The sequence below is a fragment of the Eublepharis macularius genome, chromosome 5, assembly GCF_028583425.1.
Source record: "Eublepharis macularius isolate TG4126 chromosome 5, MPM_Emac_v1.0, whole genome shotgun sequence".
NCBI lineage: Eukaryota > Metazoa > Chordata > Lepidosauria > Squamata > Eublepharidae > Eublepharis > Eublepharis macularius.
The window spans coordinates 49,613,659-49,747,798 of record NC_072794.1 but is presented as its reverse complement, the minus strand read 5'-3'; the positions used below and the strand labels follow the sequence as shown (position 1 = coordinate 49,747,798).

General features: G+C 41.4%; 1 protein-coding gene and 1 long non-coding RNA gene across 2 annotated transcripts; both read left to right on the top strand.

Moving 5' to 3' along the window:
- The first annotated feature begins 40,318 nt into the window (after window positions 1–40,318).
- Window positions 40,319–119,059, top strand: LOC129330325 (hornerin-like). Its single transcript, XM_054980355.1, has 58 exons — window positions 40,319–40,402; window positions 50,380–50,575; window positions 52,434–52,570; window positions 55,007–55,095; window positions 57,264–57,411; window positions 58,556–58,591; window positions 59,647–59,682; window positions 60,011–60,052; window positions 61,377–61,424; window positions 62,496–62,537; window positions 64,030–64,068; window positions 65,608–65,637; window positions 67,502–67,540; window positions 67,731–67,748; window positions 69,338–69,370; window positions 71,274–71,306; window positions 72,227–72,265; window positions 74,602–74,631; window positions 75,806–75,841; window positions 76,326–76,397; window positions 80,029–80,211; window positions 81,920–81,952; window positions 82,734–82,772; window positions 82,877–82,918; window positions 83,029–83,067; window positions 83,991–84,032; window positions 84,458–84,502; window positions 84,657–84,692; window positions 85,669–85,704; window positions 88,741–88,791; window positions 90,349–90,381; window positions 91,951–91,992; window positions 92,125–92,160; window positions 93,837–93,878; window positions 94,478–94,519; window positions 94,635–94,670; window positions 101,069–101,107; window positions 103,945–103,977; window positions 105,259–105,285; window positions 105,982–106,017; window positions 109,768–109,803; window positions 110,052–110,096; window positions 111,952–111,999; window positions 112,116–112,154; window positions 112,279–112,326; window positions 112,451–112,498; window positions 112,624–112,671; window positions 112,798–112,845; window positions 112,964–113,011; window positions 113,147–113,194; window positions 113,344–113,391; window positions 113,511–113,558; window positions 117,726–117,770; window positions 118,186–118,227; window positions 118,331–118,375; window positions 118,650–118,688; window positions 118,802–118,837; window positions 118,958–119,059. Exons 2-58 carry the CDS (start codon window positions 50,380–50,382, stop codon window positions 119,057–119,059), a joined length of 2,916 nt encoding a protein of 971 aa, XP_054836330.1. The 5' UTR covers window positions 40,319–40,402.
- Window positions 119,060–122,691: 3,632 nt separating this feature from the next.
- Window positions 122,692–129,463, top strand: LOC129331075 (uncharacterized). The gene is made up of 4 exons (XR_008597098.1): window positions 122,692–122,862; window positions 123,815–123,853; window positions 126,417–126,446; window positions 129,446–129,463. It is a non-coding gene; the product is annotated as an uncharacterized LOC129331075 (long non-coding RNA).
- The last annotated feature ends 4,677 nt before the right edge of the window (window positions 129,464–134,140 follow it).

Genomic DNA, 134,140 nt, shown 5'->3' with positions numbered 1-134,140 from the left:
AATCAATTAATTAAGTTACAGAAATCTGAAAACAAGCAGAAATCTGAAACAGAGCTGAAACAAAGCACAAGCCTTAACACAAAACATTAGACAATGCAGAAATTATATTGTAGGGTCATTTTATTTATTTATTTATTTATTTATTTATTTATTTATTTATTTATTTATTTATTTATTTATTTATTTATTTATTTATTTATTTATGTCATTTATAGTCTGCCTTTCTCACTGAGACTCAAGGTGGATTACATAGTGTGAGATTATTACAATTAGTATCAAGGACATTTCCATACAATGTAAAGGACATTTTCATAAACAATGCCATAAGATAAATAAATACAAGTTTACAAAGACATAGCATTAGCAATGATTCAATGCAGAGTTGAAGAAATGCTGAAACAAAACACAATCAGTTCTAGGACTGACATTAGACAACATGAAGCACAGGCAATACACAGGAGTACATATTTAAAGCAGCAGATAATATGTAAGGGAACAGAGTAGTGAAATCTATGGTCCCTACCTCATAAGTGAAGCATCTGAGACTCCCTCCCTACAATACAGCCCTCCTATCTGAGTAAAAAGCAACAAACAGCACATACAATGCACAGTAGAATAGTCCGCAGTCTCTATCCCTTTACCAAAGCATCTTTCTAAATTATTTTTTTACAGTACAGTCCTATTATGAGCAAAAGCCCTGTGGCGCAGAGTGGTAAGCTGCACTACTGCAGCCCAAGCTCTGCTCACAACTTAAGTTCGATCCTGGTGGAAGCCGGGTTCAAGTAGCCAGCTCAAGGTTGACTCAGCCTTCCATCCTTCCGAGGTTGGTAAAATGAGTACCCAGTTTCCTGGGGGTAAAGTATAGATGACTGGGGAAGGCAATGGCAAACCACCCCGTAACAAAAAGTCTGCCAAGAAAATGTCATGATGCGATGTCCCCCCCATAGGTTAATAATGACTCGGTGCTTGCACAGGGGACTACCTTTACCTTTACATTTACAGCCCTATTACCTGTGTATAGGTCCTCATGATTAATTCAATTTTGTATAGTTTTTGGAATGCTAGGAAAGTGAGATCCTTCCTGACCTTAACTGGCAGGTTGGAACAACAACAGAGAATACATGTGTACAAGCAGTTGTTAATTTTGCCTATTTGTAAGATGGCACCTGAAGAACCCCCTACTCAAATGAACAATGCTGTTGTGGTGGTGCATAGGATAGGGTCCCCACTGGTGGAGACAGAGGATCCCCTGCTCCCAGCCTCTGCCCCCCACATTTTCCCTGGCCAGTGTGGGAATAGGTCTGGGAGCCCAAAAGCACACTCCCGTGCGCTCCAGAGCACTTCCTCATCGCGCCGTGAATGTCATTCCTGGCACAATGAGGAAATGCTCCTGAGTGTGTGCTGCACACACATGCAGTCACCCCCCCCCCCAGACCCACTGTCTCTTGGTTTTAAGGCCAGGGGACCTGGCAACCCTAGCATAGGGAGAGAGATGGTCCAACAGATATGTGGAACCAAGTCCATGGAAAGTGTAGTATGTAAACTGTCGCCACTTTCATTTGTGGCACAGAATATATGGAATGGGGAGGAGAACAGAGAAATGGGGCATCTGAGGTAACTGCCCTCCGGACTTCTGGCTGTCCAAATCCCACACTCTGGCTTCTTCATGTATTTGTTTAAACCTCCCACCTACACACAATAAAAAGGGGGACACAAGCTTTATTTAACTAGCCAGTACCAAGTAAACTGTCATAGATCTAGAGGAGTTAGCCGTGTTAGTCTGCAGTGGCAAAATAGCAAAGAGTCCAGTAACACCTTTAAGACTAACCAACTTTATTGTAGCATAAGCTTTCAAGAGCTTCGTCAGATGCATGAAAGTAAACTGTGTATTCTCTGAAGGGTTCTTATTTTTAACACATTGAGCCAAGCTACAAGTGATGCCTTACACAGGTTGGACACTTGTCAGCTTCCCTCAAGTTTTGATGGGAAATGTAGGCATCCTGGTTTTACAGCTTGGCTCTCCATTACAGCTGCAAGACCAGGATGCCTACATTTCCCATCAAAACTTGAGGGAAGCTGACAAGTGTCCAACCTGTGTCAGGCGTCACTTGTAGCTTGGCTCTTAAAGAATAATTATAACCCTTTTCACAGCTATTTTGACTTGACAGACAATACATAGATGGAACTGAACAGCATTTATTTACAGGAAATAAAGTGTATAACACAATAAAGGTTTCAATATGGAATAATCAGTATGGAATGTACAACTGCTCACAACTTCACTCCCCAGAGATTACAAGCTTTTCCCACTGGGGGTTAACACATTTAAACTGTACCTTAATCACCAAACACAAACACTGAGAGGAGGCATGGGGGTTAGGATTGCACCCTGTGGAACCCCACAAGACAGGGCCCCAATGGCAACCCTTTGAGTTGCCCAATGGCAACCCTTTGAGTCTGGGCCATGATAAATGGTTTGAACCAGTGCAACACACATCCCCGCTGATATCTACTTCTGTCTCCACGTGCCTCAACAAGATGGAATTGTCCGCTGTATCAAAGGCTGCAGATAATTCCAGTAGGAGCAATGAAGAGGCATGACCTTTATCCACATTCAGATGGACATTGTCAACTAAAGCCAACAGGGCTGTCCTCATCACATAGCCCACCCTGAAGCCAGACTGAAAAAGGGCCAGAACAGATGTGTTATCCAAGAAGACCTGGAACTGGTCTGCTACTGCTTTCGCAATCACTTTACCTAGAAAGGTCTATAAATAGACCTGGCAAAGTGTTAGGCATTTCTTCTGACCAACCTATATTGCAACCAACATCTATATCAGAGCATCTTTACAATATTGTCTCAAGAACAAACAATGGTGATACTTTTGCAGTTTTTTGCAGATACAATATTGTTGTATTATAAGGCATTGTTTTAGGAGTCAGCAGATGCCAAGCTGCCTTGAACAACAGGGATGGTTGTGAATAAAGTAATGCAATGGTAACAAGGAAGTAAAATTTTCGCTACTGTAACTACCATTTCATAGGTCTTACAATGCATGATCTGTTAGATTCAGTTCTCTACCAGAGTCATTGCAGATGGTTTTTTGGCCATCTTCAGGTTGCCCAGTTCTGTGGCAAAATAGGGGGGCTGAAGAGCGGGAGAGGTCAACAAAGAATAACCTTGTTGACAGTTTCAAGGAGCTTCATATTCCAAACTCCGGCCTCAGCATCCACTGAGCATGTATTTGGAATGCTAAAATCCCCCAGAGTGTTCTGGGTTCCAGGAGGATTTATGAGTCTTGGTAGACAGATCATTTTAAGCAGGCCCTCTTGTTACCCAAAGGCAGCCTCCTTGTGAGTTGCGGGGAATTAGCAACAAGGAGAAGCTTGCAAAAGGAGGGGTAACTTAGGGATCTTTTAGTTTATGTATACAGGGGATTGTCCCAACTAGAGAACTCCTTGCAATAAACAGGTATTTCAAACAAACAGGGAATCTTTACTAAAAATAACAAAAATCAGTAACACACAACACATTCACACAACACACATTTTATTGATTGATAAGGATGTATTGTCATTGTTATAGTCTCTGACCACAAATAAATTTATTCAATTTATTCACTACACACAGCACACATTCAAGGCTAGCTAGGGAATAGAGTAAAAGGCATGCGATAGTCACCATCTATATGTCTGAGAGAGAGGAGGAGTGATGAGAGATGAGTTGCCGGCCTTTCAAGGCTGAAGGGCTTGAACAGAGTTCAAGGGGGGAATGCTGGATCCAAGCAGGCACACAATTTGGGGCTGAGGGGCAGCCTACTTTATACCATGGATCCTGCATTGGGGCAGGATTGCATCTTCTACCACAAAAGAGAAGGCTTGCGTGGTTGGGCAAACTGTTCCCAAGGTGGGACAATAAGGCAGTAAATGGTCTCTGGGGTGTTACAAAGAATTAGAAAGGTTTGATTAAATCTTCCTGGGTGGAATGAAACTATGATTGACAACCCATGAGGTAGATGGGTGCAGTTATCATCTCTCTGAGCTGCTTAAGAATAGGAAAGTGGTTAAGGTGAGATCACTGGGGTGGGATGTGTTGATTGATTCAGGAACTCCAGGAAGGCCCTATTGTAACAGGTCCTTAGCGTGCCTCTGGGGCGAGGGAGGGGGTCGAGCTGGCCTCACCTGTTTCTCCCCATGTTTGCACGTTCCAGCTCCCAAGTGGGATCTGGCTCGCCTGCTTGGGGAGCGGCTTCCATTTTGTCTGCCTGCTTTGGTAGCAGCTTCCATATTTTCTGCTGGCTTGGGCAGTAGTTTTAATGCTGAAAACATATTTAGAGAAGGGGGTTTATGGCTCATCCATAACCACATGCCTTCTAATGTTATGGAGGTGGTTATGGCCGCTTACACTCTTTTCAGTGGGATGTTGGAGCCACATTCCTCTTGCCTTGAATAGATGGTGGTTCAGGCCAAATCTCCAACCCTGAAACCAGACCTTCCCTCAAAGGCTCAGTGCAAAAGATAAAGTCCAAGGTATGGTCTGATCTCTTGAATGTGTTGGACCTGTCATGATTTGAGATAGGCCTGAGGCAGTCAAAAAAGCTATAAAATCTTGGGCTGGTCCCATCGAGGTATCCTTGGCATGAATGTTGAAGTCCCCAGAACAATCAATCTGGATATGTCTAGCACCACACCCAAGAGCACCTTTGCCAACTCAGACAGGGTGCCTACTGTGGAACTAGGCAGCTAGGTCACCAATAAATGTTTCCCTCTGGTCCCTATCTGGATCCTTTTACATGGTGCTCTCCACCCCACCCTTTCTAACACAATGATACCAACATAATTTGGAGTCAACACAGGGAGAGGTGTTTGTGGTAAAGTGCATTGTGATGACACATCTAGGGCTGGTATTGTTGTGGCTACATCCTGACCCTTCAAACACCAGTGGAAGAAAATGTCACGCTGGCAAACACAGTGAATCCAGTCTTTGCATAGCTACAACTAGGGGTTCCCTTAGGCTGTCAGGGAGGTTCTTTCTTCTGGGCCACTCTAGAATTTAATCAAGATTCTCTATAGATTATTCTCATGTCTCTTTCATTGTTATCTTACAAACATTCTTCACTTTCACAAACTTTCTTACATGATGCAGTACACAGGTTGGGTCTGGGGTCTACAATCCAGGGTCTCCACCTTGGGTAACAGTTGGGTTCTCCTCAATCTCTGTATGTGAATTCCCAAGTTGAATCTGGGGCTGTGACACATATGGAGATGCAGAGGAGTTAGCCGTGTTAATCTGTGGTAGCAAAATCAAAAAGAGTCCAGTAGCACCTTTAAGACTAACCAATTTTATTGTAGCATAAGCTTTCATGAATCAAGTTCTCTTCGTCAGATGCATGGTACAGAAACTTGTCAAATATAGAAGAGGAGGGGGGGAGGGGAGTTGAGTTTCCCCCTGTACCATTTTCCCAATCTGAAACAGTCCTGGGTGGTGCTACTTGGCCCATTGGGAAAATCCACACATTCCTTGGAATACACAAGGGTTTTCCAAATGGGCCAAGTAGCAGCTTCCTGGAACCATTTCAGGGCAGGAAATTGACATGAGAGGAAGGCTGAAGCCCCTTTTCCATATGTCGCACATCCTCTCAGTTTGAATCAGGGAATGCCAGTGAAGAGATCTAGAAGAACCCACAATGCATGTATATCTGTTTTACAGGATGTGTGAAATGAAGTGAATTAGATTTCTGTGATTCATATAGTGGCACACCCTGACAGTGGATGTTGTGGGAGAACCACAAACAGAGACTGAGGCTGCACTCCTAAAGACGCTTTCCCGGGAGGAAGTCTCCTTGAACAACATGGGACTTACTTGCTTAGAAATATGTCCCATGATATTCAAGGAGACTTACTCCTGAGCAGACCTGCTTAGGATTGCTCCGTGAAAGTGAGGAGAGATGCCAGAAGTGATTAAAGTGATTTGGACACACATTTGTTGTACTCTGAAGAGATAGTTATTTAAGCAGCTAGTCAGTATATCATTCTTCTGTTGCTTGAGATACTTCAAGTGCATAGCAATAAAAAAATGGCCACAGGAAAGCACTAAATTATTCAAAGGCCTTCTAGAATAAGAATGACTATAGTTAGTTCTGGAAGAAATGGCATTAATCACTCTTAGGGAGGGAGTTCCACAGCTTGGAGGTGGCAGATGAGAAGGCCAAGTGTCCCTGCCAATCTACTCTCAGATCGTTCAGCTTTCCACAGGAAGGCCTCACCCATGTCCAGGGCGGCACTATTCATATGGTGTAACAAGTCAGGAGGCTGCAATGGGATGGAGTAGCAGCAGGCATAATAGTTCTATTCATGGGAGAAGGCAGTGATTTCTCCCTCCTCATTGCAGCCTTCTGGCCCATCATCAATATATCTAATTCTCAACATTTCCCCTTGTGCAGATACTTAAACTGGAAGATTGGGACCATGAAGAGAGAAAACAGACTTTTCTACAAACATGGGAGTTCCAAGCATTGTAGAAAAATCCGAAAAGTTTTTTTAAAAAAGGTGGAGGTTGAAATTCTCCCCAGATAGAACACATTGTCTACGCAAGCATACACAATGTAAGCTTGCCACCAGCAGGGGGGAGGAGGAACCTGAGTGCTCTGAGGCAGGCCCCTCCACCTCACCTCTGGAGGCTGACGAGTGGGAAGGAGGAGTGGAAACTATCCACACCTTCTGGCTCCACTGCAGGCAGACAAGCAGGAGCAGGGGTTGCTGCTGCTGTTGTCTCCCTTTTCAGCCAGCTTGGCGGCAGGCAGAACTCATTCCACAGCCAAAAATTTATTTATTTATTTATTTATTTATTCAATTTATATACCGTCCATCCCAGGGGCTCTGGGCGGTGAACAGTTAAAATTGATAAAAACAAAACTAAAATCAATATACAAATAATAAAACAAATTAACAAGGTGCAGTGGTGGGGAGAACCTTCCCCACCCCAAAGGTGGGAGGCCGACATGGCACCGCCCCCTTCAATCACCAAACGCCTGGCGGAACAGCTCTGTCTTACAGGCCCGGCGGAACGATAATATGTCCCGCTGGGCCCGGGTTTCCATTGACAGAGCGTTCCACCAGGCTGGGGCCAGGACTGAAAAAGCCCTGGCCCTGGTTGAAGCGAGGCGGGCTTCCTTAGGGCCGGGGACCACAAGTAAATATTTATTCGCTGATCGGAGCGATCTCCGGGGAACGTACAGGGAGAGGCGGTCCCGAAGATATGCCGGTCCCAACCCACTCAGGGCTTTAAAGGTAAGAACCAACACTTTGAACCTGATTCGGAATTCAACTGGAAGCCAGTGCAGCTGGCGCAGGACAGGTGTGATGTGTGACTGGTAAGGTATACCAGTCAGGACCCGTGCCGCCGCATTCTGGACCAGTTGTAGTTTCCGGATCAGGCCCAGGGGTAGCCCAGCGTAGAGTGAGTTACAGTAATCTAGCCTGGAGGTGACCGTTGCATGGATCACTGTAGCCAGGTCCTGGGGCGTCAGGTAGGGGGCAAGTTGCCTGATCTGACGAAGATGGAAAAATGCAGACTTGGCAACCGCCGTGACCTGGGCCTCCATCGATAGGGAGGCATCCAGGAGCACACCCAGACTCTTTACCACTGGCAAAGTTGCCAGTGGTGTCCCATCCAGGGCAGGGAGCTGGATCCCAACATCTGGCAGCCCCCGTCCCAGCTGCAGGACCTCCGTCTTCACTGGGTTCAATTTCAGCCTGCTCTGTTTCAACCATGCCGTCACAGCCTCCAAAGCTCTGGCCAGATTGTCTGGGGCCGTGTCTGGCCGGCCGTCCATCAACAGAAAAAGTTGGGTGTCATCCGCGTATTGATGACAACCCAGCCCAAACCTCCGCACCAACTGGGCGAGGGGGCGCATATAGATGTTAAACTTACACCTGCTCCTGTATGCAAGTACAACATCACCTTGAATTCCCCTCAAACCCACATAGTTACTATCCAAGTTAAATCTGTGTAAATAGCACACCTCTTATGATCCCCACCAACACATTCTCTTATGCAGTGTATGACTGTATATGTTACAGCCGGCATTCCCCTTTTAATTCTGTTATCCATTTAATGTTCTGATTCCCGAAAGAGCCACCCATTTCTTTCTTAAGAGAAATAACTCTTCTCCCATTAAGGCAAGAGACATTTAGAGGTAGTTCGCTACTGCCTACATCTGTGTAGAGGCCCTGGCCTGCCTGGTGATCTCCCATCCAAACACAGGTATCCATCAGTTGGGTGTCTGGTGTAATGAATCTGATGAGAGACAATAATTATCTATAGTGAAGTGTTTTCAAACTGCAAATGAATGTGCATAACCATTTCAGTCTACATTTAATCTGGTATTATTTATACATTCAGAATTGGTTATATTTGTAATTAAAGCATATCCATGGATTATCATACTTTGTTGCCAAATATTTTTGTCTTTCTTTCCTCCTACATACTTAACATTCAGAGATCCCCATGGCACAGAGTGGTAAGCGGCAGTACTGCAGCCCAAGCTCTGCTCACAACCTGAGTTTGATCCTGGTGGAAGCCGGGTTCAGGTCACCGGCTCAAGGTTGACTCAGCCTTCCATCCTTCCGAGGTCGGTAAAATGAGTACCCAGTTCCCAGGGGGTAAAGTGTAGATGACTGGGGAAGGCAATGGCAAACTACCCCGTAAAAAGTCTGCCAAGAAAACGTCGTGATGCGACGTCTCCCCATGGGTCAGTAATGACTTGGTGCTTGCACTACCTTTACCTTTACTTAACATTACTCCATCCCTTTTCTTATCTCCATGGCTTTTTCTCAGGAACTTGACTCCATTTCTGCCATGTTACATTGCTGGAAATGGTCCAACCGCGCACGTGTGTGTGTAGTAGGAGGGAGGGACAATAATCCAAGAGAAGAGGCCAAAAACACGGGGCAGGAGGACAAATGAAGATGAGAAGTTATATTGGGGTTGGTGGTGGCAGAGGCAGAGAGGAAATGCCTGGAGTGAAAAATGGTGCCCTGCTGTTCCCCCTACCAACTTGCTCCCTGCCTAGGAAACTTCTCTAGTATTTTGTCTAATATGAGACTATGTGCCACACACAAGGATAATTATATAAGAAGACGTAATAGGTAGAATAATGAACTTCTATAGCTAAATTTTCCGAATGGAAGGAGAAAAGCTATGTCCCATATCAGCCTACTCAATAAGGATTGGAAAGCTTCAGTTCGGCTTGCTATTTCTAGTAATTCCTTTTCAAAGGCAGAGATAGCACATTTCAAACATGTCTGGAAGTTATCCATGGAAGCTACTCCTGATGCCCTGTGAGCTTTACTTCTCATTCCAGAAATGTGTGGGCTGATGAGCAGAGTATACAAGTAAAACCTGGGGGGGGGGGGCTTTCATGTACTTTCCATGAGCACACAACTTTGCAGCATGTGAAATGGTATATTGCTCATTAAGTATTTTTTGTAAAACAAGAAGAAGAAAGGTACATAAAACGCCATCATCAGCTTTTACTTAATACCCTTTTTGGAAAGATGCTGTGCATAGATTATAGACTTAAGTATAAAAGTGGTGGAACATATTAATTTTCCTGCAGCTGATGTTCTTTACATCACAACTGGGTTGCTGGACTACAAAAAACCACTCAACACCAATATCCTTTTTTAACACATGGCTTTCACTGGGTCCCGTTGAAAATGTTTAAGATATAACTGGGCTTTCCCCCCTTTATTTAAACTATTTATACCCACCTGTTACCCAGAAGGCTCTTGAGGAGGTTTACAAACAGTTTTAAAAATCCAATATTAATAAAAATAATAGCAATTAAAATTTTTAAAAAATGCTCTCCGATGTTGTTGGTTTAATGTTGTTTGTTGTGCTATGTGTAGGTACAGGAAAGATAGGACTGTTAACAAGTTAATAATATTTAGTTGACTGATAATTCATTGATATTTTTAAAAAATTACATATTGCTAAAACCTCAGTGGAGGCACTTTTTACCATTTGAAGGAAGTGTATGGTAACTTGAATTTAGTAACAAAACTTATCTTATTTAGATGTTTTTCAAAAACAAAAAGTTATACTCCATTATAACCCCACACTAGGATCAAAGCTATCTCAAAAAATAAATAGGTGTGCTTAGGGCCTCCAGGATCCCCGGTGGGGTGGGGGATCCCTTGTTGACTGCCTCTGTCCTCTGCCACCACTCACCTGGCTGGCAGGGGGGAAAGGCCCAGGGAACAGCAAAAAACCTCCCGGACCAGCAAGCAGCAGGTGCACTCCCGCCAGTTGTGCTGACATCACTTCCTCAACTGACATCATCATGCCCAGCGCTGATCATGCTCCCGCGCTTCACAGGGACCTAAAGGCTTGAAATGTGGTACCCTTTGGCTGGGAGAGTCAGGGGACCTGGCAACCCTAGATGTGCTCTTGATTTGCAACCTTGCAAATCAAAGTTTGCTCCAAATCAGTAAAATTAGCCCTGTTTATAAAGCTTTAGTTTACTAACAGTGCCCCCTTATGCAAGGTCCAGTGAAGTGTGAACATTACATGGCAGTATTATTGGTGGATTTCTATGGTCCCTTTTGTTACCATTGTGTTTATGTTGCAAAACATCAAATTCAGTGGTTTTCAAACTTCTTTTTCTTTAGGATCCTTGTCCTATATTGACCTACTTGGCAAATAGTCCGTACATGCTAATGAGCATTTGAGGACAATATCAATTAATATAGAGCATGGGTCATGGCTGACTGCGCCTCTCTGTTGACCATTGTAGACTGAGACCACACCCCTACATCCCTAGTAGCAATACTTCAGGTTGGTAGTAGAAGCATTCACTACGGATTCTCAGTGATGAACCCCTGCATAGCTTCTGAGAGGCCCCAAGGTTGTAACTCTTAAAAAACACTGATGTAGTTCTTATCTTTGATGCTTTGTTTTGCTTTGGGGAAGATGCCATTTAGTAGCAGTAAACAAAGATGAGACTCATGTAAGCTGTGAGTTGTCTGATAATTGAAATGCATGTTGCCTTTGCTGATAATTAGCCAATGGCCAGAACCACAGCCCTCAATGTTTATGTAGCCAGCTACAAGGTAGCAAGTTGCAATTTGTGTGTAAAAGTGAATTGTTATGCCATGTCTGGAAACAATGAAAGATCATGTACTGTGGGGGCAGAATTAACAAAGTATTTATTGTATATGAATATGTAGGTATGAAATATGCAAAGGTACTGTATTACTGTGCTAGCTCTGCATTAGATGTCTAATAGGCATAGCTGCTGATGATTTACACCATATAAGGATTTCCTCTATAGGGGGAAAACCAGAAAGATCAGCAAAGAGAGGTTCCTAGTTATACACCAGATTATTTATGTGTTAGTCATATTAAAATCTCATAAACAGCCACTCAAGTATACTATCCATATCCACCATCAAATATACACAAATACAACTTGAGACATATGAAGTTGTCTTGTCTTGTGCTGTGTCAGATCATTGATCTGTACTGTCTACTCTGGCAGCAGGTTTCTATGCTGTCAGGCAGGGAAAGGTTTTTCTAAATATCTGTTAACCTTTAAATAGAGCAGGCGTCTTCAACAGATAGCTCATGAACTACGAGTAGCTTACTAGCTGCAGAGGAGAAGCTAACGCAATCCCTACAAAATCCAGGAAAAGATTGTAAGACTCACATACCTGGAAGCTCTGACAACTGATGTGCCATGTCTCTATGGTGTTTTCCGCACAGTCAGTCTATGGTGATTCAGATTCCATTTTGCTTCTCTTGATCTCCAGAGTTCCAGATGTGAAGAGGAGGCATGAAATGCAGGATGGATCTTTCCCCAGCTTTCTGCCACTCTTAAGTTGCTGTTGATGCATCTTACATGTCCAACGAATTCTTAGGCATGTACTGTTGTCTCCCTTCCCTTTCCCTGGGTGCTGATTGATTAGCCACCTGGTGGCCATCCTCCCTTCCCAGCTTTCTACAGTCTCCCTCTCTTTTTTTAAACAAGGGAAGGGAAGGGAGCTACCTTTCTGATCCCAGAACTCGGCCAAGTGATGTGAGGAGGTCAATGAGAATGCTGTTTGGTTTGGGCAGCAACATTTGAACATTTTGCTCTGGCAGAGATGTGTCATTTTGCACCAAGCAGACAATTCAGACCACACTAGAGCTATCAAAGAACTGCAATGGCTGCAATCTGCTAGTGGAACAAGTGCAAAAAGTGCTTCGTAGCCCCTCCCTCCAAACATTGCTGCCAATTATATCTCCAGAATTCTAAAAAAAAAATGGTATGCATGAAACTGTTCAATCAGCGAATACCAGGACAGGAAGAGGGAGGGGAATGATGGGCACAATGGGTTTCAACTTTGCAATGTTAACGACACATTCACTAAAATTTAATGAAGTGATGTTGGCTGCAGCCTCCACAAAAGGTGGCTCCAAGTTGACACATCTCAACACATCTGGAATAAAAACGCAGGACACCAAATCTCTTCAGCATCATGCAGTGCAGAATGAGGGGAGCCCAGGCAGGATTCAGCGCTGATTTACATGTATACTCAGAAGAGCCAGCTTAAAGTGTGCCATGAAGAAAGGGCCTATGTCTGAAGGGAAGTGGAACCAGTCCTGTCTTTAAGTGGGTGGAGAGGGAAAGCAAATTTAATATATTATCATGGAATATATATAAATGGCATAGCAGCTCAGGATAATTTTCATTACACAAACGTTATTCTCATAGACTGAGTTCCCTTCGGAAGCAAGAACACTGACATCTTATGGCTTTTTAATAATGTTAGCTTTATTTAGAAATGTACAGGCACAAAATAGGGGGAGACAAAGAGGCACTTCTTCAGTGCACCGCATCTGTACCCCATATCAGATCCCCATAGCGAGAGAGAGAGAGAGAGAGAGATCTTTGCACCTCAAGGTACTTAAGCCAACTCACAGTCAACTTCAACTTCTCAGTCAATCTACAAATTTCTTCAGATACACCTTTCCTTCCCCTGGTCACTTCCTCCAAGCACTGATGGGTTCTTGACAGAGCTTTCATGGGACAACCTCCTAATAATTAGTGTTCATTGAGGAATATTAACATTCTTTTGTCATAGGCTCTGGTTCCCTTCAGATGTGCCACTTTAGGCCAAGTACATAGTTATAGATCCATTCACAGTAATCAGACAGCAAACTCACAAAAATATAGTACATGCAGTCTCTGGAATGCTGTCAAGTATAGTCTGTAAATCCTTTTTTAAAACAGATAATAATATGATTTCATTTTGAAGATGTTGCTTGGCCCCCTTGTAACTTAATTATTTCCTTAACAGGTACATGGACTTGTGCTTCCATTCCAACTATGTAGTCTTAATTGTGAAATTATGCTGTACACCATTAAAAGTTGTTCAGCAAGATACCTAGGTCAATATTAAATCAGAGGATAAAACATACATTCTTTATTGAATCAGCCATGCTATCCATACTGTGCTGTTCTTACCATTGTGGATGATAAAATATACTTCTAGATATTAATAGATTCAATACAAATATGTTACAGTGATTCATTCTGAGGCACATCTTCACAGTGGTGCATAAAAAAAATCAGTGGAACTACATATATAGCAGGACTATTTTATACTAATTGAAAACATTTTATTGATAAGACTCCAGTGTATGGATGGCCAACTTCTGTAATTCAGAGGGCTACTCTAAGAAGTGGCCTTGTGAGAAATGTATTTTGACACATAATACAATCTATTTATGGAAGTCTAAAGTCTAGACCACACCCAAGTGGGGACCCACAAGACTTGTAGGGGAGGGAAATTCCATCTGCTTCCCACAGCCTCCCCTTCCTCTACTTTCTCTGTGTTTTCTGTTCCTTATTGAGTCTTTCTCTCTGTTTTCCTACCTTCCTACTGCTTTCTTTTCTTTTTCTGCACCCCATCATCCTTTTCTTTCACTTTCTACTGCCCCACTGCTTTAACTTCCAATTTGCCCTTTATCTCCTCAGCCCTGCCACGTTCTCTCCTATTTTGGCACCCATTTCCTTTTTGCCAGTTTTGCCATTTTATCTACTTCTTCCATCAGTGCATTCCTTGAACTCTGTGTTGAGGTTGCTAGGAAACCCCAGAATGCTATCTGTGACTAATGAAGTTTCATGAAATCTCAGCATAATTTTCTGGAGGATGTGGAACTGAACAAATTTGGAAGCTGCATCTGGTCCAGGATGTAGCAGTCTGATTTCTGTCTGGATCAAAACACAGAGGACATATTATACCAGCTCCCTCTGATCACCACTGGTTACCATTCTGTTTCCAAGCCGCATTAAAATGCTGTTTTTGACCTTTAAAATTGTCAAAGAGATGCCATTGGGCTGCAAGGTGAGTGGATCTGAGACTGCATGCCCACCATCTGATTCCCCTCCCCTTAATTTACAAGGCTGCCCTACATGGATTGACCTTTCAGAGGAAATAAAAGAAAGTGCTCAAGGGAAGACAATAAAAATCTTATTAACAAACTGGTGAAGGAAATAGCAATAGATTATATCCTCCCACTGAATTTCTGTGCTCAACTGCTTTTTAAAGGATGGATAGTTTAAAAATTCCTTTCAGTGCTAATTGGCTGCATTTACCCGCTGTGGTGATTATGATGTCATCATAACTCTGTAACAACTCTCATGACCAAAATAACAAACTGACTGTGAATCATCATCAAAAAGCCTTCGACAATACATCATCAAAAAGCTAATGAGGCGTCCCCAACAGCCTTATGAAATACTTAAGTTTATGTTCTCCTCAATTTACATGAGAAGAAACCGAGATATGGAAACTTTACATAAACTCTCAAAAGTGACACAGGAAGCACGTTCTGTATTTAAAAGTTTTAGAGTTTGTTTGGTAAAAGCACCTTGCATCTGATTGCAACCATCACGTTTTGAAAGAATGGCCAATCCTAAACTCTTTATCTGTTAGTAAAACATATTTTAAGTCATTTTAACCCTTCTTCTGTAACAGATAAAAGGCAGCTTCTTAATATATCTAATGGCCAGAATGAAACTTGTTCAGTAATCCTGTGAGATTGTGAATTCTTGAATAACAAAGGCACTGTTCATCTCATACTATGTGTTGAATAGAGCGCTGGGCTGTGATTGAGGGACTGAAGCTCAAATTAGTGGTATAGAAACTCTAATTTCCTCAATATGAAAAGGTGGCCTTTTTTGCACTGGCATTTTTTGCCCCATTTGGCTCCACCCCTCTTTGGGTTTTCTTCGGAATTCCAAACGATTAACTCCCCCTTCAGATTTCAATGTGGTGTTTCAAGGGTTCTGTGCAGGGAGAAAACTTGGAAGAAAATCCTTGAAAAGCCACATTGAAATCTGAAGAGGGTGTTAATCTTCCAGAATTCAGATGAAAACCCAAGGAGGTATGAAGCCAAATGCAGTAAAAATCACCTGTACAAAAAAGGCTGGTGTTATGAGTGGATTCTTTAGTACTATGGTATGGAACAACTGTTAAACAGACTGGCCGTGACTGAGGTTATAATGAATATTTAGTTCTATTGAATTTCTAGGCCCTGTTTTCTTCTTTTTTGGTGTCTTTATAGTCCTTCAATTTTTGTTTCTTTTGTGACTTGGAAATGAGGTTCCTTACTACATGTGTTTTTTCATGGTCTCATATCAAGTATCCCATTGTGATGTTCAATATTTGTTATTTATTTAAAACATTTATATCCTAGCTTTCCCACGAAGAACCTAAGGCAGATTGCAAAAAGTTGCGACTCCATCAAGAACAAAAATGTAAATGATTCTCATTAAAAACATTAACCAATTAATAATAAAAACCTAACCAGCCCAAATAATCAGATTAATCATCTTTACCAATTTCATAATGCCAGGGTAATATCCTCTCAAACAAAAGCCCTTTACATTTCCCTCCTTAAAGACTGCTAAACAAGATGTCTTCCCAACCTCCTCAGGTCAGCTGTCCGCAACTTTGGGGCAATAACTGATAAGGCCCAAGCTCTGGCCAGAGAAAATAGTATTTCTGTATTTCTGTGAATGCTGGGAGACCATTCCTTTGTTAAATTACTGTCTCAGAATGGCTAGTGTTCCTCAATGGGTGCTAATTGTTCAGAGAGAGTCCCCTGAAAGTATTAATAGGAATGTAAAGGAGGTAACTGCTCCCAAGAGTGAAGGTATGTGTCTCTGTATGTGAAGAACCTGCTGTAACTGCTGAATATAATGGAATTAATCAGTTTGTGTTGATAAATTTAAAAACATTAGTGCTTCAAAAGAAATGAATTTCCTTTCCAAAAAGAGAAAAAGAGAAGAATGGCATGGAAACATTCATCCTAAGGAGCAGACAAGATCTTGTTTGTAATAATATCCACTGGAAGGTAGGCCAGAGGAGAGACTGGATTATTTTAAACAATTGAGTTCCAAAAAGAGAGATTAACATTCCTTCTAGTTTGTCCTAGTATATAGAAAAACAAAACAATACAGGATAATTTTAGCCCATTCTCAACCTCTGGGAAGTAGTAAAGGATTTTTAATACTTCTTATAGATGAACGCTTTTTAACGAATTAAAAAATAGGTGCCTTACACCAGATAGTTTTTTAAAAAACGAGAGTAAAACAAACATAATACTAGCATAAAATAATTGTTCATATGGGATATGGGGGGAGGGGGAGAACTCAGGTAGGGATGCATCAGAGATGCTAAAACGTTAAAGAAGCCCCAAATAAGTACAGGCTCAAGCATTCCTAGTCCATGGTTGTTGTGGATTTTCCAGGCTGTATAGCCGTGGTCTTGGCATTGTAGTCCCTGATGTTTCTCCAGCAGCTGTGACTGGCATCTTCAGAGGTGTAGCACCAAAAGACAGAGATCTCTCAGTGTCACAGTGTCACACTGTGACACACACTGTGACACTGAGAGATCTCTGTCTTTTGGTGCTACACCTCTGAAGATGCCAGTCACAGCTGCTGGCGAAACGTCAGGGACTACAATGCCAAGACCATGGCTATACAGCCTGGAAAATCCACAACAACCATCGTTCTCCGGCCGTGAAAACCTTTGACAATACATTCCTAGTCCAGATCCCTACTCCCACATGGAAGCTTACTCGCTTATCCTGGGCACGTCATCTTCTCTATCATCAGGGACAAAATTAAGATGTGTTTATTATTACTCAGTTTTTCTTTCAGTATAAGAATTTGAGAGAGGATAAAAATACATTTATATCATGTCACAATATAGCAGGATGCTCAGAGTTAAATTCATAGTATTTTCACCTCTGAGAGTCTGAATTTTGAGTTATATTTCCATTGGAAGTAATGATTATTACCTAAAACAGAGGCAAGTCATTTTATTTTCATAGCAGGACATTCTAATTGTATTTGTTCAACTACCTCAACATTATAACCCATTTTCTAACCATCACCTTGATTCTTCTTTAATTGCTAATTTTTAAAAATCTGTATCACAATCTTAGAGCTTATTGTCAAGAAACTGTTTTCTCTATCCTGCTAGATGGATCCAGTTCTTTATTGCAAACTGGTGCCATATTGGCCTCAATCACAGACTGAGATACAAAAATACATGTGCACAAAAAGAAATATAATAGACTTAGTGGTTTCCCCCATATTGACAACAATCCCAGCCACCTATCTGCAGATTTTAACCCATACATTTGTATACAGATAAATAATTGGAGATGGTTAACCAATGAAATAATTGTAATTGAGTAATCCTCTAAATTTTAATCAAATTAACAATTTGTGTGTTTCCTCATTATAGTGGCCCTTTTGTGTTAGTAAATGGGTAGGATATAACTTAAAGTTTAATCAACTAACGTTACCATCAGATAGGTAAATCCATGCAGCCACAACTACCATTTAGGGTTCCTCAAAGCATCAGGAACCTTTGTGTGTGTAGAAAAATCAGGGTTTTTTTAAACGTTAATATGAGGATAACCTTCTCAAAGTTAATACTGATATCTGTGCATGCAGATATGCTGCCCCAAAAGAAAGCCAGATCAGGGCCGTTTCCACACAGCTTACCTTTGCTTGGAACGACCCAGAACATCACACAAAAATGCGGAAGATCGCATTTTGTTGCGCGAGATTTGCACGATGTCACATGACATTGCGCAAATCTCGCGCGAGAAAACGCAATCTTCTGCGTTTTTTGCGCGATGTTCTGGGTCGTTCCGAGCAAAGGTAAGCCATGTGGAAATGGCCCGGATTCAAGCAGCATTTTATAGCAGGAGGAAATGGGGGGAGGAGTAAGCTGAACCCCGTAGGGAGCCAGATATAGCAGAAGTGAGGCAGTGGAGTGATGTAGCCATTTTATTATATTTCTCTTTCTTTGTAACATTTCTTTGTTCTGCAAAATGTTGACGCATATGACTCCAGAGCAATTTCATGTTCAAGAGACTTACAGAGGTGGTTTGCCACTACCTGCCTCTACATAGCAACCCTGGTCTTTCTTGGTGGCCTTCCATCCAATAACTAACCAAAGTCAACCCTGCTTAGCTTCTGAGAACTGTCAAGATTGGGCTATCCAGGGCTATCCATGTCAGGGCGGGTAACTATTACAGTTTGTTTACTTTTAGGCTTATTTATTTGTTTGTTTGTTTGTTTGTTTGTTTAGGTTCTGACAAAATCAGTCTCCCAAGGTGACACAGAGAAATGAAAATTCAATACAGAGTGTTTGTTGGAAGGTACTGTAAATAAATGAACACAAGAGACAGGGACTATCCTCAGGATTATACAATAAAAGGATCAGAAACTCAAGGGGAATTGTGAGGAATACATGGCTATAACAAAATGAAAAAAGCACCAGACTTGCACTTTGATAGAGCAGTGAACAGCAATGAACATAAAAAAATGACACTTGGGGGGCTGGTTGGGGAACCATTTTGTGCCCTCTTCATGTTATGTTCCTTCTTTGCATTAAAAACATTTGCTAGAGATTATTTGGCTCTGCCCTACTTAAGTGCTCGTTGTTAGGTTCATTCACAACGCAAATGTTTCCATCAGTTTAGGCAGATAACTTTTAAAACAGGAAGTCTTTTGCACATCAAAGAAGTCAACTGGCAATACATCAAGGAAGTAATAAATGGGAGTTGGAGACAAAATATATAAGATATTTGTTGGAAATAATAGCTGTTAGAAATGTTTAGACTTTTGAAGTCATATGCTCTCTCCTTCAAACTTACATGTTCAATTAAAAATACAGAATACCACTGGGTACACAGGCAGAGAGAAGTAATAAAACTGATCTCACTGCTCTGATAAATGTGTTGTTTTATATTGATTACTGTGACCATGGCAGGTGCTACGGAACGGTCTGCCTGATTACAACCATTTTGAAGGTGAGCATATCTGGGTCTGACTGATACTTGGATGGAACATTTTCAGTGCAATCCTATGCATGCTAGAGTAGCTCTCCATCAGATTGCATTGTCAAGTGGAGGTGAAGAAGTCTGTTTTAAAATAAAGAAAGAAAAGAGGGGTGAACTGGGTGAAATATTACCCCACCCATGCTTTCCTTTAGTGACTTCTGGTGCCTGAAGCATCTCCCTCCAGAATGTTTCACTCCCCTCACCTACATCTCTTTGTGTTTAATAATAGATCTCTCACTCCCACTTTAGACACAAATGGGTAGATTTACAGGTAAATTCGCAAGGATCCAACTATTATTTTACATATTATTTGTGACCACATTTTGCTTTCTTGCAAAAATTTTAATTGCCTATAAAACAGGGATGTTTTCTCATATCTATCTGAAATTTAGCAGAGAAGACCCTTTGGGTAAGAGCACAATCCTTACAAATCACATACCAACTAGATAGAGGGAAAAGGTTATATACATGTGTTCAAGTGTAAGCATGTTGAAACTGATGTGCATAAAAGAGGAGTAGGCAGAAGAAGCACATTATCCTCCCCGCTGACATGTAATTGCCAGCTCATGATCACAGAGTTGTACACATCCAATGCATGTAACTCCCATTCACAAGGATGGAGCCTGTGGATACACATCTCCTACATGTGTAGACTCTGCATACTCTGGGGTGGGCAGGGCCAACACACTCGATTTCTATGTGCATCATATTATGTATCATATTAAAAAGGCGGCTTTTTCAACCTCTTCCCCCAAATAGGAACTTTTTGGTGTGGGGATAGTTCTCTGTCTTCCAGCGAGGTGAGATGATGATAACAACAAACAACAACAGCATTAGATTTATGTACTGCCCTTCAGGACAACTTAATGCCCACTCAGAGCGGTTTACAAAGTATGTCATTATTATCCCCACAACAAAACACCCTGTGAGGTGGGTGGGGCTGAGAGACCTCTGGAAGACCTGTGACTGACCCAAGGTCACTCAGCTGGCTTCAAGTGGAGGAGCGGGGAATCAAACCTGGCTCTCCAGATTAGAGTCCCGCACTCTACAATACAAAAGTTCTTCTGGAAAAATACAGAGAACAGGAAGCACAAATTAAGTTTCCTTGCAATTCCAAAGCTACTGTGCCTTTTTGCCATGACTGAAAGGATAAGGAATCCTACTGGCAAGGTGCTGGCCTTGAAATGGAAGACTCATCTTTTCTAATCATGATGCATCAAAATATTCCTCTATATGAGACTTTAGCAACAAACTTAATAACTTTTGTCCTTTTGTTTCCACACTTGTAAAATGGAACTAATGGCTGCTTTCCGGTTTCACAAGTGTGTTATGAGAGATGGAGATTAAAGCACCAGTGTCTGTTTGAAGATCTTTGGAAATACAAAACAGTTTACCATTGAAAAAGAATAATGCCTCACCTGTTGTGTGCTGGTATTTGTCTCATTAATTGGATATTACCTAGTGGTGATCAGAAGCTCTTTGAAGCTTCTAAATCCGGCATATCCTTTCTGGCTCAACTGTTACCTTCAGGGCTTTTTAGTCATGGGACAGCCGTCTGTGAATCAGAGGTGTTTTCCTTGTCAATGAGCGATGCTCATTTTTCCTGTCTTCCCATTGCATGTGCATTTTGCCAAGCCTTTTGTATCAACCAATACTCTGAAGACTAATTTCAGGGCAAGAAGTCTCTTGAGCTAGAGGAGCACGGACACATGCAACTTAGGTTGTTCTGCACAAAATGCTTCTTTTGTATTTTCTCTGTTGCCACGCCACTTCCAGCCAAAGTGCTCTCACAAGGCCACTTCCTGACAGGTTGCTTTCCTCTACTTTTTCTCAGCTTTTTCTTAGCTGGTGAGTGGAGCTTTCCCTTGTCTTTGACATGGTGAAGGATTGTAGGAATGATATGTAGAAAAGAGCAGGGTTTAACAGCTAATAAAAGAAAGGAAAGGAAACAAAAAGTCTAATTTCTAATCTCCCATGAGCATTTTTAAATAGTACCTGAAGCATCCCTTGCAGGGATGAGTGTTCATCACTGGGGGGGGGGGGGGGATAGGGGATACAGGCAAGCCCACCTCTAGTGCCTTCCTTTTTCTGTCCTGATGAACCACAACGCAAAAGGCCCCAGAACCTTTTTAAATCCTCTCTCCCCAGAGGGGTAGAAGATTTCCCTGCCTCCTAAGGAGTTAAAACCAGTCTCTCCCAAACTCCATGACCCAACTGGGCCCCCGTCACATTGGCACATGTAGGCCATGAAGCTGGTTTTATGATGGCACCCAAAAGCTAAAACAACATCCATTTATTCCTCTCAGGATGTCAGTTTACAACAAGCATCCCAAGGAGAGACGTCAGTTAGAGCAAATGGTGTACTGCCCTGCTGGGTTTATTACCCTCTCTGATTTCCCAGGGCTGAATTTGAAAGGTGAATCACAGGCCAGTTTGATATCTAAAAGACCTGCACATATATGTCCTTATTATGCCAGATACAGCAGGATAACATGAGGTGGTGTTCCCAGGGCAGTAGAGAACTCCACTGTTTCTAGATCTGACACTACATTTTTGAACACTTTGGACCCCCCTCAAAAACACAAGCAAACCTGTGCATGCTTACTGGGACCTCTATTAAAGCAGGAGCAGGGACAGGAACCCAGCTCCATGCTTCTGTCTCTCTTTCACTCCCACACAAACACCACACTCTCCTTCCCATCTTGCTTTCCATGTCTTTAATCCCTAGCAATGGGATACCCTCTCCAACCTCTTGGGTTGAAATTCAGTGTTCCAGTAGTTGGCCCACAACCACCAGGGATCCTGCCTTATTCCCTTCTCCCGCTTTCCAGTCCGGTCCCACAGAAAATCAGGAACCATGTTTGCTTGTGTGTGAGTGACTGCTTGGTAACTCACTAATCCCCCATGGTCTGATCAGCTCAGAGTTCAGTGCTGTCTGTTAGCAGTTGGCACATAAAAGGGAAGAAAGGAACTTTAGAAGTTAAGCATTTCACTCTATTATAAGAAGACCCTCTCCTGCAAAAGAACAGTTTATGGTCCTCTGCCACAGCAGTGTATTGACATGGTTGCAAGGTTTGTTAAAAAAAAAAAGTTAGTACTTCCAGCCTTTGGCAGTGGCTCAGGGGAAAAAAGGAGATGGCTAGGGAGGATGGCAGGACCTTTAACAGTGCAGTAAGCTACAGATTCCATACACACAACAAAGCTTCAGGTGCATTCCTTCCAGACACAGAGCGGGACCACAAGTGACGCCTGACACAGGTCGGACACTTGCCAGCTTCCCTCAAGTTTTGATGGGAAATGTAGGCAGCTTGGTGGAATGTTGGACAAGTGACAGTTGAAAAGTCCATTGGACAGCAGTCAGAGAGTCAAGCTGCAAGACCAGGATGCCTACATTTCCCATCAAAACTTGAGGGAAGCTGACTAGTGTCCAACCTGTGTCAGGCGTCACTTGTGGTCCCACTCACAGTGGCATAAAGGTGGTCAACTCTTGGCAAATGCTACTGTGTGTAAAGTTGGGGAAAGCCAATGTAATTAAGAAGCCAAGCCAGAGCACAAACTCTGTGCAGTAAAGACCTCAGCTACAGCATGTGATCTGAGTGTTCAGCTGAAACAGTCCAAAAAGAGAAAAAGATGGCATTAATTCAGTCTCTCTATGCATACAAGCCCATTCACAACTTATTATGTGTCCTATGCCCTAAGAATTCACTCCCTGTAAAATTTATTTACAGCCTGTTGTTTTTAAATACTAGGCAAAGACCTTTTTATTCTCTTTTCTCTTTTCTCTTTTGTTGACTCCTCAGCAGTATCTATGCTCATGTGGAGCTATGTTTTGTTCTAGGCTTTGTTTTGCTTTGTTCTGGTTCACTTTTTTTTTGTTATTGAATATTCCTTGAGGTTCATTTGTTAATTTTAGTTATTTGTTAATTTGTTCTTTATACTAGTTAGAAAATTACATTTATTGTTCCATTTTCTATTCTGTAATTTAATTATTTTCAAGAAACTTTGAGCAAATCCTCTGAGGAAAGTGGTAAATAAATAAATAAGCCTGTGTAGACCTGGCTACAGGTAGCTCACGTGCATAGACCAATGTTTTCTGAAATCTGCTTGTGTTAATGTTTGTCCTCCGCTCTGCCTGTGAAAGGATAAGGATAATGGGGGAAACAGCTAACATGTAAAGGCTTCCAGAGAACAAATGGGTTGTGTGAGCAACAGCCAGTGAATGGTAATATTGAGAAGCCAAATAAAAGGAACTTGCTGTGTCTGTGTGCATTCTAGCATAGTGTATCTGTTCAACCTGTGAGACTCTGCCCTGGATTTAGTGGAAATAGCCTCTATCTGATATCTGCCTGAATAATCTTGCAGGCTAATCATCCAGTTCTCTAATGGGATACCTAAATCCAAAAGAGGAGTTGTGGTAACTATTGTTTGTACTCTGTATTGCTATGATGCATAGATTGCATCATAGATTGTTCTTTGAATATATGGGACAAGATATAAAGGGAACTTATAAACTCCTCATTCTAAGGAAGATTAGATGAGCACATTTCAGAAATGGCTAAACTTCAAGCATCACTCAGATACTTCTGTGATACTTTAGCCATTTCGGATGCAATTTAGTGTGATCTTAAGCAGTGTTACACCCTTCTAAACCCAATCTACTCAGTGTGATTCATCCAGATTAAATGATCTCTGATGAGTCATTCCAGATTCAGTTCTATGGTTCTGTACATAACTGTCTTAGCACCAACATAGTTTTCATGCTACCTCAAGGTATAGTCCTGATTCCATGGCTGCATTCTGTAGAGCCACTTACACATGGAAGGTTTGCCCCAAATTGGATGCTACTGGAAATTCCCCCCCTCACTTCCCCAGGGGTTTGACTTCTTTCCTGCAATCTTTCTCAAATCTGCTTTGGTATTACGTTTTGGGAAAGATATTTTGGGCACTTATGTAGATGGAAAAGTCCACCTCTTCTAGATCGTGCCCACATCATTCCTGCCCACATTGATGTCATTTTCACAGCCCCAGTACCCTGCGACAGCCACTCCCCTCCACCACTGGAAGGATATTTTTAATGATCAGCAAGTAACATTATAATGTTATAACATTATAACATTAGGTTCTCTGAATTCCCAGCTTTCATTTTTAAATTAAGTAAGTAAGACGCTCTTTCCTTTGCAGAAGTATGCCTTTCCCATTTTATTTCCAAAAGGAAAGGGCTACTTACTTTTTGGAAAACAATGAAAGTTGGTGATTCAGAGAACCTGATGGAGAGTTTTTTAAAATAACATTATAACTCTATAACAATATGTCAACTGCAGTTGCTCTGGTGATGGGGATTGGCCTCTGCAGGAGACTGGAACAGGGAAAATGCAGGGAAACCTGCCATATGGAAGTCCCTGAGCTGTATCAGCAGCTTCAGCAGCAACATGAAACCACAGAAGCCCATCCCCACGTGGAAAGCACCTATGAGCCAAACTACACGAGACAAATTACACGTGTACAACACGTGAACACACACGTGTTTCCCCATTGCTTTCCTGTTCACTTGCACACCGTGGTCACACTGCAATTGCTCTGCACTCGATCCTGTGGTCAGACTGGCATGTGATTCTTCCCTATTCCTCCCAGATGAGAGATGGTATCCTATGATGCACCTTTTCTTTGTGCATGCTCAAATCTTCCTCTGTAGCTTTTCTGAGAGGGAGACTTGTTTACTCAATTGGACATATCAGGGGGGGAAATAGCTGGGTTTCCTGGGGGAGCTAAAAATGGGGATTCCATACATGTGCTGAGATATTGCAGCCCAGCCTGCCAGGAAGGGGGGGCATCTATGCAAAAGGATGTGGGCCATCCCCACTTGGGGAACTGCAGCAGCTTTTCTTGCTGTCAGCCAGAATCAACTCTTTCTTGCCTGTTTGTCCCCATCTACCTCCAATCTCCATTATTCCCTATGGGGAAAACTGTGGGGCCTATACAGGGGGATGGGGGTGGTATTTTGCAAAATAAATCTACAAAATTTTCAGGGGACCTACTACTAACTGTCCTTTAAAGACTACTCATTTTATGCCCCCCAAGAAGGTGCCCCCAGCCACCCCATTTGTTCTTGTTTGCAGAGAAAAAAGTGACAACAACTGCAGAAACACATAGATCATGCCTTCCCGAGGGTCCAATTTCCCTGAAACTTGGGGACTTTTTAGAGGACAGTTAGGAGTAAGTCTCATGAAAATTCTGTGGATTTGCTTGCAAAATGCCACCCCAGCACACTAGATAGCTCCCCTAGTTTTCCCCATAGGAAATCATGAAGATTGGAGGTGGCTGGGGGCACCTTCTTTGGGGGCTCATAAAATGGTCCCCAGAATTCCAATTTTCATGAAACTTGGGGGGGTCTTGGTCCACAGCAAATATGGTAAAATTCGGTCCTAAAATGCACCCCAGACCCCGGGAAAGCCCCAAATCACATTTCCCATTGGAAACAATGGCCAAATTTTACCCAATTTACTCTGTATTGTCGAGCAGAACTCAAGAATGAATACCCCTCACCCCTTCCTTTTCAGGTTCATGTATCAGGCATGTTTCAGAACTTTTGCTCAGATGCTTAATAATTAATCATGTTGCCCCAATCTTTCTTCCCACCTCCGCCTTATCCCAACCGAAGATGCTGCATGGAGAGGAGGAGGAGGAAGTTAAGGCGGAAGGAGTGTGCAGGAAGGAGGAGGAGTGAGGCGGTGGCATCAACTAGAAAATGGGAGAAGGAAGTGGAAGCCACCCCAAATTCACACTCTGCAATGGCAACTTGGTGATTATGTCCATGGACACTTGCAACCGTGACTACACCAGTTACCTGACATGTTTATTGACTAGGGCTGCAGGACACGTGTTCACCCAGGATAAAATGGACACAAGCAGGTAGGAACAGACACGATTCTAGACACTTGCATAGCCTCGTGTAATTTGTCTCATCTAGTTTGGCCCTATGTTCTTGGCCTGTAGAAACAGCAGTCTGCTGTAGCTATATATTGTAAATTGCGTATTAATAAAGGGCAATATCCTACCTTAGGCTAAAGGAAGTTCCTCTAGCCTGAGAACGCTTCCTATAGCATAATTGATTCCTCTGTTGGTGGAAGAGCCACTTAACTTGGAGGAAGGCTCCTTAGGTTGAAGGAAGGCTTCAAACTTTGCTCAGTGGTGTGGGAGGATGCAAGCAAGTATCTCATTGCTTTGTTTTGCTGGTGTAATACAGATCACAGTTTAGGAGTTGCAGCCAAAAGTTGCCCCAGCATGCCAGATGTGACATGGCAGAATAAAAACACAGACATGAGTATCTGGGGTCAACTAGTTGTTTACTTATTCTTTTATTTAATTATTTTAAAAGGCTGATCTATGTCATTGCTTATTTAAATACAAGTCAACTATTTTGAGGGCAGGCTGCACTATGCAATTTCCTTGGGTGCCCACCAGGTGAGTCCTCCGTGGCTCTGAACTCAGTCAACCTTGTTTGTTCGAGCCTACACAGCCATTCTGTACAGAGAGATGTCCAGCATCCTCCTCCTCCTCTGATGAGCTGCAAGGCACCAACCAGGTTTGAGAGATGATGCTCAGCACCAAGGGTGCTCCTTCATAGTGACACTCAGCAGCATGGCCTGTGATGGCTTGTTCTGGACACACACACACCCCATCGCTGTGATGCCTCCAGGTGTTTGCCAATTAACCCTACCTATCTTGTGCAATCTGCTCTATTCCTGCCAACTAATTGGGGCCTAACCAGGAACAGGTGAAAAAAGAATCGCACCAATGCCAATTAGGTGAAACCCATGACATTCTTGCTTGGCCCCAACTTGCAACCAGCTATTCACATGCTGCCCATTGGGAAGGAGAATGGGTAAACTGCAGCAGCAAAGTGCCTGCCATGGCAAGGTCACAGAGATTTAAGGAGCCTCCTGCCACCTTCCTCTGATTAGCTGACCCTGCTAGCTACCCCACCAATGATGCCTCGGGCCACATATGGGTTAAGGTGGGCTGAGGCAAACTGGCTGATGGCCCAGGGCCATGAACCCCACTTTGACTGAAAAGTACATGGGGTACAATCATAGGTAAGTACTGAATTTTGCAACTCACAAGAGCAGAAAGAATATGAATCTCTGCTGACCTCATGCTACTCATGTCTGTTGCCCCTGCCAGGGAGATCATAAATATGCATTAGCAATTAGTCACAACAAAGTTTTCTGAAAGATGACGGTACACAGCCTACTTCCTTATTAGTACAACTTTCATATATTAAATGGTGGTTAACAATTGTCAGATTCAATTTTTAAAAATGAACGTGGAGCTGAAATTATTCTAGCAATTAGTTTATTACTGACAAGTACAAACATAACTATTATAATTATTTTTAGTGGCTAGAAAGAGTTGCCTTGGTATGTAATAAAGCTGAGTTTCTCAGCTCAGCCTGCAATTTCTTGTTATCCTAGGCTAGTCACTTATATCTTTGGATACCAATGTTCCAACCAATACATTGTGACTATGTTTTTTCCCCCACATTCCCAGTATCTTATTGACTAAATAAAGCAAAATCTGAGAATATTCTAGGCTGGATGGTCTTAAGTGTATTCCCTAGTGGCCCTGATCTGAGGATACTTAAATCCAGAGACTGGAGCTATGAACGGACAAGACAGATTTTCCCACACACCTGAAAAATGCCCCACATTTGCAGACAAATCTGAAACCGAAAAAATACATTTTTTTAAAAAAACAAACCTAATATGATAAAGGAGCCCCTGTCACTTTAACCAGATGCCAGTGACTGTTGCTAGGCAACCATAACAGTTTAGCCAGTATTCCATAATTGGCTGCTTTCGGTAAAAGATAGGGAGAGGGGACAGGGCCCATTCCAGGGCTGTTTTGGCTTTTGAGGGAGGACTCATTCAGGCTAGGCCCAGAAGCAACCACCAGGTGATTTGATATCACATGACTTGCATTACACATCCAGCCCTGGCTGCTTACTACTGTTCAACAGCAGCCCCTCACCCCCACCCCAGCCACTCACAAAAGCCAGTGTAGTATAATGTTTAGAGTTTCAAAGTAGGATCTGGGAGACTCAGGATTGAATCATCACTCTGCTGTGGAAGCTCAAAGGGTGACTTTAATCCAGTCACACACTGTCAGCTTAACCTATCTCTCAAGGTTATTGAGAGGATAATATGGAGGCAAGAAGAATGATTTAAGCTGCTTTGGGTCCCTGTTGTGAAAAAAGGCACTATATAAATGAAATAAATTCAAAAACATAGTTACTCTTTAAAGTCAAACGACACTGCTTCAGGTGCCTGAAAAGTACTAGCATCATTAGTACAACCATCACTACCACCATCAGCAAGATATTTTATATATTCTTTGCAGCAACATTCATGCCTCTCACCTTTTTCCTGTTTCAGCCATGTACTTTTAGGCAAATTTCTGACTTGCAATGTATCTCTCTCTAGTTCTCCACTATGATGATGAAAATGCCAGCAAGAACCTGTTCCAGTTGTCCTTATCTGTGTTCAGATGGTTTAATCTGTTCTATTAATCCACAAGCATTCCTTCCATGATTTAGTATATTAGTTGTACTTCATGTTAGCTTAACTCCTGCACTGAATATTTTGTACATATTTGCAGCTGCTACATTCAGTTGGGAAATTTTTCTCTGTACTGCCAAAGACAGCCAAAGGGGAGAAAGGTCTGTGGAAGAATGGAGGAAACCTTAGAAGCTGAACTACTTCTTGCAAGTGGCTCACCACACAGAGAGACCGGACACATAATACAATCAAACTATAGCCCTCTGCAGACGTTATGTTGGGATTCTGTTCATAGCTGTGTGTTTGGGGAGGGCAGGTTTGAGTATTTATCTTGGTATATCGACTGAAGTCAATAAGTTAATTATGTTTGTAATAATACAATCAATGCTGCTGAAGAGCGAGCATTTGGACTGAAGCATGCACTTATGCCTAAGGGCCTCAGAAGGATTATGCAACACATCAACTTGGGTTGGACAGGGCCACAACGTTATTGAAAAAGTTGCTGTATAGCTCAAACTCCTGGCTCATTACAGAACTGGTGGGTAATGGGTAGAGATGGGCACGAACAGCAATACGAACAAAAAAAAGCCACGAACAGCCCAATCTGCTGTTTACGAACAAGCTGTTCATGAGGCCCCATTCTAAACGAACAGGTGGTCATTGCAAGCCTCGTGCATTGCTGTTCATTAAGCCAGACAGTCTGGCACCTGCAATCAATTCCCTTGGCAATTTAGGCAGGGATTGTCTGAACTCTGTCTGAACTCCTGCTGTTGCCCTGGAAACCCCAATCTAAGCCCAATTTAGCTTGATAGGCAGGTCTTCCTTTCAAGTGTGGAGCTCCAAGGGAACAAAGACCAGGGGGGAGGGGGGCTCCCAGCTCTGACTTTGCAGACAGTGGAGAGACAGTTGCTGCTGGCATTTTGATAGAGAGAGTGCATTGGAGCTTGAATTTTCTTTGTGTGTGGTGGGATAGGGATCTACCCCTTCAAGTTCCAGGGCTGCTGCCAGGCTCTGGGCCAAGCTATTATTTATTATTGGTACCTTTCCTGCTGCCTGCTCAGGTAAGGTTCCTGGGAGTGGTGCGGTAGGGATCTACCTCTTCAAGTTCCAGGGCTGGTGCCAGGCTCTGGGGCCAAGCTATAATTTATTATTGGTACCTTTCCTGGTGCCTGCTCAGGTCACGTTTCTGAGAGTGGTGCAGTAGGGATCTTGATTTGGATGACAGCTGGCGCCCATGGACATGTTCATCAACAGGGCCATGTTCATGGTTGTTTGTGAGTCCCTGTTCGTGGATGGCAACGAACAATGAACATCATGTTCGGGTTTTTTTCTGTTCGTGCCCATCTCTAGTAATGGGGAAGGAATGACCACCTCCTAGACTGTCAGGACAAAAAGTTCCTAATAGTGTTGCATTCATGTAGTTAAGAGTGTACCTGCTCAGGCAAAGGGGCCCAAATGCTGTATAGTGCTTCACACTGGCCCACCATTCTGCTTAATGAAAGATGGAACTGGTAAGGTGCAACCAAAAGATAGCAACTGCATTCAAATATATTAACAGGTTGGGTGTAGGGTGGCAAGATTGTCTGCTATAGCAGGAAAGCACCTGCCCCCTTTGCCTTGGTCCCTTGCTGCTTCTTTTTTTTTTTTTTGAAAAATTTTTTATTGGGTTAGAACATTTTTATTTTTACATTACAATCAATTTTCCCCTAATTTTTCGTTTCTAACCCCCTCCCTTTCCCCCCCTTTTGTTGACTTCCAACAGCTTTCCCACCCTCTGTCCCTTTTCCCTTACTTCTATTAAATTCCTCTGTCTAAAACAGATATACATTCTCCATTATATTAAGCAGTGCATCATTAACTCCTTTAATTATTATACACCCAAACTATACGTCTTTAGATAAACAATTTATCCCATTTTCCAGTTTTGAATAATTCTATATAAACCTATAAAAATATATAAACCATAAAAATTTCCCACATTTAAATCAAACAATTTGATTTATTCTCTATATATTACTCATTTCAACTTTTTATGGTAATTCTATATAACTCCTCAGATACTCAATCAATTTAACTCTTCTATACATTCAGTTTGGTGCATATAAATCTTGTCAAAGAAAGAAAATATTGTTAGTTAGTCAATCCTCATGTTTAAACCTTATCATTAATTATTCTCTATCAGTTGACCTATACATATCTATATATATCTCAATCAATTAATCTAACTGCTTATAAATTCACATTTCTCTTCCTCCCCCGGTAAAGTCACCCCTCTCTTTTATACTTTTATTATATTTCAGTAGTTCTCAAACTGCCACAGTTTTCCTCCCACCTCCCATTTCTTCTCCAGGTATTGTTTCAGCTTCTCCCAGTCTGTGTTGAACTGCCCTGAGTCCAGATCTCTCAGTTTTCTTGTCATCTTGTCCATTTCAGCCATATACAGCAATTTGTAGATCCAATCTTCAATAGTTGGTACTTCTTGTACTTTCCATTTCTGCGCATACAAAAGTCTAGCTGCTGCAGTCATATAAAAAATCAACGTCCTATGATGGGCTGGAATTCCCTCCATTCCCAAGTTTAGCAGCAGGAGTTCTGGGTTCTTATTTATTTGAAACTGTAAAATTTCACTCATTTCTCTTATTATTTCCCCCCAGAACTGCCTAGCTACCTCACACGACCACCACATATGATAGAGGGAGCCCTCATGTTTCTTACATTTCCAGCATTTATTAGAAGTATTCAAATTCCCTAGCGCAATCTTCTTTGGTGTCATGTACCAACGATAGATCATTTTGAAAATGTTCTCTTTAATATTGATACATGTCGTTGTCTTCATTGTAGTTTTCCACAAGTATTCCCATGCCTCCATTGTTATTTCTTTATTGAAATTTATAGCCCATTTCACCATCTGTGTTTTAACTATCTCATCCTCAGTATACCATTTCAGCAATACTTGGTATACCTTGGATATTCTTTTCTTGTCTTCTTTAAGAAGGGTCTGCTCTAGTTCCGAGTTCTCTGTTCGTATGCCCCCTTTTGCAAAGTCTGAGTTGTATAAATCTCTAATCTGTCTATACTGAAACCAATCATAGTTAGGTGATAGTTCCTCTTGCGTCTTTATTCTAAGTTTAGATACTTCAATCTTAGTTATTTCTTTGTACGTTAAACATTGTTGTTCATTATCCACAGCTCTCGGATCTATCACCTCATATGGAACCACCCACAAGGGGGTTCCTTCTTGTAGGTAAGTTCTATACTTCTTCCAGATTGTAAATAGACTTCTCCTTACAAAATGATGCAGGAACATCGAGTTGACCTTTACTTTGTCATGCCATAGGTATGCGTGCCATCCAAAAATTTTTTTATATCCCTCTAGGGCTAATAGTTTCTTATTCTTTAATGTCATCCACTCTTTTAGCCAAACTAGGCAGATTGCATCATGGTAAAGTCTCAGATTGGGCAGTTGCATTCCGCCTCTCTCCTTTGCATCTTGTAAAACTTTTACTTTCACTCGAGGCTTCTTGCCTGCCCAAACAAAATCTGATATTTTCCTCTGCCATTTTTCAAATTGTTTAGAGTCTCTGATGATTGGTATTGTCTGTAACAAAAACATTACTCTTGGTAACACATTCATCTTAACTGCTGCAATCCTGCCCAACCATGACAGGTTCAATCTATTCCATTTGATCAAGTCTCTCTCTATCTGAGTCCATAATTTTTCATAATTATTCTTGAACAAATCTATATTTTTTGCAGTCAGCTCAACTCCCAAGTATTTCACCTTACTAGTTACTTCACAATCCGTTGTTTCCATTAACAATTGTTGTTTCTGCTTAGTCATGTTTTTGCATAATATCTTTGACTTCTTTTTGTTAATGAAGAAACCTGCCAAATCTCCAAACTCCTTGATCTTGTCTATCACTTTTGGCATGTTCTCCAGTGGGTCTTCTACAATTAACATTATGTCGTCTGCAAATGCTCTGACCTTATATGAATAGTCCTTTATTTTTATTCCTCGTATTTCCTCATCTTGTCGAATTTGTATCATCAGAATCTCCAATACTAAAATGAACAACAATGGAGATAACGGGCAACCTTGTCTTGTTCCTTTACTAATCGTCAATTTTTTGGTCAATTCATCATTCACTACAATTGCTGCAGTCTGGTCTCTATAGATTTCCTTGATTGCTCTGACGAATCTTTCTCCCAGTTGTAGCTTTTCCATAGTGGCAAACATAAAGTCCCAGTTTAAATTGTCAAACGCTTTTTCAGCGTCTACAAAGAAGAAACCAACCTCTTTGTCACAACGCTTGTCGTAGTATTCAATAGCATTGATCACTGTCCTTAAGTTGTCTCTTATTTGTCTGTCTGGCAAAAAGCCTGCTTGTTCCTCCTCTATGACTTCCGAGAGCCACCCCTTCAATCTCTCCGCCAATATCTTCGCAAAAATTTTATAGTCATTATTGAGTAGTGATATAGGCCTATAATTTTTCACGCTAGTCAGATCTTGGCCCTCTTTTGGGATCAATGATATATTCGCTTCGCTCCAAGTGTCTGGAATTCTTTGATCCCTAAAAACTCCGTTCATCACCTCTTTTAGGAATGGTGCCAGTTCATTGGCCATTGTCTTATAAAATTTAGCCGTAAGTCCATCTGGCCCTGGCGCCTTTCCTAGATTTGCGGATTGTATTGCCATATTTATTTCCTCATCAGTTACTTCACTGTTCAGCTTATTTCTCCAAGCTTCCGAGATCTCTGGAAGTTTGGTTTTCTCCAAATATGATGCTATTGATTCTTTGTTTACTTCTTTTTTATTATACAGCTTAGCGTAAAATTTATAAAAGGCTCTGCTAATGGTAGTCTGCTCCAAATACGTTTTGTTTTCTTCACAAATTTTATTTATTATTTTCTTTTCCCTTTTCTTCTTTAATTGCCATGCCAAATATTTCCCAGGTTTATTAGCACCCTCAAAAGCTTTTTGATTCAGTCTTTTAAGGTTCCACTCCAATTCTTTGTTACTCATTGCTGTTAACTGTTCTTGAAGAATTTTGATTTCCTGATGTATTTTCTTTTTCCCTGGTCTCTTTTTTAACTGTACTTCTTTGGCCTTTATTTTCTCCTCAATCTCTTGTCTTTTCTCCTCTTTCTTTTTCCTTGCTCTACCATTTAAGTCCATTAGTATGCCCCTTACAACCGCCTTGTACGCGTCCCAAACTTTACTGGTTGGTACTTCTTTATTCACGTTGTATTGTATAAAAAACTTAGTCTCTCTTCTCAGTGTTTCCATATTCTCACTTTCCTGTAACAGGTCCTCATTTATTCTCCAGGCTTTCCTTTTTCTCCTTTTTCCAAATTTCCACATAATTGGGTTGTGATCTGAGCCTACCATCGGCATTATTTCTACCTCCTTAGTCCATAGCGCTAAGTCCTTTGAGGCCCAGATCATATCAATTCTTGATAATGTAAGATGCCTTGCAGAATAAAAAGTAAACTGTTTGGTTTTAGGATATTCTCTCCTCCATACGTCTTCGAGAGTCTCTTGTTGAATCAACTCAAAAAAAAGCTTTGGCAATAGTCCTCTTTTCTTTTGTGCTTTTGTAGTCTTTTTGTCTAATTCCAAATCTGTCACTCCATTGAAATCTCCAGCAAGAATTATCTGGTCATATACAAGATCGTCTAGGTGCTTCCTTAAGTCCTCAAAGAAGCTTTCCTTTGCACCGTTAGGTGCATAAAGTCCGACTACCAACACTCTCTTTAAGTTCCAATTACATTCCACTGCTACAAATCTAGCTTCCACATCTCTCATAACAAATTTTGGCTGCAGCTCCTCTTTTATATACAACACCACTCCTCTTTTTTTCTTGTTGGAAGCCGCTACAAATTCTTTGCCCAATTTTCCAGATTTTAAATATTTTACATCCTGTTTTCTAATGTGGGTCTCCTGCAAACAAACAATATCACATTTTTGTTTTAGTAGCCAATGAAAAATATTTTTTCTCTTATTCGGTGAGTTTAGTCCATTTACATTCCAAGATAATACTTTACACTCCATATTCATGGTTTTGTTGGTAAGTCTTTTTCATTGTCCTTGATAAATCTCTCCATCTCCCGCTCAGATCTGATGCGTTTTTTTGCCCCTCCAAACTCAAAGGACACTCCTTCCGGTAACTCCCATCTGTATCTGATATTCATGACCTTCAAAGTCTGAATTAGCACTCTATATTTTTTCCTGTCCAATAACACTGATCTGGGCAGTTCCTTCATTATAATAATCGTCTTGCCATCAATCTCCAATGGATCTTGAAATTGTTTGGTCACAATCCTCTCTTTCATATTTCTAGTTGTAAACTGCACAATCACATCCCTTGGTAGTTTCCTCTGGGTTGCAATTCTCGAGTTCACACGATACGCCACATCTAGGATAGCCACAATTTCCTCCTCCTCCTTCCCCAGGTAATCAGCCAACACCTCAGTCATCTGTTCTTGCGCTGACTTCCCTTCCACTTCTGGCAGACCGCGAAAACGAAGCTGCTTCTCCATGTGTTTAGTTTCTGCAACTGACATCCTCCCCTTCACCAGCCTCATCTCTGTTTGTTGCGTGTCTATTAAATTCTCCATCGCGTCTTCTACTGTTTTAACTCTCTGCTGCGTTCCTTGTAATTCACTGCTAATCGTTTCCACACCTTTTTTCACTTCTGACAGCTCCGACTTTACTGTCTGTGTAACTTCCTTGACCTCTTTAATAAGCTCCAATTTCGTGTCCTTAAGTTCTTTCATCATGTCTATAAGTTTTTTGTCCAAGTTTTCTATTGCCGATTGCCACTCTTTTTTCGACATCGTGGGGCTTGCTTTAGCTCGCTCCCACGAATCTGCTCTCTTCCTCAGCTCCGTGGCGTATAATTAAACGTTTTCCTTTTTTTTAAATGTCCCAATCTTTGCCAAAATTAATTTTTTATATCCAAAATGTCGGGCGTCTTTTCTCTATGGTTTCTCTATGTTATTATAATCCAAGATGGCCTACTTCCTCTTCCGCTGAAGCCACGACCCTTCCACTTTCAAAGATGGCGATTCCCCACTTCCTGTCCTTTGGCAAGGGCCGCTTCCCTCCAGCCACTCTATTGTTGTTACGCACTTCCTGTCTCCCGTCTTCCCACAGCAGGTCTCGCGATGGTGTCTTTTTCCCACAGCTCCAAAACCACAGGTATTCAAAACAATAGTCCGATTTTTGTAATAACTTCTTTAAACTTAGTCTCTTTTAAAATACAACTCCTGCCGAGTCTTCACCTCCTTTTCGCTAGTCTGTTGCAGTTTAAAAGTCTACTTTCTTTCCTCTCTGTTTTTGTCAATCTGTCCCGTTTCAAGAGATAGCGATCTTTACCTTCTCTCCAGCTTTCTCGGGTTGTAATCGCTGTTTCGATCTTAAATTCTCCTCTCGACTTCCCTCCCCGATCGAAGCTTGGGTATGTAGGTCTTATGCCAGCCGAATTGGCCCCAAAATTGCCGCAGAGATTATAGCCGACCCGTCGCAAGGTGGGACCTCAAGGATCGGGGGGGAGACTCCTTGTGTAGAGCCCCCCCTCGTCCGAGATCTAACTCACCCTAGGGTCTTGAGCGTTCTTTGCCTGCTCCCCGCCTGAGAGCAGTCGGCCGCGGGTTATTTTCACCCCTCCGGCCGGTTAAAACGGCAATCCGGTCAGCTCCACAAATGGAGCTGCGTTAGACCTCCATGAATCCCAAACCGGAAGTCCGGTCCCTTGCTGCTTCTTGATAAGACAGCAAGGAGGAAATGGAGAAAATACTAGAGTGTCCCACAATGAATTGACATCACTTGTGGATACAAAGCCATCATTGCATGATGCCATTTTGGTTCATTTCTACCCCACTCAGAATCCTGGGGCTTGCCAAACAAGGGCTGGAGGCAAGCCTAGTTGGGTTGGAACAATACTGCAAATGCAGCCCCCCTCCAATGGCACAAATAATGCCTCCGGGGACCATCTTGAGGTGGGAAAATAGCATATAAGAAAGACTTGAAGTCCATGCCCCCCATGTGCCATGTTTCTGGTCTGAATCAGACTCCAGTGGTGTTGGAATGAGAGTTGGGTCAGGGGAACCTCAACTTAACTTGTTAAAAATGTCACATCTACTTCGAGCTTCGAATCTGCAGCATGCCATTAATCTCCAGGGTTCTAGGGAAGTGTATTCCACACCATGTTGACCCTAAGGAGCAAGCTCCAACCTGCTCTTGTTCTTACAATATATCCTTAAGCAGCCATTTTGCCTGACCTGCTGTTATTAGGTTCCTGCCTCCCATCTTTGAGTTCTGCTATCTACAAATGCTGACAGCCATTGGGACAGACTGGGACAAGGGGACATGAATATTTATTTTCAGGGCTTTTTTTCTGGGAAAAGAGGTGGTGGAACTCAGTGGTGGAACTCAAGACCGCACAATGACATCACTTTGGGTCAGCTAGAACAAGGGGCGAGTTTTTTTAAAGTTTAAATTGTCCTTGGTGAAAATGGTCACATGGCCATTTTTAAGAGGTGCTGGAACTCCATTCCACTGTGTTCCCACTGAAAAAAAGCCCTGATTATTTTGGAAGGGAAAGCCTCAACTCTATATAGAGCCACTATCTTCTTGATGGTTGCATGAAAGATTTTTAGGAATACTTGAGGACTACTGACCCACACTTCCCCAATACACAATAAGCACCATGTACACAGAAGCCAGAGAAATATTTATATATTGGCCTGTGAGTGCTTAGCACTCAATGATGATAGTATTCCTGAGTTACCCTGTACCCTGCCTTGGTAAATACCAAGGAGGAGAACAAAGATTTAACACAACAGGAAATGTTTATTTTTCTTGAAAGGGAAGTTATGAATATTCACAAACAACTATACATAACTCTAACTTATTGAGAGTCTTATATATGGAAATACAGTTTCCTCAAATGTTTCAGTGTGGAAAGTTAGCCACGAACTGGCCCAGAATACTTTCTAAATGACAGTTTGTCAATTTTCCCTCAGGTTTCAATTCCTAATCAATTTTAAACTACTCTTGAGCTTTTGAACCTACATACCTCAGATTGTCCTGTAGTTTTTCCCTCAGAAAGACTATATCTGTGAGCTTTAAACCCATGAATGCCACTCCAGGTCACCAAAAAACTTCCACCTGAAGGGGCTGTGAGTTACAGTCAATTTTTTTGCATGTCTAAAGGGCTTTTTGACCCTATCTGTACAAGTGACAAATTCTTTTTTTCTTTTCATCCACTTTTCTTCCCCTCTTCCTTAAAGGTTCCAAAGGTCTGATTGGTTATTTCTGTCTCACTTTACTGTACTAGTATGGTAGAAGGGGGACAGGTAGACAGTGTAAAGGGAAGTAGACTTGTTCTGTTCATCACCATTCAAAAAGGCTGCCTAAACTAATTTCCTATACAAGACCAATTAGGGTCCTGCATGGAAGACAATGCAGAGTGAGTGAGATATTGACAATTTCTGGTTCATCTGATTATAGAAGGTGGATAGGAAATGGCTCATGGGAAGCAAATTCCCATTTGCCCCGTAAGTGACCAGCTAACACCCACGTTGGCTGATCAAGGGAGAGATGGGTGAATAAATTCGATGACAGTCTGAGGTGTGAGATGCACCAAGTTCTAAAACCCTCTCAGGTGTTCCTCTACCTACACTGCATGAGGACACACACCAAGGAACACTGCAGTTTAAATACCAAACTGGACATTACATGTTGCCATGTGCCAGTCCTAAGGGCTGGGACAAATGCCTCCCCTGAGAGGTGGGGAAGAGAATTTTTTCTATTTAAATAAATAGGGCTTCATATATTTCAATAAATTTCAGTGAAGAATAATCTGTAGAGCACTGTCATGCAACTAACAGAATCAGAATGCAAGAAAAGGTCCATGCTCAAACAGAAATAAAACATTACTGTGGTAACTCTGCAGGGCAGAAACTGGCTAATTGTTTTCGGTTTGTTCAATAGCTGGTGCAAAAGGATTTGAGCCTTAGTTACTCCTGCAATAAAATGCTTAATAGCAGTTAATAATAAGTTCCTCTGAGCCAAATGAAGGGGAAGACGGAGGTGATGTGATTGAAGCATTCAGGTTGCAGGTGCTGACAGAGCCACAAAACTTCACTGCTCAAAGCCTCACCCAACTGCTTCACCAATATCACAGCAAACAGGAATGCACTAGCAGCCTCTTGACACTTTCTTATAACATTTCCTAGGATGGCAACATCACCAGCATTGATTGATTGACTGACTTAATTTATAGCCTACCTATAAGAGGAAAAGAAGAGAAAAATGGGGGGGGGGGGGGATTAAAATATATGCAATATTGACTTTGTTATCAAGCCTAAACTTAAGTTACTACAATAAGAAAAACACATGATTTATAACTTACTTGGCATATAAAATTGTGCTACATGTACAACTGTACATATTTATGTTATGTAAAAGTATAAATGCCCTAGCTTTGTACAAGCAAAATTGGAAATATATCCAAACTAAAAAGATCTAGAGAACTGCAAACGGCTGCACCCTGTGCTGCCTTAGGACGTCTTTTATTTCTGCCATCTGAGTGTGAGGAAAAAAATAAAACAGTGAAAAACTAGAAAACAATACTTTTGTTTTCTGCCTATTTGTTGTAAACAAAAATTTTGTTTTCTACCTATTTTAGGTTCATTGGTTGTTGTGAACCTCTTTGAGCTTCATTGTATGTATTGATAAATGAATATAATTTGAAACTGCTGAGAAATAGGTCCTTTTGAATCTTGAAATTACAGCTATGCCCCCCTAGTGATTATCCTTTCCCCACACCTTCAGTTACTCCTATATATACTTTTACAAACTTTAGAATCCCTACGGATTTATTTATGAAATAGATATACAACATACTTCCTTCCCAACCGAAGTCCTGAACTGGTTCTTAAAGGGCGTACATATTTTTTTTAGTAAAAAGCTAGAAAACAGGCATGTATTCCCAACTGCACTATAATTCTAATTGTCCCTTTTACTTCACAGGAACAGTCTCAGGTGCTTTGTTTTAACAGGATCCCAGCTGGAAATGTTGGCTCAAATAAATCTCTCTTCCAGCCTCCATGTCCAATCTCTCCATTTCAATTCAGGTAGTTTGAAGGTCAGGGAATACATACATGACTCATGAACAGTGTGAGTGGATATTGCCACATTTTGATGGAGGATTCCACTTCTGATGCTCTAATTTTTGAGGAGGCGATGCCAGTGCCGCTGATTGGCTAATTTTCCTCCCCCACCCTGCTTATGACTGGAAGATCCTCCCACCTCTGCTTTGTTTTCTCTGTCATTTTTTGCTTGTCCTCTTGCACTCCAGGGCGGTACTTGCTGCACACTGGCCACAAGCTTACTCCTGGTTGCAAGACTCAAGACGAGACAAAGGTGTGTTGGCTGGAATTTGTGGGATGAGAGGGAGAGGCAATGCAATTTCACCTGTTGGCTTTCCTTTCCCATACTACTGGTTTGCTTAATGGATATTCTACAAGGATTTAATTATGAAAGGGGAAGGTTGTTTTGTGCTGGGAAACAAACTGGGCACTGCTTTGCGAGCCCTGAAAGATTTAGGAAAATATTGGCAGTCAAAAGAAACTTGGACTGGATTGAATGCAAAGAATGGGGTTTTTTTCTCTTGTGCACAAATATGATTTCATTGAGGTTTTCCCTATGGAGTGAATTTTTTCTCTTTTAGATGGTATTATGCGGTATTTACAACTGAAATGGTGCTATTTAAGCTTATATATTATAATAAAGCCATGCAAACTCACAGGTGGGGCGGCTGTTTGAGGTGGCTGTTCTGCTAAGGCCGTGGTTGAGGGCAAGGCTCCTGAGATGTGATCTAACTGTAGTATGCATCTTGCACTTACAGAGTTTGTTGTTTTCAGGTTCCATATCTAAAGAACAAAAAGACAGTACCTGAAAACATCCTTTAGTAATATTTGGAATTGTACTTTGTGCTTTTCTACAAAATTATTATTTTTACAGCTGTAGAAGAAAGTGATTGCGTGACTTCCCCCATCCAACTCTGTTAAGATCTTGCTCATGTCATGTGACTAGCAGATGAGCTGGTAACACTGAAACCCTAAGCAGATTTACACCTTTCTAAGCCCATTGACTTCAGTGGACTTAGGAGGGTGTAACTCTGCTTGGGATGACATTGTAAGTCCATCAGTGGGCTATACCATTTTCAACTGCATATGAAGGCAATGCAGAATGCTACTATAAGGAGAAAGAAATTCCATATACACACGGAACTAGTTTTAGAGAAAAGGATAAGCTAGGGCATTCCTCTCCAAAATCTAACTTTGTGCACACGATAGGGTTACCAGTCCTCTGGTGGTATGGGGGATGTCCCACTTTCACTCTCTGCACCTTGCCACCACTCACCTGGCTGGCAAGGGGAAAGACATGGGAACAGACCTCTCAGGCATGCTCCCAGGGCAGTGCGACAATGTCACTTCCTGGGAATGACATTATTGCATCTCCCGGAGAGCACTCCCTTGCTTCACAGCAGATCAATTTGGGCCCCAAATGCACCAGGTAAGCCTAGTGCACAGTGAGGTTTTTAAAAGATATGAGGGAGGTTTTAATCATATGATTCCTTACCCTCACTATACACAGACCTTGCAATAGCAAATGGTAGAATAGTTTTAGCCATCTCATTTACTATTTTTGTGTTTAACTATTACTGAACAAATGAAAATTCTCATGCAAATACCTAAGAACAAAAGTCCACCAAATGTGATGCCTTCTGTTGCACTGGGCAAATGTATAGGAACTGAAGTTTCTTTAATGCAGCATTAATTTTGCAAGCATGGTATCTCAGAAATGTTAGTGCAACAAGCTCTCTCAAACAAGCGTATGAGAGTCTAACTAGACAAGACTTTGGGAGGTTTGTGATCACGTTTTCCCAGGGATTATTAGATTGGATACATGTGAGAAGGTTTATCTTTTTCACCCCTGCGTGGTTTTGCCATTCAAGATGAGCCCCGGGGGGGTGGGGGTGGAGGTGAGTAGTGGTGGTGGTAATGGACTCCTATGTGCTTGCAATTTCTATTGTAATATCATTCTGCTAGATAGATTAGGGCGCCACTCAGAGTGGTGAACAATGTCAGTGCTATTATTTTGTCAGTGTTATTATTGTGGCTGGGTAGCTGGGACTAAGGAGTGGCTTACCTGAGGTTACCTACAGAGCTCATGGTAATAGTGGAATTTGAACCAGCAGAGTGCCAATTTGCAACCCAACTACTTAACCACTACGCTACAGCAGCTCTCTTATAAAAATGCTGGGAGGATTCTTCCTTCCTTCCTTATATTTATAGTTCACCTTTCTCACTGAGTGTCAAAGTAGATTACACAGTAATCAGTATGAAGAGACATCAAATAAACATTGTAAATCAATACAATCAGAATGAAGGGACATCTAATAAGCAGTGTACTGGAACTAGAATTACAGGGTTAGCATATTAGGCATAATACAGAGTGTAGACGTAATGAAGAAAAATGATATCACAGGAGCTCCCAGCTGGTTGTACCCTGGAAGGGAGAATTCTCCACTTTACTGCTATTGTTGCCCTTATAGGAGTGGTGTGATATACAGAGAATAGTTCTGGTCTCATGTGTTGCTCAGCGAGGCCTTTTGAAGATGCCTTTCTGCTAATGAATATGATCAGTGGCTGTCCATACAGGAGCATTCTCTGTGGCGGCCTCCACATGGTGGAACAACCAACCTGATGAAGTCAGGAAGGTTCCTCCTTTTTTAAATCCTTCTACAGAATGTGCAGAATGATGGCTTTTTACTTTTACTGTTGCATTTTTAATGATGTACAGTGTAATTTTGTAAATGGCTTTTATGGTAGTTATGAATGATTTTAAATTTTTGCAATTCACCGTAAGTCTTTATGAAAAAGATGGACTAGAAATGAATTAATATGCCATCCTTCTCCTCTATAATAGCTCCTATAGCAGTGGATAGGAGGGAGTTTACTTTCTTCCCAGTTCCTTCTCAGGTGTTACTTATGACTTCGGATGGCATTACTGCTGGAGGAAGAGTATGAATAGAAAAAAGTGGGAATTTTGCAAAAAAAAACCCACCAAAACCTACATTCTCAGCAGATTTAGGAAGATGAAGAGAAAAGGGGTATGCTACATCCTTTTAAATTAAATCAAGTGTTTGATGCAAATGACCTGATTGGAGTGAGAAATAAAGTTGCAAAGGAAGGGGGCAGCCATGTTGCTCCAGGTGTTTCACCCTAGGTGAAATGTCTAAGGGTGCTTCTTTAAGAAAAAGAGGATAGGGCAGGTTCTGAACAATCCGATTTTGGGATTATGTGATAACGATTTGGATTAGGATTCCAAATGGACAACCTGACACTGGTATGGAGTAGGTGAAGGTCTGTTGTAGCAAAAATGAACAAGATTCCAGTGGTACCTTAAGTTCTGGAAGTTCTTATTATGTAATGTGGCCCTTCAAAACATCATTCTGGAGGCTATTTTATGTCCCTGAAAGCAGAAAGCAAAAAATTCCAGGTTAGGCTTCCTTATATATAGCCAAAGAGCCACAGCAGAATTATTTTAAGATCACATTTCCCAAACCTGTGTAATTTAAATGCTGCACAGAGCAGGTGAGTCAGAGAGAAAACAACACAGAGAGTAGATCACATGAAATCACTGTTTATCACGCCGCTTAATAGAGCAGCACCCACATGATGTACTTATATTTTAATTAGAGGTGGGGTAGGTCAATAGACTCACAGGAAAAGTGTGCAACCACACCTGTCTCACTGATACTGAAGCAAGACATCAATGGAGGAATCCCATGTGAATGTCACTCATTGTGCCAGCACAGGGAGAGACCGCCCCTCTCGCTCTCTTTCCTTTGGTTTTCTTCAAAGAGCCTCTACAAGCATCTGATCTCTCACTCCCTTTTATTGATTGTGACAGTGGCAATGCCTTCCCTCCTCCAGTGGCCTGTTTCAGTTCTTTCAACATAACCTTCACAATCTCTTAATTTATCTGCTGACGCTGTAACTTATTATTCACTAGGTACTTGGTTTCAGTTGGGAAGTAAGCTGGTGCACCTAAAACGCAGCATTGGAATCTGTTCAGGCAACCTTCAGCAACTCCTGAATGTTGTTTGCTTGGAGTTCATGCTTGCTAAAACGGAAATGGTAACAAATAGCAAACTTATGGTTGTTGTGGGTTTTCCGGGCTGTATTGCCGTGGTCTTGGCATTGTAGTTCCTGGAACTAGTTCCAGGAACTACAATGCCAAGACCACGGCAATACAGCCTGGAAAACCCACAACAACCATTGTTCTCCAGCCGTGAAAGCCTTCGACAATACATATAGCAAACTTACTCATGTTTCTTTGTAATATCCAAAATGGAACTAGATATTCCTGGAGCCGCTTCCCTCTATGGCCTGGATGATTCCTTACAATCAAATCTTGATTACTTCAGTTGATTGCCTCGTGCATGACATATCTGTTTTCAGTATTCATATATTTTTTTTAAAAGCCTAGCAAAAAATGTTTTTCAATGAACCTGTATGTGCATGTGCACGTGTGTGCTTGTATATGTAATGTCACACAGCATCTTTGTTGTCCCCTTCATGAATCTGATGAAGTAGGCTCTTGCTCCTGAAAGTTCACCCCTAACATAAGAACACTTTCCCACTGAATGGACCTGAGTAACGTTCTGAATAGATTTGTTTCAGGTTGCTCTATGTGGTGGGCCAGGACTCTTAGTTTTTCTTACAAAAATAGCTACTCTTCTAGAGTTTCTCACAAGATGGAGTGCACCCATTTCAGAAATTACACCCCAAAAGTTCAAAAACAGGAAGTAGGAGTAAGTCATGCTTCCTGCCCCCCATTCACAATGATCCCATTTCATAATCTCATTTGAGAATATTTGATAATTTAACTTCAGTGGAGTGCACCAAACAGCTGCTAAAGTATGAGAAAGATGGCTTGCTAGTTTCATAGGGTCTACCTATGCAGGAATTTCTATACTTTAGCAGAGTATCTATACTTGAGGAGATTCTGCACTGACATTGCAGGTAATGCTTCCAGTATAGACACCACTGAAAACAATGTGCTTTTTTGCCATGTGGACAGCCAGCAGAATTTACACAGTCTTCAGTCAGGAAGTTTATAGGGATACAATAAATCAGTATACTGGATGAGTGCTTCCAAGGTACTATATGAGTACTCAGGATTCCCAGCTCTCCTTAAAATCTCTTTGTGTCAGCCTGTAGGAAATGAGCCAAGTTGTGCTTAGAATATTATTTATTATTTAAAACGTTTATTATTTAAAACATTTGTATGCTGCCTTTCCACCCAATTTAGGATCCTCAGGGTAGAGACAGAATATGTACAGGACTCCTTTGAGGGTGGTCATGGCTTGGCATTAGGTTTGTTTTCTAAATATATGTGAACAACACCTGTTAAGTCTTAGGTGAATAGGGAAAAATCCAAGACAATTGTGGTGTTTTTTTTGGAAGCAGAAGTATTCCAAATGTAGTCATATAGTTTGCACAAAGAAATAGATTTGGATCCTATTAAATGTTCATGGATCAGAGTTTGCAGAAGGGATCAGGGCCACTTTTCCCACTAGAGCCCCTAGAGCCACTTCCAAGAGTAAGGGATGCTAAGGAGCAGGTGGGATGTGGGAGTGGTGGAAATGACCCTCCCCCTTGCAAATGGAGCACACGTTCACACAAAGGAGGATCTCCTCCAGTGCACCCTGTGCCATCCCTGGAGAGCCTTGGTGGCTTTGGAGGAAGCTGAAGAGGCTGCAGAGGGAGGGGGGAGGCAGCAAAGACTCCTTCTGTTAACTCAAGTCCCTTCCCGGTTGATAAGATAAAAACTCTTCATTTTTTCTACCCTGTTATTTTGTGTTCTACTTTTTTCTTTCTTGTATCCACAGATTAGAACTTCCTTTTTTTTTAGTGGGATTTTGTATATAACGTTCTCCTTGTTCTGTGTTTTGAACACTTGAAGATTGTGTTTGAAGAGCGTATTTCCACCCAGCAGTGCTTGTGAAATGGAAAGAGATAGGGAAAGACTATACTTAATCTGAGTTTGTAATTATGGACTCTTTTTAAAGGAAGTGAAGGAGATCTGAATCAACTTGTCAGTCCAGGTTCTGGGTAGATATAAATCCTGATAGATAGCTAAACATCCAACAAAAAGTTAGTATGATTCACTGAAAGTGAAATACCACACTTAGTTGCCTTCTGAGATTGCCAGTGCAATCCTATGCAGAGTTACTCCAGTCTAAGCCCATTGAAGTCAATGGCCTTAGACTGGCGTAACTCTCCATAGGATTGCACTGTTCATGTTCGCTCGTTGTAAATTACAAGAGTACACCTGTTAGAAGTAATAATTTCTAAGACAACGATTCATAAATCAGATAAACCTAGTTTATTGTAACATTCTTGACAGTTGAAGTCTTTCTCGAACCTTAGGAGCCTTCCTCCAACTTAAGTGACTCTTCTGCTGGCAGAGGATGGAGGAAGCCTCCTTAAACTGGAGGAGGGTTTCCAACTTTGCTGAGCACAGTGGTAGGAAATGTGCAGCGGCTGGATGATAAAATCTAAAATGACACTAGTCTTTTCTGCATTATCATCATCCCTTTTTGTTGACCATTGGTCAGTTAAGAGAGCATTGAGTTGTATTTGCTGGCCCTTTGATAGTTCTTGTTTTAATGTTTATGGCTATTTTTGTTTAATGTTTACTTTATCTGTGATGATACAGAAAGTTTTCATTCTTCTTAACCTCCTTGTGGCAAGTTGCAGGAAGAAAGGCAGGCTTAAAACATTAATTAATTAAAAACACTTCTAAGCCTGCCTTTCTTCCTGCAAATTAATTAATTAATAACAACCACCACAGCAGTATGCTTATATACTGCTCTTCTAGGCAGATCAGTGCCCCATTCAGAGCAGTGAACAAAGTTGGTGCTACTATTATCCCCCCCAATATAGTTGAGGAACTGAGGCTGGGTGGAGTGACTTACCCAAGGCCACCTGCGGAGCTCATGGCAGTAGTGGGGCTTGATTCACAGAACGACCACTTGCCCACTATGCTACAGCAACTTCCTACAGAAAGGGGTGGGGGTGGGATTCTGAATAACCAAACATTTATTCCCCCCCCAGTTGGATTTAAGATTGTTCAGTACCCTGACATTAATACATCAGATACTATAGCCCTTCTCACTCATTACAATTTTGCAAATCCAACTGCTTTTAAGAAGAGATCAAAATACATATGATCCTTTTGATATGCATGGTTGCCATTTCATAAGGACAAGAGGGGACCCACAAGAATCACTGGGGGGATTCTCATTCCAGCTTCCCCCCCAGCTTCACTGCCTCAACAACGGTGGCACAGCAACAGGTCCCCCCCCCAGCTGCCCGTTGCTTTACCACCCTGGTGGCAGCTCTAGCTGTCTCTGCCCCTCCCCCAGCAGCCTTGCGCTTCGATGGTGGTGGCTCTGGTTCATCCCCTAACCACCCACAGCTTTGTTGCCTCAACAACAGTGGCTCCATTTCTCCTTCCCACCTGCAGCAGCAGCAGTTTCTTCACCTCCTGAAGCTTTGCCATGCCATCTCCAGTTCCCCCACAGCCCATCTCCACACCACCTGCCGATAGCTTTGCTGCCTCAGTGGCAATTGCCGCTCCCTCTGTGAGGCTGGGGGCAACACTGGGAGCTGTGTTAGGACAGAGGAGCTGTTTCTGCTCATGTGTTTGGGTTTTAAAAACGCTTTCTCAATTTTTGTTAACTTTTTGGATTTTTCTGCAAGTCTGAAGGGACCCCTAAGTTTATACAAAAATCTTTCTGGCCTCAGTGTGCAAGTGAACACAATATAAACTAGGGCATTCACTGAGCAAAATTCAATGTGGTCAGCAGTTAGGATATGCAATGAAAACAGCTATAATAGGTTATGGTAGCAGAAAATATGAAAACTAGCTAAAACTAGACTGAAAAGGGTCCAGAGCACAAAAACTGTCCAAGAAGGCCTGGAGTGGGTTAGCTGCTGCTCTCTCAACCACTTTGCCCAAAAAGGGCAGATTAGAAACTGGGTGATAATTCTACATCTTTTTTGTCTAAGAATGATTTTATATGTGGTGGTAGGATGACCACATCTTTGAGAGAATAAGAGAAGGTGCCTTGATTATCCACAGATTGGGGCCATTTGGCCAGAGAAGGGCACAAAATGGGGAAAAAACGAAATGAGCATTTCATGTTTCGTCACATTCCACAAATCACGAATCATGACCTTTCACAAAATTGTCCCGTTTCGTGAAATGATTCATTAGTTTCATGATTCGTCAGAACCCAGGGCACTTCAATGGCCCCCTTCATTCCCAGAGATGCCAAACTTGCAGGGAAACTTCAGCAGGCTCTACTCCACTCACCCTCGCCCAGCAAGCCAGCAAGAACAAATGCTATAAATAAAAATATAAGCAAATACAATTAGAGAAAAAAGGTAGGCCTCAGTCAAGCTAGGCCCCAGAGCCAGGCAATGCCCTGAGACTGGGGTTGGGTGGGGTGGAGGAAAGAAGGCACCCTCACCCCAGCAAGGCCAAGAGCTGAAAAAAGAAAGAGGCTTTTCAGTCTTTTAAAGCATCAGCAAATAATAATATAATAATAATAACATTCGATTTATATACCGCCCTTCAGGATGACTTAACACCCACTCAGAGTGGTTTACAAAGTATGCTACTATTATCCCCACAACAAAACACCCTGTGAAGTGGGTGGGGCTGAGAGAGCTCCAGAGAACTGTGACTAGCTCAAGGTCACCCAGCTGGCTTCAAGTGGAGGAGTGGGGAATCAAACCCAGCTCGTCAGATTAGAGTCCTGTGCTCCTAACCACTACACCAAACTGGCTCTCCAGACTTCACTCTCTCATTCCAAATCCCAGCAACAGGTCCTCCCTCTCCCTCAATCTACTGGAACTGAAAAGCACGAGGCAGAGAGCTGTGCCTTATATAAGAAATGCTCACATAGAGCAGAACAGGAGGTCTCTGGTTGGCAGACAGACCTGCCTAACAGGGTTTGGAGGGATGAGATTGGTGTTCCCATGGTTGTAGAAGGCCCATCTCCTCAATTGCCTAGGGGATTAATCCCCCCTTGCTCCTTGCTGTATAGGGCAGAATGGAAGCTCTCCAGTTGGCAGGGAGAGCTGCCTATCAAAGTTATGTGGGCTAAGTCTGGGGTTTCCAATGGCAACAAAAGGTCTGCAGACATTCCGGGCCTATGTTGCCTAGGGAATCAATGGATCGGCGCCAGCCTGTCTGGCATCACAAATCATTCACAAATTGAACAAATCGGTCCAAAAAGTTGTGAATTTTGTGAAAACCGTGGCCCCACGAAATGCATTTCGCAAAACACAAATCGGCCAGATTCGTCACGAAATTTGATTCGTATTTCGATTTGTGCCCATGTCTATACTTGGCTATTAGTATATGAGATAAGGCAACATATAATTTCCAGCTTGAGTATAGACAATCAGAAACCCAGATTTTGCAGGTGCACATACTGAAATTGGAAAATATGTGTATTGCCCTATTCATACAAAATGGTAACCACAAATATTGGGAGGATTGTGGGTAGCACCCTCTCCTGTTATATGAGCTTGGAGCACCAAAATTCTAATGACCAAAGGGGCTAATTTTCACACATAAGACTAAAAGTTCATTGAGACGCTCACATGCCATTCTTGTGCAAATAATGTTAACAGAATAGACTGTGGAACAGAAATCAAAGCAGTCAGTGCAGATTTTATCAATGCAGACTGTGTGCTGTGTATTTGCATTAGAGACAGATTTCAGGAGAAACTAATTTAAGTCTCTTGTAAGAAAATGCTCTACCACCTTAAATCAAGATATACCAGTCAAGCTAGACTAAGGAATAGATTTTGCTTATACGTGGTGCATCAGCACAATGCTTTATTAACGCAAGTGACCAACCTGCAGCACAGGTGTCACAAGAGACACAGGCAGAGGGAGTTGGTGATATTCCTGATATGCCTGTGGGCCTGGCTGTGGTTTAGAATCTTGCCTATCCTCTTGCCTTCCTTTCCAGTCCCTTTCTACTTTCGGTTCCTTAGCTAAGCAAACTGTACAATCACCCTGGAATATGGTGGGTCACATTTGTATAATAGTGCACATATAGTAGTAGTATTGTCTATTACAGGGTGTTTTGTTGTGGGGATAATAATAACATACTTTGTAAACTGCTCTGAGTGGGCATTAAGTTGTCCTGAAGGGCGGTATATAAATCGAATGTTGTTGTTGTTGTTACACCCAGTGTTTGGTCACCCATGTTCCATTTGGCCTGTTTGTTTTCCTCCAAGATGAAGCGATATCTCTTCTTTGCATTTCTGCTCTGTGGGGTCTTCACCGCTCGAGTCCTCTGCCTTCCATATGGGAATATTTCTCTAGCCTGTGAATCGATGTTGCCAAATCACTCTGTTGAACCACAGGAATCCGAATCACCATATCACATTTCTGTGTCATCAGATGAATATGACCCAGGAAAAGAAGTAAAAGGTAAATGATATACATTTTTCCTCCTGTATCTTTTCTTGGCTTATAGTCCTTCCTCTTCTTGGAAAGAAGGGCAGTAGGTTGAGTTTGTACAATTTACCTGACAATCTGCTTGGTAGAAATGCCAACAAGTATAAGACTCCAGGTCACTAGATGATCCCTCAATTGACAATCATTTGCTACTACATTTTAAAGAATCCCAAGTCTTTCTGTTTCTTCTTATATTTCAGAAGGCTCTATCCAAGGGTGCCTCTAGACACAACACTTTTGGGTATGCCTTCTGATTCAGAGAGTGTTTTGTCTTCAGACGCTCACATCGAACACTTCAGAATTCAGTTCACTTGGGAGAGTTGACCTCTGTAGTCTCCCATAGTCCTCAGCTTCTTCTCCCAAAGCTTCCCACCCTCTCTCTGCCATCAAAGCCACTAAGCCGATAGGTATCTGTGGGACCATGGCCTCCTACCCTCATCGCCTATACTTTATCAGCTGATCTCAGATTAGCCACTTGCCAGCATATGATTTGCACAGCTCAGGGGCTGTAATTATTTATCAACTTTTTCTGGAGCACTTTTCATAAGAAAAAATGGTGCTTTGTATTTCTGATGTGATTTAGTCATTATAGCAATCCTGTATGAACAGCTAGGCAGAGAAACAATCACTTGACTGAGGCCATTCAGTGGACAGTGCCCCATTTGTAAACTGAGTCTTCTCTGCAGTGTATCACTGGCTTTGTATTCCTAACGCATAGTATTAGACAAAAAAGTTTGTGTAATCACATCTTGGCTAAGAATGTTGCCTATAGTGATTGAGTCAGAACAGAAACAAGATGCCCTTCTGATAGGGAGGTTCTGACTTTCTAAAGCTGACAGGAATAAAAGTCAAACAAGGTAGACATATATGACTAAATGTTTACGGCAATCATTCATAAAGAAAAGACAAAGTTATGGGTTTACATTAATGCTGGTTCACACACGCATGTTCATCAGCTTGAGTTCACTGTATGGATCCTTGTTTTTCTACAGTTGGTACACACAAAATGGGCAATGTATGGAGCCTCATTTAAAATGGTTACTTCTGATGGTTGTCCATGCCATTTGCTTCCATATTGCAAATCTGCTGATATTAAATAGCTCTTTCTGCACAACAGAGATGTTTAACTATTAGGTTTTTTACAGAATAGCAATTGTGCATGATTTCTCTTACTTGAGACTTATAAAACAAATTGGATATTCCGTATGCCCCTACTTCAGAAAAGAATAATATGGATCCCACACTAGTTCAAAAACACCATAGTTGGCAACTTAAGAAGAGGTAAAGCAGAAGATAGTCCTGTGTCTGAGAGAATGTCAGTTGTGATAAGTCCAGGAGCTATCATTTACCCAGGCTGGTTCCCTTGGCAAGAGGGATAGTACTGGAGTCTTATATTATCTCTGCAGTATTTATTGTATTTAAGGAGCCCCGTGGCACAGTACTGCAGTCCAAGCTCTGCTCACGACCTGAGTTCAATCCCAGTGGAAGCCGGGATCACGTAGCTGGCTCAAGGTTGACTCAGCCTTCCATCCTTCCGAGGTTGGTAAAATGAGTACCCAGTTTCCTGGGCGTAAAGTGTAGAAGACTGGGGAAGGCAATGGCAAACCACCCCGTAAAAGGTCTGCCAAGAAAACATCATGATGCGATGTCCCCCCGTGGGTCAGCAATGACTAGGTGCTTGCACAGGGGATTACCTTTTATTTGTTATATTTACAAGCATATCTATTTGTTGTATTTACAAGCATATACATACAGGTAGAGGTATAAAAACACTTATAAAATGCAGAATATAATGTATGATACTTATGATTCTTAACATCTGTTTCTCCAGTGAACATTGAAGGAACACCAGATGTTGGATTTAAATGGTTTATGCTACAGGCTCGAGACATTGAGGAAAACATCCCAGTTGGTTCATTTCAAATCACAGATCCAAATACACAAGGCTTTGACTGTTACAACCTTTCGGTATGTGTTTATTCCTTTAGCTTCGATAGATAGCATGATAGAGTTTTATATTGCTGTTTTGATGACCTTGCCCAGATCATGCATGATCAAGAATCCCTTTTTCTTGTTGTTCAAGCAAGATCAACTCTTCTAGCCATAGCTGGATTCTATCCGACAAACCCAACAGCAGAATGCAGATGGTAACCACATTCCTCTCCATCTCAAGCAGTCCCTTTCATCTTCCAGAGAAACTTATTCCTGGGATTGTGGGATCCACGTGGGTCAATAGATGCACAGGTCAGGATGGAAAGAAGGATAAGAAAGGGTGACATTACCCCTCCTCCTCCTCCTTCCATCTTTGCAAAAAGGGGGGAGATTTCATCCTCAATGCAGGCCCTTCATCTCACACTGCAGTTTGTCCAAGCAAGTCCTACAACCTCAAGAATAACGTTTCTGTGGCTTGAAAGAGACTGCAAGGGGAGAGAGGAATGTTAGGAAGATCTATCACTGTTTATTGTTTGTGGGGTAAAAGCCATGTCTGTTTTAATATTGCATGAAACATTTGTAGTCAGCTTACTGTGGAATCCTTGTGAGCTGTGTTTTATAAATCACAACATCACTTGCCAAATCATCAGTGTAATAGTGTTTGTTGCTGTATATATGCACAAGAAACACATTGGTCATGGAATTCATCATCCATTTGATCCTTTCAGACAAGCCAGCTATATGTATTGAACTGGAATGGAACCAGGCTGCTGGTTCTTTGCATCTAAACAAACTGACTGCTGTAGATGTGAGAATAATCCTGAGCAGTGCCCAAGATCTGATGAGAAATGTAAATGTTGTTGATTTTTAATCCCTCAAGAATAGTATATGCAGTGCTAACAAATTTAATGTCAAAAATGTCAGTTTCTCAAAGACGACAAGCTGACAGAGTCAAAAGAGTCAAATCCTTTCAGGGACATGGTTGTTATTTATAACAGAAACTCCGTTAAATAGAGCTGTACACATGAGAAATGTACACTTTTGGTTTACTTTGTTTTCATTTTCAAGAACTTAATTTGTTTTTTTTTCACTGCTATTTTTATTACATGTGGTCATTTTTTATTTTCATATGTGTTATTTCCATTGAGAAATAGTCCAATGGGCAATGTTGTTGGATAATGCCACACTTTCTACAAGCTAAATATCTGTGGCTTTGCCAAAGAATTATTAGTTTATAGTTCATTGTATGCCTGATTACTTCAGAACAAAAAATTCTTGAGTGTCGTGAAAAGAATGTGGCTTATGGGAAATGTATTTGCCCTGACCTAACAATTCCTTGTTGGCGTGAGAGTTCTGTGAGAGAGGTGGAGCTCCTCTGTCTGGAAGGGCTTTTCCATTGACTTCAGACAAAGCTCTGCATGTACCTAGGTCTGCCTGCAAAGGCCAGACTGTCTGCTGACAGCATTGCTTACAGTTTTGTTCACTAGGGGCTAAAGTAGACATAACTAGTGGATGTCAAGAAGAGTAGGATCAGCAACACAAGATTAAGAACATAGAGCAGCAGGTTGGATGTGGGGTCCCAACCCTGTCAGTCTCACATGAATTGTGGTTTCTCCTCAATTACCATTTGTATGGTGCCCAATTTGGGACTGCAGTATGCATGGAGACTGGGCTTCAGCCCTTCCTCCTGTACTGTCCAGGGGGCACTATTGGGCTCAATGAGAAAATCCATATGTTCCCTTGGATACTCACAGATTTTCCCATTTCAAGTCAGGAAATGGCATAGGGTAGAAGGTTGAATCCCTTTCTCCGTGCATGCTGCAGTCCTGGTCTGAATCGGGGCGCGGGTTTGGGGAAATTGAAAAGAACCCGCAACTCATGAATGACTGCTACACAGGGTGGGTACTCTATACCCAGCCTGCATACTCCACAATGCATGAAATGGGAAACAATTTTACCAGAAATGGTGCTTTAATACTATTCCTGGCCTGGCCAGCACCGCATTTGAAATGAACCAAGAGTTTGCTCTGAATAATCTATAACATCTACAGTGTTTCCGGAGCATATTCTCAGTTTGTATCTCTGCACTGACTCTCCCAGAACAGGAAAAAAAACCCCTTGATATAGCGCTGATCAAGGCTTGGTATGAGGCTTCGTACAGCCTTGGACCCACAAGATGCAAAGCAATATGCTGAGGTTCTACAGAAAATATAGCCAGAATAGTTTTTTAATAAAATAACAATGATGAAGAAAAGAGCTTTTGATTGTTGCAGCAGTAGGATGCAGGATGTGCTCCTAAATACCTTGTCTTTGTATGGGAAATTAATTCAAAATCTTATACTAGTATTTCCTGTATAACAATTTGCATCCGTATATGTTTCGACTCCAGTATTGCTATGAAAGGGTTGTATTTAAATGAACAAGTGCATGATTATCTAAATACTGTTATCATGTCTGTCTTTAATTTTTCAGAATTCGGCATTAATTCAAACAAACTTGGATGAGAAACAGAATGTAACGGCACACTGGATTTCACCTGATGCGAAAAACATTCAATTTATGTAAGTCGATATGTAAAGTCTTCATTTGAATTTTTACTTTTTTATCCTAGGTATTCTGTTGCTTCTTTAAACATCCACTGATTTAATTTTCCCTTTTCATGTTTCTACTCTACCCTGACCTTTTAAGTTCTCGTTTTATGTCACTCTGTTGGGCAGACCCAGTGAGAGGCGGGGAGCATTTGGCCTTTGCCTCAAGCTTAAGCAGAACCTCCAGTTAGTCATGTTAATTTCTTTGGCATTCGATAACTCTCACAACTTGTTTTTATGTGCATCCTTGATGGACAAAAATGTGACATACTCCCCCTTTTTAAAATTAAAGTAAGGGGGCCTTAAAAGCTTCATGTGGGCCTGGCATCTCTGAGGCACCACTGCGCGACAGTATCAGTTTGGAAACCCCAAACCCAAACCTCTCCCTCAAGCTTTCTACCTTCCGTCCTCACCAGGCCTTTGAGTTTCCACCTTTTGTGGAATTATTTTTTCTGCATACCTGGAGAGTTTTCCAAGTATGTAGAGACTTCGTCTTTATTTGGTGGTTTAATAATTTTGATGCCCTCATGTGGCTTTGCGTTCAGATTTTTCAGGCAGTCAAGTTAGAGGCATTTGTCTCCAGAATTCCCTACTAAAGTTCTTTCAGCTCCAATTTAATAAAGGAGTTTTATCTGCACATCATATGCAAAAGATGTTGAAAAGCACCATCATGTGATGGGTGCTATACACCATGCCTGAAGTGTAAGTCAGGTTCCTATTGGATCACTCCAAATGTTCCCAGTTGCTGCTGGTGACATGGAGACTTACAATGGCAGCAATGGAAAATGGAAGTGCCATTTCCTCGTACATTCTGTCACAAAGTTTGGTATTGGACATTTCATTTTATTAGTTTGGGATTGGCCGTTCCATTTCATTAGTCTCCCAATATATTAAGCTGCTTTAGCCCCCTTTTAAAGGGCAAAGGTGGAGTATATTTTCAATAAATAAATATTATGCATGACTGGGCTGTATACATAAATTTAGCAAAGAGCCAACCACTATACTTGCAATGTATGTAAAGATAAAGGCAAATTACAGGGTCCTGCAACCTCAATTTGCCTAAGGGTTATGCAGGGAAGGAAGTAGGAGTTTAATACTTCACTCTCCACTTGATTTTGCTAATCAAAATAAGGCTCCTTGCTTTGTTTTTAGCATTTGACAGGGAAAAGATGCGTTTTTAAAGGACACATCTTTTTCCCTTTAAAATGCTAATGTTGGTGCCAGTTATTGTTACTGAAACAAAACAAAAACTGAAGGGTTAAACATAACAGGGTTAAACACAGCTACAACACAAATCAAGGCATGCGTTTTATGCATCAAGTAGAGTAATCTTCGTAATGTCCAACCAGCATAGTGTAGTGGTCAGATCCAGCATAGTCTACTGATTACAGTGTCAGACTAGGATCAGTTTGAAAGACAGATCAAAAGGCTCTGACAATTCCCCCTCTCTACAGAGCAGGCAAAGACTACCGCTCTTTGCCTCCCTGAAGGCTTTGTCAGTTTCACCTCCCCTTCTGGGAGGTAAAGAGGAAATTTTAAAAAAAAACCAGAGTGATCTTTGCCAGCTCTGTAGAGAGGGAAATTAACAACTGATCTGTCCTTTAAAACTCAACTTCTCAGCTAAATTGCGTCTCCCTTTACTTGAGTGTCCTTATGTAATTAATCTCGTATAGACAGAATCTTAGTTATAGGAAGGAAAAACTAGACAATTAGAAGGCAGTTTGGATTCAGTGGGCTTATTATTTCAAGCTCGTTTGAGTAACATCATGTGATTTTATGAACTTGATTAATATTGGTAAATAAAATTAAAATTAAAATGAATAGTACATTTGGAATTTTTTTTTGGCAAACATGAATTAAAATAGGTAGCTTTTCTTGGCCCATCCAGCTCAGCATTGTCTCCTCTGACAGGTTGTTTAAAGTCTCAGGCAGAGAAAGATCTTTCCCAAGAGGTGTACCCAATTTCTTTTTAAAAATAGAAATATCAGATATTGAACTTGGATCTTCTGTATGTAAAGCATGTGCTCTGTCACGGAGCCCTATCTCATCCTAGGACAACTAACAAAAAAAGAGCCCATCCTAACACTGATGCTTGGCTGTACTCTACTAGATAATCACTATAATTCAAATTATCTTTCCAGAGCAACCATTTTTCAGGATCCTGAAACATACTGGGTCGTTGTTCCCAGCGTAATCCTCTTTCCTAGAAACTCCAGTGAGGGAGCAGATGATTCTGAAACTGGTGGTGAATCTCAATCAGACAAAGAATCACCCAAAAGCAGGAGGAAGGTTTGTTGAAATTACTTGGTCTTCATTACTTTTCCTGATTTGGTACCAAAGGTGTTGTTCCACTGGTAAAACGGCAGTTGTGCTGGTGGAACAGCATTATGTTATCAGAGAAGAGAGTGATTTTCCTCATCTCCCCTCTCCTACTGTATACCCTCCTTTTGTCCTGTGGGTCCCTTGATCTCCAGGAGCAGGGTTTGTGGGGAGCTCAGAGGGCTGCAATAGAAGTGAGGAAGAGGGAAATCTTGATCTACCAGCTTCTCTCTGATGGCAATAGTTTAGCTCTAACCCATTTCAGCCAAAACTGAGCACCTTCAACATTAATTTTCACAGAGGGATTGATAACCATGTGCATTATACTCAACAAGGTGTTAAAGATGCTTAATTTTGGCTGGGAGTCTGATAAAAGTAGAATTTTACTTCTTGGGCTTGGTTTACACTATTACAATTCTCCAAGTGTTTATGTAAATGAAGTACACAACAGTACTGGGAAAACTTAGGTTTTATGTATGACAAACTGCGATCACAATATCTAGAATTGTAGAGACTGTTGCCTTCTTCTACACCTGTACCTGATTCATGCTAACCTTTTCCCCCTATGGTCACTTATCCATATACAGTTTTTTATCACAATGTATCATGTGATTGGGTTCATGTCAATGACATGACACAGCATGAATAAATTGTAACTTGAGTCCTTGTCACGAGAGATGGGCACGAACCAAAATACAAACCAAAGTTCTTGATGAACTGGGCTGGTTTGTGGTTCGTGAACCAACAGTTTGTCAGAGCCCATTTCTGACAAAACACCACAAACTTTAGGCTGGTTCATTTGGTTCGTTTTTTGGTTCGTCACTGCAGACAGCCTGGTGCTGATCAATCAGTTTCTTAGGCAACAGGGGTTGGACTTCCTGCAGACCTTCTGCTGGCCCAGAAGTGGCCTTCTGCTGGCCAAGAAATGATGATTTGCTGACCTGGATGTGACGTTTTCACAAACCAAACTAACCAGTTTGCGAACCAGGGCAGGTTCTTGAAAGTTTGTGGTTCGTGAAATGCAATGAACCACGAACCGCACATTTCGGTTTTTTTCCAGTTAATGCCCATCTCTACTTTTCACTATACAACAGCTATTTTGTTTTCTTTGCAGTCTGCAGGTATTACTCTAAGAATAAACTGTGGCCAGGTAAGACATTTTGAACTATGATTCTCAATATATCTCTTATACACTTAATTGCTTTTGATTGCATGAAATCATTTATTTATTTATTTATTTATTTATTCTTTTATGCTATTTATAGTCTGCCTTTCTCACTGAGATTCAGGGCGAATTACACAGTGTAGGTCAATGGACATTCAATAAATATTTAATAAACAACACAAAAGGGTAAGGATTGCAGAATTTTGAAAACAAGCAGAAATCTGGTACAGAGCTGAAAACAATGCTGAAACAAAGCATTAAAAATTGACATGACATATTAGATGACACAGAACTATAGTAGGAGTATACTTACAACAACAGACAGTAAACAGTACCATAGCCTACAGTCCCTATGTGTGTTGTGAGTACATTTAATTTGGGATAATAGCTCATAAATAATGACAACATTTTTCTCTTCTGCTTGAAATACATCTAAGTTGTCTGAACATACTGGTGAAAGCTGGTGCTGGCATCTTTGCTGAAATATTTCATGATGTAAGGGACAGGGAAAAGCATGTTCTCAGATGTGACTCCCATTTCCTGATTCCACACATCATTGCATGTTTTAATAGAACTTACACATCTTCCTCCTCTTAGTCCAGGGTAGGCTTGCCAGCTCCACCTTGGGAAATTCCTGGAGATGTGAGAGTGGTGACTGGGGGATAGTACACTTTGGGGAGGGGAAGCCATAGACTCAATGCTGCCACAGACTCCGCTCTCCAAAGCTGTCGTTTCCTCTAGGAAACTGGTCTCTGTAGTCTGGCGATCAGCTCTAACTCCAGGAGATCTCCAGATTCCAACTGCAAGTTGGCAACCCTGGACAAGGGACACGGAAAGAGGCTCAAATGTTCTATTTAGCCATTACAAACAAGTATGGGGAGTAGGAAGCATGAGGCACTTTCCCCCTTCTGAACTTCTGAAGCCACTTTAAAGAGAAACCAGATCGCTCATAGTCTTCTGCTCTATACTGAACTAAAGGATATACATTTGGGTGGCCTTTCTAAAATTGTACACTATCAATAGATTTGTATTACTTTCAGGGTGGCAGTTACGCAAGCAGCAGCGAATGTACCAAGGTAAGCCCTGGTTTTTCAAAATATACCCATGGATGTTATGACAATGTTAGCGCCTCAGTTACTACTCTTTGAACCCAAGTCCTTGCAGGCCCCAAACTTGTTGTTCTCTCATTACCGCTGTTTTATTTTCCATAACATCTTTCACTGAATTAACATGTCATTTAATTCCTCTCTCTTCTGTTTCTCATTGATTATCTGCCAAAATATTTTTATTCAGAAAGCAACTGTTTTCAGGCAATCTCCTTTCCATCAGATTCTACCTTCCCCCATCTGAAACCAAAATGTTTTATAAAATAGATCATTAAAAATAAATATCTGATTGTTGCAGATATATCAGGGTTCATCATCAGGCACGTATTCCGGCAGTCAGGTAAGTACCAGTTGTGTCACTTTTTGATATTATGCTGAGGTAGAGACTGGAGTGGAGGTCTCACAAATGAACAATGGGTTTAAAGTTCAGTCAGGCTGCAAATCATCGAAGGCTGGCTAGTTATGCTATTAGAATGTTGTCTTCATCTGTGCCCACCAAATGCATCATAATTCTGCATGTTTTGTAATCTTGCCTGAATGCAGCAAGTAGTTTCATTTATAAAGTGAATGCTGTTGTATAGTTCTTACAAACAGATGCACACAAGTACATGCAGGATGTACATGCATTTATTGTAACATGAGAACAGGGCTTAGTTTGGTATTAATTAAAGACATAGTATTCTGTGCATGTGCAAAATGGGGCTAGGTTTCTCTAATCCAAGTCCCACTACATCATGGGTCAAGAAGATCCTCTTCAGGTGACCATAGGCAACAGACCAAAAGACCAGAAATTGGAAAAACAAGCCAAGCTGCAGAGGGTATATTATAATAAGAAACAAGCCAAGGTTCAGAGACCTGGAAGAATTTTTCCACCACTGAGAGATCAAACCTATCTGATGTCTGATTATGAGCAAATTAAGTGTAATTTGATTATACTCAGGGTTTTTTTCTGGGAAAAGAGGTGGCGGAACTCTCAAGAGGGAAATTTGGAAGCAGTACACAGGATTCTTTGAAATAATATTATTTTCACGCACTATTGCTGAGTATTTTCAAGAGGTGCCAGAACTCCGTTCTACTGCGTTCCCGCTGAAAAAAAGCCCTGATTACACTTATTTAGAGACAGCATTTACATGCACAAGTGGTAATTCATTCTGTGGATTAAGGCAGTGGCAATCAAACATCTGTCAGATAAGGCCCACCAAAAGAATTAGGCCATCTTCAACATCTGCCTGTCAACTTCATGCTTGATGTACCTGCCACTCTCCTTTTTGTCATATTATCTGCAACTACCAGGGCCAACTCTGGCAACTTAGCCATAAAGTTGCGGTGGACCACTTTTCGGAAGAAAATGCCAGTGGGAAACGGAGGGAAATGCCAACTCTCCTCTCTTTAATGCACATTCAAAGCAAAAAGCTCACCAGAGACAATGTCTTGGATTCATTCTTCCTCCTCCTCCTTCTTCACATCACAACAAAAAATTTCTGGTTTCTTATACATGTCTTATACGGTGTAATCATGTGGCTCCCCATGACAGCAACAGTTACTCTCAAATCTGCAAAGTAGATGGACTACAATGCAAGCAGTTAATGCTATACATTGCAGGTTTTATTCTATGCATTAAACAAAGCATTTTAAAAAAAATGACCCATGTTATTTTCTTCCAGGGTGGTGTAGTGTACCAAGGAGGTACCAAAACAGGTGGATGCCTTGGTGTAAGCATTTCCTTTTTTAGACTTAGTTCCTGCTGAACTGTAGCCTTGGGAGTATTATGGGAGTTTGGATGTTTATTACTTGGATGATATTCTCATACAAAATGGCCCCAGTCATTCTGAAACCAGAGGTGTGTTGCAGCAGCACTCATGTGCCTATACTGGCTTCCTGTTATTTCTTTTCTAAACATCAACAGTAAACGCAAATAAAAAACTGTTCTTGTTTGCCGCTGCACTACTGTAAAACTCCCTTCATTAAAAGCTTCACACACACACACACACACACACACACACACACAAATATGGTACTGTCATTGTTTGACATTGGCCATTTCCATACTACTCACCTTCATCTGGAATGGGGGGCAACGTCGCGAAAAAACCGCAGAAAATAGCGTCTTCTAATGCAAGTTTTGCGTGACGTCGCGCCCCATTCCGGATGAAGGTGAGTAGTGTGGAAATGGCCATTATCTGACCCAAATAGTAGGGATCAAGTGGGATTGACAATGGAATGAATATACATATAAATAGGAAAGTTTTCTGTCATGCTGTATTGTTGGGTTGATTTACACCTATGATGGGATAATTTGTGAGCCTTGGAATGCAATGTGTGGAAGTGGCTATGTAGTCAATCTGTACAGAGTGCCTTTCTCTGCCACTGTATAACCATAAATGACACTAAATCACCTGGTTTGTACTGACAGAGAATCTACAGATAACTCATGATGCTTCTTATATAATGTCCACAACAGGACTTATTTTTATTACCATGTAGAGATGTACACATTTACTGATGTGTGTTCAGCTGCAGCATTACTTTTCGTTTTATAATACTTCACTGAAAATCAGCAGATGCAGTTCTTGGGAAAGTTAAACTGAGTCCCAGCTGACTTTTTTTTAAATTGATCACTGCTTACTACATTTTGTTATAAACAAACAAAAAACCAAAGCCAAATTATTTGTACTTTTACTTATTTTGAATGCTCCTCTTGTCAATCAATATTATTATGACATGTTGCCTTTAAAAGGCAAAGCAAAGTGAAATATCTAATTTCTTCTCTGTTTTCTATACAGGGTGGAGTTTCAAGTGTCTACAGCAAGTATGGCTGCCGTGATGTAAGTTTTCTGAGAGTGTTGATGTATGATTGTATTTGTGTGTGTGTGTGGGGGGGTGCTATTATTTCAACCCCAACTTTTGCATAGCTGTCCCATTCTTTGTAATCAACAATATGTTGTTATAAGTATGATGCTAGCCAATATCACTCTGTCTTGGCCTAATCCAGGGGTGGCCAAATTTGCTTAATGTAAGAGCCACATAGAATAAACATCAGATGTTTGAGAGCTGCAAGATATGATGCATTGAAGTGACTTCAGATGAAGAGGTGGGTTTGGGGAAGTGTCCTGAAAGTGACATCACAGGAAGGGGTGAAGTTTTGGTGCAATATGCTGGAAGTGACATCATCAGAAAGGGTGGAGCTTGGGAAGAGCCATCACTTGACCTTTGACTTGGAAGTGACATCACAAATGATGTCACTTGATAAGAAACAGTAACACATAAAGCAACTTGAAGAATTGGTGCTGCACCTACTTAGCTTGAATAACAGTTGCTTGAGCTTTCAGGGGGAACTTCTAGTGCCAGGCAGACTGTTGCCCCTTCCTCTCCCTCTGTCAGATCTGCTGCCATTATGCCGCACATTCTTCCCACCAAAGCCAGAAGATCCATTGGCAGTCATCATGATGTGCTGTGTTTGTGCACAGATGCCAGATAAGACTGTCATGTGTGTGTGAAATGTATGTAATTTTATGACTGGACAGTGTATGGTAAAATTAATAAAATTAAAGTGCTGTGCTTGGATTATACTTGGGACACCCAGACATACAACACAGACTGAGTTACGCAAGACTGACAAATCCCAAATTAAAATCTAGTTCTAGCTAAGCCTTTCACATATTGTGCTTGTTTCTCGCTTGCTGTGAATTACTAGTTTTGAATGACTAATTTAGGGTGAAATTTGAGAAATATAATCCCTACAGTTTTGAGATCTGGTAACTATTTGATAGGTGACAGAACTGAAATGAACTCAATAAAGATGAACTAATGGATGGTGTATTGATCCAGAATATATTGGATTGGATCCTAAGGAGGATTTGGAAGGGGAGGTGAATTTTACTGATTCCTCCCTCTCATTGCAACCCCGCCTCATGCTGTTCCTGGGTTTCTCCATCTGTTGGGAACAATATTTTGGAGGGTCATTTTGGTATGCAGCGGGAGAGAGGAGGCAAAGACATTGTACTTTGCTGATGGAAATCCTTCTACCAGCAGAAATGTCTAAGCTACTGGGTCTAGTTAGTAAATGTATATAAAAACGTAGGTACATGCTGCTGCATAGATGTGACATTAATTTACCTTTTAAAAGAACACTGCGATAACCTCTACATGTTTTTTCCCCCAAGATCATCTTTTTCTATAGCAAGCCTGGATTAGTTTCACCTGAGTTTATGATCTAAACTGTTAAATATTAATTGACATAAAAATGCAACCTAATAAACACAACTTTTTAAAATGTTTACTTAAACTAATAATAAATGAAAGTATATTTTTTTGTAGGGGGGCACAGACTATGGTAGCAGCAGCTCATATGGACAGGTAAGGATGCTTTATCTATAATATCTAAACTAACATGTTATTGTGGCAACTTAAAGACTAACAGATACGTGAAGTATTACCTCAGCTGACAGCATTTTGAACATAGAGAATTTTTTTTGCATAAATCTTTTACTAACTCATTGTCATGTCTGTACCCCATCCCTGCCATTATTCCCAGCTGAGCTGTCACTAAGAACCATTGTTAATGCTGTAGCTTGATGTCACATTGCCAGTGTCATAACTGCCTTGCTTTCACAGGTGGAATGAAGCTGCAGGTGCCTTATCTCATTCATTTGAAGCTCCCAGGGCTTCTGACCTTGTAACCATTCATTCTCATGACTTACTGTGTTTCAACTTTAGTCTTGTACTTTCCTAGTGTCTAGACTTGATATGTAAAATATGTGAGGAGTTCCCAGGGAAGTCTCGCGCCAAAAGTTGTGTGTACAGTTGGGAGGGGGGAAGGGTAATCGTGCTCTATAATAGAATGGTTTTCACACGTTTCAAGTATTCGTGCCAACCTGCTTGTTTGCTAGCTTTTTGTCTGAGAAATCCTATGAACATATCTGTGGATTTGATGTGATTCCTGAATAAAACCTTTCAACTAAGACCATGGATTTCTTGCTGTGAGGGGACAGGGGTCTATCTGCCACAGCCTGTCATCCATAGCCTGACACTCATAATACCACTTCATACATCTGGTAGGGGTTCCAGTCCATAAGCCTTAGGTCACAACAGTTCTGTTACCCTTGCTTTAATTTTTACTAATTCAACTATACCTTTGGAATTTGCCTTTAAAAGATTATTATTTTGGTTATTAACAATGCAATCCTAAGAAGAGTTACTCCTGTCTACAGGAGGGAACTCTTCTTAGGATTGCACTGTTAGTCCCTTATTCTGCAAACTGCTAAGCATTGTCCTCAGAACTAGAAAAGTTTATACGTGAGTTCCCTTACAGATTTTTATACTTGCCAGCTTTTTCATAGAGCCAAGGGTCTCCAGGGAATTGTCTATTGTGTTATTTCAAGATATATTGATGTGTTAATGTTGCTACCGGAACAGAAGGAAATGCAATTAATTTCCCTTAGCTGCACTGTGGTGATCTATATTATGTTTATATGCATTTATGTTCCCTCTGGTCTGAGGATGCACAGAAAGAGGAACAGGCCTGGGGAAACTGTCGGTTTACTATAGTCCCCTATTCCAGATTTACTGAAAGAGGAAAAATGTAAGCAAATGCAAAGCCTTGAATTAGGTTGCAGGATATTGAAATGGATACCAGTTTCCTATCCTGTTCCATTGTCTGTTTTATGATCCCTAGAATACTGTCTAATTGCATGTGACAACCTGCACGTACGTAATTGTTTCTCCAAGTACAACAGTTTCTCAAGGCACTCATTTTTGTCCTACCCATACATTATTTTCATTGACTAAAGTTTCTAGGTTATTCACCAAATATGAAGTAAGCTTCCTAAAAAACTTGCCTACCACAGCCTTCCTAATGAACAAAATATTAATATTTGGTTTCTGTTTCCCCTACAGTCTGTTTCAACTGTTTCAAACGCCAAAAAGGTATGTACTTTTCTGAACCAAAACACTGAAGCATTTCTCCATAGGGCTTTTTTTCTACACATCGAATTCCTACAGCCAGCATCTCTAATGGTCTTCAGCCCACATTGAGGAGGGGACAGGACCAGTTCTGGGTACACAGTCTTTACTGTATGTGATATGATATTTGCTTGGTTTTCTTACACACCATGGCCACAAGCCAATGTGCATTTCAGAGCATTCCCTTAGAAGTTTCCTTGTAAGCCATGTCAATTAAATGTGCTCCATATCTTTTGAGAGATAAACTTTCACTGTGTTAAACCTTGTGCTTCTATATCGCTCTTCTGGACAGATTAGTGCCACATTCAGAGTGGTTTACAAAGTCAGTGTCATTGTTATCCCCATAAACAGACACCCTGTAAGGTAGGTGGGGCTGAGAGAGCTCTGAGAGAGCTGTGACTGACCTAAGGTCACCCAGCTGGGTGATCGAACACTATGATCGAGTGGAGTGCAAGTGGAGCGCAAGTGAACAGGGAGGAATACATGTAAGGGCCAAGCTACACATGACGAATGACACTTGAACGGCAAGTGGATTGAGTGGAGGGCAAGTGAACAGGGAGAAATACACTTGCCGTTCAAGTGTCATTCGTCACTTGTAGCTTGGCCCTGAGTCTGTTCACTTGCCATTCAAGTGTAATTTGTCACTTGTAGCTTGGCCCTCACTTCAAGTGGAGGAATGGGGAATCAAACCCAGTTCTCCAGATTAGAGTCCTACCACTCTTAACCACTGCACCAAACTGGTTCGCAGTAAACAGTAAAGTGGAAACAGAAAACACTTTTATATTGATATGTCCCAAATGAAATCAAGTTAGCTGATGAAAATCCATTGAAGAGAGTACCATGGCCCTCAAAGCAGAGAGACGGGTGTGGTGGAATTTCCTCCATTCCCCCTATTGGTATTAACTATATCTAGAGGCAGAGCGCACCCCACTCGCCGCTCCAAACAATGCAATGTGTGCTAATGTGTGCCCTTCCAGTTGGGCTGACCCAATACTACCCACTTCTGAAGCTTTATATAAAACAGTTTGACAATCATAGTCGCTCATAGGGTTTGGGCCTTCGAATCTCATGCAGAGAGAGAGCACCTCCTATGCTGGTGCAAGATTTGAAACTAGACTAACAGTGCCAGCTGTTACGCCCTACTAAGCCCATTGAAGTTAGTGAGTGTGACTCTGCTAAGGATGGCACTGTTAGCCCTGGTGCAGCAACAGCTATTGCCACATTGCCTTTTCCATCTCTCCCTCCACCCTCACAGTTCAGCAGGATAGAGCCACTCATAGAAGGAGCCGCCTGCACATGCTGCCAATGCAGGTGCAAAATATGCACTTGTATCTGCATCACAATATTCATCCACTATTATAATATTTCATCAGATAGTGATGCTAATGGTAGCTGTACTTAACTTGAGTTGTCTCTTGGTACAAGCCCTCCTTCCCATTGACTGTAACTGTACAATATTCTCTTCCCATTGTCTGCAGTGGCAAAAGTATACTTTATCTGATGGAACTGAACATACCCTCAATCTGTAAAATGGAAGGGGAGAAGGAAGGGGAGAATAATTTATTTGTTTCAGTTTTATTGATTTACTTGTAATCATCTGATTATTTTCCAGATAATAGGAACCGATCTGTGTTTCTGAATGGCCTGGCTGTTTTTGGTGCTTTCTTCCTAGTTGATTTTTCTCATCCTTTTCTCTGTCCATGCTTTTCTTTTTTTCTGAAACAAAATGATACGGGGCAGAACAAATCAGTAGTGTACCCCCCCCCCCCAAATCCTGGGATTTAATTTTAAAGCCATTTAATTTGGGTGTTTGTGGGTTTTTTGACAGACTATGGAATTCCCTCCTAGCAAGCCCTACCCTCCAGAAGTAAGTTCTTTTACAAAACTCTTTTAATTAATTCATTCCTATAGTGTGCCTTGAAGCATTCATGATTGTGATATCTAGATGAGCGTCGAAGTGGAAGTCGCCTATTAAGTGATTCTTTGCTTCCTAGTCAGATGTAACTTGAAAAATGTAGTTATTTGGCAAATTTATGAGGCATGTTTTTTCTTTACAGCGCACATCAATCACAGCGGTAAGGGTGCTTTTGCTTTCTTTGTTCTGTCCTAAACTGCTCGGGGCAATTGATACATTAGATTGTCTAGTCATATAATTATTCCTGTAATGAATTTTGTGGCCAGGTGCTTGTCTAGGTCTGGGTACCTGTGGACATGAATGAATACATTACAATTGCTTTCTGACATTGCTTTCCTACCAAATTTCTCACATTGCTGTCCTACTAAATTTCCAGTTTGGTAGGGAACAATATGTTATATGCATAAAATACACACCTTATGTTTCCAAGAGTTATTATATGACTGTGAAGTGTGGGAATTAGCCTTTACTATAGGCCAGTTTGCAGGTTTTCTGGTATGTATGCTTTAAAAAGGTTTGGTGTGGGAGAAAGCTTACGCATGTACACGTGTGTGCACACTCATCACATAAAACATTCCCATGTGTGTAAGCCTATAATACATACAATCTATCTAGTGCATGGGTAAGAATGTCCTCCTAGATTAGACTAGTGGTCCATCCAGTCCAGTATGCTGTTACACCCAGTGGCCAACCAGTTACCCTGGAGGCCCAACAAACAGGACATAGAGGCCTTTTGTTACTTCCTAGCACTAGTGAGCTCCATGGCGCAGAGTGGTAAGCTGCAGTACTTCAGCCCAAGCTCTGCTCATGATGACCTGAGTTTGATCCTGGTGGAAGCCAGGTTCAAGTAGCCAGCTCAAGGCTGACTCAACCTTCCATCCTTCTGAGGTCGGTAAAATGAGTATCCAGTTTCCTGGGTGTAAAGTGTGGATGACTACGGAAGGCAATGGCAAACCACCCCATAAAAAGTCTGCCAAGAAAACGTCATGATGCGACGTCCCCCCAGGGTCAGTAATGACTTGGTGCTTGCACAGGGGACTACCTTTACCTAGCACTGGTGATCCAAAATAACTAAGGGAAACCTTCATTCTCTGTGTGTGGAGGTTTCTTTTAGTCATCTTAGCTAGTAGTCAGTGATGGACCTAACGTGTGTATCTAGCTAATATCCTTTTAAAACTATCTATGCCAACATCTGTCACTATGTCCACTGGTGGTGAATTCCACAATTTAATTACTCTTTGAATCAAGAAGCACTTTCTTTTATCTCCCTTGAATGAATTGCCCATCAACTTCATTAGATAACCCAAACTTGTCAAACTTGCCCAAATTATTGCTGCTGCTGCTGTCATTTATAGTCCGCCTTTTTCATTGAGACTCAAGCCGGATTACACAGTGTGAGTTTATAAAGACATAGCATTAGCAAGAATCTAATACAGAGTTGAAGAAATGCTGAAACAGAACACAAGCAATTCTAGGGCTGACATTAGGCAACATGAAGCACAAGGTAGCTCATAGAAGCACATATTTAAAACAACAGATAGTACGTAAGGCAGCATAGTGGTGAAGTCTATGGTCCGTGCTGTCAACAGATGTATTGGTCTATCATATTAGTACCTAGTTTGTTTTGAGAAGGAACATTCCTTGGTAACCATATCCCAAGCATTCATGCAGTATAATGTCATAGCTATGACAGTAATGATGTTGTGTTCACATACAGTATGAATGAAATTATTTTTGATTTCCTTATAGCAACTTGCCAACTCTCACTATAAACATATTCAGGTAGGTATTCTTTTCCTACTTTATTTAGAGCAGATTGAGAATCCATTGCTGCAGTCTTCACTGTAAGGAGTAAAATGAGGAATGGAGTGAGAAGAGATTATCAGCTTTATTATTTTAAACCAATGGTTTGCTTTCTGTGGCTTGAGGGCCGCTTGTGGCTCTTTTGTGTGCCACCTCTGGCTCTTCTCATTCCAGTTTCTAGGGGTTTCCTCTTTACCTTCAACAGTTTGCCCAATAGTACATGTCTGCAACAAACCCGTTCATGAAATTTAGTTTTGACTGAACAGGCATTTATATTTATTATTATTAATAATAATAACAACATTCAATTTATATACCGCCCTTCAGGATGACTTAACAGTGAAGTGAAGTGACTTAACACACACTCAGAGCGGTTTACAAATTATGCCATTATTATCCCCACAACAAAACACCCTGTGAGGTGGGTGGGGCTAAGAGAGCTCCAGAGAGCTGTGACTGACCCAAGGTCACCCAGCTGGCTTCAAGTGGAGGAGTGAGGAATCAAACCTGGTTCTCCAGATTAGAGTCCCATGCTCTTAACCAATACACCAAACGGGCTCTCTTAATATTTATATTAGTTATATTTATAGATAATATTAATCGCATTTGACGTGTAGGTTTGGTGGGGTGATGCAAAGTGTCATATAGTAGGTATGTAGTTCTTGTGGTTGATGGTGATAGTGAATGTGGCTGTCTGTAGGCCATGGAGTGAGAGCCACTGTTTTAAACAGTTCACTTGAAAGCACATGCTCAGTGTAACGGTCAAACATCCAAGATATAGAAACAAGGCTGTTTTCACACTGCTTACCACCCATGGAATATCGCGCTAAGCTCCCAGAACGACAGCGTCTTCCTGGCGCGATTTCACCAGTTCTCGTGTGAAATTGCATCAGGAAGACGCTGTCGTTCTGGGAGCTTGGCGCAATGTTTCATGGCTGGTAAGCAGTGTGAAAATAGCCCAAGTCTGAGATCATCCAGCAGGTGTGGAATCATTTATTTATTTTATTATTTATTATATTAGATTTTTGGTCCGCCCTCCCCACCAGGCAGGCTCAGGGCGGAGTACAACATTTCAATTTACATAAATACAGTTAAAAACAGATAAAACAGTATACAAATAACATTAAAACAACTTTATACAAATAAGCTAGGGCCAATTAATTTGTGATTTGTTTTCTTTACATGCCTGATTCTCCAATCATCCTTTAGCACCCTTGGCAATATAACCTGGGAATGGCCATGCCTAAACAGAGCTGCTGGCAGCTTCTGTCACTGTGGAAACATTCTTTCTACCTGCCATGAGCATGCAAATTGTTGTATCATTGATCATGGATGTATCACATGTCACAATGTTATACATAGCCAGGAATGATTGAAACTACTTGTAGAGAAAGGAACTTTTCTTGGGATAAGTAGGCTAGAGGGTATGGAGTAGGAAATTATCACGGATAAGGAATTGCACTAATGTCTGCTTGTTTTCCTGCAGTCATAAAAACTAGTCATAAAAACAAAAAATGAATTCTGTCCGTCTCAGGATGTCTAATTCTGCACCAAATGCCAGATTCCTACACTTGTCAAATCCTCAGGACCATGTAATACTCAAAACGTTTAGCTGATATAAATTTCTGAAGAACAATTGACAAGAAGGAGCTACGTTCATTTATATCCAATAGTAATTTGCCATTTGATATTACTAAGGGCTAATAAATGATGTCAGCAGTCCTCAGATGGTAGGTCAGGTTCTGCAACTGAGTCACAGGAAGCTTTTGAAACAGGGAGTTTGCAAAATCAGAGAAAGAATTCAGTATTGTTAATCTTGCCAAGTATTTTGTTAATGCAATCATTCATATGTGGAAATAATTTACTTCTGTTTCCTCTGCAGAGCACTCAATATGGCAGCAAAGTACAGACACAGGTGACTTAATTTATACCTTCACAGTAACAATTAATGGCTAAATTCACTTCATTTTTTTCAGATTATTCTAGTCTACAAACTAACAGTGCAATCCTATGCAGAGTTACTCGAGTGTAAAGCCTTTTCTGCATGGGCAGTTTTCACGACTTTTGGCCCCATACCTCTTCGGGTTTTCTTTCAGATTCCAGATGCTTAACTCCCCCTTCAGATTTCAATGAGTTGTTTTCTAGATTTCGGATTTTCTGCCTGCACTTATTTCCAGATGTTTTTCTTGATGCAGTTTTGAGCTGGCTTTTTCAATCATGCAGAATTTTTCTTTTGGTTTCCCCCCCTCCATCCTCCATTTCAGCCCCCCCCCCACAGGCCATTTCTCACTCACTGGTCTCTACATCTTCCTTTCAGCTCCTCCCTCCCTCTTCTCATTCCCCTGGTCCCACTTCTTTCCCAAGGCACTTTTTTTTGTGCAAAGAAAACTTAATGATGTTATAACATTGTAATGTTGTTATTATCACATTGTGTTGGTCCCCCGCCCTGTGACAGCCTCTGCCTCCTAGCTCTGGGTCAGCCTGCGCAGGGTGGTCCAGTTTGGACCATTGGGGGTGGGGGGGTCATAAATCTTAAACAAAAACTTCTACTCAGAGCATGTCTGTCCTGTATTGGGGAAAATTTTATTTAAATAAAGCATAATGACATTGTAACGTTATAACATTACCTTATCTGTAAAATTAAAATCATAACAACCTGGTTGAAAGGATTTTTCTTCTAAAGAACCATGTAACTAATTCTGAGATATGATAATTATACATGCACTGTGTTATACTACCACCTGTAAAAGATCATCTCAGTAAATCTCTGAACAAATAGTTACAAGACATCCTATGGCTAATTTGTTGATTGGTAATCTAATTTTTTCCCAGCAGGGTTCACAACCCCAAGGTGGCATCCGTATTACCATCCAGGTAACTACACTCAGTTTCCATTACCCTCCAACTGATAAGAATAACAAAAGCTATGAGCCCAGTAGTAGTCGGGAGGAACAAGATTCCTTCTGCCGGAAGAAGACCTTCACTTAACAGAAAGGAATCGGAGGATTTGACCCAGTGCTTCTTACTAAGGCGCTATCCATTATTGCTTTGCCGCATTTAAACCATTATTTTAAATTAATTTCTAACTTATTTTAATAAAAATCATTCTTAGTTTTATTGTACTAACCCAGAAGGTTCAAAATTCTAGATTTAACACTAGGCAATAGTTTGTAGAGAGTGATGGGATCTATATCTCTGAACTAGATTTGTGAGAAGTCAGCAGTTTTAAACCAAACCTTAAGTCACTTTAATGGATGGAACTGCATGCAATGTTTCAGTAGAGGACTAGAAAAAAGAACTAGAGATGCTTGACCACCTGCTGGTTTTCAGCACATGTTCTGTTTGGCAGTTGTGTGAACAGAGACTTGATTTTTTGACCATTGGTTTAATAGTTCATCAATCTTTTTGTGGATGTTTGGCAAGTAGTTTCACTATATTCCCTACTAACCATGAAGTATAGTGCAATAGGCTTTTTACACATACACATTTTCACACAGCCCAATTGAGTTCTACTACCCTCCATCCATGCTGCATAATTGCCCCAGTCAGCAGGCAATTGTTCAACAGACAATTAGATTGCTCACAAATCAAATAAACCAATCATCAAACAATACCATGTTTCAATAAAATCCACCTTTCAGTATTTGTCTAAGTAGTCCTTAACAACCCTAATGGCAGCCAATTTGTTTGAACTGGCAGAATCTTTGTTCAATTTTTAGAAAATGCCATGCACATCAGTTCAGCAGGTGCTTGTGGTTGCTTGACACAAACCAATCAGACCAACTGATTGGCTCACATTTGATCACCTTCAAACAGAGTAAGTTAGACAGTCAGACATGTCTGTGGTGAAATTTGCAGCATTCCTAAAAAGAACAGCATTTAGCTGTCCTTGAAGAATACTTGAAAGAGGAATTGAGAGTAGTAGTAGTAGTAGTAGTAGTAGTAGTAGTAGTAGTAGTCCAACACCTTACAACTTCTCCACAGATTCGGCTGCTGGCAAATCCCACAGCCTAAGCCACATTTCTTTGTATTCCTCACCCCTGACAGTGATATTTTGAGTACCTTATAGTACTCCTTCAGGGGACAGATTCATCTCTGCTATCGCCAGTTGCTGATCTTAAGCATAGTCAATTGGTTATAGGCAATCAGAAAATAAGCTTCCTATTTGCTTGGTGTCTACAACAAAGAGAGCCTGGGGCTACAATATTCCTCTACTTCTGCATTCACCTTCCTCATTGACAGGGTTGTTTTTCAGATCAGTACAAGTGTTAAATTTCTGGGTGTTCATTTATTTGCTTGAGAATATATTGCCAACATTTTTTTCTCCTGTATTTCCAGATGTTTTCACTTCATGAGTGATATCATTATAAGGATCTGTTTGGTTTCATATTGTACATAGCCCACACAATAGGAGCAATTAGTCTTTATTTTCAAGAAGGATGCTTAATAGAGAAAAGAGTACCTGTACCTTGCACCGTGTTTTCTCCTAATGTATAGTATGTTGCAATGGTTGTCAAACTTTTTGGAGAGGGACCCAGTTATAAACTTACTGTCCTTTGGGGGTCAATGGCGATGTTAAGGCTGGACTTTCAGATGAAAGTCCAGGGTCCCAGATCATTGGCTGAATGGGGGATCCCAAAAGGAGGCTTTAGCTTTGCATGTGAAATATACCATTAAAAGAGATCATAATCATAAGATTATTAAGACTAGAATCTAAAATTACCTGTACAGGACTTACTTGCAAAGTAGCTCCAGCTACCTTCCTTCTTTCCAGTATAAAATAAAGGACTCTCACATCAATTAAAACACACATGTACACACACACACACACAAACACAAAGACATGCAGAGGAAGAGGTTTCATCCCCTATCCCTGCTGTCCTTTGCTTCTGCTTCTGCTGTTCTTCCTTGGCTGTCTAACTGAGAGGTCTCAGTGAAAAATTTCGGCTGCCTATGCAGCTCAAAATGGCAGCTGAGGTCTTGCAAAGCAGTAGTGTAAGATCTTAGCACTTTAAAAAAGGTTCAGTGTTACTGAATTCCTTTTAAAAATATTTTTCTGCAGAAATATCTACCATAGCCTTGGGGGCGGGGAGGCCTTGCCTCCTGACTTACTTGCAAGTGAGTTGTGACCCACGGTTTGAAACTCACTGCTATACATATTGGATTTAAATGGTCTTCTCTTCTAAAATGATCTCCATTTTTTTCATCAGAGTGGACCAGGTGTGCAGGTTTGTGATAAGGTAAGAATTGTTTAATTCATCTCAGAACTCATGTCCACAGAATTCTATATACATCCCCCAAAAAGTTAACAATTATTATAAACAGGTTTTCTCTGTAGATAAAAAGCTCTAATTGCTAGAAATATTTGAAAGACATCTGAAGCTATTTAAAAGATTGGAGGTTTACTATTCCTGTTTACTATATATATGATATTCTCTGCAAAATGGAATGATTGCTTCATTCACCTGGCTTTTTAAGACATGGTTGATAAGGATTTGGTAATCCTAAACTGATTTTTCTGTGCACTGCTCATAGGTTGCTTCTGCTTCTGCACTCTGTAAAGTTGCTTTTGATTACAACTGAATTCAGTTGTGAATTGGTAAAAATACATGATTGGGCTGATTTGTGCAGATATTGCCACCCACAGCAGCTGGATTTTCACATGACCGTTTGAGTCCACAACCCCTGGAGGAAAGTTGGGTTTTTATCAGTCTATGCTGACAATTTGCTTCTGTACTCAGAAAGATATGTGAATAAGTTATATAGGATACAGGGCTGCCAACTGATGGTGTGTGTACCATATGTGGAAGGGAAGGTGGAATGGTACAGCCCAATCTTGTAAAATCTTGGAAGCTAAGCAGGGTCAGTACTTGGATGGGTAGCCATAAAGAAAGGCTCTGCAGAGGAAAGCAACGGCAAACCACCTCTGCTTTTCACTTGTCTGGAAGGGTCCTTGCCGGTGTCATTATGAACTGATTGTGACTTGACAGCACATGTGCACACTCGCATACTGTATGTGCCCTTGAAACATTTTATTCCCTCCCCCAGGTGTCTATACCTAAAATGCTTCCACTTTGAAAGAAATAAAAACTCCACATTTATATCTTACATCACTCAGTGTATACATTTCTATAGTTGTATATCAGTACTAAGGAAATTCCACAAGAATATAAATCACAAATATATATTTTGGATTATTAAGCATAAACTGTACTCTTTGATTTATGATCATTTCTTAAATTAATTTTGAAAGAAACACTGTTTCATATTGTGTATTAGAATAGAGGTTCATTGTGACTTTCCCTTTTCTAGTCAAATACATGCAAATAGAGCTTTAAAATTATTGTAACAGCTTACCATAATAATTTTCTATTCAGGAAATAATTGCTTTGGAATTCTCTTTTTCTTTTACAGACTTCATCCTCCTACAACAGCCAAGCCTGTAAACAGGTAACCACATTCAAAATATAATTGCAGCTCTGAAGAACAAAAGCTGATAGACTCTTTTTTCCCCAAAAGGTAGATGTAAGAAATATGTTCTGTATTATCATTTTATGAAGACCTCCCAATGAAGCATGCAAGACTAATGGCTGGTTCATATAGGGATGTATATCACTAGATTTTCCCTACTTGTGCAAACAGACACGTGCAGCTCTCTAGGGATAGGGAGGAACCATAGTTCAATAGAGAATGGGCTTTACATATAAAGTCCCAGGTTCAATCCTCACATCGCTTGGCAGGTATCAGGTGTTGGGAAGGATCTTTCTCTGCCTGAGATTCTAGAGTCACTACCCATCAGACCAGACAATTATTGATGGACCAATGATGTGACAAGTTAGACTTAGCTTCACATTTTTGTCACCATTTATGAGAAAATATGTAAATCTTGTGATTTTAACACACTCAAATTGTTCGATTTCTGTTTTCTTTCCAGAGTATGCAGTCTACTGGATCACAGAGCAGCAGTTCTTATGGATCACAGAGCAGCAGTTCTTATGGATCTCAGGTAAATTGTATCAATACCTAGATAGACATCTTGGAAGCAAGTCTTACTGATTTCAGCAGCACTTCTGAGGGCCTATTTTGATGATATCTGAATGGTGAGGGAGCCGCTGCAACTTGTGCCAACCTGAACTTAGATGGGAGGAGCTCATGATGCAGCTTCTTCCCATGCCAGCTGCCACTCTGGTTTCTGGGAAGGGCAACCTTGACTTGGGAAGGAGCCCTTTGTGGGTTCCTCCCATGTTATAGTTTCTCCATAACAGCAATCTTCTCCTACACAAAAACCTTGATCCAAATGTGTGCATGTGCAAGTGAAGGGTTTGTGCTCATACTTCTCTCTTTTACAAAGCATTCATTGTGCTGATAAGGAAGAAGGGAATAGCAGGAACTACTCCTGAAAAAAGCTGATAGATATGATAATTGCTTCTTGCAGAGGGCTTTTTATGCATAGTACCTGTAGCCAGTTCAGAGAGAATACATGGCACGAGTTTGTATGTGTGGTTCCTCATGTAGCTAGGAATATAGACACATAACTGCTTTCTATGTATCTTTTATCCCTAGCTGGATAGGGTGAGAGAATCAAAGCAAATATACTCACAGAGTTGGATGTATGGTTGGCCACTCAGTGGTTGTGGCAGCCATTTCCATTGGAGGATAACTATTGTGCTAAGAAAATTTCAATGAATGTGAAATAGTTTTCCTGCTACTGTAAAAAGGTCTCTAATGCCCTCTGACTCTGACCTCTGTTGCTGGAAGGATTGAACATGAAAGTAGAGGTGGAGTGATGGTTCCCTTGACTCCTGCCTCTGTAGACAGAGATGAAGAATGTTTTGAACTGTATCTCAGCACAATATTTTAAACTGTGTTGAAATGAAATGTACATATCAGAAAACAGCAAAAACACTAGAAGTTTTGAGACCATCATATCTTGCTTGGGGAAATTTCACAACAACTTGGGGTTCTACTTAATAATTAACTTACACAGAATGTACCACTAATGGGGCAACTATCCATGGGCGACACACCACTAAGTAATACTTGGATAGCATTAACTAGCTTCAGATTGCCTAGCAACAATCTTTTTCTCAACTTCTGATATTCAACAACTTTCTCTCAAATTCTTTGTGTTCTTCCTCTTAAACAATCCCCCTCCTTTCCCCTTCATATATCTAATCTTTACTAGCCCATCTTGTACTTTCTTTTTAGTCCTTTCATTCAGATAAGAAAGGGGGCATTTTCCCCATGTCCTTCGTGACACCAACTAAATTGTCAAACATCAAACATGTCTCCTGTTTTGAGGTCAGGAGGTGCAGTGATTCAACCCTAACCCCATTCATTTTGGCAAAACATTCCTATACTATGTGGGAAGAGTGTGAAATGATGGTAGCTGATTCTGGTGAGGGCATAATACCTTTCCTCCAGTGAGGCCAGATGTTCCCTCTGTATCAGAGAGGTTTAGAGTTAAACTATAGGTTTGCATAATTTTGTAGCTCACAACTCCAATAACTTCCCACAAGGTTTTTTTAGGCTTAGAAAAAGATTGAGGAAGAAGCAGGAGTTCCCTCCTTCGCCCGTACCACACAGTGTCAGTAAAATCAGCTTCAGAGGCTTTTAAAGTGACATCCTTGGAACTGACTTATGAGTGAACACAGAGAGAACCCCTAAACAAATATATTATGTAGTTTAGCCTTCTCTTTCCTCATTATATGGGGAATTGTTATACCCAAATTTTTAAAGAAGGATTAAGCAAAGCAAATGGGCAATCAAACCAGAGGTTTCCACTCCACTCCCCCACATGTACATCCAGTCCAAAACCCACTGGCTGAGAGAACAGACTAAGGAACATATACCAAGCCATGATGAGGGAGAGAATAGGAAATGGGATGTCCTCTCAGAAGGTTCTGGGATTTCCTAGACCCTCAAATACTCTGTTTAGGCAGAACATGGGATAGCTGTACCCCATTAACAAGTTAAGAGGTTGTCTAGTGAAATGGTGGGGACTTCAGAGCCTTCCTCTGCTAGGCCTTTTGGGGGGGAAATTACCTTAGAAATTTATACTAGTTCCGTATATTCTCCTAGTTTTTGGTTCTGTAACTGTGTTGTCTTCTATACATTTATTACAGGGAGCAATACTCTCCCCATTATTGTTTAACATCTATATGTGCCCCCTTGCCCAGCTGGTGTGAAGTTTCAGACTTGGGTGTCATCAATATGCAGATGACACCCAGTTGTATCTGATGATGGCTGGCTGGTCCAACTCAGCCCCAGATGTCCTGGAACATGCTTTTGCAGCCATGACTGGTTGGTTGAAGCAGAGTCAGCTGAAGCTGAACCCGACAAAGACCGAGGTCCTGTACTTGAGCCATGGGGGATTCGGTTTGGGATTCCAGCTCCCAGCCCTTGATGGGGCACCGTTAGTGCCAGTTCCGAGGGTTGAGAACAGATAAAGAAGCTTCATTCTGTCCCCTCCAGCCATTCTCAGGGATGCTTGTCCAGAGAGTTGCTTATTATACATGTGCAACTTGGTATCATATTCGCACAGTACGGCCTGTATAGAATACAGACGACACAGTCCTTAGTTGTAGCTAATTGGAGTCACCTACCATGAGTCTTTTCAAAGTGATATTTCATATCCAAATAATAATGAGCAAAAGCAGTTAATGAGCACAAGTAATGAGTTGTTAGAACCTCCTGATACTTTAGTAGCTCAAGGCCAGAGTCCAGTCACAGTATCAGTTTGCTGGATCTTCAAGTGATTTGTCAAATGCTATAAGTTACATTCTGTGTTTGCAAGGAATGTGTGCTGATCTGAATGGACAGTACCACAGGAAATACAGATGTAAACAGATTAGGATTGATAAGGGCCGTTTCCAGACAGTTTACCTGGCTCCGGAACGTTGTGCCATCTTGTGGGGAAAACGCGAAATATCGCGTTTTCTCGCGTGAGTTTTGCGTGACGTCATGTGACGTCGCGCAAAACTCGCGCGAGAAAACGCGATATTTCGTGTTTTCCCCACAAGATGGCGCAACGTTCCGGAGCCAGGTAAGCCGTCTGGAAACGGCCAAGATCTACATTACAGTTTACAGCAAGGTTTCTTTGAAAGAAGTAGAAACTGTATACCCTAAACAGCACAGTGAGTCCAAGGTCTCCTGTGTGGGCCTTTTCACCTCAAAGCTTCCTTTTCAGGATTCTTGAAAATACAGATGAAGAAAATAGGTCTCCCTTGGCTAAGAAGGGTTATACAGTCATTTGAGCCTCCAAGGACATTCGAAAGCTTTCCTAGTTTTCTTCTGCAGGGTCCCCTCCCCTACAGCATTCTGCTGGCAAGTTCAAGGTATATCCTAGCATAAGTATTATTTACAACATGTTCCTATTCCATGAGCCTCATAGCAAGATGTTAGCCATCCACACATAGGATGCTTTCCTCCACTGATGGAGAAAGGAATGTTGGCCTTTCTCATTGGTGAATGGATATGGATAACTTACATAAAGAACACACTATGGCTGATGAGAAGCTCCTTTCATTATTATGCTTAACAATCATTTTTCAAATCAATATTAACAGATGATTTCCCCCCTAAAAACAGTTCTGCTTTGGTAGAAAAATTACTAAGCTTTCTTTTATGTTTTTCAGCAGGGTGGATCCTCCTCTTCATATGGTGGCAGTGGACCGTCCTCATCATATGGTGGCAGTGCATCCTCTACTTCATTTGGTGGTGGCCGTGGACCCTCAAATTATGGTGGCAGTAGTGGATCCTCAAATTATGGTGGCAGTAGTGGATCCTCAAATTATGGTGCTGGCAAGCCTTGCAACCAGGTAAGTAAAAATCTTTGCAGAGAGTTTTTGAGCAACAGTAGAATCTAACATTAGCAAAAAATGTACTAAAATTGTGTCATTCCCTAGTTGTGAAAAGGGTTTATTTTCTCTATTGTATGTATGTATGCCAAGTTATATTATCATACTAATACCAATGTCCATTCTGACATATAAAATTGTGTGAAATTCTTCAAAATTCAAATTTCTGTCATATTTTTTGCATGAATAATAGTAACTATGATTACTTTGGGGCTACCACCACCCCACAGAAATTTTCCCTCCTGTTTCAAATACAATACCTCTCTGTACTGGGGTTCCTTGTACCAAATTAAAAAGAGGGAAAAAAAGGTTCAAGGGGATATGGTCGGGGCCTGAGTATAAACCCAATGAAGCCTTCATTGTTAACTGAGGGCCAAGCTACAAGTGACGAATGACACTTGAACAGCAAGTGGATTGAGTGGAGTGCAAGTGAACAGGGAGAAATACACTTGCTGTTCAAGTGTCATTCATCACTTGTAGCTTCGCCCTGAGGTGAAACTGACAGCCATGAGAGCACATAATGTGAGGTAAATATTAACACTTAACTATCAGTTGTGGGATGTTAGGTTTTTTTTATAGTATATGCATCAGGAAAACACACTTTTCAGACAAAATGATAGCATATCAAGACAGCACGCTGCTGCAAATAAGTTATACACTATCCCCAGCAAAACCCTGTTGGCTTACTCTAACACTTCTATACACTCAGTTTACTCAACAAGGAAATATAAAGACCTGATATCTCCATAGATCTTTAATTAGTGCCCTTGGTAGACTAACTCCTCTCTCACAACCTCAGAACCTAAGTAGTTCTTCTCTAAGGCCATTACCACACAGGTTATCTGCCCTGGGTTCAGTGCTTTTAAGAAGCAGTTATTTTTCCTACTTCCCCATAGCATTGTGGTAAAATTGTGAACCTAGCTATTCTCTGATCTTTCTCACACCTGCTTTCCTGTGATGTTTTGAGAAAGATCACAGTAAAGCCAGGATGACTGCTGTGTGGATGGGAAAATTTGGATTTTCCCACCTACATGGCAGCCATTTTCCTCCCCCCTGTCCTACCTGGGCCCATTTCTTCCTACTACCACTGGGAACCTTTTCAAAAAAATGTCAATTTCATTTAATTAAATTGATATATGTTTATAACAATAAATGAAACATGGCCTGTGAATTCCCATATTTCATTTTTTAAAAGTAAATCTCGAGTCTTTCTGTTGTGATATGAATGGGAAAACATATCTTCGCAATGGAACTGACTTGAAATTTACCTCTAAAAAACCCTAGAAAGCTAGGAATGCACAGAACCTGTTATACATTGTTATAATGCTTCCTGCTGCCACTCAGGTGGCTGGCAGGGGGGAAATCAGGAAGGAGGAGCAGCAGCATCTTGATGTCCTAATGTCATTACCAATGCACCTGGAAGTGACATCAGTGTATAACCGGAGGATGCCAGGGATGCTTTGATATTTTGGGAAAAACACCCTGGTGATGCACTAAAGTCACTTCTGGGTGCACAGGAAGTGATGTCAGTGTGTTGCTGGCAACATGATGATGTCTCCAGTGAACCTCCCTATGACCCAGTAAGTCCTCCCACTTGGCAACTCTATTTCTTCCACCAAGGAGATACAAATTATGAAACAAAATAATAATTTGGTTTTTTTCCCCTCAGGGGTATACATATGATGGCAATCCTTGCAATCAGGTAAGTTCCCTGTTTTTAAACTCTTCCTTTAAATTATTGATCACGTTTTATGGGTTGGATCCTGTAGTCCACTAACACAAGAATAATGGATCTTTCCTGTGTTGTCATCCCCCCTCCTCCATCATTCTTTCTGACTCTGGAAAAGTTCATTAGCCACATGAGTCAGGAGGCTACTGTAAGAAAGGTGCAAAGTCACCCTTCTTCATCTTCTTCCTTCTTCTTTCCTTCCTTTCTTCTTCCGTCAATGAAGCTTCCCTATTGGAAGATGCAAGGAAAGGTGATTTCACCCCCCTCTCCACTTCAGTCTCCTAACCTATGTGGTTGTAAGATTGTGTGGGTCCTCCTATGACCCTGAGAATGACCTTTCCTGTGGTCAGAAAGGACTGCTGTGGTGAGGGGAATATGGGGGAAGATCCATGTCTGAAAGCACTGTTTGCTGACCAAGCATGGCTTCCAACCCAATAGCTGGAAATTGTTGTAGGACAGAACTGGCAACTCATGCATGGATTTAGGCTTTGGGCCATGCATCACATTTCTGGATCCAGTCCCTTCATATGCAAAAAGGTGCTGTCTGGGGAAATACCATATCAAATCCTCAAGCCTGATATTCCTGTTTCTCTATCTCAAAAAACGATTTTGGTTTGCCAGGATGTACAGCAACCTGAAGAGAGCTTGTACCTTGTTCAGTTCTGTTCCAACTAAGGGTATTACATGACTCTGCTATTTTTAAAGGTAATAACTCACCAGAAAGTAATATTTTGGTTTCTTATTTCCTTTGCAGGGTGGATCAACATCTCAGCAAAGTTATGGAAGCAAGCCGGTAAAGGAGTTCTTTCCAGCTCGTGCTATTGCAGTTCATCTAAAACAGCTTCTTAGCTTGCCAAGAAATTCTGACATATAATTTTGTAATTGTTTCCTTCCTAGGGTGGCTCATCATCATCCCAACAAAATCAAGGAACTAGTCAGGTACAGTGGCTTTTCAAGTGCCTATATCTCATTCTTTTTTATTATGGCTATTGCATGCTTTTCCATTTTAAAAGGTCCCAGTTTGAACAAAATAATGTTTTATCTTGCAGGTTGGATCATCATCGCAACAAAGTTATGGAGGCAACCAGGTAATGGAGATTATTTTCTATAAAAGTCATCCTATTGCAATCTTTCTGAAACTGTTACTGAGCCTGTCATTCTTAAAGGCTCCAAGGAACTGAAATTTAACCCCAAGAAGACAGAGCTTATCAAGGATTAGGTTTCTATAGGGAGTTGTGTTCCCTGTGAAGAGCCAGACTCGCAGTTTCAGGGTACTACTGGAACCAGCTTCTCTGCATGAGAAACAGATGGAAGAGGTTGGCTGTGGTGCTTTTCCCCAGTTTATGTCAATCTGTCACTGGTGGCTATTCCTGGAGAAAGTGGATCTGGCCACAGTTAGGTATTCCTTGGGAAAATGCAGCTTGGACAACTGTAATGCACACACTATGTGGAGATGTCTTCAGAAATGGTTTGGAAACTTCATGTGATGCAAAATGGGGCAGATTGGGACTAACCTGGGTGAATATATCTCCCCAGTGTTATATCAACTGCAGTGTAGCAGTTTGTTTCTAGAACCCGTTCAAACAGCTGGTACAATGCGAGTGTGGTATTTGTGACAGAGATCTAAAAACTGTTGCCGTCCTAACTTGTTTGGGACAGTTGGAGGTTAAGCTTTTGTCTTCGGTTTTGCCACAACAGCAAAGGCACAAAGGGAGAGGAATGCCATGCTTCATTGAAACCAGATGCTATTTTTCTTCCCCTATTGCAGCTTCAAAAGGTCGGCTATACATTTCATTCTCACCATGGTTGTTGCCCAATTGGGGTCTTCCAGTGTCCTCGTGCCCCACCGAGGGCAGGAGGGTGACGTGCACTCAGGAAAAACTGTGCAACCAACTATCTAACACAGAGAGCTCACCTATACATATATAATGCCTTGCCAGATTGAATTTATTTTAATTTATAAAATTTATAAAAGAGATTGTAATGGAAATTTTTTCCTCGTTTTCCACAGGGCAGTTCCAGTTCTCAAGGAAGTCGCAATCCTTGTGATGGGGTATGTCTCTTTCACATGGTTTGATTTGGATAAAAATTGTCTGATGGTGGAAGCTTTCATATGTGCACTGGGCATATGTGAACCGAGGGTAAACAGTGGGTTATCTGAATCTAGCATAAGGCTTGATTCGCACAAACTCTGTTTCCCATATGACATGTCTTACATTCAGCTAATGGGAGAGATTTGTGTAGATTTTGCTCTTATGAATAAATTTAATTTCAATGCACCCAATCAGCCTGATTTTTAAACCTGGGTAGTATGCAATATATAGAAGGAATTACCCAACACTCAATTCACCAAACTATTTATAGAATAGATATAAAATTCAGTTTGCATCCCAAGTCAATCCTTGTGCTTCTTCTGTATGTACATTTGAGTATTATATTCAGGATTTCAACCAAAAAAATGTTTTTTTCCCCTTCCAGAGCAGTTATTCTGGTTCAACATATAGCAGTAGCAATTGCCCACAGGTAAAAAAAAACCCCTCTTTTCTATTTTCTTACCTCTTGAAGCTGAAACATATGGCCAAAACCCTCATGTGATATATCTTTCACTATGCTGCACTGTGGCGGCTCCAAAGGTTTGCATAATTAGTTGACGGTCTTCTTATTGTTCCTCTTGCAGGGTGGATCTTCCCAGCAAAGCTTTGGCAGCAACCAGGTAAGTGGCACTCTTTATTCAATGAATTTCTCTTGTGCTAGGCTTGGTAATTTAGCTGCCAGGTTCCCACTTTGTGTAGGGGATCTCCCATCCCTGGCTGAGCCTTCCTGCTGATGCTCAGCTAGGCGATGGGAGGAAAAAGGGGAGTGAATTAGGAGGGCAATCGCTGATGATGTCATTGCTGGTGAGTTCCTCCCCCCACCTCCAAATAGATCAGTCTCCCACCAGTTGCCATCCTTGTGTTGACAACCCTATTGGAAGCTACACAAGAATACAGCACAGGAAATCATCCCAGTAGATTCATGCCTGCAGGCAAAATTCCTTAGTTTACTGTTTTTCAGACAAATGAATGTGTTCCCAGAGGTTGTCTATGGTTAGCCCAGTGTTTTCCAAACTTCAGATACCTGAAGAATACTTCTTCCTGTGAATTCAGTTTCAGAGACACTTCACTCTTGTTCACAAAATGTTTCTGGAAGATCGCGCAAAACTCACGGAACGAAGCGTCTTCCTAGTACGATTTCCCAGCATTTCCAGGCAGTGGGCCCCATTGGAAACCACAAGCCCTGACAGCTGCCCCACCTCTCCATGGGCTGATGTCTGCTGTGACAACAACCCTCTATTTGTGCATGAAGGGCATGAACACATCTAGTTTTTGAGATTGCACGCTCCCTCTTCTTCCTTCCTTTTCCTGTCCTTGTACAGAGTGTGATGGAGAGCTTCCTGTTCAAACTCTAATTTGCCGTGATGCTTGAATACAGGAGCCTTAGCAAACTGGAGTCTGTTTCCTCCCCATAAACTGAGATTCTGAGCCAGTCCCAGTTTAGAAACCCACTTTGAAGGTGTGCACAAGCATGAGAACAAGCTATGTTTATGCTCTCCATGGGCAGAGATCTATATGACTGCAACCATCTGAATGCAGCCTTTACTTCAAACTCCAACTGAGCCATTGAGAAATGTGTGGTTTATTCTTTTTAAGGGTGGTTATTCATCATCACAAAGCTACGGCAACAAGGTATGTAACTTACTGCTTTTTCTTTTCTCATTTGGAGCCATGGCTTACTGTTCCCCTTTTAAAAATCTGTAACAGAAATACTGTCTGTCCCCACCAGAAGAGATGTCATAAGAATCCACAGGATAATAAAAGGGAAATACTTAGAATTATTATAAAGATAGCTACAAATAAGTGTTCGAATAACTGAATTAATAGCTGCTTCATGCAAAACAGTTTTCCAACATGATAAATCATGTTGGCCAACATTTACTTCCCTGCGATGAAGTGACTTGCATAATTTTTAACATACAGCTGAATCGCCAGAACGCCTAAATTTCTGGCCTTGTATAAATATTCTGTAGAAAGTTAGGAAAGTCATGGTTCCTAGGTAAGAAAAGCATGGTTAGAGCAGTGCCCTATTCAGTTATTTACACAGATGCCTAATGTCAAATATTCCCACATATATTTAATCTGAGGCTGATTCCACATGCAGGTCCCCCCATATTAATAGCAGGAGCTCCATAGTAAACAGCTTGTCCCATAGTATAAGCACAACTTATCTGACTACCTTTCTTTCCCCCTTCAGTCTGGAGAAAATATAAACCTCATTTTCTTGGAAGTAAAGCGGGGAGGCTGCCTGACGTCTTGAGTTAGGGTTGGTCCCCGGACAGACAGAGTCCATTCACAGCAATATCTTGGGAGTAGAAAGAAAGACCCCTACTCTAAAGAATTACTTACCCTATTTACCAATGGCCAGCTACTCTAGCATTGAGGCTGCATACGGGTATGCGGATGAGGTAGGGTTCCCAGTCCCCTGGTTAGGGCGGGGGATCCCACACTCCCAGCCACCATCCTCTGCCACCTCTTACCTGGCCAGTGGGATGGTGGGGGGGAAGATGCGGGGAACAGGAGCACTCTGGAGCCTTCATTGTCACATTGGGAATGAGAAAACCAGCTGATTTTAAGCCAAAATTTCCCTGCACAAGGAAATACATCTTTACTCTTGGAAGGCCATGAGGCGAGGAGAAGATTAATATCCCAAGAGATACAGGGACAGAGGACGAGTCAGGAGGCATTACCACCTTTAAAAAGAGAGGCAGCTTACTATCAAGAGAATTACACAAACATGCATACAGACATACAGCACCCTCCAATGTCCAAGGCATGCTGAGTCGCTTGTTCCATTGGAAAGGCTTTTTTCAATTCTTTATTGAACTGAAATGTTACAGTACGGCTGAGAAAAAACAAGAAAAAAACCCTTTACAGGGCCAAAGGGGGGGCACTGTGTGCTGGGTGGGACCCCCTGTGCAATGCATAGAAATGACAGGAAGCAGGTGTGACAGCAGCGCTAATGGGATGGGGATGGGTCATGTGGACACTGTTCCCACCCATTTCTGCTGCTGCCGCCACCATAGTGGGGAGATGTTTTGAACCCCTACATTATATTTTAATCTTTTAATATTTCACTATCATCTTAATTTTTAAAACAAATTATAACATTTGTAAAGTTTTAAATAGTTTTCTAAGCTTTCATTTTTTGTAAAAGAGTAAAATTAAAGGCAAGTATGATTACTTCCACTCCATAAGCCACTCTCTCTGAGTGCTCTGACATTTTATCCAATAGTGCCCTCTTCTGCATGCTTTTAGAAGAATACACAATACACGTGCACATACAAGCACACATGCAAAAACTGGTTCAGCAGAACATCCTTCTGCATCTACCGATGATTTCACTGTTTCCAGACAGACTTCAGACTGGGTCATCCCGATAATAAAGACCTCTAAATGACTCCAGAAGAGTGGTGGAGGAAGCAGGAAGGGTCAAATGAGTGCCACGCTGGCTATGGCCTTTCTACTAGTGACTAGCATACATTGTGCACGCCAGTACCTAGCATCATAGTAGGAGATAAAAAGGAAAACGTGGTGCATGACTAATTCCAGGAAAATGTTCCAGTTTTACCCAACCTTTTTCAGAGTGGCACCACTCCCCTCCACCCCCCATTCCTTATTTTAAGTCCTATGTTTAATGGTGCTTAACGTAAGAAAAGATTCTTGGAAATTAGATAGTTTCTAGACATCTCTTTCTACCTCTCTGTATTGCAGGAGGGATAAAAACTGAGAGTTTCCGCCAAATTAACTATATGCACAATAATTCAGTGGCACTTTAGAGAATAACAAAATTTGTTTCGGCATAAGTTTTCATGAGTCAGAGTTCACTTCATGTTTGGCATGAGCTGTATATCCATTAGGCCAATATGTTAAAGCCTACAGATAACTGATAAGTTGGTGGGGGAGTTACAAAGAAAAGCCAGTTTATGCCAACATCCATTCAAAAACTCCTCCGCATCCATTCCAAAGAGTAATCTTTGCCCTGTGCCTCACACACGAGAGTGGCCTGGAGTTCAAAGGGGCTGATGCAAAGTCTGGCACCCCTGTAAAGATGATGGACAATACCTGAATTGTACATTATACTACTTCGGAGTAAAGTCCAAGGAGCCTGTGTGAAAACAAGCAAAGAACAAGCACGGCAAGGAGAAATGTCCTTGTCTAACCCTGGACATTTTCCATGTACATGAAGAATTTTTTAACATAAAGAAATGTTTAAGAATGTGGTTCTCTTTTTCTGCTTTAAAGTGGTGCAATCTATTTATTAGTTCAGGAGTCCACTATGTTAATTCCACCACATTCTGTTTCCTAAGGGTACACCAAGTTCTATGGTGCATTAAGACTCCGAGGCTGAAGGCAGATAATAATTTTTAAGACCATTGAAGTTGGTATGATAGAGGCATCAGGGCTCACAATGTGCTCAGCTGTTTTGACCAGAAATGACAGTGGGTCAGAAGAAATGAGCGCCCCTCCCCACGCACACACTTAAACACTAATGGCTCTAACATAAGACATACAGCTCTGAGAAATGATCATCTGCATCCTACCTGAATAAGACCTGGCTCTTCATAGCTTTCTCTTTGCATGATGGTTGGTTCTGGTCTCCATCCATTCCATTTCATCAGCAGTTCTTGTAGCAAAATAACTGGATTCCTTTCTTCCCCCTCTTAGCAGGGTTCCCAAACTTATGGAGGAGGCTACAGCAGTAATGATTGTGCCGTCGTAAGTGAACTTTCCGTAACTTCTTTTTACATTGTTTTTGGTGTGTCGTGTGCTGCTCTTCACCGGCCATTAGCCTTCCACTTCTTTTCTGAGATAAGGGTTGGATCTTATGAGAGATTTCCATGTGTGCAGCAGTCCTGGGGCAAGCCGACCTCAAACTGCTCAAATAACTCCTCACTGTCTGCTTGTGCTCAGTGAAAGTGATCATATCCCTACTTGCTTTTCTGTGTGCGCAAGGGCACCGCAGAAGGCATTCCTTCTGATCCAATTTCAAATGCAAATTAAACAAAATCATGTGAACCATCAGTTGTACGTTCCATTGTTCCTTATGCATATTGTTATTATTTCATTAAAAATTATATTGAAGTGCTATGTGTTGTTGCAAGCCTTGAGACATTGCTTGTGCAATTAGGAACGCACGAAGTACATTTTCTCTTCTGCTCACTCATTGCTGGATTGAACCCATGATTTCTCCAGTGGCCGTGTAGTTGTGGTTTTTTAATGTTGTATTGTGTTGTGGTGTGATAACCAGTGTGGTATAGTAGTAAGAATGTCGGACTAACTTCCAAGAGACCCAAGTTCTAATTCACATGCTGCCATGGAAGTTTGCTGAGTGACCTTGGGCTCGTCACACACTCTCAGCCTAACCTACCTTACAGGGTTGTTATGAGGATAAAATAGAAAAAAAGAGAACCCACTTTGGGTCCACACTAGGAGGACAGTAAATAAATAAAAAAGCAAAAGTATTAATATCCTCAAGGACTAGTATTACAGTTTATTCAAGGGTCCATTTATCCATTTTAAATGTTCAGTGTCATCTTGTTCAATTTTCTATTTTGTCCTATTCTGCCCTTACTCGCAAATTTTGACTCCCATCAAATATTTCTATGTAAATAATTTGAATGAGATCATTTATTGTGATCTTGCTTGCTCATGACTCGCCTTCCATATAGTCTGTCCAATACTGGAAGACGAGGCAATTGAATTAGAATAGTAAAAGCTCATGAGGCTCAACTACCATTAAATTAGTATAAAGTGGTTATAAAGATTGAAAAGATGAAAAATATTGCATATATGCATTTTCCTGGCATAACTCAGTGGACAAGGTGAAAGGAAGGAATATAATAAGGCAGTAGACAAAGATCCCTTTCCATGAGTGACAAATAGGTATTTCATATGTGCATAATTTGGATATAAAAACCTAGACTGGATAGAATTATATTTTCTGCTTTCTTTTATCTGATAAGAGCATGAACAAGTGACACCTTCCAGACTAATAAAATTATTAGACTCTGTCTACACTTATATCAGTTTTATACTAGTTTAATTGTAAGATTTCCACCAAAGAACAATAGTTTGGAAAGAAGACCAAGAATTCTCCATACTCCTAGTCCCTGCACCACACGACAATACTGATGGTTTCTTGAGTTGTGCGAATGGCTATTTAAGTCTAAGGATTTAAGTTGTTTCCTATATACTTCAAATAGACATAGTTCTCTTGGTGCTGTTATATAAAACAATAAACCTGCAAAAACTCAGGTTGTTTTTCCCCCCTAGGGTGATGCCAAAAGTTACGGTGAAAAAGCTCTGGTAAATAATATTTTTTAAAGTAATGTTCTAAGCAGCTTGTTAGTTTAAATTGTGTGTGTCATAGAGCCATTTAGTCAGAAGGTTATGACTGTTTCCCAAATCCGAACACCGTGACCATCATTTTATGTCAAGGCTTAGCTAATGCAAGTTGGGTAGCTGGTGAATGCAGTAATTTATATCCCGATACGCTTGGGTTGTTCCAAAGAATATTATACTGTGATCTTCCATAGAACCCAGTAGCATCTCTAGGGAACTATAGACAATGCTATTGAAGTGAGAAAGTGTGGAGTAGCTTTATCCAGTTGGCTTAAGTCACTCAGTGGCTCTGGAACCACATGTGGCGCGTTGAGATGCCACCTGTGGCTCTTCTGAGCACCGTTCCCCCATGTGGCATGCACCAGATATTCCAGGACGGGGGGCAACGGCATTGCCCAGCTTTTGTTTGGCAAGTGGTTCCCAGCTTAAGTCAGCTGCCACTGGAGAATGGGTGAGCTGTGAAGTGTCCCTGAGCTCCGAGCCCCACGTCAGAGATAGAAGTAAAGAGCTGGCCCTCTCCAACAACTGTTCTCTGCAGCTTCTTTGCTCTCATCTCAGCTAGGGTTACTAACTTCCAGGTGAGGCCTGGAGATCACTCACAATTACAGCTGAGCTCCCGGCTACAAAGAACAGTTCTGCTGGAGAAAATGGTAGCCCTGCTGGAGGGTGGACTGTGTGGCCTTATACCCTGCTGAGGTCCCTCCCTTCCATAAACTGTGTCTTTCCTAGGCTGTACCCCCAAATCTCCAGGAATATTCCAGCCCAGCATTGGCAACCCTAATCTCAGCCCTCAGGTGCCATTTAACATAGAGTAGCATTTACTTTTTAACATTCCACCTATTAAAGAGTTTGGGAGAACATGAAAGCTCACACAATGTTTTGCCTTATAAGTCTGACTTATGGTTGCCAGATGCCCCCAAAGGCAAACAAAGAACAGAGGGGCATGACCACGGCACCACCAAATTTTGAAATTTCTGGCATGACACAGAAGGGATCGGTTGCGCCAGAGGCTGATTGTCTAAAGGTTGGCCCCTGTTATGATCAGTCACGTCCTCATTGTGCTGGAAATGACATCATTTGCAGCACTGTGGGTGGGCATATGGGCACCTCTAACCTGCCTCCCCCATTTCCCAGTGCTTTTTCCCACTGCTGGCCAGGGTGTGATGGGTGTGGGTCTGGGGCAGGGGCAGGGGTGGGGGATTCCCTGCTTAAGGAATCTTGCAATTGTTAGCATTGCCCTTTGTGACTTCTGGGTTTTACCTGGAAGTGATGTAGTGATATCAGTGATGTTGCCAGTGTTGCATCTCCCACATGTCCCTGCCGCCAGCCTTTCCACTGGACACTCAGGAATAACACAGGGGGCAAAGGGTGGTCTTCAGCAGAAGGGACTGCAAAATGAGGGAGAGACGTTGTAAGCACTCAGCTATTGGGCTGGCTATGGCTTGATGGGGCACTAGTTACGAAGGCTAGGTGCAGAATTTGGGAAAACTTTGTTTGCGGTTCATTTTCATTCCACTTCTATCATTTTAACAGAGCTCATCAAACTGTAGAGGCAAAAGGTCTACTGATGCTCAGGTAAGAGTTCTCTCTATTATTACATGTACAATTTCCTCCAAATATGCTTGTGAGAGCATTTTTATACCAAGAGGAGTATGGATGGTTGGTTTAATATCCTTTAATTTTGGTTAATGCTTTTTTTGCTTATAGGCTGCATCTAAAGATCTCATCACAAAGATTCAAGAAGTAAGCAGTACCTCTTACCGTAGCCTCACTTGTAATCCTGAATGGCGGTGATATTACTAGCAGTTCTGGTGGTGGCATCTGTTTTCATGTTCTCTTATAGGGTTTCATTACCTGTGTACCAAAATCAAGTTTTCTTGGGAGAAACACCAACTCAAACTCATGTTTAACAGACCCAAAGCCTACCTTTAAAACAGGGGGAGGCACAAATCAGCTCCTGTGCACGTGTGTCTTCATTCCTTACTTTGCACCCTACATACTTTATCTAGAGCCAAAACACACGTTAAGAAATACCTAGGTTCAGCACGTGTTCTCTTACCTCAAAGTTTGCCGGGATCTGTAGGCGTCCTGGAAGCTTAAAGTAGGCGTCCTGGAAGCTTAAAGATCTGTAGGCGTCCTGGAAGCTTAAAGTCCTGGAAGCTTAAAAGGATCTGTAGGCATCCTGGAAGCTTAAAGGCGTCCTGGAAGCTTAAAGCTTAAAATACAGGCGCCTGTATTTCCCTTCCCCTTTTTGCTGCTCTGTAAATGCTAAACTTTAAGCTTCCAGGATGCCTACAGATCCCGGCAAACCTTGAGGTAAGAGAACACGTGCTGAACCTAGGTATTTCTTAACGTGTGTTTTGGCTCCTAGTAGAGAAGGGCCATGGAAAGTGGGCTGCTGCTGTTACAGCTGGTTGCAGATCCTGTCCTAAGTCAGGTGTGTAGAACCATGCATGAAGCACACACCCACAATTTCTGCCCTGTTCACCTGAATCTGTGCAGATTTCTGTTTGCAAGAAAAAGATGTGGTACACTGCCCTCCTTGCTGATGTGGAACTTACATGCCTTCTTTTTCAGGAAACTCTGACTTCAAGGGTACTCTCCAGCTCCCCCTCAAATTCCCTTGCTGACCTCCCAAACTCAACTGCCCTGTTAGAAGCCCCTATTTAAAAAATACTGGAGCTTTTCAGACAGACGTGTCCCAAGAAGCTTAAGAACCACTGAAGCTCAAGTAAAGAGACACATAACCTTCCTTGTCTCTTGTGGCAATTCTGATCTCAGCTCCCCTGCTAGAAGCCAAAAGGACTAGATGCAAACCCTGGGATTCCATTAATAAAAGCACTTCTGAAATGTAGCAAAATAAGATCAGGGCAGCACTAGACTTTCTCCAGCCAAAATGGTAGATGGGTCATGGAGTTAATTTTATTTTTATTTATTTATGTCATTTATAGTCTGCCGTTCTCACTGAGACTCAAGGTGGATTACACAGTGGCTGTTTTCCCATCATCTAAAAATAGCGTGATACGGAAGGCTGCTGGCTTCCTCGCGTGATTTTTGATGCCATCTGTTTACAAAACATCACAAACCTGATTTGTGGCATTTTGTAAACAGATGGTGTCAAAAATCGCTCGAGGAAGCCGGCAGACTTCCGTGAGGATCATGAGTATCATGCTATTTTTAGACCATGAGAAAATGGCCAGTGTGAGATTAGTACAGTCAATATCAAGAACATTTCCATAAACAATGCCATTGGGTAAATAGATACAAGTTCACAAAGACATACTGTTTTCCAATACTATAAAAAAAATCCATGCAAATGGAACACATGAACATTCTTATCAAACGTATAATAGATCCAAGCTATTTATTAAATAGTTACTAATATAGTTAGTACTTAGCATCCTTTACTTCTTTCACAGGCTGCATCACGTGCTCTGATACGAAAAACCCGTAGTGAAAAAGTAAGCACAGCCCGAATGCTGTAATTATTGGTTCTGAATTGCTCCTATTTGCAGGCCGCTATATACCAGAAGTGCAGTACACTCCATTGCCATTGAAAACCATGACAAAACTGCCATTTATTTTTAATGGAACTGAATTATACCCACAGCTCTGTACCCAAACTCCTTGATAGCTACTAGTTGTGATATCAAACTAACTGAGCCTAAGTGTCCCAGCAGCTCATGTTCTAAAGAAAAGGTGTTCAAACTGGGGTTTCATGGACGCTTACCAGCACCTCCTCAATTAGAAGATCTAGGGCTAGGAAACCTGGGTTGCAATGTGTAGCCATGAGCAGAGTGTTGGGTGTGCTGAAGAGCACATTTAGGCAATTCACAAACCCAAGAGGCCCAAGCAAGAAACTTCTTGAATGGAGTGTGTGTCCCAATTTATTTCCCAGCATCCTTTGCAATGCAAGACAGATAAAATGCCTTCCTTGCCAGAAAATTCAATGTGGAAAAGCACCCTGAAGGTAGAAAGTTAGAAAAGTACTGCTTTTAAACAATAAGCATACTTAGTACAAGTACAATTAATATTTGGTATCCTTTACTTTTTTTCACAGGCTGCAGCTCGTGCTCTAATACGAAAGACGCGAAGTGAAAAAGTAAGCACTACCTGTATCTATTTTCTTGGCTTTTGACACTGAATGGCTGTTATGTCTCTTGAAGGTTTTTTTTTTTTAAGCAAGTTCAAAATTTCCTTCCTTTGTTTTTCTGCAGATCCACACTCTAATCAGAAAAGCTCGAAGTGAAAAAGTAAGCATGTCCTGAAACAATTTCCTCCATTTTGACCTTGACTATCTTTCTGTTAACTTGATAATTTCTGATATTGATACTGTGCCTAAAGAGAGTTACACCTTTCAAAACCCATTGAAGTCAATGAGTTTACAAGGGTGTACTCAGTTTTGGATTGCACTGATACTTTGTTAATCAGTGCCAACAGGGCTGGATCTAGGGTTGCTGGCACTGAGGGCAACGCAAGTCCCCCCCCCTCCACGTGTGCGCGCAGCGCATGCTTGCTCCCAGTGCTGCGTGATGACATCATTTCTGTGGCATCATCACGCAGGGGTGGAGCGTGCCACCAACGCAGCAAGCTGGCTGCCCAGGCACATGGTGTGCTGCAGAGCTGGCAGTGGCAGCGCGGGCAGCTGGGAGGCTGCCTGTGCCATTTGTCTTCTCCGCTGAGGGGGTGGCCGGCTTGCCACGAGCTCCCTGTCCTGCAGGGCAGGCAAATGGCACAGGTGGCCTCCCCCCCCCACCGCTCAGCTGCCCACGCTGCCACCAGTGCACTCCTGGCGGCTGGCAGCTGTGCCCAGTGCCCCCTCTTTGGCAGCACTGGGGGCAGACTACCCCCTTGCCCCCCCCCGTTGATTCGGCCCTGGGTGCCGAAATGAGGTGAGTTTAAAATGCAGTATTCTGTTAAATACAGATGTTAGCCTAGATGTAGAGGAGTTAGCTGTGTTAGTCTGTAGTAGCAAAATGGCAAAGAGTCCAGTAGCACCTTCTGATAAAGAAAACTGAGGTTCTCAAAAGCTTATGCTACAGTAAAGTTGGTTAGTCTTAAAGGTGCTACTGGACTCCTTGCCATTTAGCCTAGATGTGGCCCTGTGATATAGCTGGCAAAGGGCATGAGGAGGGCCTTGTTTCTGATAAGGTTTCTTGGTTCAGAACATTCTGCTGAAAGACAAACAACCCATGTGGTGGGGAAGTGCCATCAAGTAACAGCCGACATATGGAAACCCCATAGAGTTTTCAAGGCAAACGATGAACAGAAGTGGTTTGCCATTGCCTTCCTCTGCCTACCAACTCTGGACTTCCTTGGTAGTTTTACCCATCCAAGTACTAACCAGGTCTGACCCTGCTTAGCTTCTGAGACTTGAGATCAGGTTAGGCTGGACCATCCAGGTAAGAGCAAGCAACCCATGCCTGTGGCTGAAATTTGTGGAACAGCTTTCAATATGAAACAAAATTTCTGAAAATGTGCATGATTATTTATGCCTGTTTTCTGTGGTGTATCTTTATACGTGGTGATCTCTCAGGGTCTCTTTACATGCTTCAAACTTGAGTTTGATTGGGGAAGGAACCCCAACACAAGTGCTTTTTAATGTGTGACCTGAAGCTTTCCTTTAAAACAGTGGGGCGGGGGGGGGGGGGAAGCATAAATTCCTCTCATACACGCACAGAGGCAGGAGGAGCGACTTTATTCCCTCTTTCCAGCCCACACAATTTAACTAGCAGAGAAGGGCTGTGGGGGAGGGCTATTTGTCTTACAGTTAGTTCCATATATCTGCCCAGGCATGATTAGACAATGTGGGCAGATCCTGGGCAGACCTTTGGAACCAGCCATAACACAAATAGCTCTCCCCCCTAGGGTTGTCAGGTCCCCATGTCCTCCTGGCGGGAGGTGGGCCCCTGGCACCTACCTGCTTTGGTGTCCATCATGCATGTGCAAAGCATATGCGCACACCCGAGCCCATGTGATAATGTCACTCTTGGGGAGTGACATCATTGTGCAGGCCGTGGACGCCCTGGAAGCACTTCTGCACTTTGCAGGGGGCTGAATCGGGACCGAATCAGCCTGGAACAGGCCACTGCAGGGCATGGGAGTGCTCTCACACTCCGCAGTGGCCCAATCTTCCCGATTTGGGCCTGAATTGGGCAAGATCAAGTGTGCCACACCCCCTGGGAGCATGCCCTGGGGGCCCCGTATCTCACCTGCTGGCCAGGTAAGGGAGGCAGGGGGTGGAGGGTGGAGGCGTGGGATCCCCCTCCTCCCACAGCCCTTCTCTGCTAGATAAAGCTCATCAAGTGCAAAGAAGGGAATGAAGACTCTCTTCCTGCATCTGCACATGCACAGGAGCCAATTTGCTCCCCCCCCCCCAACTGTTTTAAAGGTACGCTTCCAGTCACACAGTAAACACAAGTTAAGCCCGGGTTTTCCCCTATCAAGTTCAAGTTTGACACGTGTAATGAGACCCTAAAATAATGCAAAGACAAACCCGAAGAGGTAACTTAATAAGTTTCAAATACATTGCAAGGGGAAATTATGTTCACATTTAAAGAAACATAATTCTGTATCTCCTTCTAGCACCCCAATGGCAGATGAACTGTGTCTCCAGTAAGACTCAACCAAAATTCTGGGGATTAATTTTTTCAATGCATTAAAAAAAGTTTTTACGCGTCTAAAATCTTGTACGAAATTTTTTTAACTTACAATTTTTGTGCCATTTCATTCATTTTCATATCTTTTAGCTACCCCTCTCAGCAGTTGTTTTGGTGCCATTTTTTAAAAAGGGTTTTCATTATGTTGGCTGTATGATCTAGCAAATCAAAGTTAATGTAGGCAATATGATGACAAGAGGTCGGCACGGACCGGAAAACAGACTAAAATTTTGCAGGGACTGGGCCAGTTTGGCGTTCGCAAACCAGTAGGTCATGGGACACCTATTTTCCATGCTCCCCCTTGGACTTTTTGCCGGTCCATTGGTCCATGGTCTGATCAAGCTGACTGGCTGGCCCGCCAGTCAGCTGAAGCAGGGTGGTTAAAGCACTCCCAGCACTACTGGCAAGCGGTGCCAGAAGCACTTTAACATTTAAATCCCACCTTGCTCTAGCTGACTGAAGGCCCACCAGTCAGCTGGAGCAGTGGCACCAGGAGTGCTTTAACATTTAAATTCCCCCTTTGCTCCAGCAGACTGGCAGCCAGTCAGCTGGAGCAGGGGGCGTTAGAGCGCTCCCAGCGGCCCGGACCAATGAACAGGGTGGTTCACAAACCGGTGCTAGACCATGAAAAGTTTGTGGTCCGTGAAATGCCATGGACCATGGACCCACAGACCATGGGTTTTGCCCCGTCTATGCCCACCTCTAATGATGACAGCAAGACATGATGTAGTCAATTAGACTGGGCAAGATGAGAATACCACAAAGCCAAATCAGAGTGTTTTCTTGTTGTCTCTTTGGATGGGGGAATATGTTTGCCTTTTTCTCTAGTCCCCTCCCAATTTTCCTCTCCGACAATCTTTTGCAGGCTTAGTCCTGATTTCCAAGCATGATTGAAATTTATTATTTATGTTATATATAGTCCACCTTTCTCACTATGACTCTAGGTGGATTATTTAATGTCAATACAATCAATAGGACGAGGAGACATCAAATAAACAATGTAAGGATAGGACTGCAGAAATCTGAAACAAGGTATATGTCTTAAACATGACATGTTAAACAATGTGAGAAGTGGTATTACGTAAGCAGAAATATAATGCAGGGAGGGCAAGATAAAAACATACAGCAACAGCTAATACACATTAATAATAAAGTCCACAGTCCCATTCTCTCTATCAAAATGTATTCCCGAATCATTCTATTATAATGCAGCCCTATTACTTTATTTTTTAAAAAACCCTCCTGAATAGTTCTATTTTACATAGTTTGCAGAAAACCAAAAGTGTGGGAGCCTTCCTGATGCCTGTAGGCAGGATGGGGGCTACTCCAGAGCTTGCTCGTGTCCAGGCCATTTGCAGGGTAGCACCTGTAGAAGCCCCACTCAGATAAAGCAAGAAACAAAAAAGTGGTGCAGTGCAAGATTCAAGACTCTCATTTAACAGTCAGTTATAAATATATATATTCTAGACATTTGAACATATTAGATGCTATTTCCATGCGTGAGAAGAAACCTATAATTTCATTTAAAAGAACATCTAATTTAAAAGCTCAGTTGGTACACAGTAACACATAACAGCCTGTAAATTAACCCCATTTTTTCTTGGATCCAGTCCACCAGCAAGATATTTTCCTTGTGGTAATAATGGCTCACTCTGCAAACTCATCAACAACATGAAAAGTTTCACTAATCTACTAGACAAGAAATTATACCCTTCAAACAATTTCACCGCATGTAATTCATATTGGGTAGTGTATGTTATCAATTGTAGAGGGAGAAGATGTATGTTGGTATGTGGGAGAGAAGCTGTGGGGGAGGCGCTGTATGTTGGCAAAACACTAAGGAAACTGAGAATAAGTATTTGCAGAGCATAAAAGTAACATCCAGCTCAAAAAAACAGGTGTACCTCATGTTCAACACTTTTTAGAACATAACCGAAGCTCAACAAAGTTCTTGTTCTGGGCTGTTTTTAAATCTGAAAGCCACAGGGATAAAGTGGTATTGAAAAAAGAAGCTCAGCTGGTTCTCCAACTGAACACTTTGGTACTTCACAAATTAAATGAGAGTCTTGAATGGCTAGTTCTTATTTGATATAAGAGGCTGAGTCAGACCAGCAACACATTTCACACTCAGAAAAACTGTTGCTGTGAAAAGCACCTGATATTATTATAGAGGTCAGTTGTGTATATACTTGTCTAACATACTTATAAAATTTTATTTTTGACAGTGCAATTCTAAGCAGAGTTACTTCGGTCTAAGCCCATTGATTTAAATGGGCTTAGACTGGAGTAATTCTGCTTGAGAATGAACTGTGAGTGTTGTGTATAACTTTGTTTTAATGTCTGTTAACCTCTTAGTATTGTACATGTAATATAATTGTATACTTTTGTGGCTCTGTGGTTGTATATATGTTTTTACACTCTGTACATGATCAGTATCTACTGTCTTTTAATATTCTTTTTAATTTTGTTTTTAATGGCATGTGTTTTATTGATAATTTTACAGACCCCCTGAAGAAGCATCAGTGAAATGTGTAGGGGCAGCATATTGGAATAAAAAATACTTTTCCCACTGCACCACTGTTTTTGTTGTCATTGTTTGTTTCTTGCTCTGTACTTGATGTGGCCTCTTCTCCAGCCTGTTCAGATGAGTCCAGGTGTCATGGTAGGGCACAGGAGGAGGACATGCAGTCCTGCAGATATGAGGGTCCAAGGCTATGAAGGGCTTTGTATGTGGTGGCCAGAGCCTTGAATTTAATCCAGTAATGAATGGGGAGTCAGTTAAGTGACTACAGAGTGGGTGTAATATGCATGCACCATCTAGTTTCCAATAACAACTGAGCTGTAGCATTCTATACTTACTGGAATTTCTAAGTTGATTTTGTGGGGAAACCTATATAGAGTGCATTACAATAATTTAGTCTGATGTTACTATGGCGTAGATTCAGTTAGCCAGATCAGCCAAGTCATCTTCCAGGCTAAACTAACTTGGAAGAAAGCTTCTTTTTTTAACAACTGCATTAATTTGCTTCTCCAGTAATGCTGGATCCTGTATAACCTATAGGCTCTTGACTGGGGCAGCAAGGGTCATTTGAGCCCCATTAAAAGTATGAAGGATGAGGTCCTTCAAAGACTCTGTCTTCCCAACCACACAAGACAAAATACACTCGAATCACATGGGTAATTCAAGTGTATTTTGTAATTCGAGTGTATTTGAGCGTAATTCGAGTGTAATTCAAGTGTATTTTGTCTTGTGTGGTTTGATCCTTGGTCTTGTTAGGGTTCAGTTTCAGTTTGTTCAGTTAACCAGAGTAGTCAAGCAGTGATTCAAGACCTCTACTGCTTCATTAGGAGATTTGGATAGAGAAATATTGAGCTGGGTGCTATCTGCATATTGACGGCATCCAATTACAAAATTACAAATAATTTCTCCGAAGGGCTTTACATTGAAATTGAATAGTATGGGAGGATAAGACTGCATCCTGTGGAACCCCACAGGACAAATCCCACACTGATGATAACTGATCTGGTACAGTCCTCTTTATGTTGCTTGAATCAATGGAACTGTCCTGATTTGGAATTCAAAAATTTCCTGTACCAGGACATGACCATTCAGGACACCAGCATCCCAAAACCTGACATGCTGGGACAGTGTTATGGCATTTAAGAAAAATAATATCTAAGAATAAGATTTAGACACAGGGAATAATAAGTGCAGAAAGTACACACATTTCTTTGTCTAACTTGTATTTTTGCAGCAACATCAGACACATTGCTTCCCTGATGAGTTGGGCAAAAACGTGGGCGTTTTTTTGCATAATATCTTTCTATCAATCATTCATAATTGGGCCCTTAAATTGCAACAGTCTCTTAAACACCTGGTTTGCTTTATTCATTTGAAGGCCAATGAATAAGATTGTCCTCTTTCACATAGCATTATCAGTTTAATCTGCTTTTCACGAAAGGAAATAACTAGCGTTCTGGCTTTGTTATAGAATGAAACCTCTGCTTCACAGAGCAATACCAATAGCCAGGTAAGGTCATTCGTGATGGTGAAATTCACAAATAATAGTATCGTAGTATGAATTTGCTTGTGGTACTCATTTTTATTATGACCTGAGCATCTTTTCCATGGACTATTATTAATAATCTATCATGAGACTTATTTTGGACTGGTATCTTGTTTTTGTGCCTGCACAGTCAGCATTCATCTGATCAGGTGGTCGTAGCTGCTGTTGACTAAAGCTCTGAACTTGATTACTTTAATCCCTTGATTGGCTAAGATGAAACAGTCCTGGTTTTTGGCCTGACTTGATCTTCATGTTATTATAAAAGCCACCATAGCCACTTCTAAAGGAGATCCATGCTGGTAAATAAAGCACATGGGGCAAGACATTTTGAAGATCCACAACATACATGGAGGCACCTTGAACAGGTTCTGGAAAAGCAGAATATAATAAATAAAGGAAGAAATGCTTCTACTTATCCCCCCCCCTTATAATACAAGTTCTAATGCACAAAAATATGCATGTGCTGAAATACTATAAATCAGTTTAGAATGCATTGCCTTTTTTCACAATGCTTAGTAGGTCAAAGTTATTTTATTTTTGCCCTCTGACTACAGATTTACCAGTGTACCATTTGTTGTTTTATTTTGAAATTTTCAACATTGTATCTTGTGACTTTTTATTCCGATGACTGTAAAATGCTTTGTGAGCACTCTCTGCTAAAAGCAGATATAATCATTTAAATAAATAATACATAGTTTGCATATATTGTTGCCCAACTATGGTTCCAGTGGAGGGAAGGGTTGTCCATCGTTAAAAGGACATCCACTCCATATTGCAGGGGTCCCCAACATGGTGCCAATGGGCACCATTTTTCCCTCCAATATCTTTCCTGATGTCTGCCAAGTGTCTTCAGAAAGTGGGTGGGGCCAGGTGGGTTTTTTGCCAAGTATGGCTTCTGATTGGTTTTTGTCAAGCTTGGCTTCTGATTGGCCATTGGAGATTTAATTGGCTGTGCAAATTTTAACATTGCTTTGGCAGAAACTGCTTCCATGGCACTGTGTGACTGAAAGTAAGATGTAGCAGCCATGTTGTAGTTGGCTTCGCCTCCTGCAGCAACCATTTTGTGGCAGCCATTTTGTGGCTGCATCTACCACACTGTTTCAGAATTCCAAATGTGCCAAAATGTGCCCAAAAGGTTGAGCACCCTGTCAGATTGTTTAAAATCTTTACTACTAAGTACCTGCTAAGACTGAGGAAATTAATCTTTGCTATCATGTGTACTGGTTGTGCAAACATCATACTATGAGGCTGACACAGTCAGAATGAAGGCAGTAGACCCGTAATTACAGTTAATAGGTCAAGAGTGAGAATTTTCTCCCACAAACCCTCTTCTCTTTAGAGCAAATTCCCTCGTCCCATTTTAAATGCTTCAACAACAAAACAACAACAACATATATACCTTCCTTCAGGACAACTTAATACACACTCAGAGCAGTTTACAAAGTATGTCATTATTATCCCCACAACAATCACCCTGTGAGGTGGGTGGGGCTGAGAGAGCTCCGGAGAGCTGTGACTGACCCAAGGTCACCCAGCTGGCTTCAAGTGGAAGAGTAGGGAATCAAACCCAGTTCTCTAAATTAGAGTCCCATTGTTCTTAACCACTACACCAAACTGGCTCTCACCAAACTGGCATTGACATCAACATGATCCATACTGGAGCATGTGGAGCTGCCACGAAAACAGCAGTCCCGAGTTTCCTCTCTCCCTTGCTCACGTCATGCTATAAAATGTAACAACCAACCAATGAAGCCACATGGGAGCAAGGAAACTCAAAGCACAGTGATGTCATATCACATGATTTTTAGCATCATACTTTTTGAGGAAAGATGGAAAAGGAAAAGAAGTTACAGACTCAACATTCTTAGTTTAGCAAGATTTAGGTCCAGTGGCACATTAGAGACCAACGAGATTTTCAAGGTATAAACTTTCAAGAGTCAAAGCTCCCTTCTTCAGATTCTCAAAAGTTTATGCCCTAAAAAATGTTATTAGTCTATAAGGTGCCACTGGACTCAAATCCTCCTGTTCTACTGCAGACCAACTTGGGTACCCACCTGAAACATTCTTCATTAAATGTCATTCTGAAGTGGGAAATCTTCAAGTCAGTGCCAAAGTATTCATTAACCATAGTCAAGGGAGAGGTTTAATTGAGGAGGGTACAACCCCATGATCCGCTTCCAGAATCTTAAACAGTAGCTGTGCTGTTTGCAGTAGTTGTGCAGTTGTTATGCTTTTAGCCGCTCTGTATTGTGATGGCCTCATTGTGGAGCAGTAACGTACACACTGTCAGTTCCTTGAGCACCAACATGTAAATTGGGAGCCTTGACCTAAATGAATGAACAAACACTTCTCTGCAGGGCTTTTTTTCTGGGAAAAGAGGTGGTGGAACTCAGTGGGTTGCCAGCACAGGGGGCAACTCCTGGGGGGAGGGGGGTGCCCCTGGTATCACATGCGCATGCGCAAAGTGCATGCACGCTTCCAGGACCACGCAATGATGTCACTTCGGGTGAACTGGAACAAGGGGAGGAGTGTTTTAAAATTTAAATCGCCCTCAGCGAAAATGGTCACATGGCTGGTGGCCCCGCCCCACATGGCTGGTGTCCTCCGCATAGCGCGGAGGGCGATCTAAACTCTCCTCTGTCTGGAGATCAGGGGGCAGGGCCACTAGCCATGTGACCATTTTCAAGAGGTGCCAGAACTCCGTTCCACCACGTTCCGGATGAAAAAAAGCCCTGCTTCTCTGAATTTTTTGATAAACCACACACTGAGATTCTGATTTCAATTTTCTGGGTTCTCTATAGGATGGATCGTTTATGGCATTTGCCAATAGACAGGTAGGTGAATGGACCCTTTGACTAAAACTTGACTTTACTGTTTCTATTAACTGTACATTAAAGTGGAAGCAAAGGCCCTGCATCTTCTGTTCCTATCTCTCAAAAGCTCAGCCTCAGCCTCCCACACTCGGCTGCCCATGAGAATTCTCTCTTGCCCCTTTATATCCTGTTGGCTTTCTGCAGCCCATTTTGGTCCTCCTCATCACTCATCTTCAATTGTTTCTTTAGGGAGCTAAAAGTAACCAGTCTCTTCCTAACACCTTGATAACATAACTTCCTTTCTCTTTCATTTCAAAGCAGATAGGCACAGCTTTATATTGTGGATGCTGTTGACACAATCTGAGTAATGTGCACAAATGCAGGTTAAGATTTCACACATGGGAATAAATTTTCAAGGTTTCTGCAAACCATATAGAAAAAGTGCTTATAATTATGCAGCTAAACAGTATTGATTCTCTACTCATTGTCTACATTGGAGCAGCTGTTAATGCCACTAAGATAAATTTGTGTTAATTACTTATTATTATTGCAGTAGAAGATTCCCAAACATTTTTATTGTGTAAATACTAGCAACTCACCACACGTGGCTGTTGTAAAGACCAATGACATAACTGTGTGCATGGTAGCAGTCCTACATATAGTGCTGTGCTTTGTCTTCTGGTAGAGATAATTTGCTTCATGATCTCCAGAATATCTGCATGCAAATATTTTCCTGTGGCTGTACATGCTGGGGAAAGCTTCACTTGCTTCATTTCTCATGTATTATGGTATAAAACAGTTTTAAAGGCACTTTTCTGTATCATTGTTACAAGCACAAACGCCTGGTCCCCCCTCCCAAAGTTGGCAACTCTGTTTTTAATAATACTACATTTTCTTTAAAAGTTTAAAAGAGACTAAAAAGTAAATAAAGTCTGGTCCTCAACTCAAATAAAGATGTTCACAGACTTATCTGCAGGCTGCGTTGTAGCCTGGATGCATGGCTGGGGGATGGCTGGCTGCCCGTCCGCAGCTCAACTTCAGTAATGTAGTATAAGATAATCAGAACATCAACATTACAAATTAAAAGAAATAGGTGGTTGGCATTACCTTTCAGACATACTGCATTGAGGTTAAATTATCTCTTCCATCTAGAAGGGAATAAGAATTCACGTTTCTTGGCAAGGGTGCAAGCAAATTTCTCAACATCATAATTTCTCAACATGCCATATTTCATGTGAAAATGTTCTATTTCATGAGACTTTTTACCACAAAGATGCAACTAAATGCTTTTTATTTCTACAGGGAGGATGTGTTTGCCCTGGTGCACAGGTAATTGATATTCTTCTCTAAATATGCAGCATTTATTGTTTGTGATTTAATTTATAACTTATCCATGCTTTTTTGCCATATGTAATGCAGTGGCCAATTCATGTAAGTAATATTTCCCCTGACGTGATGATTTTTTTGAAACAAAAGGTAAATACATATTTGGAATCCAAACCACTATGCAAATGGCACCTATTGAACATCAGACTTGTGCTGTTTCCGCTCATCGTAATATCGCACAACCCTCACAGAATGAGGACGTCTTCAGGGTGCAATTTCTGACGTCATCATGCCACAAAAACAAGATCGTGGCACAATGACGTACCATAAAGATGCCCTCATTCTATGAGGGATGTGCAACATTAAGACGTGTGGAAATGGCCTTGATCTTTACAGTGATTTGGGAGTTCATCTCCTGGCAGAGCCTTTCACAAGGCCGAGTTCCACAAGGGTCTTTATCGCAGAATGCACCCCATTGCACTGTTGAAGAAAGTAATTGCATTAATCATTTTTATTATTGTAAATCCACAACATTCTCTTTTGATGCAACCTCAATTTCTTGGTTAGGATACTTGTAAGTAATTTTATTTACTCTGCAGCAATTTGGTCATAGAAACTCCAGTGAGGAGATAACAACATTGATGGGAACAAAGGAAACTTCCTTTTCTTGAAAATGAATATGATTACCATTTTTTACAGGGCTCTTTTTCTTACAAATATAGAAGTAGGAGAGAAGTAAGTACAGTTTCTGCATGTATCCTATTTTTTAAATTCCAATGTGTCTTTATTTTTTTAAATGGCTCAGTTCAGACAAATCTCTGTATCATAATGGAGAGCCATGAATGAGCCACAGATTAACCTACTTCCTCCTCTCCCCTCCACTCTCACATGCAGCTGCTACTTGTAATTTGCCATCATAAATCTAACAGCACAGCAGGTCACCCTGATGTGCAGATCAGAAAATCCATGGCGGGGGGGGGGGGGAGGGCACCCAGGGGGAGGGTAGATGTTTCTCCAAATCCATAGGAACCCTCAAGTTTGCAGAAAAGTTTTAAAAGCTAAATAGGTAAGCCTGGATTACATAGTCTAGGCAACCCAGAGGTGGTCCAGGATTTGGGGGGGGTGGATTCTAAAAATAACCAGGGGCTGTTTTTGGAGCAAATGTCACCAAAATTGCAGTGGAGTGAGGGCTAAAGACCTCCCCTCCCTGGTTTCATAGATTGGGTCAAGGGGTCCAATTCTACAGGCCCCTGAATGAGTCACCCCCAGCTAATCTCAATTTCCTGAGGGAGGGATCCAGTTCTTTCTCCTAGGCCAAACACAGAAGAGCAACCACTGACCCAAAGTCTCCCCAAAAGAACTATCAAAGGGAACCAGAGAATTCCAGCAGAACCAGCCTGGCAGGAGAAGGCACACATTCCCTCCCCAAAATCTGTTCCTGGGGCTACAGCCAGATGCAGCAGCTCCCCCGCCCCAGGAGGGGAGAGAAAGCAGAGGCCAGCAAGAGAAGAAGAATGGGTGTCGGAACAAATGAGGGAAAGCATAGTGTGAAGGGTGGGAAAAAAGAAAGCCAGCAAAGGGGAGAAGAAGAGATAGCATGGAGAATGAGTCAGCAGAAGGGACAGGATCCCCTCCTTGTGTCTGTGGAGCCCGTGCTTTTAATGTTCAAGTTGGCAAACCATAGTGGTAAGTGCTTGCTCTCCAAATGAGATTCAGAACCATGGTTTGAAGAAGTCTCATTCTGGTTTGAAGGGCAACTTCTGATGATGATCTGCTTGTTCAAATGTGTGGCAAACTGGTTGGCACTAAACAAGTAATAGAGAGGATGACAACATGCAAGAACAGATGAAGGGATGTATTGAGCCCACATTTAAGTATGACAGCTTAGGATATGTTGACACTGACAGTAAAAGTTTAAAGATGAAGATGGGTAGCCATGTTAGTCTGTCTGTAGCAGTAGAAAAGAGCGAGAGTCCAGTAGCACCTATAAGACTAACAAAATTTGTGGTAGGCTATGAGCTATCATCATGAGCCATAGCTCACTTCTTCAGATACAGCTAGAATGTGAGTCCATCTGTCCTTATATCTGGGAGCATGGAGTGATTGCAGAAGCCGAATGATAATATGGTTGTTGTGGGTTTTCCGGGCTGTATTGCCGTGGTCTTGGCATTGTAGTTCCTGACGTTTCGCCAGCAGCTGTGGCTGGCATCTTCAGAGGTGTAGCACCAAAAGACAGAGATCTCTCAGTGTCTTTTGGTGCTACACCTCTGAAGATGCCAGCCACAGCTGTTGGCGAAACGTCAGGAACTACAATGCCAAGACCACGGCAATACAGCCCGGAAAACCCACAACAACCATCGTTCTCCGGCTGTGAAAGCCTTCGACAATACATCGAATGATAATAGTTGGTGAATGACAATGGCAGGTGTGATCAAATAGAGTGGAGTAGGGGTGTGCACGGGGAAAAATGCGGGGTTTTCGTTTCAGGTTTACCCAAATTGGGGAAATGATTTGTAATAACCCAGTATTTAAATTGCTTCGGTATGCTCCATAAAGATTCGGAGCATGCTGAAGTGAGGGGGAAACCTGTCTCCCAGCCCCCCAGCCCCCATAGTGCCCCTATCCTCCCCACCCCACCCCACTTACCTGGCCATGGACCCAAAGAAGAAGAACAGCTGGGTGGCGGGGAAGGCTGGAGCCGGCGCTTCTGCAGCCCACGCTGCCTCCTCCGCCCCCCGCAGCAGCCAGCTGGGTGGCGGGGAAGGCAGAACCAGTGCCTCCACAGCCCATGCTGCCTCCTCCACCACTGCAGCGGCCAGCTGGGCAGCAGGGAAGGCCACAGCAGGCGCCTCTGCGGCCTGCTCTGCTTCCTCTGCCACCACAGGGGTCAACTGGGCAGTGAGGAAGGCCAGAGCTGGTGCCTGTGCCGCTTTCTCTGCTGCTGCTGCTGGGAAGGAACAGGTAAGTAGGGTGGTGGGAGGGAGCTCTTTAAACTTCAACTGGCCTGTGGGGGCATTCCCCTGTGGGCCAGTTGAAGCCTGGGAAAGGCTCCAAAGCTTACCAAAGTGACCTGAATCGCTTCAGGAACTTTCGATTCAGGGTTTCCAAATCAGGGCCAGCATGCTGGCCCCGATTCGGAACCCCCAAATCTTTATAGATTGGGTCTGATTCGGGCATTTTTCCGGAATCGGATACCCGAAGCGCACACCCTTAGAGTGGAGTATGCAAAGAGGTAGTTGATGTGGAGAAATTAGCACTGGGAATGAGACAGGAAGCCTTTGTCTCAATTCAGTCCAGGTGGATGCATAGTCTTGAGCTTCATTATCATTTGCAATTCAGCAGTCTCTCTCTCATAAAAGTGTTATGTTACTGTTGATCTTACTACAAACTGCACAGAAGCTCATAGCACTGTAAATGCCTGAGGCACTAATCCAGCTGTAGTTGGGGCAACGCATGTAACAACTGGTGGCTAAACTACAGATACGCATCCCCTCTTGCATCAGAAGTTGCATCTAGCCACTTCAAATTGATGAGTACAACGGTGCAGTGAGATTGTGTGTGCACCGCCATATTGGCCAAGTGTGTGAAATTTGTATAGATGCAAGGGTCTCTCTTGCTAGATTGGGGCATTTAGATGCCACAGGACTTAGTTACAGATATGGTACTTAATTTCTATGAACATTTTAAATACTTTTCATCATCTTTGGAAATATGCTGGGTCCTTGACAAATGGAGATGCAGTTACGTAGGATGACTAAAGAGGTACTTGAAAGCGCAATAAAACTGACTTTCACCTTGACCAGGAAAAACAGGCCAGTTTACATTAAGGCGGAGTTTAAACAGATAGAGCAGATGGTGAAAGACGTAGAAGTCAAAGTATGAGTGCTCTCTCGTAGCATGTCTTTTCAGTCCTTCCTGCTCCAGTATGTGTCTATGTGTGTGCTCTTTGTAAATGCATGCTATCTCTTCTCAGAATCTCAAACTGGGATTTTTATTTCTTAATGAAATACTTCTGGAATGTGATTGTATTTACTCATGTACTCTCTCCCCTTAAATGTTTGATGGGCTATACTCAGAGACAGGGGAGGTGAAGAGGAATCGTAAAATAGCCAGGATTCGCTTCTAATACAAATGTGTGTTTCTTAAAATTATTATTATGAAATGCTGAAGAGGAAGTGCATGGGAGGATTATCAGCTCCATCAGATCATTGTATGTTACATAAACAATGACACTCCCTTGTATGCATAATTGTGACAGGGCAATACTAGCACTGTTTTGATATTTTTAATACTAGCCAGTTGACAACATTCTGATGTACATATTGTACAGCCTTCCATACCACTGAACCTTCTCAGAATGTATGAAGGGGACCTCTTGCACATGGAACCCTTCCAATGAGTACACTAAGAAGTATATAACTAATTCCCCCTCCCCCAAAACAGAATTTAGGGAAACATAGCTAAACTTTTTTGCTCCATCTCTAGGGATCTTCCTCCTATGGCACCGGTTCCTATAGCCAGGTAAATATTTGAGGTTCATTGCCTTAGAGTTGTTCTAGTATTATAATTGCTGTAAGAATTAAATGTTATTTGAATGCTTACCCAGTATTGTTATCAAAATGATTATCAGGTCACTCTGGTGTTACTTCCGTATATTTTCTTTCAGTGAACAAGTAAAATGCACGGCTCCCTGGCATGCACTGGAGTCAAGCAGTTCAGGCAGTCCTGTTAATGAAATGATATGTATTCTATGCTTTCTTTTTAAACAGGGTTCATCTTCCACTTATGGTGGTAGTGGCAGCTCTTATGGGCAGGTAATTTTTCTTTAATTGCTGCATTCAAAGACCAAGCCAGGAAGTCTTGACCCTTTTCTTCTTGTGGAGCTAGAAAACAGAACATTCTTGGTCCTTTCCAATTACAGTCTGTTTTGATGTCTAAATGAGAAATAGTGACACATTGTTCAGTCTGTTGCTTGCAAACCGGGACTACGAATGACAGGATTAAACCGTGATCTAGAATCCTGCAATGTTGTCATTTTACCAGATAAAGATGTCACAACAAATTGTAGATAGATCGAACCAGGAAGTCTTCCATTTTCCTTGTGGGAGGACAGGGATGGAGAGGGAAACACATTTTTTAGAGGATTTCATTGCTCATTTTCATCACAAATCAACAGTAATTTTGTAACATCTGAAAGCAACCAGCATGACATTTGTACAGGCATGTATAGGGATAAAAACAATGAAGACAAGATTTTGGTTACAACTTTTTAAGCAGAGGATACGTGTAGGAAAAGAAGAACTTTTATGTACCAGAAAATCTGCTACCATACATGAAGTAATAGAGTTGGAAGAAATCTTGAAGGTTACCTCCAACCCCCTGAGAGACTAAACTATACAAAGAAACCCTGAACCACAAGATGCCTTAATTTTGGCTCTTTCACTTGTTCTTCCTCTGAGTCTTCCAGATTCCCAATGGTTGTTTTTTCCATACATTTCCCCTCTACCCTCAGCTGAAGACATCAGAGGACATCACATTCTTGGAGCTATGATTGGTATCTCATTCAAAAATACTCTGGTAGAGTACCAATTAACGAGACCAGGTCCCAACCTTTTCAGGCATCCTTGTGGCTCTGAGACTATGACTGCTAGGGCAGTCCTAGAATGTACATGCAATCAACATAAAGAACATCTGGAGGGGGTGCTATTGGAACGTTCCCACACATCCTCAGTGTTCTGAAAGCACATTGCAGGGGCAGTCCCAGCAGGCACACTCTCAAAATCTCAAGGACACCCCAATAAAGGAAGAGTACTCTAACCCTCTCCAGACATCCTTGAGGTACTGACAACCAACCTGCTGGGAGATGTGCTTTGTGCTTTGACAGTGAGGGAGAGTCCCTTCTCCCTTCCCCCACCACACATCCCCAAGGCTTGGAGGGCAAAGTCATGCCAGATATCTTTTTTGCTCCAAATCCAAGAACCTCCCCACCTCATCACCTGGCTGGTAATGATGACAGGGAGAGTTAGGCCAGGAGTAGATAACCCATCCTGCAGGCTTTTTGCCTCAAGCCTCCCACACTGGTCACTTCTTCCTCTCTGTGCTGCTTCCTCCTCTTCCTCCTTCCCTCACCATGTCACTACCACCACCATTACCATTCTTCACCTTGCTCTTCCTCTTTTCCCTCTGCCACATCCTCCCTCCCCATTCTTCCCTGAGCATTGTTTCCTTTCCCCCTTCCATCACCATATTGTCCTCTCTCCCAAGCCTCCTGCCACTGCTTTCTTCCCCTTCCTTCACCCATCATTAATTTTTAAAATTGCCTAGTAGTACTGCTAGTACTACTCAGGAGTAGTACTAGCAGTACTCCTTAGTACTGCTCAGGAGTAGTACTAGCAGTACTCCTCAGGAGATCTCAGTCAGGTTTTTTACTTTTGTTTGCGTTGTTGAGTTGAGGTATGTGCAAGCATAGACCTCACTTCTCTTGGTCGGCATTTTTTACATTCAGAATTTTTCAGCAAAAATTTGTAAAAACATCCCTCCATCTGTCCTTGGCCTTGGATTTTTTTGATCGACACTCTGGGAACAGGTTCAGACTAATCTCTGTTTAGGATTTCATTGCTTATATATCAGCAACAATCTGTTCTGAATGATCACCTGATTTCTGTACAGGGTGGACCAAGTGGATCATATGGTAGCAGCAGTGGATCATACGGGCAGGTAAAAACTAAAAATATATTGTTTTATTCCAATGAAAGTGAATGTGGGTTTTATTGAAACTTTCTCCCTCTTCCTAGTACAGTACCTTTTTGAAAATAATGTCTCCTTTCGTACAGGGTGGATCATATAGTGGCAGCAGTGGATCATACGGACAGGTGAAAACTCTTAATATATTGTTGTATTCCAATGAAAATGAATTGTTGGACCCTTGTTTAATTGCAAGCATTTCCCCTACCCAATACAGTATCTTTTTTGAAAATATGAAACTTTTCTGTACAGGGTGGACCAAGTGTATCATATGGTGGCAGCAGTGGCCCATACGGACAGGTAAAAACTCTTAATATTTTCTATTGTTCCAATGAAAGTGAAGGTATTTTTAAAATGGAAATTGTCACCCCTGCTTGTCAGTACAGTATCTCCCCCCACCCTGAAATAACATCTTTCTGTACAGGGTGGACCAAGTGTATCATATGGTGGTGGCAGCGGATCATACGGACAGGTAAAAACTCTTAATATTTTCTATTGTTCCAATGAAAGTGAAGGTATTTTTAAAATGGAAATTGTCACCCCTGCTTGTCAGTACAGTATCTCCCCCCCCCCCTGAAATAACATCTTTCTGTACAGGGTGGACCAAGTGTATCATATGGTGGTAGCAGTGGATCATACGGACAGGTAAAAACTCTTAATATTTTGTATTGTTCCAATGAAAGTGAATGTGATGGACCCTTGTTTAATTGCAACCATCTCCCCTTCCCCAATACAGTATCTTTTTTGAAAATATGAAACTTTTCTGTACAGGGTGGACCAAGTGTATCATATGGTGGCAGCGGTGGCCCATACGGACAGGTAAAAACTCTTAATACATTGTATTGTTCAAATTCATGTGAATGCATTTTAATTGAAATTATCACCTGCAGCCCCCAGTGCAGTATCATTTTTGAAATACTGTTTCTTTTCTGTACAGGGTGCACAGAGTGTATCATATGGCAGCAGCAGTGGATCATATGGACAGGTAAAAATGCTTAATATATTGTCTTATTCCAATGAAAGTGAATGTGCTTTTTAAACTAGATCTTTTTTTAGTTGCAACCATCTCCTCATCCCTAGTACAGTACCTTTTTTGAATTAATGTCTCTTTTCTTAACAGGGTGGACCAAGTGTATCATATGGTGGCAGTGGTGGTTCATACGGACAGGTAAAAACTCTTTTAATATTTTGTATTGTTCCAACCATCTCCCCTTCCTCAATACAGTATCTGTAACTGACTGAACAATCAATTAAAATAACCAACTACCTTCAGACCAGACCAGTACTTTTTTGAAAATATGAAACTTTTCTATACAGGGTGGACCAAGTATATCATATGGTGGTAGTGGTGGATCATACAGACAGGTAAAAACTCTTACTATTTTGTAGTGTCCCAATGAAAGTGAATGTGTTTTTAAAATGGAAATTGTCATCCCCATTCCCCAGTACACTACTTTTTAAAAATACATATTTTTTCTGTACAGGGTGCACAGAGTGAATCATATGGTAGCAGCGGTGGATCATATGGGCAGGTAAAACTATTTAAATAATTAGCATATATGTAATATATGCTATGCCCCTGACATCAGATCTCAGCCTTGGTTAGTAACTGAATGGGAGATCTTCAATGAAGGTCAAGGCAGCAGAGGCAGGCAATGGCAAAAACACCTCTGTTAGTCTCTTGCCACAAAAACCTCAATAGGGGTCATCACCATAAGTCAGCTACGATTTGACGGCACTCTCCTCCACTACAATATACACTATAGTAATACATTGTATACTGGTTTGATTTTTTCCCCTGCAACTGAATATAGAATGTACCGTAGTGTGGATAGAATACAATGTTTTATTTAAGCAACAAAGCAGTAAACTCTTTTCTGGACAGAGGAGATTATACGAAAAGAGCAGCCAATATGGAATGAAAAACTGTAAATACTTTTTGTAGATATAGTTGATAGGGAACATGTGCTGTAGCAATATATAGTACAATTGGTGGGGACAGGTAAAATTCTGGGAAATTTCTTCTCCTACCTCTCTGATTATTAATATTAAAATGCTCCAGTTTAGTTGTAGGGGAGAAGCTTACTTACCTAAACAGTTCAACATGGACAGGAGGTGTTTGTATCTCCCCCTCCCTACATCTTATGAGAGAGTTCTTGTAGAAACTGGAGCTGAGGGTTGCACATTGTCACATCCACATGCCCCAACTAATTCTTATTTCCTGTCCTTTTAAAGAATTTATTAAGCTGTTATAGGTATCTGATGATGCAAGGATATTATTGTGGTTTTTGAAAGTAGGTTTATATTATTAGGTTTAGAAGAGAAAGAAACATAGAAATGTTTCCATTTTCAGCTTGAGCAGAACAAGGGTTTCCATCTTTAGGTTGAGCAGAAGGGGTTGTGTGTGTGTGGTGATGTTATTATTTATTTATTTATTTGGAAAATTTCTATGCTGCCTCTCCAGGAAACCTGGATGAGAACAGTTTGCTCTGTACTGGAGAATACCAATTAAAATGGAACATGGGATTGATTGGATGAAATGGAGCTTCTTGGACAGGATTAAGTGAGAAAAGAAGGAGGAGACTTTCTAGTTTGTACTAGCAAAGAGATAGTTGGAGCCCATGGGGTGGGAGGAGTACCTGAAGAGGATAGGGCTAACTTGTGTAGTAAAATCTACCACTTAGGAAAGTTAGGAATAATAGATGAGAATTATAGGATAAACTGTGTCAATTAGAAGTAGGGCAGAATATGTTTATTGTCTGTTTAATTTATAATGTTGGCTTCAATAACGTAATATTTTGGCAGCTAAATGAGAAAAAAAAACCCTAACAGTTTACTGTTCACAGAAGTATAGTAAACTCTTCGTTACTTGAATTTAAAAAAACTCTTTAGAGATCTTGGCAGTCATCACACGAGCCCTTATTTCGTCAGTTTTGCACTAGAAATCATTTATTCTGTTATCGTTATTAGAACGGATTCTCCCATCTTTTGACGACTGCTTGCGCTTCCAGTCAGTCACATTAAAAGGAAAAAGCCCAATTCGACGGTCAGTCAAAGTGCCTCCGGAAACGGGGCCCTAAAAATCCCGCCCCCTTTAAAAAAATTTTTTTTCACATATTTGCATTATATCACTCTTCTGTTATAATGTTGTGCTGGGCCAACCCAAAAGCCAACCGTGATAGGTAGCAGAGGTTTCCCACCCATGGCAGAATGCCGCTATAGCGTTATAGCACTATAAGGCTGATGTTTTTTTAAAAAAATTAGTTTGAGGCTCAATTGCGGGTCGCACTGGGGCTTGTGGGAGTGTAGGGCAGGAGAATCAGTGTTAGGTGAGACAGATGATCAGGGAGAGTGAGCGTTTTGGTGTTGCAAAGCGTTCATAGTCGATCCAGGGCATTCACATGGAAGTGGCTAAAGATGCCATAAAGAGTCACAAAGCGTGAATTGGGGAGAATGGCGAAATCGCAAGAGAGCCGGAATAAGGTGAGAATTCAGTGGGAGATGGTGCTAGTTTGGCACTAAATTTATGGCTGTGTGATGACGGCCCCTGTTAGTACAACCCCTGCACCCAATGACTTACCACACTATTGGGAAAGGAAGATACAGGATTGTTATTCTTACAGAGAGTCAGTGGTGACAGTGAATGACTATAATGTAAAACCAATAGTAAATCCTTCGAGCTTGGAATTTATAAGATTCATTGCACAAGGGGCCAGCTAGACACTACAGAGGGTGTGTGCAACTTTTTCAATTTAAATGATCCTCTGTAGAAAATTAATTCAGATTGGAACAATCACTTTATCTAATTCTAATTACCCACCCACCCCAGCATATTTAAATTGCAAAGGTAGTAGAATCACTAAAATGTAAACGGCCCTATTGGGTGCCTAGAAATAAGTCAAGGGTTTCCTGCTTGATGACATGCCATCTCACGTTCTCATACTCTTATGATGATGTATGCTGAATGGAAACAAGTGGCATTGCTTGCTTCTATTCAGCATAATGCCCACCCTACAGACTGAGAACCTTCTGTCCTCGTGCTGAAACATTCCATGGCAGCATCTATGTGCAATCCTCTGCCTCCCTATTTCTGTGGATATTTGCCTCTTTTTGAAGTGAAAGGAGAGACGCAACATTCTGAAGCACATCTGGCAGTTCCCCTATATATACAGCAAGTGCCTTCTATTTTGTGGGTCACCCCATTTTGCTGTCTTATTGATTAGCAAAGGGCCATTTAGTAAGAAACATCTTACAGGGAGAGCGGAATATAAGTGCAATTAAATTAAATTAAACAAAAAAGTATGGCCTGTTGTTTCTATCCCTGAATAAACAAATATCTCATATACTAATGGCCAAGTGACCCTGATCTGAGGATACTTAAATCCAGAGACTGGAGCCACGAACAGACAAGACAGCTCTTCCTACACACCTGAAAAATGCCTGAGGTTTGCAGAAAAATCTGAAATCTAAAAAAAAAATCCATTTTTTAAAAAAAACCCAAAATGATAAAAGAAATGCCTATTGCTGTAATCAGATGCACCTAGTGGCTTTTGATAGGCAATATAACAGTTTAGCCAGTATTCCAGGCTTTGTTTCTGTCAGTAGAAGCAGGGGGAGGGGCAGACCTGTTTCCAGGGCTGTTTTTGCCTTTGAGGGAGGACTCATTGGGGCCAAGCCTAGAAACAACCACTGGATAACTTGATACCCCATGACTAGAGTTATTCACTCAGGCCTGGCTGCTTACTACTGTTCAACAGCAGAACCCACCCCCATAAAAATCAATATAGTGTAGTGGTTAGAGTTTCAGAGTAGGATGTGGTAGACCCATCTTCAAATTGCCACTCTGCTGTGGAAGCTCAGCCTAACTTATCTCTCAGGGGTTTTATGAGGATAATATGGTGGCAAGGAAAATGTTGTAAGCTGTTTTGTGAAGAAAGGCAATATATAAATGAAGTAAATTAAGAAATATAGGTAAAGATGAAGGGGAGGATAAAAGGTAGTTATTTAGTGAGTTTGAGAGAAAGGAGGACGTATGGAAGGTGAGCATATAGAGGCTGCCAGGAGAAAGGGAAGGAGAAATAGTGTGGGAAAGGGGATACAAGGGAAAGTGAAAAAGCCTCAGCAAGTCTTTGCAACTTCCACCCCATAGAACTGTGCCTGGCTCCACCAACACCAATTCAGGCCAAATTTGGGCCATTTGGGGCCCGATTTAGGCTCGAAACAGCTAGAATTTATTTATTTGTTTGTTTATTTGTTTGTTTGTTTTATTATTTCATATTTATGTCCCGCCCTTCCCGCAAGCGGGCTCAGAGCGGCCCACTAACAACATTTAATAACAATTTAAAACATTACAACTGTATAATGTTTTAATGTTTTTATAATGTTTTTACTGTTTTCTGTTGTTAAACCGCCCTGAGCCCGTCTGACGGGAAGGGCGGTCTAGAAATGTGATTAAATAAATAAATAAATAAATAAATAAACACCACTAAACTAGGCCATAGGGGAGACTCTGCTGGAGGGAGCGGATGTGAAGGCAGGGGGCAGACATAGGTGGGTAGGAAGGAGAGAAGGAAGTAGGAAAAGGAGTAGTGTCAGGGGACATAGAAAGGAAAGAGAACATGGAGGGGAAGGGAAAAATGAGATGCCCCCCCCCCTTTTCCGGGTCCTCCACAATAATGAAATCATCATTTTCTTTACAGGGTAGACCAAGTGTTTCATATGGCAGCAGTACTCAATATGGACAGGTAATTCATTTCATTGTATTTTTTCCAACAAAAGTGAATGTGCATTTTAATTGTATTAGATACCCCCATACTCTACCTTTTTTGAAATAATAACTCTCTTCTATGCAGGGTGGGCCATATGGTGGTGGCAGCAGCAGCCAGTATGGACAGGTGATATAATTTATTGCATTCTTTCCAATAAAAGTTAATTTGTGTTTTTACTTCCAAGCCTTCCTCCCTTCCCATGTATTTTTTTAATTATAGCTTTTTTCTGTACAGAGTGGACAGAGTGGGTCATATGGTGGCACTGGCACTACCCAATATGGACAGGTAATTGTTTCCTTTCCAATGAACCTGAAAATGCATTTTTAATTGCAACCTTTCCCTCCTCCAAAGTACAGTATCTTTTTTGAAATAATAATTCTCTCCTACACAGGGTGGGTCATATGGCAGCCCCACCCAATATGGACAGTTAATTGTAGTATTTCCAATGAAACTGCAAATATATTTTTAATTGCAACCATTCCTTCTTCCCATGTACAGTATATATATTTTTTTAATTTGAATTTTTTTCCATGCAGGGCATGCAGAGTGGATCATACGGTGGCAGTACCCAATATGGACAGGTAATTCAATGTATTGTATTCTTCTCAACGAAAGAGAGTGTGCATGTATAATTGCTATCCTCCTCCCTCACAAACACAATGGTTTTTTTTTTTAATGACAAATATTTTCTGTATAGGGTGGACAAACTGGATCATATGGGGGCACCACCCAGTATGGACAGGTGAAAATTCCTTTCATATATTAATTTCAATGCGATGAAAGTGAATGTGTTTTTAAAATTGGAGCACTTCCCTCATCTGCAGGCATTTTAATTAATGTCTCTTTTCTGTACAGAGTGGATCATATGGCAGCAGCAGTGGATCATACGGGCAGGTAAAGCTGTTAATATATTGTATTATTATTCTATTGAAAGTGAATCTGCTTTTTAAATTGAAATCCACTCCAGTACATTACCTTTTTGGAAATAATGTCTCTTTTCCATACAGAGTGGACAGAGTGGCAGCAGTGGAACATACGGGCAGGTAAAAACTCTTAATATTTTGTATAATTTCAATAAAATGGAATGTGCATTTTTTTATTGGAACCTTCTCCTTCTCCCCAGTACAGTGCCTTTTTTGAAGTTATGTCTCTTTTCTGTACAGGTTCAACCAAGTGGATCGTATAGTGGCAGCAGTGGACAGGTAAAAAATCTTAATATATTGTATTATTCCAATGAATGTGAGGCTGCATCCACACAACGATAATGCTTCATGTTGCTTTTATTGCTACTGCAAATGCATTCACAGTGATGATGGAGTACCTCTAGAATCGGCTGAGCAATGGATTCCTGCCCTACTTCAATTCTTTGCAAATCTCCTTCCCTCTTTCTTTCCAGGCAATCTGGACAAAAGCTCCTTTTAATTGTCCCCTCATATCTTTGTAATGAAAAAAGCTATTTCTTTTAAATGAAAGCTGGGGATTCAGAGGAACTAGTAGGTCACTGCAATAGATCATTCCACCATTATTGCAGTGTTTTCCAACCAGGTTTTGCAGATCCCTGGGGTTCTGAAGAAAAGGACATTGTCAGCGGTTCCATGAGAAATCATGGAATACATTTTGAACACCTTGAAAAGTTCCAAATACTCCTCAAAATATTGTGGCTTGAAAATGCATGTCTTTTCTGCACAGAAGTGGTTCATACGGAAAGGAAAACTCCTGTAGGTAATAAATTGTCCAGTGGGAGTAAACATGGTTTTTAAATTGGAAATCTGCCCCTTTCCCCAAATTTAATTTGGAATTATTTTACAAGTACAAAAAGTGCAAGTACTATTTATAGCATGAGGCCAAAGGCCATTATAATTAAAACACACAAAAATAATAATAAAATAAAGAGTAATGATAAACAGTAGATCAAAACAGGATTAAAAACACATAAAAACAACCTTACCAAAATGTCTGTATTTAAATAAGCTACTTCAGCCTTCCCATACGGCTCTACCATGTACTTTCTTAGCAAACTGCTCCTTTCTATAGGAGACAAACTGGTCAGGGTCCAAAAAAAGAAAAATTAATTTCTGTGGAAGCATCTAAGCCCTTCTCAATCTCAGTGATAAATTTACTTCTAGGCCCTATATAAAGAGGGCAGAATAAAATACAATGTGAGATGGACTTACTGGAACAGAGGACCCATTCGTACATAAACATGAAGCAATCGGTAGTTGAATACTAAAATAGCTGAAGGTACAGTATGAAACTGAATGGATTTTCAGGCCATTCTACATTTGTGGGAAGTAGCATTAGACAGATAGGGAGCTCTGCTGTGATCCCTTTTAAACTATTTGAACCAGGGAGAAAATCTGGGACAAGAAATAGTGTGACTATCCAACATGCCATAGGTTTGCCAAACAATGAAATTTTTTATCGTAATCTCTTATTCCAAATGTCAGCAAATAATGATATATTTTCATCTCCTCCCAGTAACTATTGCAGAATATGTGTAAGGATTAGGAACCCACAATTTTTTCTCACCACAAAGTGAATTTTGCAGTAGGCAACCAACTGAATTTGCATTGGTATCTTAGGTGAATTCAGTCCAACCAGTTTGTGATACTTGTGTTAGTCCACAGTCGTAGTACAACAAGGAATTTTCCAAAGAATTTGTCTTATATAATCTAGATTTAGCAGATCCAGAGGAGTTAGCTGTGTTAGTCTGTAGTAGCAAAATCAAAAAGAGTCCAGTAGCACCTTTAAGACTAACCAATTTTATTGTAGCATAAGCTTTCGAGAATCACAGTTCTCTTCGAAAGCTTATGCTACAATAAAATTGGTTAGTCTTAAAGGTGCTACTGAACTCTTTTTGATTTTGCTAGATTTAGCAGGAGGTGATAGCAAGAAAACAAAACAAAACAAAAGGATATGGGAATCATAATACAACCTACACTTGTTCAAGAGAAAGAGGCTTCAGAGTAGCAAATTTTGTTGAATTAATAATATGATGCTAGTTGCCATCTGTACATGCCTGTGCTAGTTCAAACCTCATTCACTGCAGTGAGTCTTAAAAGTGCTGCACTATGATATGCAAAACACTCCATTCATACTAATGATGGGGAACAGTTTTATTTAGAAACACATAGGTGCATAGTGGCAAAATAAAATAAAATATTGGGCTGTATCTTTCTAGACTAAATTTTCTACTAATAGAATGGGTGAAGTGATTTCCATCCATTCCTCCCTTCCTTCTGCAGTCCTCTGATTTGCTTCTCTTGCTGTCCTTATCATATTTTTAAACAAAGAAAAATGGTGACTACTTTTAAACTCCTTGGTGTGGAAATAAATGCAGCTTAATTTTTGCGGGGTTCCTCAGGAAGCACACACATTGGTGCGAGGGAAAGAGATGTTCATGTTGGGAAAAGGGGGTTCAAATCATTATAGATTCAGAGTTGCAATGGATTTTGAATCTAAAGAGAGTCAGACATCTGTTTACTTTTAAGAAAACTGTACTCTAAAGGAACAAGGTACACAGGACTGCTACAAAACAAAGAAATCTATTCCCTACATGTTTACACTATAGAGTACAAACTTAAACTGCATGAGTAATGGAGATTCTTCTCCTTTTTCTTGACCTTAGAGAGGAAATCGCCTGACCTATTGACCAATAACAGTTTACAAACATATCTCCCTTTCCTGGGTTTTCAGTTATATAAGGTTATTGGCTGTCTGCCAGGTTTCTCTTCCAGGTCAATACAAACAATAGAACACTGGGTAAACACATTAACCCCGTAATGACTAAATGTCAGACCTTGCGATTTATATTCCGACAGTTTATACCTAATCTTTGTATCTAATTACATTGCAAGATTGTGTAAGGATAGGTGATAAAAGTTGTCCTGAAGGGCGGTATATGTCGATTATTGTTGTTGTTGTCGTCGTCATCGTCGTCGTCGTCATCATCATCATCATCATCATCATCATCATCATCATCATCATCATCATCATCTCTGTTTGCACCACCAATTTGCATATGCAGGCCCTCAACCAGCTCAGTAGGCATGTGCAGAAACCTATTTCTGCATACTTCTGCCTACTGTTGAGCTTAGTTAGGGTACAGACATATTCTTTTTCCAAAAAAACCCCATACCTCAGAAATATTTCTCAGTTAAAAACATCTGGAACAGAAATAACCTATTCCTCATTCTTCACAGAACTCCTCTGCCTCTGGAGGAAATCAGACTAGTGGACAGGTAAGAAATGCAAAAAAGGAGGGGGGCTTCGATTAATAGAGATAAAATTAGCAAAGAAATAAATTATTTGTATTATTATTTTGAAGGGATCCTCAGGAGGAAGCCAGCTGAGTAGTCAGGTAATGTTTTTTAAAAGTTGCCAAATTTGCTGTTATGCCTTGAGTACAGGTTCAATTTGCCATCTATGATTCTCTGGCAACAGTTTATCAAAAAGAGCTACATTACTGGTAAGGAGGCTGAGCCACCTCTGCCCATCTTCCCTTAAAAGATCACCACAAACCAGAGGGAAATTTCCTGGCCTCATTCCCTCCAGAGTCCCACAGCCAGTGTCCAAACAGTTGGTGGAGCCATAATTGACAGCACAAGGCTTTCAGCCTGGAGCTGCCAAGATGATACAACTGCCCAGCACCCTCCTACTTTCCCCCTCTCCAAGGGTCATTCCTGTCTAATGGCAGGTGACTGAATTTTTTAGCAGCTTCTCTGTCGCCTTATAAAGCCAGGAAAGACAGTTGGGCTAGCCTTGCAGTGGGTGGAATACCATAAATGGAAAGAGGAACACTTTGCTGTCTCAGCTGTATGCCCTGACTCTCCCAGCCTTTATAGTCAGCAGAGAGAGAGAGTATGGACAGTCATGAAGATACTGCAGAGGAAGAGAAGCATGAGATAAGTAGGCAAGAAGAACAGAAGAGTTCTCAGCATGGTAGATAGATAAGCATAGAAAATTAGTTCTAAGTTCAACCTTACAGACAGTTTTCTTGACTATTTTATATCATAAATGGCAGCAGAGTCTTCCAGAAGTACCCTCCGTAATGAAATAACAGCAACAGGTTGTTTCTCTGTGTGTCTTGTGTGTGTGTGTTTGAGTGTGTGTGTGTTTAAAGTGCCATCAATCATAGCCCACTTATGGCAACTCCTACTGGGCAAGAGACTAACAGAGGCGGTTTGCCATTGCCTGCCCCTGCATAGCAACCTTCATCTTCCTTTCAGTATAACTGTAACAGCTGCCTGTTGGACAGGCAGTATAATACTTTTCTCCCACCCATGTTTGGTGCAGTTTAGGAACTGAGGAGTTTTGTAAAATCATTTTCCTCTTCAGAATGTAAAAAGGAGTGCTTAACTAGATATCTACAGTAAAAAGCTTCACCTTCTTTGTAATGGCTCACCATTACAAAGAACACACTTATATACATTTTTGCTGTTTCACATTTAGAGTGGTGGCTTGGGTATTATTTTTTAACAAATATGGACCGTGTGAGGAAGGAAAGGTAAACCCTAGCCCTTTCCCCTCCTTACTTCTCTATATTCGTTAAGGATGTTTCTCTGAACCCAGCTCTAATACTGAAAGTAAGTTAAGCTGAAAGAAAAGTGAGGAGAAAAACAGAGAAGTGAAGAGCAGGCACGGTTAGATTCCTTTGCCTTAACCTTTATGCCTTGGCATCAATTCACATCAGCATTTTTTCAATCAATGCCTACTTTTTGTGTGCATGGACTGAATGTATATAATAGGCTTCTAAGTAATTAACTTCACATTTTGACTTTGTTCATTTCATATGAATGTATGTTAACAATGCAGGCATTCAGGAAGCCCGTAGGCATCTAAATCCTTTGGCTTCCCTTTTCATCATAGGATTCATCACCCCATTTATACAGTCAATAGATGAGCCCAGTGAGCATTCTCTTCCCATATAAGTTACATTGTAATTGATGGGTGCTGTTTGTGAATACCCTTGGAGTTTTAGATATTTAGAATTTGAAAACCTGTTTGTTTGGTAAATATAGAGCTCATCATCTTCAGGAAGTAGGCCATCTGGAGGACAGGTAAGAACCTTCTTACAGTGCTTGCCATTATACTGTATATATTTCACAAATGTTACGGACTGGGTTACTAGTGCAAATGAAGAGGGCATCTTCTCTTCTGGCATTTAGGAAGAGATGCAGGGTAGTACTGATCTAATGGGATTAGAAGGATTTGAGTCCAGTGGCACCTTAAAGACCAACAAGATTTTCAGTATGTAAGTTTTTGAGAGTCAGAGCTTCCTTCTTCAGATACATGTCTGAAGAAGGGAGCTCTGACTCCCTAAAGCTTACACTCTGAAAATCTTGGTCCCTAAGGTGCCACTGGACTCAAATCCTGATGTTCTACCACAGACCAACATGGCTATTCACCTAAACTATTCGAATGAGATTAGGAGAGTTTAGGATTATGTTGTTGGGAGGATCATTTTTGGACTTGTACTGTGTTTTGTTCTGTTTTTACTAAATTGGTTATTATGAGTTGTTTTGAATCCATTAGAGAGATGGCATATAAAAATTCCAAATAAATAAATATTTATACATTCATAGTAAATGTAAGAGTGCAAATTATATAATGATCCTAATAAAATATATTCCACAATAAAAAATTAGACAGTGTTGCAAACACATTAAGAAAATGGGTCTGCTCAGATAGGCTTGCAACAAATATACGGTACAAAATATTTTAAAACTGGAAAAATAAAAGGACAGTATCAAAATTAAAACCATAGCAATTTAGTCATAGGGTAGCTTACATAGGTGAGTCTTTATGATTTTAAATAAAGAAAAAGAATAAATTAATAATCTGGCAAGAGATTCTGTTAAAAAGAAGCAATAAAAGAACAAGCACAAGTTTGTAACGCAGGAGAAATTTGTACATAACAATATATAAGATGAATGGAAGAATACAAGAAAGAAACAAGAGGGTTAAGCATTGTAACAATCCAAAAATAAACAAAGTAAGAGAAGAGATCAACGTGTGAGTAGAAGCAAGGGAAAGAAAGAATGTTGGCAAAGTAACTGAAATGGCAGGGCCTAGCTAAAGTCATAAGCCCTATTTCAGATTTCTGTTTGTTTTCAGGTTTCCGCAATCCTGAACCTATTCCATTTGATGTCCCATCAGATTGATTGTATTTGACTTATAATGTGTAATCTACCTTGAGTCTCAGTGAGAAAGGTGGACTATAAATAGGATTGCCAGGTTCCCATGCCCTTCTGGCAGGGGGATGGGGACCTGGTACTCACCAGCAGGAGTTGTCGACGCGATGATATCACTTCCAGGAGTGACATCATCACGTTGGTTGTAGGAGTGCTCCTGCACTTTGCACTCAAAGAATCAACCCATTTGAGGGCAAAATCGGCTCCAGATGAAGTACAGAAGCACTCCCACAGCTGGTGCAATGATGTCCCTTCTGGAAGGGACGTTGTCATGCCCACTGGGAGCACACATGCCGCACTTGAGCCTGGGGAGCCTGTGATTGGTGGGCAATTGCTGGGCAACCTCCGGGAGGTTGCCTGCTACTGATGAGCACCTGGGATCACTAACTATAAATAATATAAATAAATACACATTATTAATTTAAAAAGAAACAGAAACTGGGTTACCATAAAATAACACCAGGTTCCAAGCCTGATAAAAAGGAAAAAGAGTAACATCAGTAACAGATAAAGAAACAGATGGAACAACAGAATAATTCAGAATTTTTTTAAAATACTGGTCTGTTAAAAATGCAACAAGTGAGTGAATGACATAATACCAACAAAGCGAGATGAAAGATTACTGAGGAAAGAAGTATAAAAACAATGGATTATCTCTGGGATATATGTGATACCAAAAGAACGCATAAGAGAACCTAGCTGCCTGAAAAGAGAGAGAAAGAGATAAATGGACCTAATACAGCATCATAAAGAGAAAGCAGACCATTATCAGAAGGAAAGGAAAGAGAAATGCAAATTGAAGTTTCTTCATTCTTTGTTTCTGAAATGCAGTACATTACTATCAGCAAGCATTCCTTTTTCAGTTGTCAGGGCTGGAGGGCTATTTTTTCATGAAAACTCTATGTTTTTTATCCAGCAGAGCTGTCAACAGAAGGAACACAGATATTTACTATATTCCCTTTCCTCTAGCAGTCTTGTCCAGTTGCACGAAAGTTGATTCCCATGGTCGCAAGATTTATGTGAACTAACAGACACCTGGGTTGGGGTGTTGCAGTGAGGGGGGGGGGAGATGAAATCACACCATTCTCCACATGCATAACTCTACTGACAGGAGGGTGAGCAGCACTAGCACTGGGCATCTGCTGAAATATCCCCATCCCCACTTAACCAAAGGATGGGATATTGAATGTCTGCCATGATGGATATCTCAGTATAAAGACAATAGTTGATTATAGTTAGGAAAATGCACCTTGAAAGATCAGCTCTTTTATTTTAGATCCTAAAATGTCAACATGTTTTATACTAGACCCGTAAAGGAATTTTGTTCAGTCTTCTGTAAAAATTATTCCTTAAAAAGGGCTTTCTAAGCAAGATGACAAATCTTCTTTGAATAATGAAATAAATGGAGAATTTTCTGTTTTCTTTACAGACTGGCTGTTACTGCCCAGGCGGGGTTTCTGTAAGTACTTATTCCTAGGTATATTGTTTTGAAAACCAAGTGAACTAGAACACGATAGATTTGTGCTCTGGAATGAACTTTCTCTTTTTAAAGCAGGTGTTCCCTGCAGCTAAGGTGCAGCAAATTCTGTTGCTTTGTTTACTCACAATCTTTTGCAGTATCAAGTAGGTTATTAAATGCTTGTGGCTAGATTAGTGCTTGCAAACTGAAGTTTAAAAACAATGGATGTTGCAGCTGAAGTTCTGTCTCATGGGGCTCTGCAGAGCTGGTATCTCTAATATGCTGTTTGAGGTTACAGTGTTCTGGTATAAGGAGAAACCCCTTTTTTAAAAAAAAACTCCATTCCTTAGGCCGGGGTGAACTAGATGATCATTTGCTAAAAGTTTGTAATAAAAAGTTTGTAGAAGTATGGGAGGGGGGAAAGATGGAAGAAGGGTTATCAAAGAACTGATCTTTGGAGCCAGAACAAAAAGTCTATCACATATCACTATGCTCTTTTTTCAATGAGCTTAGGTGACATTCCCTCCATTACTTCATCTTCCCAAGAGTCTTGTTTGACAGTTTAGATGGAAAGTCACCCTGTAAGCTTCATGGCTGAACAGGGATTTAAACCTGGATTTCCCCAGATCTAGTCTATCACTTTAACAAGTACACCATAGCGGCTTCACACGCCCAGTATGGCATCAGAGGACCTCATTCTGATCGTGAGAGCCTGTGCCTATAACACTTTTTGTAGCCTCAGTTTTCTTCTTCAAAAGATTCAGAAAGGAGTGACTTTTGACCCTATTACATCCTTTGACTAAAAGGCCAGTCTTCCCTTCTTTACTTCAGTTTCTACTTTTCTCATTGCTGACAAGCTACATGTGAACAATAACTAGCAATTAAAATATTATTCAGATACTTACAGCCAAATCCTAAACATGTTTATTCAGGAGCAAGTGCAAGAGCACGTAGGTTTAACCTTAGTGACTTTTCCCTCACAATTGATTATATGTATAAATGCTAGCAATCTCAGACATGATGAATTTCTTGTACAACTATGATCTCTTCTAAGGTAACTTTGTGTGTCCCTTTTATGAACCGTCTGATGAGTACATAAGAATTGCTTTTACTACAAGCAATTTTTGCCAGTGAATGCTTCTTAGGTCGATCCTATGTTCATATAATGAATGCATGCTGACTACACTAGACAGCGTGTGTAATGTACAGGCAATTTCCTACATTAGACATATTAAAAATGCATGAAGCAGAGAAGACCTATATATGGAGTGTTTTCAGAGTTTCACATTTCCTTTCCTGTAATTTCAAAGGACTTGTCTTACTTTGACAGTTGACAGTACAATCCTATGAAGAGTTACTCCAATGGCCTTAGACTGGAGTAACTCTTTTTAGGACTGCACAGTAACTAATCTTTTCACATTACATGTTCAACTATATTTTCTTCATACTGCCACCCTCTGGAAATGATATCTTTATTCAAATGAGTTTAGACTGAATTTTGTGTTATGGTCTTAGTGTTACTTTCAGTTCAGTTCCAGTCCAATGACCATAGTACAAAAATAGAACATCCCAGGTCTTTGAACATAAGCAACCTACACACTTACAAAGACATGACCTTTTTAAATCACACTTTAACTGCACTAGATAATTATGGTTAATTTCAGCCCTTACTGATAATACAGTATTGTTTTTTCTCTAAAATATCCAACACCACTCATGCGATAGATCCTGAGGAGTTAGCCATGTTAGTGTGTAGTTGCAAAATAGCATCTAACAAAGACAGCTGTGGTTCTCGAAAGCTTATGCTACAATAAAGTTGGTTAGTCTTAAAGGTTCTACTGGACTCTTTACTATTTTGCACTCATGCAATGGTGACAATGATAAAAACCTTGTTTGCCATTGTCTCATAGGCTTACAAATGTGCTCGATAGTATTCTCTGTCTGATTTGGCATGAGTTTTCTACCAACAATGTTCCAGCTGTCTCTCAGTTCATTTGTACCATGGGTAGAAAAACATGACAATGTTACATGAGGGGTAGGAGTATAACTAGTTGTGGGGGAAATCACCGTGTCTCAGACAGATGTTCCAGGCCCTTACACAAACCTCTGCATGTTCCCAAATCTCCCAGAACATTGTGGAAACCAGTTTGGATTTTTAAATTTTTATCCTCCTCTATAATAAGAGGATGGGTCATTTCCAACCTTGTATTCAGTAAATAATTACCTGACCATAACATGGGCTTCAATTCAACTCCTTTAACCAGATCACCAGAAACTTGCACAGCACAAAAAATTATATGCTCTTTCCCATGTGTTGGGCCCAAAACAGCCTGAGACAATCCCTTAGGCACCACTGAAGCCCAACAAGGCAGTCTCAGCCATGGCTGTTGAAGCTGCTCAGCGTTATCAACATCAGTGTCCTCAACAGCAGATCCAAAACCACCTCCAGCAGATCAGCAAGGGAATTTTCTGGCAAACTAGGCAGATAGTATGCCAGTAAGAGTCCCACCCTATTCTCGGTACCCAATATAAGGTATATACAATCAAAACCTGCAACTGTGTGCACTGAGCATCTACAGGATATGGGACACTCATGAAAGACTATTGCAAACTTCCATTCAAGGTTGACGTTGCAGCACCACCTCAAGTTTGAAGTGGAGATAAAAGAGTCCCTAGATCCACATTCTTTATGATAGGTGAGAGACTGAATGAAGGGGGAGCACCAACACATCTCCCACATTGTCTCCTATTACAAACACTTGCCTCACTGCCCTACACATGGTGCATCTGGAGGAAACAGCAACCAAATACAGTAGCAATGATTTATTCCCAGAAAGAATGTTTTCAAACTTCCTTCTATCACTCCCAATCCCCCAGAACTGGCCCCACCCCAACTCAACAGCCACTTGACTAATTATATAGGCCTAATAGCCTGCTGGATCTTCTTGCCAGACGTATGTACCAGATGAGTTTATGAAAAATACTTTCTTTCTTGACAGGGATCTTATGGTGGACAAGGCAGCCAGTATGGTGGTAGACAAGTAAGAAATGTTCTTCAATAGTATAGATAGAATAAGGCATGAACTGTCTCTTGAGACAAAGCATGAGCATGCATGCACACAAAAATGGCTTGCTTTTTTCACAGGAGTCAGAAAGTAGCCAATATGGTGGCACACAAGAAAGCCAATATGATGGCAACAACCAATATGGTGGTGGAAGAGGCAGCTCCTATGATGGCAGCAGCCAATATAGTGGTGAAGGCCCCCAATATGGTGGTAGCAGCCAATATGGTGGTGGACAAGGAGGTTCCTATGGTGGTAGTAACCAATATAGTGGTGGACCAGGTAGCTCCTATCGTGGCAACAGCCAATATGATGACAGACAAGAATGTCAGTGTGATGGCAACAACCAATATGGTGGCGAACAAGGAGGCTCCTATGACGGCAGTAGCCAATATGGTGGTGGACCAGGTGACTCCAATGATAGCAGCAGCCAATATGATGGCAGACAAGAATGTCAGTGCGATGGCAGCAGTCAATATGGTGGTGAACAAGGAGACTCCTATGGTGGCAGTAGCCAATATGGTGGTGGACCAGGTGGCTCCTATGGTGGCAGCAACCAATATGGTGGTGGACCAGGTGGCTCCTATGGTGGCAGCAGCCAATATGGTGGTGGACCAGGTGGCTCCAATGATGGCCACAGCCAATATGATGGCAAACAAGAATGTCAGTGCGATGGCAGCAGCCAGTATGGTGGTGGACCAGGTGGCTCCTATGGTGGCAGCAGCCAATATGGTGGTGGACCAGGTGGCTCCTATGGTGGCAGCAGCCAATATGGTGGTGGACCAGGTGGCTCCAATGGTGGCAGCAACCAATATGGTGGTGGACCAGGTGGCTCCTATGGTGGCAGCAGCCAATATGGTGGTGGACCAGGTGGCTCCAATGATGGCCACAGCCAATATGATGGCAAACAAGAATGTCAGTGCGATGGCAGCAGCCAATATGGTGGTGGACAAGGCAGCCAATATGGAGGAAAAGTAAGAAACATTTATCTACAAAATGTACATGTTAGCATGGTATGCAGTCTACTAACCAGGGAATGGGACTTTCAACAAAATAATAGTCGTCCTTGCTCATTCAGGGAGTAGCAGAAGTAGAATTGTGGCCCAAGTAGTCATTGCTGAGGTCAGGCTACCAGTATGATGGAGGCAAGGACAGTCACTATGGAGATGAGCAATTTAGAAATATTTCTCAACAGTATTTACATATGATTAAACACCTCTAAACACTGAGTGAACTTTATCTGTGTGGAAGAAAATCTCATCATTTTCTTTTACTTGCAGGGTTATAAGCAATATGGTGGAAGCACCTACGGTGGTAGACAAGTAAGGAATTGTCTTAGAACATTAACAGATTTTTACAAAAAATTGGCATTTACATTAAAAATTGTTTTCTTTCCCCAATTTCTTTTTGATCCTACAGGGATATCATTATGGAAGTAGCCAGTATGGTGGTGGACGATATGGCGGCAACCAATATGGGGGGAAAGTAAGGACTGTTTATCAAATGTATTTATTAGCACTGCAGTATTTAGCTGATCAATTTAAAATAATTACAATTCATTTAAAATTTATCCCCTATAAATTGGGCAGCATATTTTTAATACAAGTGCTTTTTATTTCAGAACTGTTGCATTAATTTATTAGGGTATGGCTCACTGTTCTGGCTATAAATGATGCTTCCATTAACCTCCTTGTCCTTAGAAACATAGAATCACAGAGCTGGAAGGGACTCAAAGGGTCATCTAGTCCTGCACAGTGCAAGAAATTCACAGCCTAGTGACCACTATTCCGCCAGTGATCCCTGCTCAGTGACCAGAGAAAAGCAAAAAGCCCTCCAGGATCCCTGACCTGAAGGAAAATTCCTTCCTGAACCCAAAGTGGCAATTGGCATTACCTTGGCACATAAGAAAAGACCATGAGAGCGAAGCACTGGCTCATCTTTCCTGCCCTCCCTCTCACAATCTGCCTTAGTTCAAACTGAGTTATAGAATCAGTATTATTGACAGAAGGCCATCATAGAATCATAGGGTTGGAAGGTACCTCTAGGGTCATCTAGTCCAACCCCCTGCACAATGCAGGAAATTCACACCTCTCCCCCCACCCATCTAGCCTCTGCTTTAAAAACTCCAAAGAAGAAGAGCCCATCACTTTCTGAGAAGCCTGCTCCACTGAGGAACCACTCTGTCAGGAAGTTCTTCCTAATGTTTAAATTTGGTTTTATTTGAACCCATTGGTTCTGTCCAAACCTTCGCAGCAACATAAGACAACTCCACTCCATCCTCCATGTGGAAGCCCTTCACTATTTGAAGATGGCTGCCATAGCATCTGTCAGTCATCTCCTTTCCATGCTAAACGTACTCAAGTCATTCAACCTTGTCTTATAGGACTTGGTCTCCAGACCCTTCAGCATCTTTATAACCTTCCTTTGGACACATTCCAGCTTGTCAACCTCCTTCTTAAACTGCAGTGCCTCAAACTGAACACTTGATCACTAACTGCTTCTCCCTCCTTGCCTGCTACTTTCTTCTGCAGGGTAGTGTTGGTTGTGCTCCAAGGGAGACAGTGAGTCCCAACAGTCTTGGCCATGAAAATTAAGGTTGTGTGTAATTAGACACTGCTGAATATGTTTTTGAAACCTCTGATATGTTGTTCTATGGCAAGTCCTACAGGGTGTCCCTCAGACAGTAAATAATTTGGAAAGGTTTACTTGAGCAGAAGGTCTGAAAACTGCTGGCTTAATTCATTTGTACTTCCAGCCTCAGCTATCCTTAAAGATGGCCTCAAGGAAGATAATGTTTTTCTTACTTTTAAGTTCAAAATATGCTATTATAGTCTTTAGACCATAAAGGGAAATGCCAGTGAACTTGGAGGTAAGTTTCACTGAAATCAATGGCCGTCGCTCCCAAATAATAGGACATAGGAACAAAATGAATGGATGATCTTTCATACAATGAAATATTGCTAGGACGTTTTGATATAAAAATGGGGGTCCATCATTTTTTTATAGGGTTGATCAGGAGGCAGTCATTACAGAGTAAGCAGAGTAAGCAGGAAAAAAAACAGCAAGGGGAAGAGTTAAATGGCCCCAACCCTTCCATTCCTGTCTCCCTTTTTTAAAATCGCAGTGGCTGACAATGCTTGTGCGATGTGAAGTTCTGCCCTAAGTGGACAGATGCACAGAGTGATGCGAAAAGGCCACGAGAGTGGTGAGCAGCCACCCTATCCAGCCACACCTTGCTCCCATTCAGTTCAAAACCCATCTTACAGGCCCAACAGACCAAAGCTCTTAAACTATGGCGTGAAAGGAACACCAAATTTAAAGCAATACTGTGTGTGGTTTATTCATTTATTTCAAATGCAAATAATAACTTTTGGTATTAGGAAATAATTTGTGTCTAATATTTTAACAGGGTTACCAAAGCGGCCAGTATCAAATCCATGTAAGTACACTGTCCCCAAAGCATTCTTTTTTCTTCCTCTCTATCTTTCCACTAAGGGCCCAAAACCAAAACATGTGGTATGATATCCATAAGTGAAGAGAGAGGCTCCCAGCCTGATTCACAGTGATACATTCAAGCCTGATTCACAGTGATACATTCAGGGACACGCCTTTAAAAAGGTCTCAATTTGGCTGCAAACAGGTTGTGGGGGAGGGGCTTTAAGCTTCTCTCCTGCAGCATTTTTTCCACTGAATATAGCAGCAGGATGGCCTTGTTTGTCCCCTTGCTCTGTGCAAACAGGGCACACCCAGTGCTATTTCCGGCAGTGAAAATGATCTGGGAGCAAAGCTTGAAGCCCCTCTTCCCCCACACACACTGTTTGCACCCAAATGGAGAAAATGAGAGCCCTTTGAAGGTGAGTCCTTGTTTGAATGTATAATGGTGAGTCAGGTTAGAAATCTATGTCCTAAGTCATAGATTTCGTATCATGTATTTTGACTCTAAGACAGTGACTATTTTCATAAGTGATCATGCAAACCATAACAGAACTTTCTGTCCTGACTCTTAGGCTGTTTCCACATGTCCTTAAAGGGATGGCCCACTCACCGAATGCTGGCGGCTGTTCACCTTCACTCCACACGTCTCCAATTTCAAAACAGTGGCAGGCCGTTTGGCTTCTGTTTTTTTGGCATCTTTCTGAGGATGCAGGAAAGTGCAGGAAATTGCGTTCTCAGAACGGAGCAGAAAAAACAGAAGCCAAACAGCCTGCTACCATTTTGAAAATGGAGACATGTGGACTGAAGGAGAAAAGCTGCCAGCATTTGGTGAGTGGGCCATCCCCTTAGTGCTTGTTCTTTTTGAAAAAGGCTTTCTATTGTTTTCAAAGTGTTGGGTTTGTTTTGAAAGTCCAGAGATAGGTCTATTGGAATCTATTTAAGTACTTAATGGGCCCCAGAACCATTGTATCCTTCAATGCTGTCCCCACTGGGGCCATACCAACTCAAACAACAGTACCTCTTAGCCAGCTGCCAATGGGGCATGCGTGTGCTTCTGCCACCAAGTCAACTCCTATGCAATGAACACATGGAAGCTGCTGAGGAAGCATGCTGCCACTCTTAAGTCAGCTGCCTGAGCCATGGAGGTGTAGGCACCGTGGCATCAGAAGGCTGCTTTCCCTGTTCTTTCCCCTTCTG

Excerpts from the sequence above, each read along its gene's own strand:
- LOC129330325 (XM_054980355.1), top strand. The coding sequence starts at position 50,380 with ATGAAGCGATATCTCTTCTTTGCATTTCTGCTCTGTGGGGTCTTCACC. Across the intron at positions 52,571-55,006 it reads TTGACTGTTACAACCTTTCG|AATTCGGCATTAATTCAAAC; the intron begins GTATGTGTTTAT and ends TTAATTTTTCAG. Across the intron at positions 82,773-82,876 it reads AAAGTTATGGAAGCAAGCCG|GGTGGCTCATCATCATCCCA; the intron begins GTAAAGGAGTTC and ends TTTCCTTCCTAG.